The 144,179-nt window shown below is 45.1% G+C and overlaps 1 protein-coding gene across 1 annotated transcript; it reads right to left on the bottom strand.

The window, feature by feature from the left end:
* Positions 1-25,489: 25,489 nt before the first annotated feature.
* On the bottom strand, positions 25,490-131,170 carry Eepd1 (endonuclease/exonuclease/phosphatase family domain containing 1). The gene is made up of 8 exons (XM_041656721.1): positions 130,850-131,170; positions 129,425-130,455; positions 71,779-71,830; positions 41,878-41,988; positions 38,766-38,900; positions 35,636-35,774; positions 29,536-29,730; positions 25,490-27,219 (listed from the first exon to the last, which is right to left on the bottom strand). The coding sequence occupies exons 2-8, from the start codon at positions 130,300-130,302 to the stop codon at positions 27,020-27,022; spliced, it is 1,710 nt and encodes a 569-aa protein (XP_041512655.1). The 5' UTR covers positions 130,303-130,455; positions 130,850-131,170; the 3' UTR covers positions 25,490-27,019.
* Positions 131,171-144,179: the final 13,009 nt, after the last annotated feature.

The raw sequence follows: 144,179 nt of genomic DNA, 5'->3' as shown, positions 1-144,179 counted from the left end.
TTGTCTATTTGTGCACATAAACACAAACATGCTTGTAAACACATGTCCACATAATTTGGGTTAATATGTAGACACACATACAAAATAGTAAAATGAATAAGCATATACATGTATATATTTATAAGATCAAGTGACATGAGTGCAAAATAAGTATGTAGATAAATGGACACATTTACATACATAAGCAGACATATATGTGTGCACACACATTTACTCAAATATCCCTATGCTGTTGCACACAAGCATGCACACCTTCACAAACTCCATGATGCTTGACAACACGTATGTGTGCATGCAGGCACCATCCACATATGCACATTTGGGAGCATAGACTCAGAAGAATCCGTACGCATAAATGAATACAAACATTTGTACGCAGAAATGCACCGAAGCTCATGGAAAAACAATATACATAGATATATCCCCATATATGCATGAAAAATGAACAGAAGTAGATACTGCACTATATGTCTACACACACATACATAGATATCAATGTATGTGTGTGTATACATATAGATGTGTGTGTTCCAAACTTTTGGACACAAGTATGCACATATGAACATATGAAACACATAGATGGATACATATACGCTTTCACACAAATGTAATACACACACAGATATGTTCACAGGCCTGAATGCATACAAATAAATATAAGAATATGAGTACATATGCAAAAACATGAGGGTGCACATGACACATAAACACATACACAAGTGATTAACACACGTAAGCTTATATATGCATTATACAGAGACGTGAAAATATGAATTGCACACTTACTAAGGACTATACACACATTCTACTCAGGTGTTCATGTAGATATGCTCCTAAACACAAATACACATATGTGAACATAAATACACAAACACCCTCTGTCACTTGTACATGTGTGCAAAAATGTAAATACATACACACAAACATATATACAAACACATTTTTGTGCACTTTTATGTACAAACTCATGATAAAACACACAAATAAAGACACACATGCTTATAAATATAGGCATGCACACATGCGCACATATGTATATCCACACATGCAGGAAAGGATATGTTTATATTCACACAGACACATACACACAAAAGTACACATACACACAAACATGTCTATATATACATATATATATATATGAATGTATACACATATACTTAGGTGTACATGTTCACACATACACATTTGCAAACATGCCATACTTATGCATTTACAAACACATGAACACATGTGTTCATATAAAACACATGCACAGATATACACACCAAGGACAAAAAAATGTATCTTGGGCCACAGTTTGAGGATAGTGTCCATTATACTTGGGGAAAGAGTATGAGGCACCTGGTCACCTCACATCTGCAGTCATGGAGCAAAAACAGACATGGCACTTGCTTTCGCTTTTTACTCAGTCCAAGACCCCCTGCATGGCACCGTCCACACCGGGGTCAGTGTTCACGAATATTTCTGGAAACAATTTCCTGATACACTCAGAGCTGTTTGCACATGATTCTAAATCCAGCCCAGCACAGTAACTATTCACTATTGCCCTGACAGTGTGTGCTATTTCCTCTCCGTGACATTGTGTACAAGAAGTTAATGAACCTTTCATATAACTTCAACACCGTGTTCTAAAGACATACTTCTCAGTGCTCATAAATGCTGTGCATGGTGTGGAGAAGCTTACATGGGTTTTTAATAAAGCAATGTTATTCAGAACCTTCGAGCCTTTGGATGTGTTTTCTTCTATCCCATGAGACAACTTAGCGTGTGGTGCGTCTTCGCCTTAGGATTAACCCAACTATGTTTAGAAGCACACATTCCTTAATGTTCTCCATATTCTCTCTGATGATATGCTGCTCTGCACACTTGGCAGAGAAGTCCTTACACTCCTGAAGGCTTGGTTTTCTCTTTCTATCATGTGACAATTCAGCATGAAACATATGTTTCATTGTGCAGCAAAAAAACTGATTTATATAGACAAATGTTTCCCATTCCAAATGTTGTATCCACACTGCAAATAACAGCTTCTTTGTGTCTTGGGGAAAAGACTTCTGAATTACCAACACGACTTATTCTTCCCTCCCAGGAGACACCTAGTGTGAGATGTGATTTTCACTGAAAACTGACTACTTTGTAAATATGCATTTATTAACGATTTTAAAAGCTTTGTATGGTGGGGGGGGGCTTCTTTGAGCCCTTTTTTAAAAAATCAAGTATTTTCAAAATCTGTGAGTATTTTTAATTATTTGAGAATTTCTTCTTTAAGAATTTCATATAATGTATTCATATAAAGTATTTTGATCATTTCCCTACACCAATTCCCCCCAAGCCCCCCACTCCCATCCCATACCCACCCAACTTTGTGTCCTCAATCTTTAAAATCTATCTGGTCCAATTTGTTTTGCCCATATGCTTTGAGTATGTGGCCATCCACTTTGGCATACCAGGGACTAACCCCTTAAAGAAACTGACTCTCCTTTCCCCAGAACCTCTCAATTGTCAGTAGTTCCCTCGGCTAGGCATGGTATTTCATGCCCACCTTCCCTCCCTATGCCATGATTGTGTTTTTCTGCTTGGGCTTGCACACTGTAACAACAGCTGAGTTCATACATGCAATTGTTCTGATGTGTCCAGACAACACTATTTCCTTGTTGTCTGTCTCTACCTCTGACTCTTACGATCTCTGTCTCCTCTTCTACAACAATCCCTGAGACTTGCTAGAAGTTGGTGTAGTATAAATATCTCGTTTAAGGCTGAGCATTCCACAGACTCTTGTTCCCTGAACTTTGACTAGAATATAATTTAGTATTGTGCTTCTTTAATCCCAGACCAAAAAGCTTAATAAGTCCACATCATTTCATGCTTATAAACATTGCATCATTTATGCATTGACTGTCCTACTCCTGGCAATGTGGCTTTTATTTTCCATTTCATGAGGAGACTTTAGCTTCATCTAGCTTCAAAACAAACTGGTTATTAAGCACGCTCTCATTAGTGTTCATAGATGCAATGTTAACTGTGCGAAAAGCTTCTTGTTTGCATCTTTGAGATGGATGAGAAGGCTATCAGATGCCCAATGATGTGTTTGGCTTCCCTTTGTGAGCTCATTTTAGTTTGTGATTCATCATTCACACACAATCAAACCGAAATGCTTTGTGAAATACACTCTTCGGTGCTCATAATTGCTGTATCTTCTCTGTAAAAGATGCTTGCTTGAGCCTTTGGGAATAAATAAGACTGTCTGAGATAAAAGAATGTGTTTTCTAGGAGACCACTTCCTAAATATAGCACCAGTAGCACAGATACTGAGAACGACTATCAATAAATCGGACCTCCTGACACTGGAAAGGTTCTGTAAGGCAAAGGACACTGTAAATAAGACAAAACGACAGCCTATAGACTGACATTTGAGAGAGGGCTGATTTCCAAAATATATAAAGACATTAAAATGCAAAGTAATCCAATTAAAAAATGAGGTAGAGAGCTAAACAGAGAATTCTCAGAAGAATCTCAAATGACTGAGAGACTTTTGAAGAATTCCTCAACATCCTTAGCCATCAAAGGCTTGTACAGCCATGTTGGAAATCAGTACAGCAGTTTCTCAGAAAATCAGAAAATCTGCCTCAAGGCTCAACAGTGATACTCTTAGGCATATACCCAACGGATACTCAAACATACCACAAGGGCATTTGCTTAACCATGTTCATAGCAGCATTATTCATAATAGCCCCAAACTGGAAACAACCCTAATGCCCCTCAACTGAACAATGGATAAAGAAAATGTGATTCATTTACACAATGGAGCTGTAAAAAACAATGACATCATGAAATTTGCAGGCAAATGGATGAAACTAGAAAAGCCATCCTGAGTGGGGTAACCCAGACCCAGACAGACAAACATGGTTTGTACTCACTCATAAGTGGATATTAAGATGTAAAGTGAAGGATAATCAGACTATAATTCATAGCTCCAGAGAAGCTAGGTAACAAGGGAGACCCGAAGAGTAAGAGGGGCACATGGATTGGCCTGGGAAGGGGAATTAGATGAGATCTTCTGGGTAAACTGAGGCCGATGAGGAGAAGTAAAGGGGAGGGGAGGGGGATGAGAACGTGTTGGAAAGGGACGGGCAGGGTGTGACAGAGTCAGAGAGCAATGAAAAAGATCTTGATAAAGAGAGTCACTATGGTGTTAGGGAGAAACCTGGTGCTAGGGAAATTCCCAAGAGTCCACAAGGATTATCCCAGCTAAGATTCCTAGCAATAGTGGTGAGGATGCCTGAATTGGCCTTCCCCGGTAATCAGATTGATGAGTACCCCAACCATCTTCATGGAGATTTCATTAAGTAACTGGTGGAACCAGATGCAGAGATCCAAAACTAAGCACCAGGCTGAGCTCCAGGAATCCAATTGGAGAGAGGGAGAAGGGAATATAAGAGCAAGGGAGATCAAGATCATGATGGAGAAATCTACAGAGATAACTGAACCAAGCTCTTGGAAAGTCATGAACCCTAGACCAACAGCTGTGGAGTCTCCATGGGATGGAACTAAGCCCCCCATATGTGGGAGACAGTGATGAAACTTGGACTATCCAAGGGGCCCCAGGAAGTCAGACCAGGATTTATCCCTGGCGCATGAGCTGCCTCGTTGGAGCCCATTCTCTAGGGTGGGGTGTCATGCTTAGTCTCAGTGTAGGAGGGAAAGGCTTGGTTCTGCCCCAACTTGATGTGCCAGACTCCCTATGGGAGCCCTTCACATTAGGCGGAGTGGATGAGGTGGTGGGCTGGAGGGGGGTGTAGAGGAGAAGGTGGGAGGAGGGATGAGAGGGAGAACTGTGGTTGAAATGAAAAATGAAATTTTTAAAAGGTAAAAAAAAAATGTGTTTTCTTCTTCTTCAGTTCCATAAGACTACTAACATTGGTTAAGCACTCGCACAAGCCGATTGGTAGGAAGACGTTCCTTACGGCTTGCTAAACTTTCACTCAGAGTGCGAGAAGTCCCTTGCTTTTGATTTTAAAGAAGAATGCACAGTGTCTGTCACTGTGCTTGTTCTTCCACTGCCTAAAATTGATTGGTGTGGAGTACATATTTCATTCAGTATCATTGTGAGCTATTTTAGAACACATTTCCTAGTGCTAATGAATGTTTTATTCACTTTGTCAAAAGCACCCTGTTTTTGTCTGTGGGAAGGAAGACAGGCAGGTGCCAGACATTCCATGCTCTACCTCCCTCCATAATGGCGCCCAGCATACAGTGCTTCCTTTATCTAGCACCAACTCTGTTTTAAAAGTGCACATTCCTCAGTGTTCATAAATTCTGCATTTGCTATCACAAAAGACCCTCATTGGAGCCTTAAAGCGTGAACCAGTTCGAAGCCTAAAAAAAAAAAAAAAATTCCTCTTCTATTCAATAAAAAAAAAATGTGATGTCTTTTTTTCTTCAGAACCAACAAAAATGTTTTATGAAGACATGAATATCACATGAGGTACATGAAAAGCATCTTGTTTGTGCCCTTGAGAAAGAAAAGTATCAGGTACCTGATAATGAGATGTCTTCTTTGTTTCCATGGGAGCACGCAATGTGTGAGACATCAAAAGTCGACACGAGCTGTCATCAAGGCGTACCTCTTACAGCTCATAGGCATAGCAGCATAGCACATGAAAAGCAACTCGTCTTTGCCTCTGAAAGAGGTGGCTGCGCACAGATACGGCGCTCACTCTATGAAGGAAGCTAGCTGGAGCTGTTGAATCAGTGAGGCTTCTCATGGTGAGAGAGTGTGGCTACTCTTTCCTCCTTCCCATGATCTTATGCAGTGCATGGTGCATATTTGATAGAGCATCACTATGGAATAGTTTCTAGGCCCACGGTACCTCTTGCGCATGACTGATTTAGCATGTGAAAAGCATCTTGTATCTGTGTGAAAAGTAAAGAAGAGTGCAGGCTGAAGAGACCGTTCAGCAGTTAAGAGTGCTTGCTGTTCTATCAAGAGGTCAGAATTCAGATCCCAGCATTCATGTTGGGTTGTTCACTAAGTCTTGTAACTCCAGCTCTAAGGGATCTGACACCTTCTTCTAGATTCTGTGGGTATTCATGTACACACATACACACAACACACACTCTCTCACACACACACAACACATACACACACAAATAATTTTTTTAAAATGAGTGCTATGTAAGTGAAAATGTGATTTTTTTTCCGTGCATTGTAAATTTAGTGTGTGGTGCATCATTCATCCTCCATGAAAACAAAGCGGCTCATAAGGAAACACATTCTATAATCTACATGCATGCTCATAAGGACACGCACATTCTATAACCTATATACACGCATGCTCATAAGGACACACACATTCTATAACATATATTCATGCTCATAAGGACACACACATTCTATAATCTACATACATGCTCATAAGGAAACACATTTTATAACCTATATACATGCATGCTCATAAGGAAACACATTCTATAACCTATATACATGCATGCTCATAAGGAAACACACATTCTATAACATATATTCATGCTCATTAAGGACACACACATTCTATAATCTACATGCATGCTCATAAGGACACACACATTCTATAACATATATTCATGCTCATTAAGGACACAACACATTCTATAATCTACGTGCATGCTCATAAGGACACACACATTCTATAACATATATTCATGCTCATTAAGGACACACACATTCTATAACATATATTCATGCTCATTAAGGACACACATTCTATAATCTACATGCATGCTCATAAGGACACACACATTCTATAACTATATTCATGCTCATTAAGGACACACACATTCTATAATCTACATACATGCTCATAAGGACACACACATTCTATAATCCACATGCGTGCTCATAAGGACACACACATTCTATAATCTACATGCATGCTCATAAGCCTCCTGTTTATTAGGTGAAAGCAGCCTTGTGTGGCTTTTTAAAAAGGAGCGCCAGCTATCTGATAGCATGTGTCTTCCTTCCTTTTAGTGCACTTAGTGTGTACACCTCTTTCATCCAGCATCAACAAAAGCTGACTCAGAAGCACACCCTTCCTAGTGCTCATAAGTACTGTATTTACTATTTGAAAAGCTTTGCTGGGCCTTTGAAAACATAATTTTCCTCTTCCCCAATGAGTGTGGCATGCCCTTGAAGCTCTAGGCCCACACATTTCCCTGGAAAGCACAACCTGCCTGGGAGGCTCCAGCACTGCCTATTACCCCCAAGGTCTCCTGAGAAATTGGGAGCATGGGGACCAGGGGAGAGGGTTGAATTGGAGGGGAGAGAAGGGGAGAGGAGCATAGAAATATGTATGGCTCAATAAATCAATAAAAAAAAAAAGAGTGTTCCAGATCCCCTGGTACTGAAGTTACAGATGGTTGTGACATGGTGTTTCCAGCATCCACATGGTGCTTGAACCTAGATTCTCTGCAAGAGCAGCCAGTGCTCTTAACCACTGAGCCATCTTTCTTTTTTTTTTCTTTCTTTATTTTTTTATTGAAAAAAAATTTCCGCCTCCTCCCAGCCTTCCATTTCCCTCCCCCTCCTTCTATTTTTCTCCCCCTCCCCCCACTCCTCTCCCCCTCCCTCTCCAGTCGGAAGAGCAGTCAGGGTTCCCTGCCCTGTGGAAAGTCCAAGGTCCTCCCCCCTCCGTCCAGGTCTAGGAAGGTGAGCATCCAAACTGGCTAGGCTCCCACAAAGCCAGAACATGATGTGTCTTTTTTATTTTTATTGAGAAAAGGAGAAAAAAAAACAAGTTTCCACCTCCTCCCAGCCTCCCATTTCCCTCCCCCTCCTCCCACCCTTTTCCCCCTCCCCCCACTCCTTTCCCCTTCCCTCTCCAGTCTAAAGAGCAGTCAGGGTTCCCTAGGTCCTCCCCCCTCCGTCCATATCTAGGAAGGTGAACATCCAAACTGGCTAGGCTCCCACAAAGCCAGCACATTAAGTAGGATCAAAACCCCGTGCCATTGTCCTTGGCGTCTCATCAGCCCTCATTGTTCGCCATGTTCAGAGAGTCCAGTTTTATCCCATGCTTTTTCAGTCACAGTCCTGCTGGCCTTGGTAAGCTCCCAGTAGATCAGCTCCACTGTCTCAGTGGGTGGGTGCACCCCTCGTGGTTCTGACTTCTTTGCTCATGTTCTCCCTCCTTCCGCTCCTCATTGGGACCTTGGGAGCTCAGTCCAGTGCTCCTGTGTGGGTCTCTGTCTCTATCTCCATCCATCACCAGATGAAGGTTCTATGATGATATGCAAGATATTCGTCAGTATTGCTCTAGGATAGGGTCATTTCAGGTTCCCTATCCTCAGCTGCCCAAGGAACTAACTGGGGACCTCAGCTTGGGCACCTGGGAGCCCCTCTAGGGTCAAGTCTCTTGCCCACCCTAAAGTGGCTCCCTTAACTAAGAATTGTGGTTCCGTGCTCCCCTGTCCAACCTTCCTTTATCCCAATCCTCCTGTTTCCCCAAGTCCCCCCATCCTTCCCTTCTACCTTTTCTCTCCCCATCTCCCCTTACCCCAATCCCACCCCACCCCCAAGATCCCAGTTTTCTCCCCGGCCATTTTGTCTACTTCCCTTAGCCAAGAGGATAACTATATGTTTTTCCTTGGGTTCACCTTCTTCCTTAGCTTCTTTAGGTTCACCTATTGTAGACTCCGTGACCCTTGTTTATGGCTAGAAACCAATTATGAGTGAGTACATCCCATGTTCATCTTTTCGGGTCTGGGATACCTCACTCAGGATAGTGTTTTCTATTTCCATCCATTTGCATGCAAAATTTGAGAAGTCATTGTTTTTTACCGCAGAGTAGTACTCTAATGTGTATATATTCCATACTTTCTTCATCCATTCTTCCATTGAAGGGCATCTAGAGTGGTATTGCTGGGTCCAGGGGTAGATTGATCCCGAATTTCCTGAGAAACTGAAACACTGACTTCCACAGTGGTTGCACAAGATTGCATTCCCACCAGCAATGGATGAGGGTACCCCTTCCTCCACAGCCTCTCCAGCAAAGGCTATCCTTGGTGTTTTTGACTTTAGCCATTCTGACAGGTGTAAGATGATATCTCAAAGTTGTTTTGATTTGCATTTCCCTGATTGCTAAGGAAGTTGAGCACAACCTTAAGTGTCTTTTGGCCATTTGAACTTCTTCTGTTGAGAATTCTCTGTTCAGTGCCCCACATGATGTGTCTTTTAAACTATGCCAAGGCACGCTGTTTCTAAGCACACACTCTGAAGTGCTGCAAAGCATTCTGTTCACTGTCTGAAAACACCTTAGCTATGTCTGGAAAAAGAAAAGAGAACGCTGGATATCTTACAATGCATGTGGCACAGGAAACCATGTGTTTAGCAAAAACCGTGTTACAAGCACATCTTCCGTGTGCTCATGAACTGTTTGTTCTGTTATCCCACTGTTGAAGGAGAGCCTGCTTGTTCATCCTGGCTGCCCAGCTTAGCCCCAAAATAACCACACAGAAACTGTGTTAATTGAATCTCTGTTTGGCTCTAGCTTCTTATTGGCTAACTCTTACATCTTAATTTAACCCATTTCTATTTATCTGTGTATCGCCATGTGACAGTGGCTTACCGGCAAAGATTCAGCATGTCTGACTCTGGTGGCTCCATGGTGTCTCTGTGACTCTGCTTTCTTCCTCCCAGAATTCAGTTCCATCTTCCCCACCTACCTAAGTTCTGCCCTATCAACAGACCAAGGCAGTTTCTTTATTCATTAATGAAAGCAACACATAGACAGAAGGACCTCCTACACCAATCCCATCTCATGAGAAGCAGCCCCTGTGTCTTTGGAAAGGGTATACAGTCAGAAGCAGGTTTGCCCCTTACATGGCAGACATGTGTTGCATCTTCTACCCAGCGTCCATATAGACCCAGACCTATTCATAGTGGCTATAGTTGGTATTTGAAATGAGGTTGTTTGTTTGAGCCATTTGAAAAAGTAACCTGCCAGCAACCTAAAAATGTCTCCTACCTTCCACTCAAGTAGCAACTTCAAGTGCTGTTTGTCTATCTTCTGCATTCAGCACTTTAAAAACATAAATTCCTTAATTCTTTTAGCACCATATTCACTATGTAAACATAGGCTCATTTGTGTACTATTAGAAAAATAATTCTTTTCTGTTCTGTTCTTTCTTTGCCTGACATCACTTGGTGTGTGATGCATCTTTCGTGCAACAGAAGCATGCATGAATTGTTTTATAAGGATGCATTCCTCAGGTCTTCTAAGTATTGTACTCACTACTGACAGGCAGCATGCTGGGGTCTGAACAGTGAAGGTTTCCAGCTCCCTGACCAGGTGTTCTCTTCTTTGCTCCCATGAGACTCCTCAGTGTTTGGTGCATCTTGCATCATCAACACCAGTGTTTTATAAAGACATGCTCCTTAGTGCTCAACACGAGTGTTTTATAAAGACACGCTCCTTAGTGCTCCACACGAGTGTTTTATAAAGACACGCTCCTTAGTGCTCCACACGAGTGTTTTATAAAGACACGCTCCTTAGTGCTCAACATGAGTGTTTTATAAAGACACGCTCCTTAGTGCTCAGCAACACGCTATTCACTTTGTAAACATATGCCTTTTTGTGGCTTTAACAAAAGTGATCTATGGTGGCAGACACTGAACTGGAAGATCTATGCAGCTGGATGCTGGCCCAGGATGAACAAACTCAGTTGTCTTCTGGGCCCCGATCCAGCGTTTTGAGTCAGTGCAGCCCAACATCTGCTCGATCTATGAGCTACTGGAGCACATGAAGGAGCAGGTTCTGCAGAACTAGATGTCATTACCGAATAGGGCCAGTCCCAGGCCTGCCAGCCTACACCCACCATGGAGCCTCCCCTTCTGCAGCCTGGGCTATGGAGCTCCCAAAACCTGCCCCAGGACCCCCTGCCTAGTCACAAGATCCCCATGACTGTGGCAAACAGAAGGCTATCCGAGATGAGTCCAGATCCATCCATTTACCTATAAATTTTATATTTTTCTTCATAGCTAAATAATATTCCATTGTTTATAAATAAATCATTATCCATTCATAAGTTGATGAACAGAACCCTAATAGTATAAGTGTGAAGATGAACAATTAATAAATGGAAGCTCACAAAACTGAAAAGTTCCTGCACAGCTGAAGACACCATTGTTTGAGTGAAGATGCAGCCCACAGAATGGAGAGATAAACTTTACTAGAAATAGCAGACAAAGGGTTAGTATCTAGAATATGCAAAAAAACTTAAATATCAAGAAAACAAACAATCCAATTTTAAAAAATGGGGCATGTAAATACAGAGAAAGTTCTCAAAAGATAAAATACAAATAGTGAAGGAAAAGGATTTTCAATACCTTTGGCCCACCAGGGAAATTCAAATTAAATCTACTTCGAAATTTAATCCCAACCATGACTAAGATAATGATGATGATGTTGATGACAAAGACTGGAAAGGATGTGGGCCAAGGGGAACACTTATTCACTGATGGTGGGAAAGCAAACTGGTGCAGCAACTATGAAAATTACATGGAGGTTCCTCAAAACCTGAAACTAGATCCACCACACACACAGCTGTCCCACTCTTGAGTACATACCTAAAGGAATCCATACCCCACTATAGCCATACCGGCTCTTCAAAGAACCGGCTCTTCATTTTATTGAATCTTTGCAATTCTTTTTCATTTCCATTTCATTATCTACACTGATCTTATTTCTTTCTTTCCATCTATTGTATTTTGGCTTGTTGTTTGTCCAAAGCCCTAGCTTGCATCACTAAGCTATTTATTTGAGATTGTTCTATTTTGTATGGAGGTATATCTATGTATGAATTTCCTGTTTAGGCCTGCTTTCAATGTGTGCCATAATGTTGTATATTTTCACTTGATTCAAATAATTTTTAAATTTCCTTCTTGATACCATCCATGACATATTCATCATTCAGCAATGTGTTGTTTAATCTCCATGAGCTCATGTATTTCCTGTAGTCCTTTTTTTGTTATTAATCTCTTCACTGTGGTAAGATAGAATGAGATATTATTTGTTTTCCTATATTAACTGAGACCTATTTTGTGCTAATATAGGATATACTTTATTAATATTTCATAAGCTGAAAAGAATAAATATCAATGTACATTATGCACTGTTTGAACAGACTGTTCTTTTAAGTCTGGTTAACCTATGATGTCATTTAATACATATGTTTTTCTGTTTACTATCTGTGTGAGATGATCTGCCAATTGGTGAGTGAAGGATGTTGAAGTCACCCACTATTATTGTGCTTGGTTATCTGTTACTTTACATCTAGTTATATTTATTTTATGAAATTAGATGCATTCCTGTTTGGAATATGGATGTTTGGAATTATAATGCCCTCTTGATGGATTAGTTCATCAATTGGTATGAAGTGGCCTTCCTTATGTCTTCTAATTTTGGTTTGAAGTTCCTTTTAGATCAGCAATGTCTGCTTGCTTCCTTATTCCATTTGCTTAGAACTCTCTTTTCCAGCCTCTCACCCTAACACAGTGTCTGTCTTTGATGGCGAAATGTGTATCATGGAGACAATTGGTAGATGGAGCCTTTATTTTAATACAATTTGCTTGTGTCTTTTCATTGGGAAAGTTGAGACCATTGGTAATTAGTTATTATTAAATGGTGTTTTTAATTCTTCTAATTTTATTATTTCTGTTTTCTGGTGTTTTCTTAGTTTTCATTGGATTAACTACTATTCTACTCATTTATTCTATCCTGCAGCCTCTTCATTGTGTTTATCTTTCTGTTTAGTTTGAATAATTCCTTCCTGTATCTTCTCTGGAGCTACTGTAGGAATTACAGATCCTCTTATCTATCTTTAAGTATGGTAAATTTTTATTTGTCCTTCAGTTATGACTATTTTGTTGGTTATAGTAGTATAGGAGACGAGGTCTCGCTGTGAACTCAACATGTCGACTAGGCTGGCCTGGAACTCAAGGTGATCTACTTTCCCTTGCCTTCTGAGCTGGAACTAAAGGCTAACACCAGCACACTTCTGGTTCTAAAGTTTCTACTGAAAAGTTACCTTTTATCCTAGTGGGCCTGCCTCTCTATGTGGTGTTGCTTTCAGCTTTCAGTATACCTTCTGTATACTTAGCATTTTAACTATGATTACAAATGTTTGTTTTATGTTCTATTCAGTGTTTTATATATGTGTATCTTGATTCTAAAAGTATCTTTCTTTGGGTTTGAATTTCTCTGGTACTCTTTATTGAAAATAGTTTCCATAAATTTAGTATAGAATTATTCTCCTCCTCTTTTTCCTCTCCATCCTATGACTACTATTACTCGGCCCCTAAATCACACCTTTGGTCTTTTGACAGTATGCCTAGTCTTATATATGATTTAAACATTTTGATTCTTTTCTCTTTGTCCTTGACTGAACGTTATAATACTCCACTTTGTCTCTGAAACCTGTCCTGACCACTTCCTTTTCTATTCTACAATGGGGCTTCCATTGTTCATTTGACTTACTGAATTTTCCCCTGCCCTTTGTGTTTTCCATCAGTATTTCTGTGTCTTTTTTTTTAATTTATTTATTTATTAAGGATTTCTGCCTCGTCCCCTCAACCGCTTCCCATTTCCCTCCCCCTCCCCCGATCAAGTCCCCCCCCCTCATCTGCTCGAAGAGCAATCAGGGTTCCCTGACCTGTGGGAAGCCCAAGGACTGCCCACCTCTATCCAGGTCTAGTAAGGTGAGCATTCAAACTGCCTAGGCTCCCACAAAGCCAGTACGTGCAGTAGGATCAAAAACCCACTGCAATTGTTCTTGAATTCTCAGTATTCCTCATTGTCCGCTATGTTCAGCTAGTCCGGATTTATCCCATGCTTTTTCAGACCTAGGCCAGCTGGCCTTGGTGAGATCCCAATAGAACATCCCCATTGTCTTAGTGTGTGGGTGCACCCCTCGTGGTCCTGAGTTCCTTGCTCGTGTTCCGTCTCCTTCTGCTCCTGATTTGGACCTTGAGATTTCTGTCCGGTGCTCCCGTGTGGGTCTCTGTCTCTGTCTCCTTTCATCGCCTGATGAAGGTTAATATTCCTGAGGATGGCTATGTGTTTGTCTTTGGATTCACCTTATTTAGCTTCTCTAGGAACATGAATTATAGGCTCAATGTCCTTTATTTATGGCTAGAAACCAAATATGAGTGAGTACATCCCATGTTCCTCTTTTTGGGTCTGGCTTACCTCACTCAGGATAGTGTTTTCTATTTCCATCCATTTGTATGCAAAATTCAAGAAGTCCTTGTTTTTTACTGCTGAGTAATACTCTAATATGTATATATTCCATACTTTCTTCATCCATTCTTCCGTTGAAGGGCATCTAGGTTGTTTCCAGGTTCTGGCTATTACAAACAATGCTGCCATGAACATAGTTGAGCATATACTTTTGTTGTATGATAGGGCCTCTCTTGGGTATATTCCCAAGAGTGGTATTGCTGGATCCAGGGGTAGGTTGATCCCGAATTTCCTGAGAAACCGAAACACTGCTTTCCAGAGTGGTTGCACAAGTTTGCATTCCCACCAGCAATGGGTGAGTGTACCCCTTTCTCCACAACCTCTCCAGCAAAGGCTATCATTGGTGTTTTTTATTTTAGCCATTCTGACAGGTGTAAGGTGGTATCTTAAAGTTGTCTTGATTTGCATTTCCCTGATCGCTAAGGAAGTTGAGCATGACCTTAAGTGTCTTTTGGCCATTTGAAGTTCTTCTGTTGAGAATTCTCTGTTCAGATCAGTGCCCCATTTTATAATTGGGTTGATTAGCCTTTTACGGTCTAGTTTCTTGAGTTCTTTATATATTTTGGAGATCAAACCTTTGTCAGTTGCAGGGTTGGTGAAGATCTTCTCCCAGTCAGTGGGTTGTCTTTTTGTCTTAGTGACAGTGTCCTTTGCTTTACAGAAGCTTCTCAGCCTCAGGAAGTCCCATTTATTCAATGATGCCCTTAGTGTCTGTGCTGCTGGGGTTATACATAGGAAGTGGTCTCCTGTGCCCATGTGCTGTAGAGTACTTCCCACTTTCTCTTCTATCAGGTTCAGTGTGTTCGGACTGATATTGAGGTCTTTAATCCATTTGGATTTGAGTTTTGTGCATGGTGATAGATATGGATCAATTTTCATTCTTCTACAGATTGACATCCAGTTTTGCCAGCACCATTTGTTGAAGATGCTCTCTTTTTTCCATTGTATACTTTTAGCTCCTTTATCGAAGATCAGGTGTTCATAGGTTTGTGGGTTAATGTCAGGGTCTTCTATTCGATTCCATTGGTCGACTTCTCTGTTTTTATGCCAATACCAAGCTGTTTTCAATACTGTAGCTCTGTAATAGAGTTTGAAGTCAGGGATGGTAATGCCTCCAGACAAACCTTTATTGTATAAGATTGTTTTGGCTATCCTGGGTTTTTTGTTTTTCCATATAAAGTTGATTATTGTCTTCTCCAGATCTGTGAAGAATTTTGATGGGATTTTGATGGGGATTGCATTGAATCTATAGATTGCTTTTGGTAGAATTGCCATTTTTACTATGTTGGTCCTCCCAATCCAAGAGCAAGGGAGGTCTTTCCATTTTCTGGTGTCTTCTTCAATTTCTTTCTTCAAAGACTTATAGTTCTTGTCAAGTAGATCTTTCACTTCCTTGGTCAGGGTTACCCCAAGGTATTTTATGCTATTTGTGGCTATCGTGAAAGGTGATGCTTCTCTGATTTCCCTCTCTGCTTCCTTATCCTTGGTGTATAGGAAGGCAACTGATTTTTTGGAGTTGATCTTGTATCCTGCCACGTTACTAAAGCTGTTTATCAGCTGTAGGAGTTCTTTGGTAGAATTTTTGGGGTCGCTTATGTACACTATCATATCATCTGCAAATAACGAAAGCTTAACTTCTTCCTTTCCAATACGAATCCCCTTGATCTTATGTTGTCTTATTGCTATTGCTAGAATTTCAAGCACTATATTGAAGAGGTATGGCGAGAGTGGACATCCTTGTCGTGTTCCTGATTTTAGTGGGATGGCTTTGAGTTTTTCTCCGTTTAATTTAATGTTAGCTGTTGGCTTGCTGTAAATAGCTTTTATTATATTTAGGTAGGACCCTTGTATCCCTATTCTCTCCAAGACCTTTATCATAAAGGGGTGTTGAATTTTGTCGAATGCTTTTTCCGCATCTAGTGAAATGATCATATGGTTTTTTTCTTTCAGTTTATTTATATGGTGGATTACATTGATAGATTTGCGTATGTTGAACCAGCCCTGCATCTCTGGGATGAAGCCTACTTGATCATAATGGATAATTTTTCTTATGTGTTCTTGGATTCGGTTTGCCAGTATTTTATTGAAGATTTTTGCGTCGATGTTCATGAGTGAGATCGGTCTGTAATTCTCTTTCTTGGTTGGGTCTTTTTGTGGTTTTGGTATCAGGGTAACTGTAGCTTCATAAAAGGAATTTGGCAATGACTCTTCTGATTCTATATTGTGAAATACCTTAAGGAGTATAGGTATTAATTCTTCTTGGAAGTTCTGGTAGAATTCTGCATTGAAACCATCTGGTCCTGGGCTTTTTTTCGAAGGGAGATTTTTGATAACCATTTCTAATTCTTCGCGAGAAACCGGTCTATTTAGATCATTCACCTGGTCTTGGTTTAGCTTTGGTATATGATACTTATTTAAAAAAATGTCCATTTCTTTTGTATTTTCCAGTTTTGTGGCATACAGGCTTTTGTAGTAAGATCTAATGATTCTCTGAATTTCCTCTGTGTCTGTGGTTATGTCCCCCTTTTCATTTCTGATCTTATTTATTTGCGTGTTCTCTCTCTGTCGTTTAATTAGTTTGGATAGGGGTTTGTCGATCTTGTTGATTTTCTCCAAGAACCAGCTTTTTGTTTCATTGATTCTTTGGACTGTTTTCTGTGTTTCTATTTTGTTGATTTCAGCCCTCAGTTTTATTATTTCCAGTCTTCTACTTCTCCTGGGCGCGTCTGCTTCTTTTTTTTCTAGAGCTTTCAGGTGTGTTTTTAAGTCCCCAATGTATGCATTCTCCGTTTTCTTTAAGTGGGCACTTAGTGCTATGAACTTTCCTCTTAGCACTGCTTTCATTGTGTCCCATAGGTTTGAGTATGTTGTCCCTTTATTTTCATTAAATTCAAGGAAGACTTTAATTTCTTTCTTGATTTCTTCCTTGACCCAGGTGTGGTTCAGTAGTTGACTGTTCAGTTTCCATGAGTTTGTCGGTTTTTTGGGGGCAGCGTGGTTGTTGCCTTCTAACTTTAATCCGTGATGATCTGATAAGACACAGGTGGACACTGATATTTTTTTGTATCTGTGGAGGTTTCCTTTGTTTCCGAGTATGTGGTTAATTTTTGAGAAGGTTCCATGAGCTGCAGAGAAGAAGGTATATTCTTTCCTATTTGGGTGGAATGTTCTATAGATGTCTGTTAAGTCCATTTGCTTCATTACCTCCAATAATTCTCTTAATTCTCTATTAGGTTTCTGTCTGATTGACCTGTCCCTTGGAGAGAGAGGTGTGTTGAAGTCTCCTACTACTAGTGTGTGTGGTTTGATGTCTGCCTTGAGTTCTAGTAATATTTCTTTTACATAAGTAGGTGCTTTTATATTGGGGGCGTATATATTCAGGATTGAGACGTCCTCCTGATGAATTGTTCCTGTTATGAGTATAAAGTGACCGTCTCGGTCTCTTCTGATTGATTTTAGTTTGAAGTCAGTTTTGTTAGAAATTAGTATGGCCACACCTGCTTTTTTCTTAGGACCATTTGCTTGAAACACCTTTTCCCAACCCTTTACTCTGAGTAGGTGCCTGTCTTTGTGGTTGAGATGTGTTTCTTGCAAACAGCAGAATGTTGGATCCTGTTTTCGTATCCAATCTTTTAGCCTGTGCCTTTTTATAGGTGAATTGAGCCCATTAATATTAAGTGATATTAATGACCAGTGGTTGTTTACTCCGGTTATTCTTATTGCTTTTGGTAGCAGAGATTGTGTGTCTCCTTTCTTTGAGATGTGCTCGTGAAGGGTCATTAGATGCCTGGGTTATTGTAGGCAGTGTTGGCAGTGTTGGATTCCTTGGGTTGCGATTTTCCTTCTATTACTTTCTGTAGGGCTGGATTTGTGGCTACGTATTGTTTAAATTTGTTCTTATCCTGGAATGTCTTGTTTTCTCCGTTGATAGTGAACGATAGCTTGGCTGGGTATAGTAGTTTGGGTTTGCATCCATGGTCTCTTAGCTTCTGCAGAACCTCTATCCAGGACCTTCTGGCTTTCATAGTTTCCATCGAGAAGTCAGGTGTAAGTCTGATCGGTTTACCTTTATAAGTTACTTGCCCTTTTTCTTTTGCAGCTCTTAATATTCTTTCTTTAACCTGTATATTTTGTGTTTTGATTATTATATGGCGAGGAGATGTTTTTCTTTGATCCAGTCTGTTTGGTGTTCTGTATGCTTCTTGAATATTTAAATGAATATCTTTCTTTAAGTTGGGAAAGTTTTCTTCCATAATTTTGTTGAAAATATTTTCTGAGCCTTTGAGCTGTGACTCTTCTCCTTCTTCTATTCCTATTATTCTTAGGTTTGGTTTTTTTATTGTGTCCCATAGTTCCTGAATGTTTTGTGTTGAGAATTTGTTGGCTTTGCTGTTTTCTTTGATCTGTTCGTTTATTTTCTCTATGGTGTCCTCAGCATCTGAGAGTCTTTCTTCTAGCTCTTGTATTCTATTGATTATGCTTGTTTCTGTAGACTCTGCTCGTTGGCCTAGATTTTCCATATCCAGCTGGTCCTCAGTTTGTATTTTCTTCTTTGCCTTCATTTCAGTTTTCAATTCTTGAACTGTTTCCATTACCTGTTTGATGGTTTTTTCTTGGTTTCCCAGGGTATCATGTACGTATTTACTCATTTCTTCAAACTTTTTGTTATACTTCTCATCCATTTCTATAAGGGCATTTTTTACATGTTGTTTAAGGGACTCTATTATCTTCATAAAGTCGATTTTTTCCACTTCTTCTGTGTTAGGTTGTTCAAATACTTCTGTTGTAAGATCATTGGGTTCTGATGTTTTCATGTTGTTTTTCGGATTATTGGGTGAGTTCTTGCCTTGGCGCCTGCCCATCTCCTCCTATTGATCCTATCCAATGGATCCTTTAGAAACCGGATCAGGTTTCCCTGCTGGCCAAGGGCTCAGCTTACAAAATGCCCTCACTCTCTTTCGTGGTTCCTGCTGCAGGCCAAGAACCCTCTCACCCCTCCGAAGGATCTTCAGGACAGGACCAGGCTCCCCTTGTGCCAGTGACCTGGCCAACCAAAGGCCTACCTCTTTGATTCAATTGTAGTAGGGCGATCTGCTCTCCTTATTGCACGCCTGTCCCATCCGCTTGGGTCTGGCCGCCGCTCCGCTGCGTCTGGCGCCGCCGCTGCTGCGCCTCTGTGCGTCTGGCGCCGCCGCCTCTGCGCCTCTGTGCGTCTGGCGCCGCCGCCGCTGCGCCTCTGTGCGATTTCTGTGTCTTTATTGAATTCCACTTTTCTTTCTTTTTTTTTAATGAGTCTGAAACAACTTAATTTTAATGCTTTTTTTTTATTGAAAAAAAAATTTCTGCCTCCTCCCAGCCTCCCATTTCTCTCCCCCTCCTCCCGCCCCTCTCCCCCTCCCCTGTGCTGAATGCCTTATTTCATTCAGCCATGTGTTCTCTGGGAAGTCACTGAAGTTTGCTTGCATGTTTGATTTCCCGATACAGTTATCATTTAGTTTGAACTCTGTCTGGCGTTTCCCCTAAGTCACTCATTGATGACCATTGCTATGGATGTGGTAATTTTTGAAGGAGTCTTACACTGATTTTTCATGCTGTTTGCATTTTGCACTAAGACTCACATATCTGAACTTAAACCATAGGTTGGTGGAGTTTTTGTTTCTGTTTTTTTTTTTTAACTTAAATCACTTTTCTTCTTTCTAAGGGAAGTACTTGCTGTATAGTAAGGTGAGGTGTCATTTTCTTCTGTTAGACCTGTGTTTGGGATAATGGGTTTCCAGGACTCCCTTGAGAATAGACTGCCCTCTGCAGCAGCAGTAGCCACCAAGGAATAGGCCCACTGTGAAGTCACAGGAAGTAAACTAAAACACTGTTTTCTCTTAAGCAGCAATTACTTTAAAGGGCAACAGGGCATGGGCTGTAACCAGCATATTAGTTACCGTATGTTTGGAGAGAAAAAGCAAAGAAGCAAGCAGAGTAAGACTTGTGATGAGTGTGGTGCTGACAGAAAGTAGAGGAATGGAATATGAGTAGAGAGAACTGCAGGAGTAGGGGGTGGTGGTTAAAGGTGGCCTGAATAAGGGGTAAATAAATGCTATCGGATATAATAAGGTAGCCCACCTCTAACGCGTCTGAGCCACAGACAACACGCAAACCAGGACAGTCTATGTTCTTTTGGGTGAGAAAATGAAAAAGAGTAAGGAGAAAAAGAACAGGGCAGGACCAAATTGGAGTATTAAATTTACACTGGGCATAAACATATGGTAATGAAATGAATGCCAAGGAGAGATGGACAGGGATGTGGCATGTGAAAACGGATCAGCCCGATTGTTGGGTTCATTCTCAGATCTCTCAGAATTCTGTGTCACCCTTGAAAGCACCCTATGGGGGTCTTTCCTTAGAATCAGATTACAGATGCTCGTCCAATCCTCATAGCTGTTCTCTTAGGCTGAGCTGCATCTGGTGTTCATGTCCATACTCCTTCAGGGTTCCGGTTGCAAATCAAGTCCTGCCATCACTTAGGAAGCACCACTCAGGTAATAGCAGATCTTGGCTTTGCCACAGAAAAGCATTTCAAACCAAGCAAGCAGAAGGCAAGTAGACGCAGGAGCTTATTGGGTGTGTTCTTAACAGGTTATGACCAGAAGCTGATAGCAAGAGCTGCACTCAGAAGACAAGGAAGACACACCCAAGAGCATGGGTGCGGACATCTCAAAGGGATTTGTACTTTGTTGTCTTTATCACAGTTAGGATGTGGGTAGTTTCTACAGCTCATTGTGTTGCTAAGCGATTCAAATGAGATCACAGGGTGGCTTCCTGGGGTATAGCTGACAATATTAAATGAATAGGGAAAACTTTAGCATCTAAGGACACAGGCATTGCCGGAGTTGTAGGATATGTGGGTTTGACTCCTGCTTGGCTCACCAAAATGGTTACTGGAGTTTTTTCAGGTCAGAGTCTGGGCCCTGGAAGTCCTAACCACATGGGCTTGACAACTGCCTTCAATGGGCCTCTTACAGAAGCAAAGTAATAGCAAAAAAAGAAAAAGGAAAAAAGAAGATAATGTGGTAACACTGGGAAAAGGAACAAAGAAGTCTAGTGACCTCTCTTACCCTAGCGCATTTTCAGGATCCTAACATGAGGTTCAAGTAGAGGGGAAGGGGTATTCACAAGTAAGCTGGCCCAGCTAAGGCGTGGTCCTGTTACTGTCTCCACTCCAATCTCCACAAGCTGGCATGCCATGTAAATCATTTCCCAAGAGGAAAACTTCCCAGTGGACTGGCATCAGACTTCAGTCTTTTCCTCCTCCTGGTATGAGATTTCTGGGGAATTTCCAATTCTGAAGAGTCCATTGTCTCAATAATCCAATAATCCCCCTCCCCCAGTAAAAGAGGCAAAGGCATCTCCTTAGATTGTCTTCATTCTTGGTAGAATGCTTCCGTGAGCAACATGGCAGGTAGGATATTTTCATTTTTTAAGAAAAAAGGGTAATAGTTTTGTTGAGCTTCTCAGAAAATACTTAGGAGAGTTAGGGCTCTACTCAAGGTCATAGGTCATACACACTCATATCTTAAAACTGACTTATTGCTATGTTGGCATTTCAATTATTAAATACTTCTTTTATGTTGGTAGCCTTCATAGTAAATGTTAATTGTGCAGGAATCCTTGATTCTCATTGAAGATGCTTCAATGAGACTCCAGAGAGGGGGGCTCCTTTCCTGGCCTGGGACTCAGTAGTTTTCTGTCTTTCCAGCCTTCCCTGCCTATGCACAAGAGGAGAAGCAGGCCCAATTCAAAGGAACTCAAAAAAAAGTGTGTCTGAAGGGCACCGATTGCTTTTGCTTTCCTTTGGATCCCTAGGGAGAGAACCATCTCATAGGCCAGGAGGGAATCTGATTGTCCTCAGTCATTCTTCCTTGGCTTCTTGACAGAATAAGTTCTGACTAAAGCCAGCAGCATAGCTGTGGTTGCAGGCTGCAAAGTGCCTCCTAACAGAAACGAAGCTGGCTCCACTCTCCCGATAACAGGCAGGGAGAGCATAGTCCACTGAGATGTACCAATAATGGGGGAGTTGGAAAACTCTGGAGGCTTCCACTGGGTGCTTGCTGACTTTAAGAGCTACTCTAGTACCTAATAGCTTTACTTCCAAAAACCTAGGTTAGTGTCCAAAGACCCCCATTTGCTTCTCCCTTGAAATCCTTCACAGGTAGGCTTCTCTGACTCTCTGGCAGTGCTGGAAGGCACAGAAAAAAAATAACCAGAAGGACAGGAGGAAACCAAATGGTGTGATTATAGACAAAGTTAAGGCTGAACTGGGAGGACACCAGAGAGGACAAGGCTTAGAAGGAGTCAGTTCAAGGGAAAGCAGATCAGTTCCATACTGGGGGATATAGTTTAACGAGAGAGAGAGAGAGAGAGAGAGAGAGAGAGAGAGAGAGAGAGAGAGAAGAGGAAGAGGAAAAGAGAGGAAGGAAGGAAGGGAGGGAGAGAGAGAATTCTAAGTCTCTCTCTCTCTCTCACACACACACACACACAATCACACACACACACACACACACACACACACACACACACACACACCAAAAAGAAAGGAAGGAAAGAAAAAATGTCAAATGCATTTGGCTGGGAGAAAAGGTTACTTTGAAAATTTCTTTTCTGTATGATTCCAAATCTATGAAGCTGGCAAAGGTAAAACTGTGAAGACAGACGGGTGGTCTCCACAAGCTACAAGGTGTGTGTGCTTGCTGCTCTTAAGCCACCTCGACACAAACTAGAGTTATCTGAATGGAGGGAACCTCAATTGAGAAATGCCTCCTTAAGATCCCACTGTAAGGTGTTTTCATAATTAGTGACTGATGGAGGTGGGGGAAGGCCATCCCTGGGCTGGTGGTCCTGGGTTCTATAAGAAAGCAGGCTGAGCAATCCGTGGGAAGCAGGCCAGTAAGCAGCACCCCTCCATGACCTCTGCATCAGCTCCTGCCTCCAGGATCCCGCCCTGTGTGAGTTCCTGCCCTGACCTCCTTCGATGATGATGATGAACAGCACTGTAGAAGTGTAAGCCAAATTAACCCTTTCCTCCCCAACATGCTTTTGGGTCATGGTGTTTCATCACAGCAATAGAAACCCTAAGACAGCATGGAAAAGTATTGTTTGTGAAGCTGTAATGTGCTATGTGCCATGTTACAAATGGTCCCGCTTACCGTTTGACTTAGGGGTTGACTTTAGGATGGTCTAAGAATGATTCGCATTTGGTAGAAATGGGGGGGGGGTGCTCTACCTTCAGCTTCCTCCTGCTGAAATGTGATGGCTTGATGGGGATCTGATGGAGTTGATAGCAGTCCCATCTCACTTCAGCTCCTCCTTCCGAGCTCCGGAGCACCCACCTCTCCCTCACACCAAGTGCATCTCCTCCTCCAGCACCCCACCCCACCCCCCCCCCCCCCCCGGTTACTTTGCCTCACAAGAACTAAAGTCCTGGCAGACAAACATCTTAAGACAAAGAACCAACTCCCGCTCCCACTCCTGCCAGGCAACAGAGCGAGTGGTGCTGCACAAAGCTCTGGATGGGGACCCTGAGAGAGGGCCCAAGGAAACCACTGGCAGACTAAGACAATCGGGACCACTGCAGGGGAAGTGTAGTTACCACCCTCCCTGCTTTCCTGCAGAGCTTTGAGATCACAGTGAGTGCTCAAGAACCAGGTTTCGGGTCTTTACTCCGTTCTTCCCACTGTGTTATGCTTCTTACTTGCTTTCAGGACTGTGGGCCTTGGGCTGTTTTTCTGGGATGTGTCCCTGAGCCTGGTCTGTTGGGATGTTTTAGACTTTGGCCTGCATTCTGGTACCAGAAACAATGCTTTGAAATTTGAGTTGCCAGTGATACACATCTAGTCCTCTCAGTGAGGCTGGGCAGGCCTAGCCCATTGAAGGTCATGCCATCTGGGCTGGTGGTCCTGGTGCTATAAGAAAGCAGGCTGAGCAAGCTATGAGGAGCAAGCCAGGAGGTGGCCCTCTTCCATGCCGTCTGCACCAGTTCCTGACTCCAGGTTCCTGCCATTTTTTTTGAGTTCCAGTCCTGACTTCTTTCAGTGAAGACTATGACCTAAAAATAGTATGCTGAAATAAACCCTTTCTCCTCCAAGTTGCTTTTGGTTGTGATGTTTTACGACTCTAACTAATATGACAGCTATTCCTACCTGTTATATCTGGAGCTTAACTGGAGAGTAATCTCACAGTAAATTGAGGTGAATCTGTATGCTTGTCATAGGCATGGGGTGCACAACAGAGTGGATCCAAGGTGAACAGTGGACTTTAGTAATGTGTCAGCATTGGCACAGCAATTGAAACAAATTGCCCTGTTGTAAATCATGTCAATAAGAAATTGGGGATGCTATTAAACTATCTTTTGTGTCAGTTTTCCTATATCACAAAAATAGCTCTTAAAATTGAAGGTTACTAATTTTTTAAAAAGTAGAACAAAAAAGTCCAAATCAGAACCAAAACCAAGAGGGCCTAGAATAAAAGCAATGGCCTGCGGGCCCTGCTCCTGGGGGTCTGATGTCAGAAGCAAAGAAAGCAATGATGTGGCTGCAGGCCAGCGGCTATCACTTCAAGCCTGTGGTGAACAGTCATGACATGGCCAATGGTACTCTGAAATCACAGCACTATGATTGCTTACGCAAGGCCCTCACAAGATGGGACACACTCCTTAGCAAGGGTTCACAAGCTACACAAGGCAGCCCACAAGGGACTCGCTCAGAGGTGACACATAAAACCTCATGGGGGGCTCCACCCCTCCTCCCAAAGATAAAGGCTTTTCTTCAGTGGTGTAGCTGCTTCTAAGTCCCCCATGCTCCTGTAAGTAAATTCAAGTTCCTCATTCACCAAGCTAGATTTGGGCCTGTTGGTGGTAAGCATGCATTATTCACAGCTCTCCAGACAAAGCTGACAAGACAGGAGTGAAGACACACTGCTCAGTGACAGGGACAGGTTCTCTGTCTTGGGTCACACTGCACTTGGTGTAGAAAAGATAATACACCCTTAGTCCACAGGAAATGGGAATGACCTAGAGAATGTAAGACTAAGATTTATGCTTTATTTTTATTACTTTACATACATGTTAAGTGTAGAGTTGACATTGTGAGTGGGTTTTAGATCCAGAGAATCCTGGGTTTGAATCCACTTATTTACTTACTAGTTGTGTAACTGTCAGGAGCTGTGAAATGGGCAATATAACCCTGGAGTCACTGTAACTGTTGTACGATGTGCCTAAGGCAAACAGGCTCAGGCTCAGAGAAGGGTGTTATGTGATATTCTGACTGCATTCTGATGCTTTTGAGACTGGCAATAAAGTTTGCTCTGTATCAGAGAGTGGAACGAGCTGACCAAAATCAGTCATTAAAGGACTGAGGAAAGAGAGACACAGGAAGTGGTAGGGCGGGACTTAGAGAGAGCCTTGGCCTTTTGGAATCAAGGAACAGGAGAGAGAGAAGGTCATTGGTTGGTTCTCCGCCACCTCTAATCATTCAGATTCTTACCCCAATAAAAACCCCAAGTTTTTATTGATAAAGAATAATTAGATACATACTTAATAAGCGGGCCTCAGACAAGTTCACTTATTCTTGCTTGCCTTATTCTCGTTTAGCCTCCTGCACACCCTCAATCGGCAATCATTCCCTAATATCCATAGGGAACTGGTTCCCAGCCTCTTTTTTCTCAAGCACAAAGTCCCAAGATACTCAAGTCCCTTACACAGGGTACAGTATTTGCATATTGCCTTCTCACATCTTCTCACACGGTAAACCATCCAAACAATATGAAGACCTCCAAGACAATGTAAATCCTATAAAATGGTTAGGCTGTATCATTTAGGGAATGATGACAAGGAACTGTATTTGTTCAGCACAGACACAATTTAAAGATACGTTTTCCTCTGTGGTTGCTGGCTCTGTAGTGCAGAATCTGCTGATACAAAGGTCGGGTCAGAATCAGCAGAGGAAAAGCTCTGACTAAGGACACGGTGGAAAGTGGGAGGAAATGGGTGTTTCTGATAGGATTCTTGTCCCACACTAAAGCTAAGTGGCCCTCCCAGGAAATCTGATGAAGTATAGATGAAGGAGAAGCTGGGAGGGAGGAGATAATGAGGATGATTGGCATGTGAAAGTAGGGTCTCAGGTAGGGACATAAAGGGACAGGGTAGAAGAAGGCATTTGCGAGTGGGTAGCCATGGCCCACAGGGAGGATGGATTAAAGTGACAGAGCAAGGCACCCAGCCCATACCCTTACTGCAGCCAGTCAGAATAATGTTTATTAATTATTTTTTTCAAAACAAAACTAAAAATCTTTGAGAAGTGCTTCCATCACAGTTAAAAGCTTCCTGGACCTGGTAGGCAGAACATGGCATCCCCGCGAGACAGCACTGATAGCCATCGCCCCGCCTCCACTCCACCTCCGTTGCTGTTCTCATGCCCCCATGCAATGCAGCCGGCAGCGCCACCCCCGCCCCAAGCCAGAACTCAGCTGCCCAGCCTCAAGACGTTGCCGTTCCAGCCAGCTTCGCCCTGGTGCCTGAAATAGCCAGCACCTGACAGGCTCCCCTCAGGAGAGGTTCTAAAGTGTTCACAAAGTAGGCAGTGGCCCAGGGACCAGACCAAGGTCCTCAGAATGATGACTCAAAGGCCCCAGATCTTCTCACCCTGTAGTGCCAAGCTCCTTCCTTTGCCCTCCTGAGTCAGAGGGTGAAAGCGGTGATGTCATCATCGCTCGTGCTTGATGTTGGCCTCACTTCGCTCTAAGGTGACTCCATTGCCATTCCTGGGGACTTCCTTCTTGCTCCAGTCCTTCTCCATATACAGCTCAGCAAGGATAGGACAGTGCTCAGAAGCTACTCCACCCCAGGACCAGTTATCTGGAATCCACGGGTTTGTGAGACCCTCTCTCACAACAGCCCAGTGACCTGGAGAGAGAGAGGAGACCAAGAATTAGGACAAGGGCTGATCAGCCTGCTCCTCTGTAAGTCGAGGTGCCCTGGTGGCCTTCCTTGGTAAGCTGGCCTGCACAAATGAAAGCCCATGGCCAATTTTATCTTACTCTTCACACAACATAGAAGATGGCAGTTTTCTCACATAGGCATTGAACACACTCAGAAACCAGGCCCCTTGTCTAGTCAAACAGTATGCAGGAGGACCTATTCCTTGCTCACACCTGACACTAATATGGACAACCAAACTAAGTGACTTTTTTTTACCATTATTTTTGTTAATATTTTAGCTTATTCCTAACATTTCTATGCATATATACAATGTGTCTTATTCATATCTATCCCACTCTCCCCAAACCCACTGATCCCCCAAATACATCTCCCTCCCAACATCATGCCCTTGTTTTTTTTTATTATAAACTGAGTTGAATTAGTATTTTTAATTAATTTTTTTTCAGTGCTAGGGATTAAATCTAGGACCTCCCATATACTAAGTAAGCACTCCTCTGCTAACAACAAATGAGTATTTGATGGAGCCAACTGAAGACTTGCTTCACAAAGCAAACAATCACTTAAGAGGGTCTAGAGGGACAACTTCTTCCTAGAGAAAGGATGGAAAAGAGAAACTTAGAGTGGCTGCTGAAAAGCAATGCTACCTTTGAAGTAAAGACAGAAATACATGAGCTAGAATCATATACGAAAACAACAAAATGATTACAAGGCACTGTTGCAGTCCTCTGTGATACGTGACGTCAGGGTTAATGTAAGATCTGAAGGGCCTGGGTACCATATCTGACAGCTGTGTAGTGAGGGACCTTGTCCCTATACCTCAGCTTACACACCTTGAGGTGGGGGTGGGAGCAGAGGAAAGGATGGTTCAGATTCACTATTCCTAATAGATACGCTTCCTACAAGAGTCCTCCAGGGAATCTAGTAGGCCCTGGCCTCCAAAGCACTTCTGTAAACTACATCCTGCCTCAGATCGGACAGCCAATGCCCACTGGAGCCCAGTAGGAGACCGGTGTCCAGAGAGAAGAAAGTGCAGGCCACACAGTCATCCACACTGAAAATTGTAAATTCCAAGGAGCTGGGCCCTGACTGTGTGGTAGTGCGCGTTGCAGTGGAACCCAGGAACTGCTTCTTTTCCTGTTTAAGTCCCTCACTGAGGTACAAGACGCCTTGCACTGGGGTTCTGCAAAGTGTCAGGAGAGGCTGAGAAGGCCATGCTTGTCTGTCATCAAAGACCCCACCCCCTGCAGGTCAGGGGATGGTGCTCAGCATTCTGAGCCTCTGAAGGCCCTATGGCCCCTTCCATCTGCAGCAGCACCCTTTCACACTGAAGAACCTACCGTTCTTCCATAAGTTGGCTGTCTCCCGGCTCTGGGGGTCACAGTCTGAGGAACGGCGGCATATCCACCATGCTCTGTTCCTTGTGGAGCTCTGAGCCCTTCTCCCAGCCTGCTGTGATACTATGTGTTCTGATTTCGTTCCTAACTGTTCCATAAAGCTCATGTGTTGTAGACTTGGTCCCCAGACGATGGGAGTAGTGGGAGCTGGCAGAAGTTTGAGGGGTGGGGAAAATTAAGCCACTGAACTCGAGCCCTCCCTGGATTCTTCCCTTTCCTTTCTGGCTGCTTTAGGAGGTGATGAGGGGAGGGGGCAGGTGAAAGAATGGCTCGAAGTCATGATTCCTGACACAGGTACCTTCCACCAGTGCACACAAATCTCAACCACGATGTGCTATCTCACCAGAGGACTAAAAGCAGCCGTGCCCAGGGACCATGGATGGAAGCCTTTGAGACTATGAGTCACCGTAAACCTTCCTTCCTTATACACTGGTTATCTTGGGTATATTTGTCACAGTGACAGAAATACTAACAGTGACATGTCTCCTCGCCCCTGAAAGTGTAGTATACCTCATTCCACAGCACAGCATTTGAATAGTTGACGGTGTTCATTGAATGACTAAGCGTACTTATCATCTAGGTAAGTTATCAGTTCATCTCTGAATCATGACCCCGATGGCCTTCAGAGGTGACTACAGCCGGGTTTCCCTGTAAAGTGCTTACACGAACTAATGGTTACCTTTACATTACTTATTGCTTGTCACTTGCCCTTCCCTCTTGGATGTGTCTCTGACCAAGCAATGACAGTGTTTCTTTTACCATAACCCTGTAAGTATCTGGGGAAGAGGGAAGACAGTATTGGTCACCTCAGATGCTTATAGGTCCACAGCCCACTAGTGAACAGAGACGGCATGGGGTGGCAGAATGCGGGGGACACTTCCCCTACCTGTGAACACTTTCTTTAAGCTTTTGCTGATCCAGATGTTGTCCACTGATTTGGAGCCTTGGGGATTCCTGGTGCTGATGTTGGTGAAGGTGTGAGCCGGGACCAAGTGGTGGAATTTTTCTCTCCTTAGGATATCGTAGTCATTGCTATCTGGCCCTTGGCCAAAATCCCCTAAAATAACAACATCCTTTTCTCCTGGGAATGGAAGAAAGAAAATCAACAGGTAAATAGCAGGTAGGAAGCAAAATCTAAGAGTGGCCCTGGCCACTTGAGGGGACGGGGACACCTTGGCTTGGCCACTCAGGGTTGGGGCCACAGATCTAGTTCTTGTTCTCCTGTTATTTTTGTGTACCCACTGATTTTAAGCATAGGATAATTTGAAAATGAGGGGAACACCCCATTGAGTCTTCAGGCCCTACACTTACAGTGGGAAAAAAGGAAAAGGCCTTGCTTAGAAATCTAACAAAAGTTCAGCAAACCTTGACCAAGCACCTCCTCAGAGTCTGCCTGTGTGGGAGTCAGGGATGAAGGAAACATAATACCTGCCCTCTAGGACCTCAGACTCTAAGAGAGAGACAGGGGAGGAGACCGCCAGGAGCGAGTGTAGGTTCAAAACCAGAAACAGGTACTGAGGGCAAGTGGCACAAGGAGGGTACCCAGAGCGGATTCTGGCAGGTGATAGCTGGCTCTGGTCTTAGAGGATGCACAGAAGCTGTCTGGACAATAGGGACGGGAGGAATGTATTTGGGAGCTAGGGGTAATGAAGCAGTCCGGTTTCTGGGAGTGTATGGTAAATCCTGGAGTAGCCGGATGCTTCCAGCATGAAGGTTTAAGAAGCCAAATGTGGGCTAAAGCTGCCTGCTGTCAAGCCTCGTGACCTGAGTTCAATGTCCATAAGTCACATAGTGGAAGAACAGAACCAACTCCTGTAAGTTGTATTCTGACCTCCACGCAAGAGAGGCAGGGGGCTGCTACTCTCTGATTGGTAGGTATGTTTTCTCTATCTGGGCATCAGGTCAGAACAATGAAAGAACAGGGGAAAGGCTGGGTGTCTTCCCCACACTCAGTGAGCAACTCAGGGCATCCACTGCCCCAGGCGATACACAGTTTACTATCCTCCTGTTCTAGGCCATTTCTTAGATTTCCCCCGAAATTTACTGCTGTGAGTAACACTGATGTGAGAAATTCACCCAAGCACGTGTTGCTGCTTTCTTAGTACAGAAGACCAGTTAAAAGTGTGATCATTGTTCATATTCCAGATGCTGCCAGCCTCATTGCCAGAGGCCGTTCCCACGTCAACCCCGCAATGTGCAGAACGTCTCTCTGTAGTCCCACCAACAGCAAGCATCATCACTCAACCATTTGGCCGGTCTTCTTTCTACGCACAGAGAAATAAGGTGTGTTCCATGGTCTCAAGGATGGGGTACCTACACAAACTATTTAGAAATCTGCACAAGAATTTACCAATTCATCCAGGCATTTGTTTACATGAGCATGAATGCCTGATTAATTATTTTAAACCCTGAGTGATAATCCAGCACTGTGATTATTTACTTTGTTATTCCATTTGTTTTTTTCCAGCAAGGAGCTTTTAGTTTTTCTCCCCATGTTGTTTTTGGTTCAAGTGCATTCATTCTTTGTGACCTGCCAAAATGCCGCAGCATCACCTGTATCTCTTCTAGCCCAGCCCTATAGTTAGCCAGTTCTCCAAGGAACCCTACCTCCCTGACCTGAAGGTGTGTTCGAAACTAAGAGCCGGAGCTGCGCAGACTCTTCTCCCCTCTGGTACTAATGATTCACTAGCTGATTGCAGAAACTCTGCAAACATTAAAGAATAGTGACCCTCAGTCACATAGAGATGCATTTCACACCTTGCTACAGTGACGATGATGTCAAGGAAATGTTCACCTACATTTCTGGTTTTAATTCCCTCTCCCTCTCTCTTTCTCTCCCTCTTCCTCTTCCTCCCTCTCCCTCTCCCCCACTCTCTCTTTGCAGGGTCTTGCTGTGTAGTTCAGAATGGACTAGAATTCAAGATTATCCACAGTTGGGATGATAAGCATGGACCACAGTTTCATTTCCTCTTTCTTTCTGTTTTACATACAGGAGATTGACTACAGTATGCTCCAGGCAAGGAGTCTATCTAGTTCTCTCCTTGCTTATTACTTTGAGACAAATTAATAACAAAGTTGCCCAACACCCTGTAATCCAGGCAGGCTTTGGATATGCGTTGCCCTGTCTCGGCTTCCCACACTGGCTAGCAGAGTGGCTAAGCAGATCAACTCTACAAAGTAGCTTTTCAGTCAACACTGCTTCCTGTCCCCATCCTAGAAGAAAGCAGCTGGGTGACTCTGGGCACTGCCACCCTCTCAGCATTTTCCTGATGGTTGCTGTTGGATGTGGAGGACCCGAGTTCCCATGAATGCCTGGCACAGGATCTCCCAAGCAGCACGAGCCTCCTTCCTGATGCCCTGAGCCACACTAAAAAGGTTCTCCCAGAGAAGCAGCAGCAGAAATGACTTCCTTGTGTATAAGGGAGGGCTACAAAGAGAGGGCAGGGGCTGAGTGGAGGGGCTGTCTCTTTGAAGTATTTTAGATGTTTCTCTCACAGCCTGCAGGAAATGGAATGATTATGAAGTGTTTCCCACGTAATGTTCATAGGAATTCAGAAAGAACAATGGCCACCAGCCAGGCTCTGCCAGATTCCCAGGGACAGGGCTGACCCTTGTGGGGAGGTCACTGTAGGGGAGTCACGGGCCGTAGGTAATGAGGTTTCTGATGTGCTCTGTGACAGGCACTTTAGAGAAAGCAATCCATAAACAAAATAGCATACCCAGCCCTCCAGCAAATTCCTTCTCTTCGGTAGAGTATGCAGTATTAGTAATAGCTGAAGGGAAAGACATGTAAAGTGAAATGACACAAAAGGCCAGCAGGGGGCACCTGTGTGCTGCAAATAACGCCCTCCTCCAGCAGGACTCCATAGAAGTCTCTCCTGCTACTCCACTTCCTCACATGTAGATTTCGTGCACAGTACAAATCTGGGTGAGCCCGGGCTCTTTGGGGAAATCAATGCCAGTTTCTAACAGTAAAACCAACTTGAGAGTATTGCTGACCACAGTCCATACATGACCAGGGTCAATGAGCCCTTGGTGACCAGGGTTACCAAGCCCTCCCTGACTACTCCTTGGACAGCAAATCATTTAAGTGCCACAGTTCCCATGAGACAGGCGAGGCCACCTTCTCTTCTTTGTAGGTAGAAAGCTCAGACTCTGGAAACTGAAAAATTTGCCCAAAGTCATGGAGGTGGCCCTCAAACCCAGAGTTTTTCACAAAGAGGAGGGAGGAAGAGGTCCAGGGCTGCTGTTCATCCTAACAAACGAAGAACTCAGACCAGGGCCTGCTGCCCATGAGACAATGAACCGAGTGTGGTAGGAGGAAGACCTCTGAATAAAGGCAAAAGCTACCACATGGACTGGGTAGGGAAACCCAGCGTTCTGGGAGACCGAGGCACACAATTCCATATAAATGAAGAAGGCTTTCAGTGGGGGTGCAGACCTGAGTATTGGTGGGAAAACGCAACTCAGCGAGCGGGAGGGAGGCTGGTGTCGGGGTCGAGCCGCCAGCTCTGTGTAGTTTTGCACATGAACACAAAGGCTCCTTTTGAATGGGCACATCCATATTTCTTAGAACTTGTTCTTCCGGCTAAATGTGTGTCAGAGGTGACAAGGCAGCAGCTCTGCCCCTGAGAACGTGCGGCCACAGAAGCCCAAATTCGCCTGCCAGGGTAGGCTCCCTAGTCACCATTCCCTGAGTTCCCATGAGGGGAGAAAGTGCTGGGCCAATTTCCCCAGAGATTCCTGATTTAGAAAGGGCCAGTAACAATGAGTGAAACAGCTCTCCACTGAGGTGCACTCCTCCAGATGTGTGAGCAGGCACGCTAGGAGACCCCGTCCTCAAGGCTTCTTAGCTAGTTCTGGAAAAGGACAAGCATGGGATCCCTGGTGCCAAGTGGGATTCACATTCTAGACAAAGGCAGAAAGGCCTGGAGTTTGCAAATCAGCTGCTCTTTCTTTCTGTGGAAAGGCTTTATCTCCCTTTGAACAGAACCCCGAGCTCATCGATTTTCCTTTGCTGCGGGCTGGAGGACTTCCTGAATTTGCTGGGTCACCAGTTAACATTTAACTTGGTATTAGTGACAAGCAGGGACGTGGGGGGTATGAGTCACTGTCCCTACCTGGATGTGTCAGAGCTGAGTCACGCTGTGGGTCAGTCAGCAGTCCCTTGGCAATGTGGAGCCTGCCTGAAATTTCCTGACCAAGTCCTGAGTTTTCCCTGGAGCCAGGGGGCAAATCGGAAAAAATATGAACCAGAATCTTTCTTTCTTGCATCTCTGAGACAGAGACAAATAGAAATGTCTGCCGATATGCACAGTCTCAAGCCATCCTTGGAATAAGTGAGAGAGTAGCTGTGAGTGAAGAGTTTCCCACACAACTACTTGTTGGATGGGGTGCCTCAGTTTGAACTGTTTGCTCAATTGTTTCTCAGCCCCAAGAGTCATCATCTAAGTAGAATATAATCAGAGCAGGTCCTGACTTAAAACATACACCTGCACCTTCATAGTCACAGTGCACAAAAGCGGAAACAACGAAGAGCCAACCAACAGATGTGTGCATAAACAAGAAAACGTGGCACACATGGACAAGAGAATATTATCTAGCCACAAAAGGATGGAACGCCTACCACACAATACAACACACTAATCTGGAAAGTATAAGCTAAGTGAGAAAAACCAGACAAAGGGAACAAAATATCATGTCCTTATACGAAGCATGTTGTCAAATTCGCACATACGGAAAGATAGTATGATCAGGATTCAGTGGGGCCAGTTTCTGGAGGAAAATGACCGTGCTCTGGAGATGGGAGGTGGCGACAGATGCACAATGGTGTGGACGCACTGCACTGCACACTTACCAATCATCATAATGGTGTGCACTGCACACTTACCAAACATCATAATGGTGTGCACTGCACACTTACCAATCATCATAATGGTGTGAACTGCACACTTACCAATCATCATAATGGTGTGCACTCCACACTTACCAAACATCATAATGGTGTGCACTGCACACTTACCAATCATCATAATGGTGTGCACTGCACACTTACCAAACATCATAATGGTGTGAACTGCACACTTACCAATCATCATAATGGTGTGCACTGCACACTTACCAATCATCATAATGGTGTGCACTGCACACTTACCAATCATCATAATGGTGTGAACTGCACACTTACCAATCATCATAATGGTGTGCACTGCACACTTACCAAACATCATAATGGTGTGCACTGCACACTTACCAATCATCATAATGGTGTGAACTGCACACTTACCAAACATCATAATGGTGTGCACTGCACACTTACCAAACATCATAATGGTGTGCACTGCACACTTACCAATCATCATAATGGTGTGAACTGCACACTTACCAAACATCATAATGGTGTGCACTGCACACTTACCAATCATCATAATGGCAAGCTTTATGTCTGTTTTAAAATGCAGGTTATAACGGAACAGAAACATGTCTGTAGCTAAATATTTACCGAGTCTCCCACTGTGATGGGACAAGTTGATGGCAAGAAGTCTCGGAAGCTAGGGGAGCAGTCAAGACTCAAGAATACGGGAGGCATCTCAAGGTCTCCAGATGTGATTCTTTCACCTCCCCACCTCCTGTTTCTCTTTCACAAGAGCTTGTGCAGATCTACAGGTGGTGCCCCCAGAGGAGTAGACCAGAATGTGTTGTCACAGGGGAGGAATATCACCACTTACATTTGCTCCTCCAGTTCTCTTTATCCAAAAGGCTGAGAGACCACATTGCTGACAATCACACCCGCTGGAGAGGCCCTCAACACAAAGGTGGCTTACGTGGAAAGGTCAGTTAGGCGCCACGAGAGCAGGGAGTGTGGTTGCCCCTGAGTCCATGACTGCTGGCGAGTGGCTGGGCTAAGAGGCCAGAGAGATGTCTGGAAAGAGGCACCACTGCCTGCCCTAAAGTGTTGCCCAGTCACAGAGAAAGAGAACCCGTACCTTTCAGAGTTTCCTGCAGAGTTAGAGCAAAGTTCAACAACCGGTGGCCATCGCCTTGATTCTTGCCTGAATTCTCAGCTCCTGGGAGGGCCAGGGCTGTCAGCTGAAGGTTCACCAGGGTCAGGTCGTTATTTCCCACCTAGATAGCAGGAAACGCAGCAAAAGGAAAAAGCTCACTCATGTTTCTTTTATCTTTTACACCTGATTAACAAATAGCTCCACGCACACAGTTGACAATGATAAACAGAAGCAAAGCTAGCTCACACGCAGAGGAGGCAACCCGAGGTATTTTATTTTAAATTCCTGTACTCTAAAGCCCAGCACTAACACCCTTCCAGCCTCCTACCTCTATTCCTTCAGATCTAAAAACCTTCAAGTATCTGGAAGTGTTCTGGTTTTTTGAAAACCTTTTGAGCAATAGTATGCAAGAAGGAGGTGTCTCTAGCATCTAAATGTTACAGAAACAAGGCTGTGGTCCACAAGACTAGCCTGAAGTTCCCCCACCCAGTCCTCTTGGTTCCTTTGGAACCAACTGTGTGCTAACATCCACTTTAACCTGATTTCCTCTGTGAAAACCAAAGTTCACCAATTCTGGGCAGAAGATAAACCCAGAGACTGGGCACCAAGGTGGCCCTTGTGGTCTTCAAGTGTGTACATATAAGGGCAGTTTATCTTCTGGGTGATCGTGACATTGCTAAGCTGCTCTGGGTTTAGCAATTCTGCCACTGCAATTGCCATGGCAACAAACACTAAACACTTCTGAGAAAGAATGACTGTAGGGGCCCCAAGAAGTGCAGAGGGCTGGTCTTGTCTTATAGATGTGCCCCCAGTTCACCATCATCACACCCAGGACTCTACAACTGCTATTGCCACTGCCAGAGAAACACCTTAAGACTTGGCCTGGAAGGATACGCTCTCTGTGTGTCCTGCACCATTGGTCTTCCTTGATTCAGGATTTGAAGAAGAAGTCAAGGGCTGCCCTGGGTGACTGCTTCACATGACTTGAAGCCATCACTCCTGATGTCACAGTTAGTATAGTTTTTATTAGCCTTTTAAAAATAAATTACTGGGACTGAAGAAATGGTTGAGGGGTTAGGAATACTGGCTGCTCTTCCAGAGGACCCAAATTCAATTCAGAGGACCCACGTGGCAGCTCACAATTGTCTACAACTCCAGTTCCAGGAGATTGGACACCTTCACACAGACATACTTACAGGCAAAAGCCCAAAGTACATGAAATAAAGTTAAAAATAAATAAATTAATTAAAAAATAAAAATACTTTGCCTTTTCATGTTAACTTAAAAGCAGTGTTTTACAAGTTGTTTTTGTGAGGTGCTGGGTATGGTAGCTCACTCTGTATACCAGCACTTGGGAAGCTGAGGGGGCAGAATTGGGAGGCCACTATGCAGGCCACACAGGGAGATTCTTTCTCAAAAAATAATAATAGTACCAAAAAATATATACCAGCTTGCCTTTTAGCTACTTGAGCTGGTTGTGGGTGCTGATTCAGTAAACCAGGGTCAGAATAATTAGCACTTAAGTGTGGTGTCAGGTTTAAAGACAGTCCTGGCCAACTCATGTATCAGAACCACAGGGGCCATATGTGCAGACAGAACCTTGTCGATATAGCAGGAAGAGGGATGGAAGGAGCCATTGCGTACCACAACAGACACATCTGCATGTGAGCATACACCAATCCCATAACCTCTGCAGCTACAAATCTAAGAGATGATGCATGGGCTTAAACATCCCATGCCACAGGCTGTCCCCAAGCCCCGCCCCCTGCTAGAGCTAAATGGTGCTGAGCTTAGAGTTGCTGGGGAGCAAGGGAAAGAAAGACTCTCAATGCCTAGTAGAGAACGGGCTTCCTGGGCTCTTGCAAAGGATCAAGCTGTCTGACTTGGAATTCACAGCTAAGTAGTGATGAGGTTCATTGCCTCTGTAGTAACCTCTGGCTTCCTCCCTTGTGTTGTCCAGCATCAAAGCATGTGGCTATTCAGAACTCTCCCCAGAGGCATGCAGGCCACAACAGGATGGCACTCAGATCTACCTGCCTAGCTGTTCTCAGACACAACTGACAGGGTTCCTTCACGGGCAAGGATATGGCTGGAAATGCCAGTGACAGGTTCCGTAAGCCCAGAACTCCTTCTAAGCTCTCAATGGGCCCCTTCTTTCTGTCATCTAAACAATGAGACCTGAGGGGCAGCTGAAAAGGTGGGGCTCCTTAGAACAGCACCATTGCACACACTAACTAGTACCAGGCAGGTAGGGACACTGTACACACTAACTAGTACCAGGCAGGTAGGGACACTGTACACACTAACTAGTACCAGGCAGGTAGGACCACTGCACACACTAACTAGTACCAGGCAGGTAGGACCACTGCACACACTAACTAGTACCAGGCAGATAGGACCACTGCACATACAAACTAGTACTAGGCAGGTAGCACCACTGCCCACACTAACTAGTACCAGGCAGGTAGAACCGCTGCCCACACTAACTAGTACCAGGCAGATAGGACCACTGCACATACAAACTAGTACTAGGCAGGTAGCACCACTGCCCACACTAACTAGTACCAGGCAGGTAGGACCACTGCACATACTTCTGAAAATGGCCTGGGCCCTATCCCAGAAGGGCAAAGCTTGGGAATGCCTGATCTTAAGAAAGGTGATTCTGCTGTACATCGTGTTTGGGAACAGCCATATGAATTAGTTTTCTACTTTTCTTCCTTCTCTTCTGTCTGTCTGTCCATCTGTTTGTCTGCTGTCTGTCTATCAATCTATCTACCTGTTTGTGAGGAGTTTTGTTACACTGCCTAGGATGGTCTTGAACTCCTGCGCTCAAGTCATCCTTCTGCTGAGACAACAAAGGTGTACCATTCCTTCCAGGTGACTGTCTTCCTTCTGATCATGGTTAGATTTTTCTGGGGTTAAAAGTCCCTCAAAAATCCCTTCACTACTATCCTGTAGAAGGTCCCCTGCTGGGGGAGCCTCCAGAATGGGCACTGATCCTCCTCTAAGAGAAAACAAATCAAGTGAGAAGATGTGACTTCTCTGGGTCCCAGTGTCACAAAGACTTCCCCTTTTGAAGGGACTGGATTTCAGAAATGACAGAATCAAGTACCTTGAATCTCGCGAGGAATGGGCTTGGACCCACATCCTTCCCATGACCGTTGTTGGGTGAGTTCTCCTGCCCGGAGATGTCCCTCAGTTCCACACCAGCTGCTGTGTCCCACAGGAATCCAGAGAAGCAGGGGCCCTGCAGTGTAGATGGAAACATGGTCTTGGTACAAGAGCCACACAACAGAGAGAAGAGCAGAGACCAAACAGACTCAGCAGCAGGCTCTGCTTCTCAAGGTCACTCACACAGGGTGTTAGCCACAGGGCACCCAGCACCCATGCCCATGCAGAGTCTTACTCATGGCCAAGGCTGCCCATCTCCTCCCTCTATGGCAGGAGGTATGGGGAACATAGAACAGGCCCAGAGTCACTTTTTAAACCCTCATATGCCACAAGGCAACAGCCCACATCTCCATTTGACAGATGAGGCCACTGCTGCTCAGAGAGATTGAGTAACTTCCCTAAAGCCCCACGGCATAAGTGCCAATGTGAGGGTTCAAAGATAAGACCCTGAGGGGCAGGCATTGCTTCTTGATAAGTCACTGCTTACAGAAATGGTGCCCAGCACCCAGTCATTTCTCACCTGGTATTTGCCGGACTAACAGAAGCTAACGGTTCTAGTGATTTGAACAAGGGCCCTCTGCACATAGATGGGCAGGGACGCACACAGGTCTGAAGCCTGGTTCGGAGGCCCTGATGAAGAGGTGCAGACAAACCTAGAGTGCAGTGGACACAGTTCTGGGACACCTTCTGGCTCTAGGAATCAGAGAAGTAGCTTCCACGCTGCCTCCTTCTTCCCATGCCTCTGGGAGCTTGCAGAACAAGAAAAGCTTCGGTCTGTTTACTCCAGCTGAGCCACTGCTAGCCACCAGGGCATTCCTAAGTGTGTGGTACCAGGGACAGATCAGCAGGCCACCAGGCTACCAGGCCAGCAGCACTTGTCACTGCTCCTCTTTGTTGAAGTAACCCTGGCCACCTCTGAACAGCTGCTGTCACACATACAACGTCAACTCAGATCCCAGACGGACATCTGACAGGTACCCTTGAACAGGTGTGTTCAGGACAGAAATAGGGGGGGCACGAATGTGAGCCTTTTATGCTGTGCAAGATCCCCTTGCCCACCACTAAAGCAGGCACTAGTTTAAGCATGGTCACACCTTGGTCTCAGTCCAGCTGTGTCCAGGAACCATGGGACCCAGGCAAGCCCCGCAGGGTGTCTAGGGCTCATGAAGAGAGAGAGAATGAAGCCACGGGCTCTGGAGTTGAGGCTGTTGTTCTGTTTATTGTTCTCCGAGGAGAAGTTCCAGGGCATCACTCACGCCATCTGCCTAAAAACCACCCCAGCCCTAGAATCCTCCAGGACACGGGAGGAGGAGGTTTCCCGAGATGACTCCCTTCCGATGCACCCCCTCAGGCCCAATTAACACACGCCCAGCTTCTCTGGACCTTTCTCATCCCTACACATCTTCCTTCTGACCCCCTCACAGGCATGGGTCCCAAATATGATCTAGGTCATATTATGCCAGGATGGACATAGCCATAGAAAAGCGCTTATGCCAGAGATAGTTCACTGGACTCAGGGTAGATTGCCACTTCCAATCACAGGGGCCTGCTTTGGGGAAAATAATTTCTTCCCACATCTCTCTGCTTTCTCATTGGAAACTGGCCCTCCGGTTGGTACCTGGATATGACTCCAGGACTCAGAGACACAACAGCTGGTCAGCATATAAACTGTAGATGGCCATGGATATATGATGTTTGACTCACATTGCGTTGAAAATTAATTCTTGGATCTATGCATTTTCAAAATTAAGCAAACCACACATGCCATTAATCTGGGTGGCTCTGACCCACTGAACTCATAATACTCCATGATAACAGGTGGCCAGGCCTAGATATGGCTGCAGCCCTGGTCTGTGCTCCGGTACTGAAGTACCCCAGCACTCACTGTTTCCTCCTATACTGGGGCTGTCCTGTGAGCTAAGGCAGAGGCTACAGATGACAGACACAACTAAGGCCAAGAGCCCTCAGTGACCATACTCTGATGACCTGGGCTCCCCTCCTAAAGCAACGTGACCTGACTCGTTCCACTAAATGGCTGTAACTTGGTGAAAGAAGCTGTGGTATCCAGCAGTTCTTGAAAAGAGAGGTAACAGATAGGGCTGGTCTGCTGGTCTGATTTTCCTCACACATACACAAATAACCCCTCATGAATGGTTTTCTGAATGAATGAGTGAATAAAGATGAATGGACTCTAAGAGTCACATGAATTTTTACACACTGATATCCATGTGAAATGCTATAATAATAATGATAATAATAATAATAATAATAATAATAATAATAAAAGCAATGTGGCATTGCTTTTTGTGTAGACTGAAAGGAAGGACCCTGGGCTACGTTCTGAAAACCAGATGCAGCCTGCATGAGCTCCTTTCAGCCCACTGTGAACTCACTGTCCACTGTGAGGATGTTCCCACTCCTAAACAACAAACCCAGGGAAAGGAGCGACACACAGTTTTCAGTGGTCACTGAAAAGAGGAGGGTCTTACAGTCAATATGAATAAATGGACAGATAACTTTAATTCAGTTTCCATTGACAATTTAAGAGCCCAAATTACAAGTATCCATTATGTAAATACAATTCATAATGTTGTAGCTGAAGAGGTATAGTAGAACCTTAAAAATATCTGCATTTGTGCAAAAATCATAAAAATGTTTTTCAACTCAAGTAATTATAAGAAATATTCTTAAAAATATAAGAACCTAGGTTAGGGAAATGGCTCAGTCAGTAAAGTTCCTGTTACCCAAGCACAGGGAGCCCAGAACCCACCTAAAAAGCTGGATGCAGTGGCCTGTGCCTGTAACCCCAGTGTTGGGGGAGAAGGCAGAGACAGTGGATCCCTGAAGCTCACTGACTACCCAGTCTGAATCTGTAATCTTCCAGTTCATTGAGAGATCTTTTCTCAAGAAAATGAAAGACAGAGAGCAATGGAGGAAGACACTGGATGGCAACCTCTACCTTCACTCCCCCCAAAATATAAATTGCTTTTGATTTGTGGGAAATATTGTGTTTAAGTACAAAAACACACAGGGCAGTTGTGCAAGGCAGGTACCTTCTGGAGCTGACTCGAAGGCTTCTCAGCAATAACAGACCGCCAGCATCCTCGGGACCCCTTCCACTTTCGGATGTTGGGCAGGATCGGCTGGTTTAGCTCTGTACAGAACTGCAAAGACAGAAGACAGGTCAGTGAGTCTGTGTCCCTGGACACGGCATCCTTAGAAACTAGTCACATTGATTCTGAGACAACAGTTAAAGACCCCCAGGAGAAAGTGTTCTTGACTCACATTTTTCCCTGTGTGTGTGTGTGTGTGTGTGTGTGTGTGTGTGTGTGTGTGTGGTGTATGCATAGGTGTGTGAGAGAGAGTGCACACATCCATGCATATTCATGAGGAATCCAAAGGATGGCATCTGGTCTTATTCCTTTGAGACAGGGTCTCTCATTGAGCCCTGAGCTAGGCTGGCAACCAGCAAGCCTCAGCAATCCTCCTGCCTCTGTCCTGGACAGAGCTGGCTTATAGGCACACAGAGTCATGGCCACTGTTTTGTGTGGATGCTGATCTGAACTCAGGTCTTCATGCTTGCACAACAAGTATCCCTACCCACTGAGCCACCTCTCCAGCCCAGTTCGTGGCTTCCTCTGAGCACCACATACTTTTGCTCTTCTGAGCTGCTCTTCATCAGGCCTATCTAGTCCCATAGTGCCAGCTTAAACCGCAGTCTTGAAGACGCCGAAATCTATATCTCTGGTTCAAAATTATCTCCTAGAGTTTTCTATTATTGCTGATAACTCCACATTTTGAGATATGTCTTACTATATAGCCAAGACTGGCCTGAAACTTATCACCCTCCCGCCTCTGCCTCTGAGTGCTGGGATTACAGGTAAGTGGCATCACGCCAGGCCCTGCCTGAGCTCTGAGTCACACTGCTAATTTTAGCCTCTTTCACATTCATGTAGAATCCTCCAGTGCTGCCTAAGCATCTACTTTCTCTTGTCCCGAAGGACCTTCTTCCCCTCCCAGGCCTCTGTCTCACCGTCTCACCTGTGTTCTTCACATTCCTTTCCTAAGGGCTCCTTTTACTCCTCTCCCCAAGCCTAGGAATTCTGCTGTCACCTGAGTGTGAAGTCTCTTTCTTTCCAGTCCCACTCTCCCTCATGGAGACACTGCATAGCTTCTGAGCCATCTCAATCCACCCACCAGAAACAGTGGAGCACACCGAGGCCCCACCCTATGGTTTTTCTGTGTGATCCAAGGGACAACAGCATCACCATGACCTAGATATTACTAGAAATTCTCTGACCATGTAGTAGGCCTGCTGGATCAGAACCTCCTAGGTGGGACACAATGATCCACCTTGTAACCAGAAAATTGGGTAATTAGGTTTGAGAACAGCTCTGGCTGCCTCAGTTGGCCTACGCACAGACCCTGGAGGCTGCAGGCCCCAGAGAGCACCCGGGCTGGAGAAAGCTCCTTTCACACCCTCTGGGCAGCACACAGTCATACAACTGATGGCCAAGGGGCAGACTGGGGAGTTCTGAGGAGACACAAGCAAGGACTGGGTCCATCACTTCACAGGAAGTGCTACAGAGAAAACAAACCAGGTGGTGGGCGGTAACCCAGGAAGTTGGCTTAGGAGCTGTTTTTACAGTCATCTAAAATGTCTATGTTTCCCCAACAGTGGACGCTGTCAGGACGAAGTCTGTGCCTTTGTAAACCCTTCCCGGCACAGAAGCCGGGAGTTTGCTAGTGAGTAGAAAATATAAGTGGACACTAATCTTCAAATCCATGCCAGACAAACAGAATCTCCCGGAAGTTCCTACCTCGGTAACTGTCTCCATTTTAACTGGGCATTTGGCAAACAGGTGTATTTCTGCATTGCTATGTGGGGGGGAAGTGTCTACCCAGGTGTATTGTCACCAGAAACTTTCATTGGTTTTACCATCAACACCACCTGCTGCACAGCAATGGAGGACAGTACTATTCTGGGCTAGTAAGGAGGAGAGATGGGGCAAATCCTCTTGGCCAAAACCCATCCTCTGTTGGCGTGGTGTAATTGTAAACATGACAGGTTTTCAAGTCACCTGAGAGACAACCTTCTGGGCGCGTGTATTGGAACTTCATGAGGAGATTAATTTATGTGGGAAGATCCACCCTAGATGTATGTGACATCATTCACTGGCCTGGGGTCCTAGACTAAATTCAATAGGGAAATGCAAGCTGAGCACCGACGTTCATCATTCTGATTCCTAAGTGCAGACAGAACGTGACCAGCTGCTGCCATGCCTTCCCTGCCATGATGTGTGCAAAGAACACGGTGAAGCACACGCTGGGGAGGAGAGGAAGGAACCCGTCTGGGATGACAGAATAGATGCTTACATAGGACTGGATAATCTTACATGACAGTTATTCATGAGGGACTCATCGGTACAGCTCAGGCCAGGCGCCAGGCATGGCATAGTGACACATACCTGTAATCTCAGGGGCAGAAGGACAGTGATATTCAGGATAACCTATGCTATAAGGCAACTGTTTACCCCTAAACCGTGAGCCAAATGCAATCCTTCCTTCTTCCAGATGCTTCTATCAGGTAATATCACAGTAATGAGACAGGTAACTAATTCAGATGGGAAATAAAATGCTCCTAAAAATGCAGTTGCGATCTATATAAAGATAATACATTTCTGTGAGTTCAGATTTAAAACTCTTTCATCCATTGGTAAACTCTAGAAGCCCAAAGGAGGCATCATGACTGTGAGCCATCTTAATTTAAAACATGTGCAGCCTGGCCCGTGCCATCCTCTTTCAGCCCACACAGCCCATTATCCCCTGCTCTGTCCTCGTCCACATCTCTATGCCACTGAAGACAAACAGAACCCCAAGAAAGTGAGGAGAGAGGCAGATGACTTCCTGATTTTCAGGACCAGAGTTAAATAAGAGGTAGGAGACTTGTCTGTTCTTGGACTGGAAAGGAGAACTCTCTGTCTATAAAGAGAAGACTGCACTTACAGTTCACAGCTAACCCACACAGTAGGACTCCTCTCAGGTCCTTGCTGATCAAAGTGAGGTCCACACACCAGCAGCATAACCCTCAGCAGGACCCTGAGACGTGCTGTTCCCAGGATGAGCTGTGAGCTGGGGAAGCTGTAGCACGCCTGCCTTCCTCCTGGCCTCTCTCTGGCAGAGGCTTCACAGAGCCCACAGCTGTTCATGAGCAAAGCACCCAGACCACGTGGTTTTCAGTCCACGAAGACACAGCTGGCAAGCGTGCTTAATGGGAGGGTCTGGAAATGTGTCTTCTCTGCTGCATCCCTTGCCTGACAGGAGGGTCGGGGTGTATCAAGGTTAGAGGGGCTGGGGTCGGGCTCTCTCTAAGATCCTTAGATCCCAGCAATGTCAACAGGAAGTAAAACCATCATCAGAAAGTGTGTTGACCATGAAGAATGGTGTTCTTTTTAGTTACAAAGAACAATTTTCTATAATTTGCAGGAAAATGGACACATCTGGACCTGACTGTATTAAGTGAATTAAGTTCGTTTCAGGAAGACACCTGCCAGATTTTTCTTTTCATTTTTGGCTCCCAATTTTTACAGACATGTAAAATCATGTATGCAAATATAATATTAAAGTAGAACCAAAACTATTTAGGGGAGTAAGGGCATCTAACAGGAAGGGAAAGGCATGGGTACGGGACAAGAATATACCCAAAGGACATTATATATTCATATGAGAATCTCTTTATGTAACCCAGGGTCACTTATAATGAATATACATCAATGGGACTGAGAAGCATCTTGTTAACTACTCTCAACCTGGACTGTGCCTAAAACTGCTTAAGTCCACTGATTCTTAAATATTCTCTTTCACCCACCCAACCAAAAAGAAAAAAATAATAGCCTCATGAGTTACAACTGGGTCACCTGGACAGAAAGACCAAAATGGCAGGAAAGGCTGAAGAAATGTGTGCGTTATACAAAAAAAGGTGTCCCTGTAATTCTGATTTTTTTCAGTCCTAATACCAACACACCACCCTCCTTCATATCTCAAACTCTGAGGTCTAAATGATTATCAACCTAAATCAGAATTGAGCTGGCTCCATTTGTAAACTAACTATTTAGTATTATTATGGGAGCATAGTAGGGTATGCCAGGGCACACGTGTGGAGGTTCAAAACACAACCACATGGAGTTGAAGCTCTTCCATCTTTACCTATCTACGCTCAGGTCTCTCTCCAGGCTTATACCATCACTTGCCCCCCTTGTCCTTAGTATAGTTAATTAATAAACCCTGTTCCTAATTGACTGACTCTGGGGTTAAGGCAAGGTTGAAGGTTGTGACAAATTTCTCCATGCAAGTCTCAAGTGTGAGAAGCTCAGACAAGCTTGCCAGCTGCTACTTTTCTTACTCACTGTCTGGGAGGGCAGCTTTCATTCTTGGAAACAAAAACCATTTTAGCTTTTCAACCCCACACCTTGAAAGTGTCTGAGTATGGCTCTCTCTGCAGCTGATCCATGAGCTCACAATAGAACATCTGAGGGAGCCAGCAAGGTGCACAGCAGGCATGCAGTCGGGCTTGTTAAGAGTAAGTCAACGGGGTTCCGCCCTCTACTCTCTCCCCCAGCATGAGTTTCAGGGATGACCAGGGACAGAACTTGTTTCTCTAGCATCAATCCAGAAGGGAAAAATCACTTTTAATATTCGTTCCACGTCAGTGACCAGAAAGATGATCAGTGCTATAGTGTAGATACAAAATGTACCCCAAACCTATGCATCAAAGCATGGGTCTACCCCATCCCCTGAAGGTGGCTCTATGGTGAGGGGGTAGAATCTTCAAATGGGGCTAACAGAAGAATAGGGTTTCTGGGGTCATGTTTCTGAAAAGATATTGGCACTGTGGCCCCTTCTTTTTGTTGCTTCTTGGCTCCCAGGAGGTGAGTAGCTTCCTCCTCCACTTCAGGTTCCACCTTGCATAGGCCCAAAGGCCACACAGCCAACTGGTCATGGAATGAAATGCCCAAAACCATGAGCTGAAATATTTGTCACTGTCACCGAAAATGAATATAACCAATAATGAAGAAATGATGGGAATTATTTGATCACCACTCCACCGTAGGTCTTGGCAACAGGAGGTCTCCCAGTCAAACATCTTAATGGCAATCTACAAGATGCCCAGGGCACTGACATTGGGAAATGTCAAGATAAGAGACTAGGGTGGCTGCAACCTCAGTGCTTGCTGCATGCTGGGTCTGTGCTGGACCAGCTGCGTGCTTATCTCTGCAATTACCTAAGGGCCCTAAAACTTGAAACAACTGCTTTTCTCAGGAACCTTTGTACTTTTTTCTTTACTTTGACCTCCTCTACTTTCGAAAAAGAATATACTTTAATTTGATTGGCCATGATCGAGAAAGAGAAATGACAACAGTCTTCCAACCTTCTAGGTTTTAAGCTTCCTTTTCTAATCAGGTTGAAGAAAGCCCTGGCTCTGTTTATAAAGATGTATTGCGAATGGTGAGCACACAGTTAATGGGAGGCAGGTATTCTAAAGCCAACACCTCAAGGCTACTTCATCCTGCTTCCTGGAAGGATGGGGAGGGTCGGCTCCAGGATGAAACCTCAAGATCAGATTTCCAGATGAGTTTATTTCCCTGAATTGGGATTTCATTTGCTTTCTTCATTTTGGACGTGACTTCCCTTTGACAATGAGTTTACCATACGCTGAGAGCGATTTCCTCTGTGCTTTCAGTGAGGCCACTGAAAAATCCAGTCTCTTTCAGTGGATGCAGTAGGTGGAGTGCTTTCTCCTTATAAAGATATATTACCACTACAAAGAGAAGACGCCCAATCTCAGCTCATGTAAGGTCAAGGGAGTCGACTTTCATCGGAATATGATACATGGCAAAAGACAACGCTTGTCGAAATCTTAGTGGGGAGTGAGGGCTCATCCTTATCAGAATGTTTCGAGTACAGGACATGACATGATATTAGAAACCAGTAGCCCTCACGTGGTAGGCAAAAGGAATGAATGGCCAAAGTGTATAAAAAACATCAGCCTGTTACATAAGAAAACTAAGCAAACACTAATTACGTCAAGTATAAACTAAATAGCAACCATGTTTGACCTTCTAAACACAACAAACCTATTGTAAAGTTTCTCTAAATTATCAAGACTTTGGAAGGCCATACTGCCTATGAGACAGAAAGAGTCTTCCTTTGCTCGGTTCTACTGGGAGTTAAGTCTTTGGTGGAGATAGGCAGCCTTAACAGCCCTGGCACATGTCTCAGGCAGAAAGCAGCTCAGCACAGTCAGAGAGCAAAGCAAAGAGCATCTCCACCTCCCCTTTCCCAAAAACCTTTATAAAAGGAAGACAACTTCCTGGACTATATTGTTTAAGGATGCGCACTGTGTTCCTACACAGCCGAACTGCAGCTATCTTGGCTCAAATGCAAACAGGGGTGCTGGGCTCCAAGGCCTCTCTGAAACCCACACGCAGCACTGCCTGCAGGACCTGTGCCCAGAGACTCTGGGATCTGTAGAGAAAGCAGAGAAATCCATTTCAGTCCCTGCTACTCAGAGGCCCAGAGAGCAACTGGCTTTTTCCAATAGCAGAGAAAGAACCCAGGAAGAAGACAATGGCACTGTCAGAATGCTGGGGCCTGGTTCCCCCAAAAAGGGCCTACACCAGCTCCCTCAATGCCTCCTGAACCCCACACCAGGCCCCCTTTCTAAAGTGCTTAGAACAAAAGCTTACTTTTAATACTAGGTTGTGATTCTTGTAAGCTAAATCCAAGTAAATCCAATAATGAGAACACTCAAATACCTATTCATCTACAAGCAGGTGTGATTCTGTTTTTTTTTTTTAAAAAAAAAAAAAAAGAGTGAGCAGGAAGAGTAACAGGAAGGGAAGGGAGACATTTCCTAAGTGTCTCGCACACGGCAGCCACTTCACACACATGGACACATTCTTTCCAGCGTGCCACAGCAGTGGTTCCTCTAGGTAGACAATACTTCCATTTGGCTCCGAGGGTTGACATGACGGGGCCAATTACTGCCAGCAAGGGGGCCAAGATGAAAAGCCAGAGTTGGCCAACTCTATTGCTCCAAAGCACTCAGAAAACATCAGCCAATTGCCCCAGAGGACAGTGTATGCCTGCCTTCACACAATGGCTGTTAAAACTACAACACGTTAGTTCCATGGAATTGAAGTCTGAAGAGAAACCGCCCTGCTGAAATCAGCTTTGCCAGTGATAGCCAAGAATGCCATGCCCCAGATCAGTCTTCTCTCTGATGGGGACCATAGTCATTCTGTGCCACCTGCCCAAGGGTTCACAGTATAGTAAGGGACCCCTGTTCTAAAGGCTCTGTCCTGCCCTCCTCTATCCAGAGAAACCATGGCTGTCAGATCCTTCAATATCACATGTCATTATGAGGGCAGCTCCTCAGCTCCTCTTTCCACAGGGACCAAAACAAAGTTCCAGATGGATGTCCATCCTTGTCTAAGCATCCTTACTCCACAGAGGAAGATAACGAACAAGCAACCTCATAACCATTTAAGTATTACCTGCTTGCACACAATCTGTCTGCAGTGGCTGTTGGCTGGAAATCTTTCCGTGTTCCCAAAAGACAGCAGGCACAAGACAGTAACGTGTACTGAGGAAGGACACACACACACACACACACACACACACACACACACACAAGTCTTTGAAAGGAAGTTTTTTTCAAAATCAAGAGAACTCATAGAGATTGAAGGAAAGTTAGAAATGTGGATAAGAACACTCCTTATGGATTTTATGTTCAAACTGCCAGCCTGTCATTGTGCCATCGTCACCATCTATTTCTACCTTTCAGAAACAGTCCCCAAACTCCCTGCCTTCTCTCGTGGTCTGTGGGAGCTAGACTTCATCTTAAATGGTAGCTAAGATCCGATGGCAATCATGTCCAACTGCTTTGTTTTTGTTTTTATTAAATTGAGGTTAATGGCTGGCATAAATAATATAAGCCTGGGTAGTTTATAAAGCAAAGATGGGAGAAATAAGTGCAATACCACTGTGCAAAGACCATTAAAGCTAACATTTCTAGTAAATTCTTTCGAGGCTGCTTCCTATGAATTTCATCAATAGGCTTTCTCTCTCTCTCTCTCTCTCTCTCTCTCTCACACACACACACACACACACACACACACACACACACACACACAGAGTCTGCTTTTCCTATAACTATGATCCCCTCACCCCTTCTCTGAGACAGCATCTCAGCATGGAGCCCAGCAGGCTAGCCTCAAACATACGATCTTCCTGTCTTAGCTCCCCAGTAGAATTATGGGTAACCGCCCCCTGCCTGAATTATATGTACCACACTTGTAGAAACTCTCCAGAAACCACTTACTGGGCTCTGCAAACCACTATCATCTACACGGCATCCCCTGATAGTGAAAGTCTCACTACCTGGCAGGGACATCTGCCTTTCGGAGGCGGATTTCACTCTAAACAAAACTCAAGTCACCTCACAGGCTGGCGAGCGACCTTCAACCACTCCACCCTCGCACGTGCAAAGTGCTTTTTATCCACACGTTTAAAATATCTTAAGAATTTAAAATTGCACTGTCTGTGTTTCTGAGAGTAAATTGAGAGTATTTTGCTTTGTTTTAAAATGTACCTGTGGTAGATGGCAACACAGGGGCCTGGAGAGGACAGGGCCAAAGACACACGCCCCTTCCTGGGACCTGTGACCAGAAGGAAGGTGACACTTTCTCTTTTTAAAACATCTGATGGGCACAAAAGAAAATCCCCACCAAAAATAAAAAAAAAAAAAACCTTTTCTTTCTTTCACCGGGAGACAGACAATGCTTCTCTCTCTCTCTCTCTCTCTCTCTCTCTCTCTCTCTCTGTCTGTCTGTCTCTCTCTCTGTCTCTCTCTCTTCCTCCTTATAATAAAATACCTCTATGGAGAATTTCTCCTGATGCCAGCCTGCATTTGCTAGTACCCTAGGGTAAATGTAAGGCCCCTAAGTACCTAAGTAGTTTGGTTGTTTTTGAGTTTGACAGTGTCATTTGATCACCTGCCTAGAACTCTGTGGAAATGTCTGAGGTCAGCTCAGGTGCTTGCCACAAATCCACCAGATCACACCACTGCTGCCACTTTTGTTCCCAAATGCCCCCTTTTTGGGCCATGTTCATTTCTTAGGAGCAAGATCTGCATTCTTGTCCCCTTCATTCTACCTCAAAACCCACCTCCCCGTGGGGATAAAGGCCTCAGTGCACAAAGGCTGGAGGAGACATAAACATTTGGCCCACAGCAGTTCTGAACCTCCAATAGTTAGGATAGAACATGACTGCCTGCCTAGCCTAAGCTGGCTAGGAACAAAGCCTGGGGAACAGAGGTGGAGACACAAGGCTAATCAAATAAGAGCCTAAAGCAAAACGGTACCTGTGACTCATGCGTGACTCATGCTCCCAAGACCTGAGTAGAGAACCCTGGGTGTATATGCTGCTGGTGGGGAGCCTGCCTCCGTTAGAGGAGGCTGCTGTGGAGGCCAGTTCTGAGCTCCTAACTCAAAAGGGGCCAAATAGAGAAGGAAGAAGGGGGAGCATTTCAGAAGCAAAGGAAGCAAAGAGAAGACTGCAGGAGGGAAAGCATGAGGAGTCGCTAGAACAGAGAACTATTTAGCTGCAGAGAAACAGAAGAGGCGGGATGAGCTTGTGGGGTCCTAGCCAGGCAAGGAAAGACTGTAGAGAGGGACCCTGCAATCTCAAGGGCTGCACAGCTGCAGTGCAGAATGTGGGTTGATCTAATGGGAACAAAGAGGTCAGGGCCCACAGTGGGGAAGTAACTCAAGATTTCTCTCCTCACACTTAGAAGAGGACTGCATGGCCCAGTAATTCTTCGAAAACTGGAAGGGAGGGAACTGGAAGCTCTTTGAAGTGAGGGGAGGGGGCGGATCAGTTTTAGGGCAAATAAAATAAGCTCTTCTTTTCCCAATTAGGCACTAAACTTGTGAGTAATGATTGAAACTAATTATTCTAAGTGGAAGCAAGTCTAAAAATAGCAATGCGTTTTGAAGGATTTTGCAGCTATTTTGGGAGAGCGTGGGGGAAGTTGCAGGCAGCCTGAAGCACATCCCACAATAGAGCAAAAATACTGGGATGGCCATGCCAAGGTTTACAGCGAGCACACTCACCCTCAGAACCTAAAGTTTCAATAGCCCAAGAAACACGCTGGTAGTGAGGGCTGAGGAGAGCTGTCTGATAGTTCCTGCCCTCATGCTGAAAGCCCAGTTCAGCAAGACCTGTCAAGCTGTGGGTTACAACATGGAACTTGTGATCAAATGCACTTGCCCTGAGCTTGCATTGCACGTCAACATTTCTCCTAAGACAAGCCTTGCCAAGTTAGCCAAGCACACCCCCTCCTTTCCAGATTCTTCCTTCTGCTTGGATGTCAGATGAACAGGCTGGGAGAACAGATAACATGGTCAGAAGGAAGAGGCCGTCCCTCGCCTCCCCCAAAACACCCTACAACAAAGTGATTAACAAGAGTGTGTGATGATAAATCATTCCTAAAGTTTTTTTTTTTTACACTTAATTTGTATGTCTATGTGTCCTTGTGAACATCTGCCATGTGTGAGGAAAGGATCAACTCCCCTGGAGCCACAGTTCTAGGTGGCTGTGAGGCACCTGAGGTGGGTGCTGGGATCCAAACTCAGGTCCTCGAGGAGAGTAGAAAGTGCTCTACCACTGAGCCATCTCTCCACGCCTATGGGGTTAACCTTGATCGTCAACTTGACCAGATTGAGAAGTGCCTGTAAATTAGTAAAGTGGGCCTTGGGATATATCTGAACACATTTCTAAAAACATTAACTAAGAGAAGAGGATGGGACTGGCACGATCCCCGAGGCTGGGACTGCTGCATGCAGCGAAGGGGAAAACGAGATCCAGCTATGCCAGCAATCTCTCCATCTACTTCCTGGCTGCCACAAGGTGCAGAGCCTCCTGTCACCATGATGAATGGAGCCAAGGACTGGGGGTTAAACCTCAGGGACCATGAGTCAAAGTCACCCCTGTCTTAAGAGCTGTAGGTCAGCAATTTCTGTCAGAGTGATGTAAAGTAACTCCGGTGGGGTAAGGATCAGAGATGGCAAGAGAGAGGACAAGAACAGAGGAAGAGAAGCTGAGAAACGAGGAAAAGGCAGCAGCATGAGGCAGGGCCAGTGCTCTGGAGGACAATGCCTTCAGGGCAGAGCAAAGCCACTGTTCTCAGGAGCTCCCAGACCTCTTGTGTAAACAACCAAACATGTTTAAGCTCCGGTCACACTTTCTTGGTCTTACATGTTGACATCTATCTTCCTCTCTCAAGCTCTCTAGACTCCGGAGCACCAACACTACCTACATGTTCCTCTGCGAGGGACCCAGAGTTGTTTAGGAGTTGTCACATTAAACAGAATTAGCACGTAAGAAACCTTGGGGAAAATGGCTCTGGCTGACATTAGCCTTATGAAATGCCAGTCCCCAGCTATTCTAAACTATATTTATATGACCTGCTTCCCTCTGCAATAATCATAACAAAAGACTTCAGCGCCGTGGGTGAGCGCATTTCCAGTTCAAGATACTTTCTACTTAGATTTGCATTGTACCAAATCCTACTCTCTAAAGTCTCCACTTCCTATTTTCGTCCCAGTAGACTAAAGTGTTCTTTCCTGCGTAGGCAGCGAAAGATAGAGAGCCCCACAATTTTTCACTCCCAGAGGCTTGGTGGCAGCGAGAAGTGGAAAATGTCTGAGATCCATTAATTCTTAATTTTTCTAGGCTAATGGGGAAGGAGAAAGCCAAATCCCCATGGTGTCTTTCAGTCAAGTTGTTTTCTCATTAAATTTCTGACCAGGTGCAATGCCAAACTATACAATGTTAGCTTCTCGGGCTTTTCTGGATCCTTCCAGGATGCAGGTGGAAAATGGGCTGAATGCAAACTGGACAGAGAGGATTAGAAAAAGGGTACCAAAACCAAGCCGTTGCATCTTGGCTGCCGTGGCAGTGCTTGCAGGACAGGGAAGCCATGCCACATTAATGCGTCAGATGTCCAGCATGTCTGTCTGATGTGGGAGTGTCATATATCAATCTGTTGATTTCATTGGTTAAGCAATAAAGAAACTGCTTGGCCCTGTGGGTGGAGTAAACAGAACAAAATGCTGCGAGGAAGAGGAAGTGAGGTCAGACTCCACAGCTCTTCTCTCGGGAGCAGACGCCTGAGAGAGACGCCATGCCCCGCTCCTGGGCAGATACACGCCATGAAGCTCCGACCCAGGATGGACTAGGCTAGAATCTTTCCGGTAAGACTGGTTCTCACAGATTATTAGAGATGGGTTGATCGGGATGTGAGAATTAGCCTGTAAGTGCTAGAGCTAAAGGGCCAAGCAGTGTTTAAATGAATACAGTTTGTGTGTTGTTATTTCGGGCATAAGCTAGCCGGGCAGGCGGCCGGGGTGCTGGGAACACAGCCCCGCCGCCCTTATTACTACATCTGTCCAGGTCCAGCATCTCAGCTCCCCTCTGGAGCACATACAGCTGGTCTTCAATACCCACAGATGCCACACTTGTATTTGTGGGTTCAACCAGCTGTCAATTAAAATTATTCACAAAGAAGTACCAGTGTGCATACTGAACGTGTGCAGGTATCCTTTAGCCTTGTTCCCTCAAGAATACAGACAACATTTGCAGTGTTTGTATTGCACTGAGTACTGTAAACTAAACATGATTAAAGGGAATGAGAGGATGCGTGTAGGATACATACACGTACTTTGTTATTTGGGGGAACTGGTGTAGAGGGGTCCTAGACAATGCTCTGAAGATACCAAAGGACTTCTGTACAAATACTAGGAGAGAAGGGTTACCCTAAAAACGATATAAACGAGAGACTGAACGACATTAGAGGAACCAAATTCTAATCTTATATTTCTCTCCCAGCTTTTCAAATTCTAGGAATTTCATGTACCAATGGTAAAAAATATCAATCAGTTGGCTTAAACTTTACCCATGTAGAAGACACAGGCTTTCTTGTCTCCACTCGCGGCCCCTTCTTTTCCATAAAAAAAATCTCATTAACCGCTGTTACCAAAACCTCAAAACTGCCCCTGCCTCGTCCTGAAATGAAGCACAAACGTGTTACATCTCTCATTCACAAACATATTCATACCAACTAAATGACAAAAGGAGACATGCTGCAGAGAGAATGCAAACCAACAATCAAAGAAGAGCAGCCAATTCTCCATCTGTGGAGACAAGAGGGAGGAGAGACTGGCTATGCCGCAAACCTGCAGTCTTCCAGGCCAGAAGCCTTGGAAGTTTGATTGCCTTCTCTAGCAACTTGTGAAAATAGCGGTATTTAGGCAAAACCCCAGAACTTCTTCAATTTGGGTGTTCTGTATCATAAATGCTGGGGATATGCATTAGTCCTGGGCACTTCTGGTTCCTGGAGATCTGTAGCGCTAGAAGAGTCACAGTGGGAAGACGACATGGTGAATCCTCTGTGCGTCTGTAGGACCATCTACATAGAGAGCCACTCTTAAGACCTCCTGATATCCATCTACATAGAGCCACTCTTAAGATCTCCTGATATCCATCTACATAGAGAGTCACTCTTAAGATCTCCTGATATCCATCTACATAGAGCCACTCTTAAGATCTCCTGATATCCATCTACATAGAGCCACTCTTAAGACCTCCTGATATCCATCTACATAGAGCCACTCTTAAGATCTCCTGATATCCATCTACACAGAGAGTCACTCTTAAGATCTCCTGACCATCCATCTACTTAGAGAGCCACTCTTAAGATCTCCTGATATCCATCTACATAGAGAGTCACTCTTAAGATCTCCTGATATCCATCTACATAGAGAGTCACTGTCAAATAAAAACACTAGGGCAGGGGACTCAGAGCAACTCAGAGATGAAGAGCTGTTTGGCTTGCTTTGGCTCTCTGCTTCCACCCTAGTTAATTCTGTATGATGTATCTGTATTTCATGGGCAAAGTTTAGGTGGAGCAGGCTTAGGAATGGGCAGGAGTGAATGGCAGCAGTCATGTGTGGGGGGGAAGCCATGTTTAGGATCGGGACACAAGTCTTCCATCCCTATATCAGTACACACTTCTTAATCACTACCCAGATGGGTCAAAATCTCTTAAGCCAGGTTGAGTACTTCCCAAGGACTGTAGAATCTTAATGCCCAAACTAATCATCTCAATGTCTTTGAAGGTCAATAAAAAGATTTTATCAGCTATAGGAATTACTCATCCTAAATGCAGAATTGACAATTTGTTAGAATACTCCTCTGAATCATTTCTTGCAAAGCAAACTTTCAGGGCCAGCTCAGTCAGGATATCTTGCCGCTGAGAAGAACATCCACAGTGATGTCTCTAATGACTCGGCAAAACCAGCTTCACCTGTATGCCCTTTGTTTCTTTTCAATGACCGACTATTCCAAACTCTGCCGAATACAAAGTCATTCTTCAGAAACCAATGAATGGATAAAATATTCAGGAAAAGCCTAAGAATTTTCTAAAAAGAGTGAACTGAAGGTTCTTTCCAGGACTAACGTGTTGCTTGCATCTCCTGATAAGATAAGCACTGAGGATGGACTAAAATGTCAGGAAACTGAAGAATACCTGTCACATGGCTGTCTCAGCATCTATGGGTTGTGTCGGCCCTGTGCAGCCAATGTGAGGGCCAGTGCTGATCTGAGTGTGTTTTTCTTTTTGTTAAAAAGTGGAACAGAGACAAGCAGAAGTCTTCCAATACTGAACATCCCACAGCAGCCATCTTCCAAGCAAACATACTAGCAAGGCAGCTTTCACACATTTCTCGCTAGGCTTCGCTTCGAGCAAAAGATACAATTTTGTAGGGATAAGTCCCGCCCCTTAGGGGGCGTGTTCGCCTCGGGCTAATGTTTGCCTATAAATTTGGCCGCTGCTTCTGCTTTCCTGGTCTCAGCGGGAATGGTGGTTCTGTAAGTCTATTTCTCCATTAAAGCTGTATATATATTTTTACAATCTGTCTGCATTTGCTTACGCCGTTACATTTTAGTGTCCAACGTGAAGTTTGTCCGTTAGAGATAACATCTCATCTCTGGACATAATTTTTATGGCATAAACCGTGCCTTCTTGTATTGACAATTTTTCCGTCAATCTGTCATAAGCTTTAGACAAAATCTGATTGTCACATTCAGCAGTTTTGATTCTCTCAGTTAATGTTTCATTTCCTACAGAAAGGGACTGAAGCTTACAATCCAAATCAGCTGTTCCCTCTTCCATAGTAATGAATTTCTCCTTAATATCAGCCACTAATGTTTCAGTTCCTACAGAAAGGGACTGAAGCTTACGATCCAGATCAGCTGTTCCCTCTCCCATAGTAATGAATTTCTCCTTAACATCAGCCTAGAGAACTTCAAACTGATTCTTGAGAAGATTGTTGTCATTCTCAATTGTTTTTAAGTGTTCAATCTCTGCCTTAAGAATCCTGGATTCATCTCATAAAGACTTTATCATATTTATATTATCAAACCATTTAGTGCCAATGAAAACTACAAATCCGAGAAGGATCCATAGATGTGGGGTGATTGACACCTCTTGTAAAATCTCCCACATGGTACAATTAAAAAAAACTGTTAAATTCTTGAATACTAACGTGTTCAGACATTTTATTTATAAAAGAAAAATTTTTTACCTGCAATGATCAGTTCCTGCCAGTGGTGGTCTCTGTGTTTTTGGAGCCTGTCCTGGAACTAGCTCTTGTAGATCAGGCTGGCCTCAAACTCACAGAGCACGCTCGCCAAATTTATAGGCAAACATTAGCCCGAGGCGAACATGCCCCCTAAGGGGCGGGACTTATCCCTACACAATTTTATGTGACAGTCTGATATGTTTGATTTCTCTCTGTCTTCCTGTCATTCAGCTATCCGGTCCATAAACCTACTCACTCACCTAACCATGTATACATTCATGTGCTCATGTACCCATATACTGAAACATATGCCCAGGAGAGACATACTAAACTGATTTTGACATCCAGTATTTGAGAGTCAAACACAGTGTCTGCTCATTACAAAATCCTTGCCATTGCTAGACTATCTTGGATTTTGTCATTTTTGTTTTCCCTTGTGAAAATTTTGTTGTGCTTTCTGCAGATAATTCCTTAAAGTTCATCTCAAACCAAAGAAACTGTGTCATAAGGCAGAACCAGCTTTAGGACACTAAGGAAATATGTTCGAGTCACTCTTAAGTAACCTAATAGATCAGATATTGCATTTGGTTAACATGGCAGTGTCCACCCCAGGAATATAACCAGTTGTCAAAAGTCATTTGTTCCAAGGGTGATTGATTACTAGACTTGCAGAATAACAATGGAGGCCAAGGGCAGTAAAATAACATATTCAAGCCAGGAGGAGTGGTGATAATCCCTATAATTATATAAAATCCATGATCTCAACATTTGATGATGAAGGCAGGAGGATCAGAATTTCAAGATCATCCTTGGTCATATATTAAGTTCAAGGCTCGCCTGGGCTACATGACACCTTGCCCTAGAAGAAAAAAGAAAGGAAGAAAGAAAGGGATGGAGGGGAGGAGAGAAATGCCATATTCAAAGTGCTGAAAGAAAATGACTGCCAACCAATTTCACAATCAGAAAAACCGCTTTTCAAAAGCTGCAATAGAATAACATTGTAGATAATCAAAACCATGTGAACTTTTTGCAGAGACTTGTCTGATGGGAAATACCCTAAAATTATAACCAGTATAGCGATATATCTGTAAAGGAGTAATAGTGGCACTCATATCTTGGCAGTAACCAACTGCTCTCTAAATGTACTAAAGGCTCAAAAGGAGGAAATTATGCCTGGTACTGGAAACCTGGCCAACTACTCAGGGCTAGTGAAGTCATGGATCTTAGAGGAGAACATACTATGACTGGCATAATTCTTAACTGCATTCTAAAATGTATCCTTATATCTACATAAAGTGCAGCTCTGAGCTCATCAAAGAAGCTTCTCTTTGCAACAGATGGATACCATTATAGAAAACCCCAACCGGTCAAAATGCAGAGATCAACTGATCCTGGGATGCCAGCCTCAGGGGATACATCTACAACACAATTCCTGCACCTAAGGCTCAGAAGAATTGCAGGAGGCCAAGGACTAGAAAGTCTGCTGTGAGGCCACGACTCCTGGAAATGGCAGGGAGACTGTACCCATGGTACCTCAACAGTCTGGATACTTAAACAAGACCTGAACAAGGACAAGGCAAATAGACATGCTATCACAAAGAGGGAAATCTCATGGAACCCCAGCCCCAGACAACGAACTACTGGGAACTAATGATTACTGAGGGAAGGAGAATTAGTCTTCTCCAGGGCTGAGCCCTCTAATTGTCTATCCAATACCAAGTGATCAGCCCTAAATTATGTACATACAAGCAACACTAAACAAACTGACCATGTTGTATTTATATATTTATGCATTTATATATAATACATATATGAAATTGCAATATATATATATATATATATATATACACATACATACAATAATAAAGAAAAAGGAGCCATGAGTTTAAGAGAAAGGACATGGGTGGGGTTGATGGGAGGAAATGGAAAGGGAAAAATGATATAATCACATTTTAATAATTTAAAAATAAATAAGTTATTTAGGTTAAAAGCAAGTGATGTCGCACTAATGGAAACCTTAAGAAGAAAGACCAACAGCCTTAAAAGCAAGTGTGGCTGTTGTTATGGGAGCCTGTTCCTACTCTCTTATTAGCTCATTTCAGAAGCAATTGCAGGGGCTGGGGTGTGGCTCGGCTGTGCAGAGCACTCAGCACGGACAGGGTCCTGAGTTCCATCCCAGAGCCATGGGGGCAGGGACCGTAGAATACAGCATACATAGGATTTTATTGTTGGGCCTAGAGTGTTCAAAAGCACAATACATTTATATCAATAAAGTAAAAAGGAGTTTGGAAGAAATAATGATGTTTCTTAGTAAGGAAATCACAGCAAGTGATTTCACTCAAATCCATGGCACAAATAATCAGGTGTGATTACAGAGGATTCTCAGAGCTAATCTAGGCTTGCTCTGCTTCTTGCCATCTTTAAAACACATAAAAATACAGAAAAAAGAATGATAACAATGCATAGTCAGTCTGTAAAATACATATGAATATGTACAACACTAGCATAAAAGGGGGAGGAAGGACAGAGTTCTAGAGCACAAATGTTTCTACAGTTTACTGGAATTGGTGGCATAAATCTGAGACAGCAGACATCTGAAAGTGGCTATTATAACCTTGTAAATTAAGGTATCATGATAAATTCTGAAACAACCACTAAAAAAAGAAGACAAGAATAGATGTGAAAAAAGGATTAAAGAAGCCAAACGCTACATTATAAATATTTACTTAAGCTAGGTGAAGTAGGTTATGCCTATAATACTTTCCTTCAGGAGGCTGGGGCAGGAGGATTGCCACAAGTTCAAGGCTAGTTTGGGCTACATAATGCGACTGGTTACAAAACATCGGTAAATAAAAATAAAATAAAATAAAATAAAATAAAGGGGAAATATTTGCTTACTATTTAAGAGTGAAGTAGTGGGGAACAACACAAACAGAGTAAAGACAAAAACGCCAGGGAAAAGGTGAAAAGGTGGACACACACATTCCACGTTGGTATTCACAACATTAAAAGTGGATGGATTAAAAAGTGGAGATAATAGAGCTATAGAAATACCAAGACTCAGCTATATACAGCATACAGGAGTTACAGCTGACACTAAAGCACAAGGAGAAAGTGACAACAAAAAGTGTGTATCATGCAAAGGCTAACTATGGTCAGGTCAGAAGAACGGACCGCAGTCAGGTGTGGTGGTGCACACCTTTGATCTCCTAGCACTCGGGACGCAGAGGCAAGCATAGCTCTGAGTTAGAGGTCACCCTGGTCTACAGAGAGAGTTCTTGGACTGCCAGGGCGACACAGAGAAACCCTGGCATAAAAAATCAAAAAAGAAAAAAAATGACTTCAAAACAAAACCCATCACTAAAAATTAAAGATGATGAAAGAGCAATATATAATTTAAAAAAAATCAAGTGATTAGAATGATATAATCATTATAAACCTAATAATAGGGCCCCAAATACTTGAACCAAGAACTGGTAGTATTAAAGGAACAGGTAATTCACCAACAGGAATTGAATGGATGGTTTGACTAGTCAGGTGATTGACAAGGACACAACATAATTCAAATACATGAACCAAGGAGGTCTACAGTCGCTGTAAACATCTAGTTATACACACCTTCTGATGTACACCTGGGTGCTCTCCAGAGAGATCACACTGGGCCAGGAAACATGTATCAACACATTTACAAAGATAAAAGTCAAAGAAGACATGTTCCATGATCACAAAATAAAATGAAATGAGAAATTAATAAGAAAAATAAGTTTAGAGAATTTACAAATGTGTGGAAATTAAACAATTCACTTGGAAATACCAAAAAGGTTACAAACAGATCACAAGGCCATGTAAAGATATGGATAAAATATGGGTAAAGCTGAAGATGGAATATTCCCAAATGTAAGGAACTCATCTAAGGCAATATTAGAGATCAATTTACAATTGGGGGCATTTTTATACCAGTAAAGAAAACTGAGTTCAAATCAATAATCTAAGCTTTCAAAGCAAGAATAAGCTAAAGCAAACGCAGGGAGAAGAAAACAGTAACATCAGAAGACAGAAAACAACCCAGGAGCTGCAAGCTCTCACAGAACATTCCCTACTCCCCTGCAAACCTTTTGCCAGGGCTGTGGCTTTCCACAGACTGCAGAGCTAAGACAAGCCACAGGGGAATGGACCTCACTCAATGCAGATGCTCCCCCTTACTTACAGCTACTGTAGTGTCTGCCTGCTTTGGCTGCCCCTTGGGGCCTTGCAATACTTGACTGCATCTTACCCAGTTTATAATGGTAATGGAGGAAAGGTTAATTTGATATAAGCTACACAAGCATGATCAGAAGTGCAGACTGAGATAGCAGAGATGGGAAGGCATCTCCAGGTGGGCAAGTCAGCACAGAAGAAGTTGTAGCCGGCACATGGACTAGGAACTTCACAAAGGCGTGAGACACGGTGACAGGCCAGCAACTCTCTCAGGTTGGTGGTAATTGGAAGTCTTAGTAAAACACAGAGGGCTGGCTTCTCAAGGCAAAAATAAAGCTAGTTCGCCTGCACACATAGACTTGAGCAACTTCTAATGGGCCAGGCTCCTCTGCTCTTGAGACATGACTGAACTGGCCTCTGTTCCTTTTCTGTAGACCCAGCCATGGCCTCTGCAGACATCTATGATCCACATGTACGCAATCTCTGTTCATGTCCTCTATAAATAAAGACTAAGATGCAGTGATTAGAGCATGCAGGAAACCAAATTAAGCCATCAGAGGAGTGCCCCCCCCAATACAACCAGAAGGCAGAAGATGACAGACATGAAACTCCCCAGAGGGGTTCAGCTGACAGGCCACACATGCTCCAAGGGTGATTGATTTCATTTTCCTGCCAATTCATACTTCTGTGACTTCGAAACATTTTTAAAGGTAGCTGTAGTGGCACATGACTCTAATCTCAGCACTCGGAGGTAGAGGTAGGAACTTAGGGGTCTAAAACCAGCCTCAACTACTTGAGATCCTGTCTCAAAATACCCTAAATAAAAAACAATTAAAAGATATTTTTAAAGCTAAATCAATAGATTTTCAATATCAAAATATAGGTGTACAACAATTACTCAAGACATTACATACAAAAATTTTAACATAATAATTTAACAATAACCTTTACTAGCAAAAAGTGAAAATTTATCGTACACTGTGTATGTGTGTGTGTGTGTGTGTGCTCTGTGTATGTGATTACTTAGGAGGTCAGAGAACAACTTTCAGGAGCCAGTTCTCTCCACTAGTGAGTTCCAGGGATGGAACTCAGGTCATCAGACTTGGCAACGAGCATCTCTACCTGCTGAGCCATTTCTCTGGCCCCAGAGTGAAAGTATCTACAGCTAAAAGTGCTTTGAATTAGATAAGAATTTGGCTAAGGTGAGCTATGATTTACTAGCTTGTTAATATTATTAAATAGGGACCAGGCGGAAAGGGGGATGAAGCCTGGCTATGTGCAATGAGACTTATATTTGAGGAAGTGCCAGCAAAGAGAAACAGGGCAGTGGCAAAGAAGAAAACAGGTCAAGTTTCAGCCCATGTCGGGTTGCAGGAGAGCTAAGTATGTCTGATGGGCTAAGAATGTGAGCACAGATGCTCTGACAGCCAGAATACACCCCTTGAAGTCCCCACTGGGAGAGTGCCCTCAAGCCAGAGAAAGGAACTGAAGGGACCAGCAGGATACAGTGTGCAAAATCTGACCATATGCGTCCACAAAATCCCTCTCCTTGACCTTAGGCACTGCGCTCCACAAATCTTCCCATTTGTCTTGGGCAAATTCATTCCATGATTAAAACCACATCTACAAGAGGCATCGTTGAGGACAAGAAGAAATGACTCAACATACTTAGTGTGGAGCAATGAACCTACCTTCTTCAGGCCTGTAGGCTACTGGAATTAGGGAAGTTGACCATGTGTAAAAGTTTATACATGCATTTTTCTGTAGTAAGAGCATGTAGTTTCCATGTGACTCCTAAAAAATACCATTAATCTAGAAGAGGCATCAGCAAATTGTAAAAAAAAAAGGGGGGGGGCAACTGAGAGATAACTTGAGGTCTGCGGGATAGACTATCTCTGTTCCAGCCCCTGGACTCTGTCCTGTGGCTTGAGAGCCGCCACAGACACTAGCTAGATGGGTGGGTATGCCTGCATTCCAGTGATACCTCATGAAGACAAGACAGCTGTTGTGACCTATCAGGACCCACTGTCAGGATGCCAGGCCATTCAGAGCGGCTGCTCCATCTCTGTGTACCTACCACCCCACCCCTCAGAGACCATAGGTCTCCTTCCTTAACGTTCCTTCCTCCTGCTCCTCCTACTGCATATACCACGGGGGCCTTACGAGGTCCAATCCAGGAATATTCCTCAATCGCAAAGGAAAATAAGAACCTACCCAATTACGTGTTTCTCGTCTTTCCTGGATGCAATGAGAACATCAGGTTAGGGCCCCTTTCCTGACAACCAGCCTTTTCTGTTTTGAGTCTTTTAGCTTCACTAGTGTAATTAAATTGCTAATGGTGGTCTCCTCATCAGCTGCAACGGGAGCTTCTCGTTCACAGATGTGGACATCCACCAGCACAGTGTCTAACAGGAGACAGGGTTCAAGAAATATTGGCTGCCGGAATAAATGCATATTTACACATGGCTGTTATCAAGGCAAGTAGAAGCTGAATCTCCTTAGTAAAAAGTGTACCACATTCCTACCAGACTAAATGTTTCTTATTTATGGTCGACCCATGCCCATTCCTGAAGCCTGCTTACCACAGTCCTCTTTAAAAGCTAGCCTTCCTCTACACCACTGCCCTGCCTTCCAATTGTTCACAATTGAAAACTATGTGACAACGTGCTTACCGTCCACCTATCTTCATGGACTGTTTCCTAAGGAACATGACCAGGAAACCTCCCCTGCCCTGGTTAAAGGGTAGGAGCATCTCTGAGGCTAACAAAGCACAAGGATTATTTGAGGGTCAGCCTCCTGTCACCTGCCTTCCACAGAAAGAACCATCAAGCTGCAAGCAGAGACTGCAACTTTACTCATGATTTTTAAAACTTGGCTAATATCAATTGAAAGCCACCTCTCATTAGGTATACGCTTACTTTTGATAAAGCTAAAGAGATTTTAAAAGTTTCATATGGGGAAATGGAAAGACCATGTGAATCCCTGAATTCACACACACACACACACACGCACGCACACATACACACACACACACACTCGCACGCACGCACACAGACATACATGGGGATGTCAAATTCCTTGCCCCCACTCTCTTGCTGCTCCTGGGGAATGAAGTCAGATCTGTGTCTGTGTGTGTGTGTGTGCGCGCGCGTGTGTGTGTGCCATAGGCAAGCACTCTGCCACTGAGCTGCACCCCAGCCCCACCTCCTTTAAACAGACTCTAGAGTCTGGCCCACAATTCACCAAAACACTCCAAGGTCCAGCAGTAAGGTTGCTGGGTAGACCCCAGGGTGCTGGTTTTGAAAAGTGGAGTTGCCTGGCAGCTGGAAGCTGCAGCAAGCCTCTGTCAGAGTCAGACTCCACCATGGGGACTGTAACCTCCCCAGGGATCCCCATTTGTGCTCACTAGTCCTTTCAAAGAGAAGTGGTCAGCTTCCTGCCAGGCAAAGGATGGCAATGAGATTAATTATGACCACACACAGCTCTGCTCAAGGCAGCGAGAAAACAAACAACCTTCATAGATGTGCGAATACCAACGGCTCAACATGACCTTCACGCTAAGCTCCAACTAATGAGGAACTGAGTGAGAGAGGAAAACAACACCCAAGAGCTGAAGGAGCTCACACTGGTATTTTTAAAAGATGTGTTTCCCAGAAAGTATCTTAGTCCAGATGCAGGGTGTGGCTATTCCATGTGCTCCGTCATTCTATACATTCTTCACCAGCTATGTGACCGTCTGGATATGGAAGCCGGGCCAGTAGGTGGAGAGGTCCTTGCCTGAGTAACAAACCAGCCAGAGTCCCAGGAGAGATGAGCACCTCAGTACTCTTGGTCTTAGTGTGCTTTCTGGGAAATGTATAGGGTTGATTTCCATGGCTTTAAAAGTCTTCCTGGGTTGGAACATTTTGTGATTCCACACAGACCATTCAAGTGTAAAGTTTTCTAACTTTGCCCTCGTTGGTATAAAGTACAATTAGGGACAGAACAGCCACTGCACTGTCACACAAGCTACATTAACTGGAAGCCCAAATCACAACAGAAGCCACTGTGAAGGCGTGCAACAGAGACAAGGCTTTATCTAGTGCGTTTCCGTGAGTCTAAAACACCAATGACTGCCAGGAACCTAGCATCTTTAGCTTAGTCACGCACATCTATATGAAGATGGTTTGCCTCCTGTTCCTTCTGAAGATCTCTAGGGAACCATTAACTTCCAATTCCGACGTTGCTCAGCACTTGGGTCTGGCTGGAAGAGTGACTACTGTATCAGGTTTAATTTTTCTAACCCCAGGCTTGCTGGTAAAATGTCTATACACTCGTCATACATACAAAACACTTGGTGTGGCTTAGAGATCATTTGTTCGACCTACCAGAAAACTAAACAAAGAGCTGCATTTTAAGAGGGACACTTCACAGCAGCAGTAGCTGAGAGGGACAAAGGGTATCTTGCTGTCTAAAGTCTGGAAATGGCGGCGGGAGCGGAGGGTATGGCTTTTTCCTTAACATCTTCTAATGGCAACAGTAAGGCTCAAATTAAGCTTCTCAAGAGAGGAGGAGGCAACAGTGACAACGGGGAAAATGAACATGATAATGAATAGCATTCAGTGGCAGTGGTGGGGTAATTAGAAGCTGACACACTGGATTTTACTAATACATAGTCTCTTTGCTGCATAGTTATTCCAGTTAGTTCTCACAAAATCCCAACGATGTCCTTACAACTGTAACTTTGCACGCTGGAGGTGTAAAGGGGAAAAAAAGCACCTGAAGTTTGTGAGGTAACCTGCCCAGTAGTCCTCTCCCTGGTAAATAACCAAGCTGGATTCAAGCAGCCTATCCCCCTCGGAGCTCAGCTCCAGAAGACTGATCTTGGACTGATGACTAAGGGAAGGTCTAGAGAACTAGGGGTAGGTCAGACAGTGGGCTGGGTGGCCTGTGTCCCTGGTCCCTGGGAGGCTGGGGCCAAGATGGGCGTTGATCACAGCAAGTCAGCTGGTGGCCCCCCTCTAGACTGCCAGGGTTGAAGGTCATCTCTAGCCAAACTATTGTCTGCAGCCTTGCAGGAAGCTGTTTGAAAGGGTCATTGAAAAACGATCTTCTAAATCAAGCTGGAACAGTATTTTGATTTCCTTTCATGTGATGCCGCATTTCAACGCATTAGACGAGTCTGTTCTTAAATCCTGGAAAACAAGTCCCAGTGACTTGAGCTCAGGAAAACAAAAGGTCCAACACTCACAGCAAAAAATCACAAGCAGTTGACAAGCATCCTTCTTACTGTTCGTGGAACCTAAGTATTGTATGACATGAAACACACACACACGCGTGCGCGCGAGCACCCAAAATTTCTTTTTCAGAAAAATCTCACATGCTTTGTGATAAAATTCTCATGATTCTAATAATTTTTTAAAATAAATATAGATTGTTAATTTTATTTTACCTTACATTTAATTATTTTATATTTAATTTAATTTTAAACTTATTTTTAAAAGTAACTGGCTAATTGCTGTGCCTAATCTGAAAACAAGGCCTTGTATAGTGTTAAAAAAAACAAATTCAGAGCCATGACTTGCTAGATGTCCTTGGGTTTCTCCCCAACCCACAGCCCTAACTTAAGGCTGTGGCTCAGGCCTGTAACCCCAGCACTGGGGAGGCAGAGGCAGGATGATAACGGTACATGTGAGGACAGCCTTGTCTACAAAGTAGTAGTTCCAGGCCAGCTAATGCTCCACAGTAAAAACCTTTACCCTAGAAAACCAAACCAGCCGGGGGTGGGGGCGGGGAGAGTAGTCAAGAAGTCAAAACAGGAACTCTTGAAGTCTCTCCATTGGGGTCACCAGCGTTCACAACTCCTCTCTCATAGTGGTTCCCAACTTTCCTAAGGCTGTGACCTTTTAATACAGTTCCTCGTGTTACAGTGACCACAAACCATAAAGTTATTTCTTTGCTACTTCATAACTGCAATTTCGCTACTGCTGTGAATCGTGTTATAAATACGTGACACACAGGATATCGGATGTGCAACCCCAAAGGGGTCGCAACCCACAGGTTGAGGACCACTGTTCTACCGGCATGCTAGTTTTGACGCTAAATAGGACAGGTAAGTCACAAGGCCCCCAAAACCAGCAAGGAGCACTGGGAAAGTGGAGAAAATAAAGTCAGGGTAAAAAGACAAAATGTCCCCTTAGTACAATGTGGCCAGGAATCGGTCTGACAAGCAAGGCTCTAGAGTGTGAATTGGAAGGCACCATGGAAAACAAGACCAGAGGTGAGGAAGGGGACCCCACCTCCAGGAGGGTTTTCTGCCAGCTACAGAGTCACAGGGAGCTACCGCGTGGCTAGAAGCTGCCCCAGCTCTGGGTTCTGCAGACAGCAGGAAAACCTCAGCTAAAATATTAAGATCAGGATAACAATGGTTAACAGTAAAGGAACGAGCATAGGAAATCTCATTTTCTGAGACCTCCAAACACTGCCAATCTTTCATGTTATGTCTTACACAACTCAAGCCTTTACTGTTCAGATCTAACCTACCAGTGCCTGTGAGAGAAAACACCTTACTGAATCACTACCACCTTCAGAGATGGAGGCTTACACAAGCCGCTACTATTAGGACTGAAGTCACAGGTTCTGACATGGTGAAGTCTCAGGAATTCAGTGGCTGTAAACTCCAAAGGTAGGCTTCCATTTGAAGTCAGTGGGAAAACAGTGAAAGAGGTTTGAGGCTTGCAAGTTGTACTTCTGGGACCTCTCTTGGCTTCAGCTGTTACCAGCAGGACAAGTAAGTTATAAATGAGCTTTGAAGAGGCTGGGGACATGGTTCAGTGGGTAAGAGTGCTTTGCTTTGCCAGCATGAAGACCTGAGTTCAAATTCCAGGATCGACATAAAAAAGCCAGGCATGGCTGCACATGTCTGTAACCCTAACCCTGCATCAAAGACAGGCAGATCCCAGGAGCTTTGTGGACAACTGTCCAGTCTAGCAGAAATGGTGAAGTTATAATTCAGTGAGAGCCTGTCCCAAGGCAATAAGGCAGACAGTGATGGAGAGACTCCTCTCCCATTCTGCTCTGTCTTCTAAACAAGTATATGTGCTGGTGTACCCGTGTGCATGCCACACACAATGGGGGATTTACAAATAGATGGGTCAGCTCCTTTTCAGTCGCCCCCCCCCACATACCTCCCAAAGGAACTTCATTGGATATAAAAGGAAAATTTCTGCCCTCTTATAGGTTTCTGACTATCACAGGCTAGTCAATAATCACTGTGAAGATAGTAAATAATCCTCTCCTGAACAGTTCAGGAACCTGGGGTCTCTGCACAATGTGGCTCTGATTTAATGGGTCTGAGATAAGGGTCAGAATTCCACATCTTTAATGACCTTCCAGAGCTACTGATGCAGGGACAATACTTTGCATAGCAAAGCTGCATGCGGCTCTCTAGCCTTGACCAGGTGCAGAGGAATCTATCATCCACAAGCGGCTCTCTAGCCTTGACCAGGTGCAGAGGAATCTATCATCCGCAAGGCTCTTCAAGGAACATATCTTATTTCAACAAATCATTGAACCAGTCTTACTGAAGGGGGAAAGAAGGGGGGGGACTAATAGAGGCAATATACCACGTATCACTCAAAATCTAACTGGATACTAAGTGCAGAACTGCTGGCTGCTTCTGGGATTTTCTAAAAATGTTTACTACTTGCCCAGCACACAGAAACTTCCACAAACACGCTCATGATGAATGTGCAAGCATGAATATGCAGACAACTAACAGAAGAGGGAAGCGAACTGCGAGAATGTGGCCCCCATCAGTCCCTGTGCATACTCCAGTGGTCCGATAAAGTTTTCTGCTGGTCATCTGTCAAGATGAGATGATACAGACCACCATCGGGCTACTGAACGGGAGTAAGGGAGGACAAGGAGAACAGCTGGAGGTGGGGACAAAGGAAGCAGTCCGTACAGATGCCACCTTCTGGAGACCTCAGACCCAGGTGGCCCACTCAGCACCTTTACCTAGACTGCTCACTTAACTCTTTTCCAAACCTCTGTGAATTAGGGATTACAGTTTTCATTTTACAGCTGGGAACCTGAGGCACAGAGGAGAAACAACACAAGATAATTCAGGAAGGAAGGAGAAGGCAGGCTTTGGAGCAGAGCCATAGAAGCCTGGTTCCCAGGAGGCACAATGGCTCACTGGCTGGCAGTCAGCCACAGCAAGCCTGACACCACTGCTCTGATCCGTTTTGCAGGTCCTGGTCGCCTGAATCGGCCTGGCTACGTGACCTCTCTAAATTGGACAGTAGTCATGTCAAAGATATAACTGGTATTTTTGGTGCCTGTATTTTTATTATACGGATGCACTGACTGTGGAGGCTCCATGTGTGGCAAGATTTTCTTTCTAGCTTTTCAAAGGCAGGAGGTAAAGCAAATGGGTGTAGTGACTACCACTACAAAGACAAAAATGGAGAGGGTCTTTTAAACAGTTTCAACATACAAAGAACCCTCATATGCCTGTTTATACAAAAGGTTCAATGGTCTCTATTCTACCCATTCTGTGTATCTCCTCCCCCGATAGATAGATAGACAGATACATACATACATACATACATACATACATACATGACAGATATAGATATGGATAGACATCCCTCCCTTTTCCTCTCTCCCATTTCCTCTTCCCTTCTTCCCCTCCCTCTCCCCTCTCCCCCATCTCTCTTTCTCTCCATTGTCTTTGGAATCTTTTCAGAATGATCAATAAGATCCGTTCCTATATTCCTTCCCGTGATTCCTAAAGACCAGGCCATTCTCTTACATGATCACAAACAAGTCATCAGCTTCAGGAAAAGTTACTGTTCATTTAGTCCCTTTATCTAATCTACCATCTACAACCAAGGCTGCCATTTGGCCCATTGATAGCTTTTGTAGTCATCACAGTATGTTTTAATAGCTGCATGTATATGAAGAATTGATATGAATAATTAAGAATTAATATGAGCAGAGTGTGTGGGCGTCCAGAGAGCCATTTGGCCCCAGTAACTCAGTTGCCTCGCACATTGCCTTTCTAAGATCCAGTGGAAGCACGGTCCCTGCTTCCCCTATCATGGAAAAGAGGCCAAGGGGAGCCTCAGAGCTTGGGTCATTCCCAGAGCACTGCTCAGTGCTGACTTTAAAGACTTTCTCCCTTCCCATACCAAGAGACTGAGCACTAATCTAAACATTTTAAACTCCTAAAATAAATACCATTTGGATGTTTATCTCTCTAAACACTCACTTTTATGTCAACCTACAGACTACAATCAACACCCGCAACTACGGTGGTAGGAGAGTCCTGAGCTAGGCCAGGGGAGTGTACTGCAAGAGTACGATAGGTCCCTCAATGGCATTTTAGGGCCTGACCTCTGCAGCACCAGCCTAGCCTGCGTTGCTGAACCCATTCCTCCTTACACCTAGAACCCCAACCCACAAGCAAAAGACTGTCAGTGCCAGGGTTGGCCTCAACAGGGAAGGCAAAAAGGCACCAATATTACCTCCCAGGTGAGCGGGTGATTTCCCAGGCTTCAGCAACAGCCTAAAATGATGCACCATCACAACAATGTCTGTTCAACAGTGAAGCCGCCGTTTCAGAAAGGGAACTATGGGGTTCAGATCCTCACACTTCCCCTGGGTTCCTTTGCCTTGGGCTGGTTACTGAGAGTGGCTGGACCTCAATCCCTTCATCCACACACTCAGATAATCAAACATGCAGCAGAAAGGAATGGACAGCAAGCTTGAAGGCTAGCACGTGGGAGGCCTCGTTCTTGTTTCTGCTGCTTAGAAGCACAAGAAACCTTCTTCTGAAGGTGGCCTGGCTTGCGACAAGCAAGCCTCTGCTAGCCGCAGAGTCTGGAAGGAACAGGGCAAGTTTAGGTCTGTAAGTGTGAATGGAGCATGCCTGGAAGTTTTGACTGAGAGTCTGCAAGGCTCACTGCCTGTGGGAAGTACAAAGAAGCAGGACCCTTCCGTAGTAAGTGCTGCCTCTGGTCGGGGATCAGAATTTTGCTTGTGTGGCAGGAAGAACAAAATATTTACCTTTTCCAGGGCCTCTTTGTCAAGCAGCTCTTGCACAGCTAGAAGTTTGATGCTGTAAGACAAAAATGAAAGCAGCGCATGAAACAAGTCATTTCGTGTTACCACCCATCATCCCACAGGGCACAAGAGTAAGCATGTGAACTCTCAGCCCCTCTTTCTACGTCGCATCCTACCTCAAGGTGCCTCTTCTGTTGTTTCTTTCTTTGATTCCAAATGACTGTTCCAAATACACTTAAAGTGTTTCCAAACTCTAAAAGTAACTTCATCACAAGGTTATACACTTCTATTTTCAGTAGACGTTGAAAGTCAGCCCTTGAAAAGGATTTGCACACCAATGTTCACACTATTCCTCATAACCCAAAGATGGAAACAGCCCAAATATAAATCAGCAGACTAAATGAACAAATGCAAATGCAAGCTGGTGTGTGTGTGTGTGTGTGTGTGTGTGTGTGTGTGTGTGTTATTCATCCTTAAAAGGAAGGGTATTCTAATACCTACAACATAGATCATAGATGTACCTTGAAGACATGCTAAGTGAAATAAGTCAGAGACAAAAGATTTAACTTACATGAGGTACTAAGAGTAGCCGAGAGGATACAGACAGAAAGAGGAGTGGTTCTTTCCCAGGGTTATGGGTGAGGGGGTGGAGAGCTATTGCTCATGCGGTATGGCACTTCTGTGTAGGATGAAGAGAAAGTTCTGGAGTTAGACGGTGGTGATGGCTACACAACAGTGCAAACATGCTGCTACCACAAAAATGTGGGCTTAATGACTGATGGTTAAATGGTAAATTTTGTTATATACATTTATCACAAAACATCCTTACAGTGACTGAGAACTGTTTCATACAAAGAGCTTGGGTAAGTTCCAAGGAATGTACGAATTCAACAGTTACTCGTGTTCAAATTAATCTGCACTCACAACTCTTTCTGTGATGCTGGACAAATAGTAATCACCATGCACTGCTCACCGTGTGCCCCACTGTGTGTCTGAGGCACCGATGGTGACTCACTGTGTTCCCACTGTGTGCCCCACTGTGTGCCCCACTGTGTGCCTGAGGTTGGGAATGAGCATGACTTAGGACATGCTGCCTCCCTGTGAGGAATTCAAGGCTGCTTGGAAGCCAAGGTCACATCAGGATATAAAGTGAAATGTGCCAACTGGATGCGCAGAGCTACTAAGGGAACCCTGGCTCCACAGAGAGCATAGGGGGCCTTCTGAAGGGACCAAAATAGCCTTGAGAGGTGAGAAATAGGGATGAATGCTATCTGTAGAGCAGTGGCTCTTAACCTGTGGGTCGAAGCCCCTTTGGCAAACCTCTATCTCCAAAAAAACTTAAAATTCATAACAGCAGCAAAATTACAGTTATGAAATAGCAACAAAAATATAAGTCACCACAATATGAGGAACTGTATTAAAGGGTTACAGTATTAGGAAGGTTGAAAACCGCTGCTGTAGAGGAATACCCAAAGACATCAAGAGGAGTGGGTAGGAACCCAGTTTCTAAGTTAAGGTCTGGAGCCTTGACTACAACCAGCGACTGAGGTGACAGAATCCAGCAGTGGATGTAGATTATAGGACAATGCTTTCTTTAATGATCTAACTGCTTCTAACACTTCTGTGGGCAGATGCATGAGAATCCAGACATGGTTTGGAGAAGAGTTGGGTGGTAACATTCCATCCCCAAGGCTGATGTACCTGTTTGCAGTCACTGGACATTGTGGCCCACACTTTACAGGTGGTGCGTAGCAGAGGGGGACCCTGATTGCACACACAGCTGCTCACGGGGATAATGCCACTGAAGGCTCACCAGCTCTCATAAACTTCTTCCCACTCTTGATACAACTAAGCAAGGGCATCTTACCAACGCAATGGCTTATCTTACTAGCAGGTCCAGGAAAGGCAACTGGTGCCTTCACGGCCTATAAGAAGCCTACCGCTACCTCCATCCACAGTTTGGCAAAGATAGGTGCTAAAAGACTGCCTCGGGGTATTTTCTCCACTACCCACGACTTCTCTTCCATCCACTGGGCAGATTTGTTTCCACTATTTCTCAGACTTAGGGGACACTTGTGTGGCTGTTCCCAAACAGCTTTACTGGTCAACCAAGGCAGAGGATTTCTACATAAACGCTGTTGTACTCAGGATACTTAGTGCTCTACTCTCTTTAAAGTTTTCATTTATGTTCTCCCAGCTACCGAAGCACTTTTAGGCCAAGGGCTTAGATGTTCTTGCCCATAGCTACACTTGTAATGTCTACAACTGACATGTGTAAAACATTCAAGGAGCATTTGCAACTTCATGGGCCAAGAGGCCTGAGGGCCACGTTACTTTGAAATCTTCTACATTCCAGTACGAACGAGTCAAACGCCAAGGCATGCCTCGGTTTCTCCGTCTGAGAAAACAAAGGAGGTGATGGGACAAGTTTACCCTGGGCAAAAGCTACTAAACATGGTTGTGTAACTGACTGTTGCTATAAAACAGACCCAGTGGCAGCTCAAAGCCATTAGTCCCTTCTCAGCACATTCTCACTACCAAAGCAAAGAGTCTAGGCTAGAAATGTGGGCAGCAATGTACGCGCTAAGTTAGGAGTATCCAGTCATAGCTCAAGTTACAGAAGCTTAAATTGCCTCTGAAATAACTACTGGAAAACAGTTACTGTGGAGGGACATGGTAAACAGCCTCCTGTTCCTGCGTGTTTGTGATCACAGGGTCTAATCAAGTGTCAAATATCAGAGAGGTGGAAGCTGTTCAACTTTTCCTCCCCATCCACAAAGGCATCACATTCAACCTACTGAGGAGCACCAAGGGAAATCTCTGGAAGAAAAATGAAATTAAAATAACCTCCATCCACTCCAGGCTACTACTCCCCACTCTATAGAACAGGTGTGGCATTGGCGTGGCTCCTCTCCAATCATCCCTGTCCCCTTTTACCTCTTTCCATGGGGCTTCCCACCGCTGAACTTCAATTGAACTTCAGAATCCTTCTCTGTACCCCAGCAAGCCATGGGCAATCTATCAAACCCACTTAATATCTACTCTGAAACCAATACTAGCATTAGTATCATTGGGAAAGGGCAGAACGAAACAGACATGCTCACACTTAAAAGCCCAACCCGAGATGGGGGGCGGGGAGTGATGATGATGAGATACTCAATCTAGAGACAGTTTGTGTCTCACCCCAGGAGCAGGGCAAGTGTGCAGCTGCCTACCCCAGGGGTTGCTACATGGAACCCTTCAGAAAGCTGTGGCTCTTACTCCTGAGACCTACAAGCACTGAAGGGACCCTTAGATGTCCCTTTAGGCACTGTTAAATCTAATATTGGGTGCTCAAGTCTCCATTATTTTTATCAGTACTGATGATATCCAATCTTCTAACTCACCTGGCACACTCTGGGAAGAGATTTCACACACATTTAGGGGCAGCAAACCTAGTTACCAAAGCTTCCATTTGACACCATCTCACTTCATACTTGGGAAGATCATTTTCTGATACGTTGTTTTCAGTTCTGCCCCTTCTCTATCCCTCCTTCTTTCTGCTACTTTTGCAAAGAAACACTACAGGTTTCCTGCTGTAGAAATTGCATCATGCTTGGGGGTGGGGGAGCACATGTGAGCACGTATTTGGCCCTGCCTTCAAGAGCTGAAAGGGATGAAGAAAGACGCTGCTTAGGTACATGCTCAGAGGCAGGAGTGTGGATTATTTAGACTCTCTCTCAGGCTCCAAACTGGATCCAGGCCTGAGCGCATGTCTGTGCGTGGCCTGACACCTAGTCAGCATTCTCTGAGATCAGCAGAGGCCAGACAGATGCACAGGAAAACAAGCAGTCTGTCCCGTGTCTGCACCCCACTTAGGGAAGAGAGGGAAAGTACAGAAAATCAGCTAGCAGCACTGATAGGATTCAAAAAAGACAACCTCCGTGGCAAGTCCTGAAGACAAGCAACACTTAGAAGCACCTAGAATACACACAGTTAACTTTTGCCACATAAGCCTCAAGGAAGCCACGTGCGGGGTAGGAGAGGATGCTGTCTTTTTCAGCAGGGCAACATCTGGCACAGGGAGGTCTCTAAGAGGATTAGAAGAGGCAGTGGGGAAGAGTGCTGAGTATGCTCCCACAGTGGAAAAAAACCTCAGAGATAAGCCGGGGGCAGCTGCAATCTGAGTGGCTTGGAGCCATAGACTGAACAGACCTCAGTCACCCAAGGGCAAGGCACTCCATAGAACCTACAACAGTTTTTTTTTAAGTGTTTGAGAATTTTATACACAAGTAGTGTATTTACATCATTTCTAACCCCCTCCACCCCATCCAACTCCTCCCAAGCCCAATTCCCTCTCAGATTCTTAACCTCTTCTTTACTTATTATTGTTTTATACATGCATATACACGTATGTATACATACAAACACATAATGAGTCCACTGAGTGTTGCTCATATGTATACGTGTGAAGGGCTGACCTCTTGAGATTGGATAATCTATCAGGGGCTCAATCTACCAGATAGAAGACTCTCAACAGTCATTAATCTCATGTAGCTCTCATCCAAGGTGGTATAGTGTGAGACCTCCCCCCCACACATTGCAATGTGAATTGGTATTATCATTGTACTGCTTTTGTTCAAGCAACCTTATTGCTGGGACCCCATGGGTGTAGCCATGGAATATATATAACATATATAACAGACACTATATCACAGCAGACACTCTGGTCCTCTGGATCTTACAGTCTTTCTGCCTCCTTTTCTACAATGTTCCCTGAGCCTCAAGTGTAAAGGCTATACAGGGGCTAAAACACATTGTTGTCTAGAGACCGGTATACATTCAGGGAGATTATACCCTAGTAAGAGGAAGACCAGAGTCAAGAACCACAGTGTGTAGGACAGAATGGCATGTGATAAATCCATGATGACATATGAACAAAACATTTAAGACTCCTGTTTTACACATCAAGCACTCCTGGGAGACACTGAGAAGCAAGGGTGGCCTTTGCCTTACAGCACCTGTTTGATAAAAGAACCAGATAATCCTATCAGCCACAAGGCCAGCATTCCCCAGGTCAAATGTACTATACAGCTCACTAGAAGGACACCAAGGCCAAGGGGATCCTTTTGTTTTGTTTTGTTTTGTTTTGTTTTGTTTTGTTTGAGACAGGGTCTCACTATGTTACTTAGGCTAGCTTGAACTCATGATTCTCCTGCCTCATCCTCCTGAGTATGAACTATAATCTCAGCAGGGTTTTTTGACAAATATGAGAAATGAGTGGATATGAGAAAGCCAAGAGAAACTCCCCTCAATTTCTGGATTAAAACTGGCAACTGGAGGGAATGCATAGTTAGAGAGGAAAGGGGAGATGGAGAATGGTGACTTATATCTGGAATACTCTGACACTTAGGTCTTGCGGCCTTGGAGTACTGTATGAGACAGTACCTGGCTATAACTCAGCAAGTCCTGGGCTCTAGAGTTGGACAACGGGGTAGGAAGATGGTGTCAAATGAGTGAGCTTCCTCAGGAGGATAAACACAGAGAACAGTCAACAGCAGATGCCCTAAGCCATAACCATTTTTTATATTCATTTGTTTTCTATGTGCATGTATATGTGTGTGCTGTGTCTGTGTGAACCATACATGCATGCAGAAGCGCAGGGAGGTCTGAGGAGATGTCAGATCCCCTGGAACTGAAGTTAGGCAATTGTGTGGGTTCCATACAGGTATTGAGAATCAAACCCTTAACTGCTAAGTCACAGCCATTTAAGAGGTAGAAAGGCACACAGTATGGCAATATACAATGTTGATATAATCCCGGCACTTGAGAGGATGAGGCCAGGAGGGAAGCTATTTCTGCATCAGCCAGCCCTGCAGAGTAAGATAATGCAGCCTGAGCTACAAAGTGAGAACCTGTCAAACAAAAATAAAAAAACAAAAAACACCAATAAAACTTCTTTTTGAGAGCAGGGAGGACTTCCAGGAAAGTGGAGGGAAGACCCTGAGCCCAATACCCATCTCACACTTTAGAGAACAAAGATTGGTACCCAGAGAGAGACTCCAGGGAGTGATTATGCTATAATTCAGGGGACCAGAAGTAGACAGGAGTAAAAAGGGAGACACATTCTGTGCTCTCCTAATATAGCTAGCCTTGTCCAGGAGTGGAGCTTGGGGCTCTCACATTCTATCTGTCTCTATCCTACCCCAATCCCTTTTGCTTCTCTTAAAGATTTTGTTTGCTTTGTTGCTGTTATTGTTTGGTTTCTTTTTAGACAGGATTTCACTTCATAGCCTAAGCTGTGTTATGTGGCATAGCCTCATACTTGCTTTTGCCAAGCATCCTGCCTCAGCCTCCCAGGTGCTGGGATGACAAGAGTAAGCCACCATCCTCAGTCCCTGCCTTGATAAAATCAAAGAACTCAGTTTTGCTCAGAATATGTGATCAACCTTTGCATATTAGGGCAGAATAAAAGATTCCAGAGAGTTCTAAAGAGTTCCCCCAGGGCAATTCTATATCATAATACAACATTGCCACAGTCTCCTCTGCAAGGAAAAAGGAGAAGACTGTGAGAACTTTCCACTTCAGGAGCCTTTACCAAACCATAGAGAATCCTGTAGTCCCAATACATCCATCGTGTTAACTTTGGGATCCAGAGGAGGACGAGCCCCTGCCTTAGCAGAGGGAGGCTATAACAGGCCCTTGACAGGAAGCTCCCCGCAAGGGCAAGAGAAGGAAGGGGGTGAAGATGCAGCCACAGCCAGGCCTGGTGACCACACATCAGAGCCACTCTATTCCTCTCCCCTGTATAGTGCTTAGGAAGTTGAACAAGTCAAGGTCAGAAACAAAGCCAAGCCAGTTGCCCAGGCTCTCCTCCCTTCCCCTTCTGAGGAGGCTCCATATGAGCAAGGTCATGAAGGTCTCCAAGCTTCAGAAGAGGCCATGAATGTAACAGGCAGACATGTTTTCTCTGACGTTTAACTTTTTCCCACCACTGGGAAACAGGGATGCCAGCCCCTGCTGGAGAGCAGACTTCTCTGAGAGAAGGCACAGGCCCTGCCGTCCTCAGGCATAGCTGTTGTTACTGCCAACAAACAAAGCTGAATGCTACTGCATACCTCAGCTCGAGAACAATCAGCACACAATTCAGCCTGCAGCCTTTGCCCTTGGGAGTCCACAGAACAGTCTGGTCCTCCTCTAAGGACTGTCCCCAGAGTTTTTATTCCATTTTCAGGTTTTCAACTACTTGAGTTCATTATCATAATTTCTATTTTTTTTAGAAATTTATTTGGTTTACTAATACTTTCAAATTTTGAGCAAACTACCCTACTAGAACAAACTCTTCATTCAAATCTACTCCCCCTTCTTCACTGTTTCACTTATGAAACTATTTTTTTTTTTATCTTGAGAGCTGTGTTTAGGGCTAGCAATATGGCTTGGTGAGTGAAGGTGCTTTGCTGTGGAAGGTGCAGTCTCTGATTTCGACCGCCAGAGCCCACGTAAAGGTTACGGTAGGAAGAAATGATGGCACAAAGTCGTCTTCTGACTGCTACGCGCGCACACGCTGTGGTTAAGGCAAGCCCCTACCCATGCACACACACGAATAATAAATGAAGAGTTTTTTTTAAAGAACTAAGTTTGTGAGAATGCAGTCTACAGATAGCTGGAGCTGGCACTGGCACCACCCTGTCCCCAAACAATAACTTGTTTGTCATCCAAAGGAAGAGGGGGTGTGTGTGTGTTGGGGGGGGGGGTGCCTTATTTCCTTGAAATTAAATATGTGAATTTCCCCGTCATTTCTGTTTTTAAAAATATCAAGGGGGTTGTTTGTTTGTTTCTCTGCTCTATTTTTTTTTAATCTTATTTCCTCCAGAGGGGTCACTGCAATGATAAAAAATTAGTTGGCGATAATGCTTCCCCTTATTCTAGTCAACCTGGTGGTGGTGGAGGTGGTTCTGGTGAGTGTGTGTGCGCGCGTGTGTGCGCATGTGCGTGTGTGTGTGTGTGTGTGTGTGTGCGTGTTTTACCACTCACATAATTTAAATTTTTAATTTTTTGAGAATTTCATGAGTACTGTATTTGTATCACTTCCATCCCTTCTTCCCTGCCCCTTCAACTCCTCTGCATTCCCCTCACTCCCTCTCCAAGCCATGGCCTCTTCCTCTTCAGTTATTATTGTTACATATGTGTGCGCATATAAAACCTATGGCGATCATTTCGTGTCACTCATGTGTTTAGGGCTGACCACTCGGGACTAGATACTCTGCCAAGGAACTTAACTGAAGAAAACTGGCCCTTTCTTTCTCATCACCCACTAATTGCCATTAGCTCTTCATCAAGGGCGGGGCCTCATGAACATCTCCCTATGCTCACTGGCGCATTGACTGGTATTATCATCATGTAGGCCTTTCGTAGGCCACCATAGTCTTTAGATTTCATGGGTGCAGCAACCCTGTCACATCTAGAAAACATAATATCACAGCTCTTAACAGTCTTTTCTGCCCCCTCTTCCTAGGTGTTTTTTGTTTTTGTTTTTGTTTTCTTTTGTACTTATTGTGTTCAGAAATTACTTGTTTCCATATCAATAAGCATAATAGAGCCCCACATGAAGACACTTCAGTCAAGGGTGGCCTGCGTATGCACCAGTGTTCCCATACGACTTTATTTCCAATGCTTTTGGAGCCTACGCAGTCTGTATGAGTGCATTCTCTAATGCACGTACAATAAGGAAATCACCTCATGACTCACTTCTCCAAATGTATCTGCGTTGCTAAGTGATACATGTCTATCGTTGGGTTTGTGGACTTTTTTTCTCTAATTCTAATGTGCCATACAGGATGTACCCTGTACATTTTTCACTTTTTAAAGCACAGTAGGTCGTGGGTGCTATGTGCAGCTTGCTACTTATTTAAGTTGTCCTAGACACCCTGGAGATAGGCCTTTCCAATGACTACAAATGCCACTCTCCTTTTGTTGCTCCTTATTTAGGTTCCAGGTTAGTATATATGAGACCTTTGGATGGAACCAGGGCAAGGTGGCCAGGGCTCACACTAAGTCTTTATCTGCAAGGTCAGGGTCTCTGGCTGCTGGAGGTTCCACATCTCAAGCAAGCAGGCTTTATCGAGTTTAGTGTAGATAAATACAAAGACATAGCAGACAAGAACAGCTCGTCCTGAAGGACCGGAGTCAAAGGCATCCACAACTGTGGTTCCATGGGACAAACAACAGAGCCCCGCACAAGTGAGGGCTTCCAGTGTGCTGCCTCTCTTAATCACAACCACTAACAAATTCTCCTTCCTAGCCAATAAAAAGATAAAGCCGATATACATGCAATGATAGCACTAGTGGGGAAAAAGCAGGATTGTGGGTTGGGGTCAGCAGGGGGCTGCGCAGCAAGTGACATTTCAGAGTATTTGTTCTGATCTCCTTTACCTCTTTGCTTTTATTTCTCAAAGGTTTGAACAGTTCGAAAACATCTGTTTGGAGATCTACAAGTGTTAGCTCTAAGTTTCTTCAGCGTGGTGCAGGGAGTAAGACACGAGGGTTAAAGTCAGTGTGAGTGGCGCTGCCTCCTGCTTGCAGCATTTCAGGAAGCTCGGGAGCTCTGGAGAAGGTGAAGAGAGACCAGCACATACTTCGGTGGTTCTGAGCAGGGACTCGGGTTAACACTGCATGTGGCTCCTAGGAAGCATCCACCACACAGGTGGGTGTAAACACTCATGCTACTCTGGGACTTTCTTTAGTCATTAGCACTTCTGAAGCTGAGAAAGGACTATTTGAGGGAAAGACAAGCAGCATAAAGAGTTTCATCTCCTCTCCCCTTGTGGATTTCCATTATAAGATTTGGGATTGTTTTTGAAACTCAATTGTGCCGCTCTTACTCAAGGACTCTATAGATGACATTATGTTGCAATGTTAGAAGGCTGGGTGTGACTGTGGACAGGCCTCCCACACCGAGTAAACTCACTGGGATGTCCTTTCTCTATAGAGCAGGAAAAGGACTTCTGATGCTAGGGACCACTTGATGGTAAAATGTCAGCAGTGCTCTCTAGGGCTACTGGTTTCAGAACTTATAATAGCCATAAAATAGTCATTCTCATTGCGACCGGTTTCAAGCCAGAGCTGGGAAGAGATGTGATCAGCTGGCTCTTCCGAACCCTCAACACCCCAGCTGCAGAACTCTCTAGTGAGAAGGGGCAGAGCCTGGATGCATGTGGCCCTTCAGATTAGTATGTTAAAACCCAGTAGCCCTCAATGTGACGGAGATGGGAGGTGGTTGATTGTGCCATGAGGCTTAACTTATTCTGCTGTGCTGTGAAGATTCTATATTTAGTACAGGTGAAAGGTTTGTAGAAACCCTTTACTGAATAAATCTATTGACAACTGTGTAATCACCCTGCATCTCTTTCCCATTCTCAGAGTGTTTCAAATTTCTGCATTATTGTTATATATGTGACCAGTGATCTATGATGTTACTACTGAAATAGTTTTGGATTCCACGCAAGTACCTATAACACAGGAAGTTTAATTAGTAAATGTGCATGTCTTCTGCCACTGAAAAGCTGTTCCCCATCTCTCTCCCTCTCCTCAGGCCTCCCTAGCCTCTGAGACAGGCCTGTTCATCGCCTTAGAGACATCTGTGAATGTCCATGTATAGGGAAGAGCGTAAAGCCTCCCACTTTACAGCGGTTCTAAACCTTCCTGATACTGTGACCCTTTAACACAGTTCCTCGTGTTGTAGTGACCCTCCCAGCCATAAAATTGTATTCAAAGCTTCTTCGTAACTATAGGTTGGCTACTGTTATAAATCACAATGTAAATATTTGCACTTTCCAATGGTCTTAGGTGACCCCTGTGTAAGGGTCACTCGACGCCGCCAATGGGTCACAACCCACAGGTTGAGAACCACTGCTTTTAATCAAAAACAAGACATGAGCAAGCTTAGAGGAAAAGAATCACCAAGCAAGACAGGATGCATGTTCCTTCCACCTCTTATGCCTAACACTTAGCCAAGTTGTAAATGCAAAGGAAAAGTCCTTTATAAATTTTTATTTTTAGTTAAGTAATTAATCCATGCTGGTGGTTGCAGGAAAGGTTCTTGGGGAAAATGAAAAGCGATAATCCAGTGAACACAGAAAGGATAAGGAAGCAAAACAGCCTCATTGTTGATAGGGAAATGTTTTAGTGGTTTGGGATAGACCAAACCAGCCACAACAGATGCAAAGTCTAATCCAGATAAGGCCCTACACTCTGGAACTGACAGGGCTGTGGGAGCTGCAGAAAACAAGGCTGGGGCTTCAGGATGGAGCCATGCCCAAAACACAAAGTGCAGGGGAAGCAGAAAAGCGGTTAAGTGCTGATGAGGGAGCCACGGGAAGCATCCAGGGCTCCTGCACCCACCGGTGCAGGCTGAACCAGTCGCTAGGACCTCAGAGCCAGAGGCATTAAAGCCTGGCTTTAGAGCATTGTGGACGTACTGTCTCTCTTGTTAGGAGTTAATGTAACTGATGATTTTGAGTTAAGGTCAATGATCACTAACTGTCCCCAAATTACTAGTGCCCCTGAGGATGATACTGCAATCTACTCTGCCTGTGCTCAGGAAACGGGGTAGCAGTGTATCCATTTGCAACAAGCCTTCCTAAACATCTGCAGCTTACTGTTATGACCTACTTCCCAGAAAAGCTTCCTTTCAAATATTACTGAGCACCCATAAAACACCTGGTCACTCACGAGCTCTGGCAGATATAGCCAACAAGATCAATGCCACTTTTATACCTGCCAACATAGCTGTCCATTATGAAGCTATACAGGCTTACTACTTAAAATATGCATTCATAAGACCTGAGCCATAGATTCTTCTAATGGATATGGATGGCATGAACTGGGAACCTGCTGGAAAGGATTTACCATTCTAGATGCCATTAAGAATATCTGAAATTTATGAGAGGTAAAGACATCAATGTTAACGAGAGTTTGGAAGAACTTGATCCCAATCCTCATGAATGATTAAGGGGTTCAAGGCCTGAGTGGAGGAAGTAACTGTAGAGGTGAGGGACATCACAAGGAGCAGGAAGTAACTATAGAGGTGAGGGATACCATAGAGAGCAGGAGCTGGAGGGCATGCCTGAACTGGCAAGATGTCATGTTAAACAAGAGGTGAGGGCTTGCTCTTAGGAATGAGCAAAGAAAGTCATCTCCTAGGATGGAACCTGCGGCTGATGATAGTGCCGTAAAAGATGTGGAAGTGAGACAAAGGCTTCTCAGTGCTAATGTAAACTCAGCCGATAAATGCATGAAAGGATTCTCTCTAACTTTCAAAGAGGGTCTGCTATGGGCAATGCTATCAAACACTATCACATTCTAGAAAGAAATCCGAGAGAGAACAATCCAGACAGCAAACTCCACTGTTATTTTAAGAAGTAACCTATGGCAGCCACCTCTTTGATCAATATGCAACATCATTTAGGGAAGACCTTCCCTACCCCCAGTGAATACTACAACTCACTGCAGGCTCAAATGAACATATGCTGTTTTCAGCAATAATGTATTTTAAATGTGAGCATTCACACCTAGTAGACTATATTCTGGGGAAAGAATATGTTTTGCTCGAACTTAAAAAACCAAAATTAATTTCGCTATCCCTATAGAGCAAGCCATCTTTCTGCAAAGGGACCATGTGCGCATGCCAACGAGTTCTCAGATAGCCCTCCTCATTTCTAGCACAGAGGATGTAACTTCAAGGCATTTTCCAAGTACAGACTAGGAGGCAGTCCTCGCAGGATGACAACTTGACTGGCAGCTTTCTCTTGGACTTCCCAGACTCCAAGGTGGAAGAACTTAATAGCTGTGGTCATCGGCTCTACCGTATTTGGTCTCAGTACCCTGAAGAGACTAAGACAGACCAGAGCTACAACAACCTAAAATTACAAATAGTTATAACTATTTCTATAACAGTCTGTGATAAATTATACCACTACAATGTGTTCCACAGAGATGAACTCATAAAAACCAAAGCAGAGCCAGTAGGTAGAATGACGGAGCACTGGGAAGCATGTGGCCAATGGGATATGGGGAAGCTGGTGAGGATGCTCATAAAGAAGGCATTTGGGCCCACTGCAGTTTCGCCTCTGTAAAAATCAGGATAACAATCTAATTTAACAGGCCCACTGTGAAAATTCAATGAAATGCCACATGCTTGCAGCACACAGTAGATACTTAATAAACTGTACCTAATGATATGTTTGTGCATTGAAATGAACACAATTATTACCGTCTTCAGAACTGGAAAGTACACAGAGAGCTGTCACTGATCAAAATAAAAATGGTATTTTACAATTAAAAAGAAAAAATGCTGCAAATGACCACTGCCAACAAATGGAACCAGACCTGTGGAGGTGGAGTCGCTAAGCAGGCATTTCACACTACCAGAACTTTTAATGGTGACTTTAGGGATTGTTGTGTCCCTGCTCTCAGCACTGAATCACTTAACAGTAAACACTGTCACCCTGATCCATGCAAGGCATGTCCCCTCAGAGACTACCCTAAGTTCTCTAATGTTGACAAGACTACACACTTTCGTTCTTCATTCCTAAACTTTAAAGGAAAAAGTATGGAGATAATTGACAAACATATATAGATTGACTATTTATGTTTATTTATCTTAATGTTTAAGGCCTGAAAGACATACATAAATATATGCACCCCTGTGAGTGTGTGTGTGTGTGTGTGTGTGTGTGGTGGGTGGGAAGAGAGATAGAAGAGGGGAGGGAGAAGGGAGGAGAGAAGAGGAGGAGAGGAGACCTAGGAAGAGAGAGATGTGCTGGGGCACTGAACTCTAAACAAGAAACCCACCTGAGTTTCATAAAGACCTTATACACATACCCTTAAGCCTGTGTTCTATATATAAGATATCTCATTAAGGTCAGGGTTGGAAAGTTTGTGATTTTTATATATTTCAGATTTCAAATTAGAAGTGGTCAGCCTATAAAACAGACCCATTTCTTTAATTTAAAAATATGGTCAAAATTCCAGAAGTTAAAATACAGGATGCTGAAGAGGAAATAAATATCAGGACATTTTAAAGTGAGAAGTGAAATGCTTCCCTTAAACTACAGAAAAACCTGTTACTTTAAGAATGTTGTGTAGCTATTGGTGGGAAAGGAAGAAGAAAAAGCACTTTCTTCTGACAAACTGATCTACATGCTTCCTAAACACTCCTGTTTGCACATCAAAGTCACTGGCATCACGCCTACTTGAAAGGCAGGGACATCACCATGGGCCAGGATACCTCGTGAGGACAAAGCCTTCCCTCTCACCCAGCGCATAGGAGGCCAGAACCTCCCCTCCATCCTAAACCTCTTCCCAGCATCACACCCAGTGGGGAGAGATGAGGCTGCAGAGCACCCAGGAGCATCTTGGTGGTCATTTCTAATCCAAGTGGTGATGCCCAAGTCACATGTGCCTACAGCAAGCTCAGCACTGTTCACTCCCAGTGAACTGGGGACCTCTAAGGACAGGCTACAGGCTTCTCCCTAGGCCTTCCTCTGTGCTTCTATAGACTCAAGCCCTTCCCAAGCTGAATGAGGTGGCCATCCCTCCTCCCCATCCCTCCTGTTGTCCTCACCCCTGCTCTAGTGCTTCAGTCTAAAGCCCAGAAAGTGATGATGCTGGAAATGACCTGCTTCACATATGGCCGTGTTTCCTACACAGAAATTAATGTGAACATTCCATCCACGCTGGAATGACTCTGAAGTCCAGCTTCACATATGGCCGTGTTTTCAGACAGGAAGGGGCGCCATGTTTCCTACACAGAAATTAATGTGAACATTCCATCCACGCTGGAATGACTCTGAATTCCAGCTTCACATCTGGTCATGTTTTCAGGCAGGAAGCGGGTGCTGTGTTTCCCACACAGGAAGCAAGGTCGCAGGTGAACAATCACTTCTGCAGCACTTTAAAACAGAATGAGCCACCACGCAGCGCTCAGAGCAACCAGGATGCCCTGGATCCCCAGCTAGGCTCACTACGGGTCTTTTCAGTCCATTTCAACATCTTAAGAACATTGTTCCTCATTTTATGTTTCTAAGAAAATGTAAAAGGGCTTAGCAGGGCGTGCAAGTGAAGAGGGACTTTCTACTTTCAGAGCACACTGGGAATTAGAAAGTTCTCTAACATGGCACTGGCTTGGTGGCTCCAAATTACCGTTCCTGCCGGAACTCATCTGAGTTTCAAGGCTGACCTTTCACCTCCTCACAACACTGTTCTTCCTTCAGGACCAGATGAAATCCACCCTGTTTTGTCAGAGGCACAGCCTCCCTTCATCAACAAAAAGCCAACCTCCCCCCCTCCCTGTAATGCAAACCAGCCAGTTGGATTTTCTACTCAGAGAGCTGTGTAAAGCAGTGGCTTATGGGGTCATATTTCAAAGAAGTCTTTTAGTTAGGTTTTAGAAATAAGTTTTCTACAAAGCTTTTCTTTTTTGGAATACTAAGGAAATATAGAGGGAAAAAGGGGGGGAGCCTGAATCAATCCTGCTACCTGGGAATTACCATTAGGGTCTTAATTACACATTCTAGGCCTCTGAAAAGTGGATATAATGCCCAAAGGACTTAACATCCAACTCCACAGATCGCTGTTCAGCCATGCCATCGCGGCTGCTGCTCTACTCACAACAGCTGGGAAACGGAAACAACCTAGACGCTCTTCAAAACACTAACAGACAATGAAAATGTAGCACATGTATACTATGGAAGACTATTCAGCTATAAAAAAAAGAAGAGGAGGAGGAAAAGGAGGAGAAGGAGGAGAAGGGGGAGGATAAATCATGAACTTTGAAGGTTTTAAAAAACAAGGATAAGACTAGAAAAGATGATATTAGGTGAAGTAACCCAAACTCGGAAAGACAAATGTCACAAGTTCTCTCTCATCAGAGTCTCTAAACTCCAAATTTTCAGATGTGAATAAGTATTCTGAAGTAACTGCCGAAACCAGGAAAATATAAAGGGACCATTGTTGGGGTGGGGTGGTGACGGAGCAATGGAGGGGGGGATAGCAGGGGGAGGTGGGAAAATGGGTGGGCTCTAATTAGGGAGGGGGAATTACACAAGGGGGAGGATTGATAAGATAGCAGGATGTCTGTAAAGTCACAAGGAATCACACTATTCACATCTGCCTTGAAAAAGTATAACACATGTAACTCTACATATAAATGCTCATACTTAGTGAATACATGAATTTTCTCATCTAGTCTGAAAATACTCCCTCAAGAACCAAAAGATCATCTAGCAGAAACTCCAACAAGCAGTATAAGAAGCCTGTTTTAAGTTGTCATTTGGGACCATCCAAGAGACTCCCAAAACACACAGCCTGCTGTTATTTCCCTTAGCTGGCCCCAAAATGTAGAAGATAAGTCCCTACTGCTGAAGACGCAAGGCCCTTCAGAAACAGGGCCTGGAAGACCCTGAGCTGGAACTGACCTGAGGACTAGCTTTCATGGAACCTGAAGGCACCATACAAGATTCCAAAGGAGGAAAGCAACCAACAGTTCTACCCAGCTACGACATCTATGAACCACAACAATGAATAGCATAGCATGCTACCACTAAGGGTGCAATAGTGGTACTAGTAACTTGGGAGCAACCAACAGATCTCTGATGGAACTTAAGATTCCCTCACAAGGAAAACCATGCCTGGTACTGGAACTTAGCCAACTACCCAGGATAGTGAAATCATAGATCCTGGAGGTGAGGCTACAACCACTACTTTTCTAAACCAGCATAATCTCTAACTACATCCTAAAAATTTGTCCTTACAGCCAGAGGTAAGTGTAGTCTTCAGCCCTCATCCAGGAAACTTCTCTTTGCAACAGTCAGAGGCCATTACAGAAAGCCATAACCAATCAAAATGCAAAAAGTGGAGTCTAGCCAGACAGGGACAACTACAAAGCACTAAGGCTCTGAAAACATTACAGAAAATGGGCAGAAAGACTGCAAGACCACACTTTGCAGTTGGGAAAGACAAGCACATTTACTAATTAAGTGTCCTGTGTTATATGGTACTAGTATGGCATCCAAAACAATTACAGTAGTAACATCATAGAACACTGGTCACATCTATAATAAGAATGCAAAAATTTGAAACTCTACAAGAATGTGACAGAGGGGCTGGAGAGATGGCACAGTGGTTAAGAGCACTGGCTTCTCTTCCAGAGGACCTGGGCTAAATTCCTGGCACCCACACGGCAGCTCACAACTGTCTGCAACTCTAGTTCCAGGGGAAATGAAACCCTCACAGAGAGTAAAACACCAGCACACAATAAATAAATAAATATTCCTTAAAAAGAATGTGACAGAGATGCAAAGTGAGTACACGGCTGTCAATAGATCTGCTCTAAGGTTTCTACAAACCTTTCATTTCTAAATTCAGAATTTGCTATGACTGCATCTCCTGGGAAGGTCAGAAGTTGCAGCCATACAGTCTCATCAATGCGACTGTCTAAACATGAGCTGCACAAGAACAACAGCATTGCTAACATGGGCAGGGGGAGCCAATGAGACCTCAGCCCTACGCGAAGAACTACAGGAAAATGAAGAATGTACAAGGCAGGAGAAACATCCTTCCCCAGGGAAGAGCACACCAACTGGTTATCTAATACCGAAGGCTCAGCCCTGAAAATATCTGTACAAGTGACATCATACAGACTGAGCAGGTTGCATCTGTGTATTTATTAGTGTGTGTGTGTGTGTGTGTGTGTGTGTGTGTGTGTGTGCGCGCATGTGCATGTGACAACAATTAGTGAAAAAGGAGGCCATGAACTTAAAAGGGAGCAAGGAGTGGTATATAGGTGGTTTAGAGGGATAAAAGGAAAGGGAGAAATGACATAAATATGTTATACTCTCAAAAAAGTAAAAGAATTTTTAAAAAAGAATCAAAAGGTGAAATAAATAATTTTAAGGTTGAATGTGGTTGTGTGGGTCTTTAACCCAGTGCTGGTTCTGGGGTGGGGGAGGGAGATCTTGGAACTCACTGGATGGCTAACTAGCCTAGCAAAATCAATGAGCTCCAGGTGCATTTTATAAAATTGGAATATAATCTATACTGCTTTCTATCATTTGTAACTATCAGAGTAATATAAATGATTGGTATGTTATATCATTAACTGATGCATTCTTGGAAATATTTACAAATACACAAGTTTATGCTATGATTTACTAAGTGGATAACAGGGTTTCAATCTTTCATTGTTCTCATTGGCATCTGGATGAAGCCCTTTGAACATCATGCTTTCTGCATGACTCCAACTGCTTCCAACAGTAAATTCCTGGGAGTACAATGTCAAGGGCTATGTAAATTTCTGAGTTTTAAGAACTGCTGAGAAACTGCTCTTCAGATTCTACTAGAATTTGCTAGGAGTCCACTATCGTTTTCCAATCTACTCTCTTGCACTGGGTCATTAAAAAACCCCGATCAGTGACTCAGTGGAGAAAAGGATTATACAATTTAAAGTCACATTTATTTGATCATTGGCCACTCTCAATTCTTCCTTCATCTGAAACAGTGAGTGATGGGAAGACAAGGGAGTAGCCCCAGGTACCTGCCTTCACCACTAGAGCTGTGCTAGAGGGTCCAGCGAGCCCAGCACTCCTGTGCAGAACAACCAATGGACACAAGGGCCTTTGTGCCTGATCAGGATCACTGTCCTTGTGCCTCTGATTTCTTCTTTTCCTTTATTAACTGGATCTATTTCCTTGAATAAGTCAAAATGTCATTAGGAGCTTTTTAAATTCCCAAACATTCCTGTGGGAAGCTTCTGGTGTTATCTGCAAAAAGTTTTGCTTGGAGTCCACTAGCCAAAATAAGTAGGACTAAAGTCTCGTCACTGGACAGGAGCATTTAGAAAGATTTGTTTATTGGTTCAAAATCATGAGTAGAAAAGATCCCATGGCTGGACTCACACCCTCCCTGTGGCTCTGGAAATAGCAAAGAGTCATCTACTGGAGTGACATGAAAGAATGCAGCTGTAGTGGACATATGTTGGGGCCTGCATGGAAACCTAGACGTTTTCCAAAAAAGAAGGGGATGTGGTCACCAACCTGCTCGCCTGTGCCATCTAGGAGCAGACCCACCCACCATCAGGAGGGAAAGATAGGCTCTTGCTCCCAAGATCTACCCACAACACTATTCAACTTGGACCAGACTCCCAGGCATCAAGGAAGGTTCCCCAAACACTGCACAACAGGCTTTCAGAACGTAGGTGAGCATCCACTCAAAAACCAAGAAGCACCCGCTGCATGTCCAGCACCTTGGCTGTGAAGCTGCACACTGGTTTCTGAGTTATCTTCAGAAACAGGAACCTGCCTGGTCTCTAGCTTTCCACATTATAAAAACACTACACTCACTTCTGGTGCAGTTAGCATCTGCTGCCGAGTCTCCAGGCTGAGAACTATAGCAGAGAGGCCTGGCCCCTCCAAAGCAACGGCAAATGCTCTGCTAAGCCCGTTTTTATGGAAGAGGTGGGTGACCTGGAGTGCAGTTAGGGGCTACATGACCCGCTGTGGGTAGAGTCACCGGGAGGACTGGAGTCAGGGGTCTGGGTCTGGTTTCTGTTAGGCAACAGCCTCCCACCCGTCTTCAAAGGCATGAGTCCCAGACCCCAGAGCTATGGATTCCAGCTGCTGTGTATGAAACCTTATCCTCTAGCCTGCAATTCCGTTCCCTTCATTCCTCCAGTCTGCAATTTAAAATACCAAATTCAGGAGGCCCGTGAGTCCCATCTCTGGCTCAGAAACATATGCAAATCACAGCCAGGACTGGAACACTACCTGGGATCCCAGCAGAACCTGCAGACCCTGTAAAATGGGACAGTCACGTGACAGGGGCCTCTAATTTTATCAGCCCAGTTCCCCTAGCTTAGGGAATTCAGAAGCAGGTTTCAAGTAGACAACTTCAAAAGCACTTTCACGAAGGCGGAGGGTGTGGGGGAGAAGGGGGCACTCAGCCCAGTTCAGAGGCTGCAGAAAGGTCAACCAGGCCTGACTTTGTTCACAGCAGCCGCTGCCCTGTGCTTTCAGAGCAAGACAGTCGGTCTTCCTCTTAACTAGGCCCCAGGGGAGGCTTTCGAATTAGCATCCTAATAAAACCTGAGGGTGGGCTGGGTGCTGCCAGACTGTTATACCTCAGAGGACTTATCACTTGGAAGCCTCATGAGGTACACCTCAGACTCACGGTAGGCTTTCGTGAGGATGCAACACCAGCAACCGGGGCTGGAACACCAGCAACGGGGCTGGGGGCACTGATGGCCTCTCCTGGGGACACCCAGTGACTCTGAGGATAGATATGGAGCAATACAAGACAGCTCAACTTCACTTCTCAAACAGGATGTCCATGTCTTTTGGACACTGTGAACAATCAATTGCCATCGTCTGAGAGGATCAGCCCAGGGGACAGTGAGGCAGGACACCCAATCTGTCATGCGACCACCTTTTTCCTACTGACGCGTTGACCATCTATGTTCTGACCATCTATGGCTGTTTGGGGTCTGTTTCACGTCGAAGCTTTCTTCAGCTTGTCCATCTGTGTTCTTGACAGGTCATTCACAATCTTTCCCTACGGTCCTGCTTGTATTTTTACTCTATCACAGCGTCTGTATTCTTGGTCCCCTAGAGCCCATCTTTCTCAACACTAACACTTACCTTCACGGGTGCCTCTTCTGTCCTTGAAACTCTACCAATACTTTCACAGATCCTGACATCTCTATCTTCCTCCTCCACCTTCATAGAACCTCCAGATAGATCCTACTTCCCTGGTTTGCTTGTTGGATATATACCTGAATTCACTCACCCTCCCAAAAGGCCCTGGGCAACAGTGACTAACAATCAGACAGATTCCCAGCTCCCATGGAACTGACAGCCTGGTAGAGAACATGCCCATCAACGAGCTAACGACACAGTCTTCATGGAGTTACAAATGGCCAACTGGTCCAGATGAGAGGTGCAGGATGCCAAGGCTATGTAAGATGAGACAATCTGGGATGTGGGCAGCAACAGCACTGTGTATACAGCGTTTAGAACAGGCATTTTTCCTGACTCTTCCGCCAGGGCCTTGAACCTCAGTGAACCAGGCCTATCTTCTGCCATCTTTCCATCCGTCCCAAAACTATTGCAGGCCATCATCTCTCTCACAATGATCACTAATATTCAAGAACTGACTCTTTCTCTCTTGCCCACTCCCCTTTTCTGTCCTCTCTTCTGAACTATGGCTATGTTAGTTCCAGTGCTTCCTGTATCTCCAACTACAGTGCTTCAGAAGAACCTCAAATTCAATATATTAAATGAGATTATTTTTTCCAAGTGAAGCTACCCCACAGATCTTTCCCCCTTCTTAGACACTATTCAATCAAAGCTACATTATTATTGAACCAACCTAGCCCCACCACATGCATCATATCTAAAAATCCCTATACTGCTTAATTCTGTCACTCAACCACATCCCAAATGCATCCATTATTGTATCAAATGTCCCAAACCCAGAGCCTTCTTAGCCCAAGGAATACATTTTTCTTATTATAATAAATTCCGTTAAACAGAATAATAAAAAACAACAACTGATAAAATACTTGTATATCTCTATATATGTGTGTGTATATGTGTGTATTAAGTTTGTGAACTATAACATGCTATGAACATATATAGTAGACGTCCACACTTCTGCTGCATCTGGACTTGATCATGCGGCTTGCTTTAGGCAAAGAGATATTGGCAAGAAGGACTCAACAGAGGGTAAAAATGACAACATTAAATATTCTGTAAAATACTTTAAAGGCCACGTATATTCTGTATGTGCACTGCTATAATTTATTATTCTCTATTGTTGGGCACTTAATATTTTTAACATTTCTGTGATTTATGATAAATATATGTACACATATTGTAAGCATTTTAGATATTTCCTTAATCTGAATTTAGAGAGTTGAACTTACTATCTTTAAAAGAAAGTGTATGTAGTTAAGCCTCTTTAAAGCCTGTGCCAGAAAAGTGATTTCTAGTCTTTCTCCCACCAGCAGTTTGGAGAAGTGTCTTAAGGCAAGCCCTGCTGCAATAGCTGATAAGCAGAAAAATGTTCTCTCCTTTTCCCTCGCCTCTCTCCAGCTGTCAACATGGTGAACACATCTCGTATGTGGCCTGGCTGCTTATAATTCTTCTGCACACGATCTCTACCTGTCCTTGGGCTGATTTTTCTATTAGGGTAGAAATGGTGGGGCTAGAAGGAAGGTTCAGTGGCTAAGCGCACTGGCTGCTCATCAGGAATAAGCAGATTCCTGGCACCCAGCCATGGCTAACAACCATCTCTAACTCCAGTTTTCCAAGGGATGCAACACCCACCTTCGGCCTCGCTGGTCACCAGGCACGTGATGCACAGACAAACATGCAGGCAAAACCTCCATACACACAATTACTTTTAAAGACAGGAATGACTTTCCCTGTTGATTTATAAGAGAATATATATATTAAAATATTTAAACTTTTTTATACTTGAGCCAAGTTTTCAACACTGTCAAGTTTTGTTCCTAATGCTTGCGATATACAAAAGTTGGTTTTTAAAGGTCATCCAATCCACTCCTCTTTGTCTTTTCTCATATTTTCTCTCGCGGCCTGTGACTTAAAAGCCAGCTCTTCCCTTGAACTCCTGGTTAATTTGAAAGACACAGCTATAATTCTTTAACGCGCACTGTGCGGGAAGGATGTGATTATTTGTCTTTGGTCACTGATGCACTTAGCCAGCCTGCTGCTCTGCAGTGCCCTGGCATCACTCGCTAAGTACTCTGGAAGGCTGCATTGCTTCTGAGATGCTCTGCTGATCCTGTAGTCTGTCCCTGCTTGTACTCTATCTTCTGTTTAAAGCATTGGCCACTTATTGCATGTTCTGTTCTCATGCTTTTATATGTTCACTCAACAGACATTAACTGAGACACTAGGTACCATGCACAAGTCTAGTAAACCACACTAAATCAGGAGATTTAGTTCCCCTTTCTAGTGGGTGGCGAGGGAGACTGAGTGCTGAAAAAAAGCAACATTTATGGACTGTTTACTCGATGTTCCAGGCTCTGCTAGCACCTGCTGTGTCATTTTAATCTCGACAGAGGCCCTAAATGTGTCTTCCCAGCACTTCCCCATCCCTACCTCCTCACTCTCAACTCCCTGTTTCATCCATCCTCTCTATCCATGGGACCTACAAATTGGCTCCACACCCTGCATCCTCCTCCAAGCTCTCCTGGAACCCCTAACAGCTCCTAGGGAACTGAGGGAACCATCACTTCAAGTGTCATTCACGGCCAAGCAGCTAACCTGAGGTCAGATGTCAGGAGATGAATTATGCCTGGCGTGAGTCAGGCTCTGAAACCTGTCCGAACCCAGTTCATGTGAAACTGGATGAACAAGCAGGCTGGGGTGCAGTTCCTTCTGTTGGAGGAAAGAAACCACTGCTCCGGAATGCCCCTGGGCTGTCTATGAGGGAACTTGCAGACCCAAGTGAAGGGAGGCCCCAGGACACTCCAAAGAGACCCTGAAGGGGGTCCCATACAAGGTATGCCAAATACTATATGCTAACCAAATACTTCCAGAACTGCTTCCAGAAAAAGCATACCAAAAGAGATGCCTCTTCAGGTGCAAGACGCCTGTCCTGCTCACCAAGTAAGAGTAAACACCATGAGTTTCTTCTACCAGGAAGTCGTCTGACTAAGAAGTGTGGGTCAGTTGGGTAAGGGAGGCCTCAAGAGCCACAGAAAGCAATGCAAGCAGCTGCCTGGGTGAAGGGCCTCAAAGGAGCACTATCTGCTGGCCTATGTTTAGACAGAGAGCTGTCCTGTACCTGAAAGAAAAGAAGGGACAAGATGGTGGGTATACGGAGGCCCACGAACACTTTGGATGCTTAGCTAGTCTCAGGGGAAGCCAGATACGATCAGAGATGGAAAGGGGAGGAAGGGAGGCAAAAGGAAGGAGATACGAATATGTTGCAAAATGGTATAGCAAGGATGAGAATGAGAGGGAGCCAAAGCTGTCCCCAGTGTACCAAGATGGACACATACTCCTCCAGACGAGACGCTGCAACCGGGTAATAGGACAAGGGGACCTTTTGTTATGAGTCCAGCCCCACCCCAACACACAGACACTAGTAAATGGAACTGGGCCTTGGGAAGGTTGTTTTCCTAAGAAAATTAGCTCTCAACAACCTTGAACCAAAATAGCTCACTCAGCTCACTCTCCTGAAGCCTGGACCAGAGTGTCCACTCGAACTGACCACTTCCTCCAGTAAACACAAGGCCACAGCCGCCATGACAGAGGGAGCTGACATTGGTGGCAGAAGGAGCATCCACCCTAGGGCCTGGGGGCAGGTGGGCTTTGGCTGCTCATTTGAGGTCATAAGAATATTAGAACCAGTGCCTTCTGGGAAAAGAACCTTCAAGATGCAGAGAAGCTTGGCTCAAGTATTTACTCTGCCACATGAGTGGCTTCCAGGGGGACAGCTCCAAGAAAACAGGTCTAGCCCTGCCCCTACCCCAGCTTCTAGAAACATTCAGATACAAGCTCCACCACACAGAGAGCTTCTGCCTCTGTGGCCACGGCTAAGCACTAGAAAAGAACACTTGGCTTTTTTGTCTTATTTTCCCCATCGGCAAAATGGGGCTCAAAGCGCCTAGTGGTCATGAGATGGACGGATGCTTGGCTAGGCTTCTCAACATCCGGACTCAGCACTCTGCTGTAGCCACCAACATCGCATGTCCTGCAGGAGACGGCATGGGGTCCGAAAGCACATTAACTACCAGCCCAGCTGCTACCCACAAACCACATGGAATGCCCGGCAAATTTGCTCCAAACATGCACTCCACGTGATTCCTTCAGCCCAAAGTATTCAGGGGAGATGTTACAGCTCTTCCCACTAAACACAGGCACAGAAAAAGATCAGAAACCCACACCAAGTTCACAGCAGGAAGGGAGAACATACAACATCCCACATACCTGTGACAGACATAACAGCAATAGGAGCTCAACGCGGCAACCTTGGGCCAGAAAATCCTTCTCTGGGCAATGCAAACACAAACCAGAGCTGGCACTAAGAGGAAACCACATTGCTAGCCTTGGTCTACAGACAACCCTCGTTAGAGCTAGAAAATGAGATGCCTTAATCGCTAAGTGAATTAGGTTTCTAACAGACAATCAGTACAATACAGTGATTAGACAGCCTTGAAGTCAAACAGAGCCAGGATCAAAGCTGACTAAATTCGAGTGTTAGAGCAGCGCTTACCATATGCCTACCATATGCCTACCACATGCCCAACCCTGAAGGCCCACGGCACCTAAAAGACAGGCACTGTTAGCAACCTTTATCTACAGGGGGAGCACTAAGACACAGTATGCTCACTCCAGTAATCCAATGGCATATACATGACTCAGTGATGAGCCTAGCCTAGTCTCTTCTTGCTAACTTGAGTACCCAAGATTTCCTAGACATCATGGTCACCTGGGGTAGGAATGGGGCGTTCATTAAAACATCCTGGAGTCTCATTCCCTTGACTTGGGTGGTGCCTGAAACTATGTATTCCTGAGGAGATCCCATCCAGCTAATGACCACACGGGTGTAGGAACTATAGCCTTATGGAAAACTGCCATTCATGAGGACAAGTGTACAGACGGTTGTAAAGAACCCTTGGGGCTATCTATGAAAGCACTTACCCCAGTTCCTGGTAGGGTCTAGCGGTTCCACAAATATCCTTTGAACTGATTCGGAATCAGGTGTTTGGACCCTCTCTGTATCTAACATTCTTCGGCCTATCTCATCCACTGCCCACTGTATCATCACATCCTGTATGACCCCTCTCCTCCTGAGCACCAGGCAGTCAGGCACCACTGACTTCAAAGTCCCAGGACAGGAACACGCCTCTGGGCTCTAACATAGACATTAGTTATGCCCCCCATCCAGTTCTGGACAAATGGGAAAGCGAAACGGGCTGAATGCTGTCCTGCCAGGCACCCACAGAATCACTGATACGCGATTCTGCAATTCACAAAACTAACATTCTTACTTGCATCAAACTGTGCCTGCTCCTTCTACTATGAAGGGACGTGGGGGAAGAATACAGCCCGGCAGCCACCTGTTTCTAGTCGCAGCAAGGCTGCAAGGCCCCTGCCCAACCATTTAGGAGCCAGCATCTCTGCTTCCAAGACCCAGGGGCACCTTTGAACTCTAATAACCTGGTCCCACTGGCCCAGGCCCAGGCAGACTGCTCATTCGGGTCACTGGGATTCACACTTCAAAAGCAGGAACAAGCTGATGAGATAAAAATAAAACTGCTGAGACAGAGGGGGGGCACTGTTCCTGGAGGGCAGCAGGCTGCAGGCTAATGCTGTCTCTGTTCCGCCCTAGGGGCGAGCAAGGACCCAGAGCAGACACAAGGCAAAGAACCCAGCTCTCTGTCTAGGTTTTAAAAACCTGCAGTGAGATTCCCTTAGAGAAGCCCGTTCACATAGGTTTCACAGAGTACTAGCTGGTTTTGTGTTGATACAAGTTGATACAAGCAAGAGTCATCAAAGAGGAAGGAGCCTCAGTTGAGGAAGTGCCTCCATGAGACCCAGCTGAGAGGCTGTTTCTCAGTTACCAATTGAGTGGGGTCCAGGCCATGATGGATGGAGCCATGTGGTTCTAGAAGAAGGTAGGCTGAGCAAGCCATGTGGAGCAAGCAGGTAAGAAGCACCCTCCATGGCCTCTGCATCAGCTCCTGCCTCCCAGATCCTGCCCTGAGTGAGTTCCTGTCCTCTTCTGGCTTCTTTCCGTGGTGAACAGTGCTGTGGAAGTGTAAGTAAAAACCCCTTTCCTCCCCAGCTTACTTTATGGTCATGGCGTTTTGTCACAGCCACAGAAACCCTGACTAGGACACACGACACCCCACGGCTCCAGAGTAGTCATGAAAGACAAAGCGCGGAATGCACGTATTTTTCCTGGATCGACGTGACTATGCAGAACTGCAGGAGCAATAGTCTAATTTCGGATCTCAAACAAAAACTGTGGGAGCTACAGGCAAAAACAACAACAATAAAAACAATCCCTAACAACAACAGAGAACTGAGGCCATGCAATTAGCAATTCCCAGCACTGGTCACCTTGTGAAGACCATGCCCAAGAAGCCCTACCCATTATGAGAAGCTGCCATCCACACTCCTCGCTTCCTGGCCTTTCCTATAAACACCCAGTGGGGTGCTAAGCAGGGACCCTAACCTGTCCAGGCTGTCAAGAAGACATGTCAAGCTGGGCCCCCACTGAACAGGCAGTGCTGAGGACCCACTGCCTACCCCTCTCCACCTGCTACCACAGAGCTCTCACCTACACCTTCTACTCAGAGCTTGCCCTCAGGAGAGCCTCACGTACAGGGCAGACCAAGGCTTTTCTCTTGTGCTATTCAGGTAACATACTCACAGGTTTCCAAAGGGTCGCAAGAGAATAGAAGACACTTCCACAATAATTTTATATTGACTATGTGCATAAATGTTTATATTTTGGATGTAGTGGATAAAATAAAAGCTACTAACGTGAACATAACCCGTTTCTTCTAAACTTTGAAACTGCTACCAGACTGTTTTAAAAGAGCACCCACAGCTCTTACTGTATTTGGCTGTGAAACTGTGCGAGTTGGGGATTTGAATGGCCTTACATTTAGGCCAGAGTAAAGAAGACAAATAAGCCGAGCTTATCTAATCTCTCCCGATTTGAAAGACAGGGTCTCCTCACCAAGGGCCAGGGACTGATTCACCCACACACCACAATGTCAAGCACAGACCCAGTACCTAAGAAGCCTACATCACAACACAATCCGAAGTAGTTTTTAAAACCCACTGGCACACAGTAAAGTCTAGCTCAACCCACAAGACTCTGAAGAGGGAGAAGCAGTACACACCAGGAAAGTGGCAGCCGTGGTGAGAGCCATCTGCATTCCAGGCTCATGACACCTGCAGGCACACTCTCCTGAGGTCCCCAGTCTGCTCTAGACACAGCAAAGACGTCAGAGGTCCCCTCAGCTGTGACTCTCATAAACCTAGAGCCTGGGATAAGGAGGCAGATGACCCTCATCCACACAGCAAATGGGCTTTCAGCAAGGGATATTAATGGTTCAGGTTCTACCCTCCCTGAAATCTGTTTCAATCACTTGCAAACCCCACCTTGGTATATTAAATCAGTTTTCCTCTTTTTCCTAAGCCAATAACAATAGAACATGTGCCCAGAGCACTGCACCCAGCTAGGAGAGGGCACATGAGAAGTGGTTACTGCCCACAAGGAGTTTTCACTCTGAGAGACACTAAATCAAGAAACTCGACTAACCAACCATATGAGGTGGTGTGTAAAGGCCAAGTGAGCAATCTGGTACAGCTGGTCCTACAGAGCAATCCAGGAACTAAAGATCAGGTCCTCCTAGATTCCTAGGTCACATGGAGTAAACCAAGGCATAGAGGAAGGATCAGGGATAACAACTCTTTCTATAACCCACAGATCAACACTTCACAAGTGCATTTGGTTTTTTTTGACCCAGTATGAACCTAGCTGGAGTATGTCTTAGTGGGAGAGCACTTGCCTAGCATGCTGGAGACCTAAGCATAGATTTGACCCTAGTACATGTGTACACACACACACAGAGAAAGAGAGAGAGAGAGAGAGAGAGAGAGAGAGAGAGAGAGAGAGACACATGGGGGCAGTAAATGGGAATAACAACAGTGCTAATCTCATAAAGCCACGTGATACAAAATCAAGTAAAACTTAGACTAGTTCCTGACACAGATCAAGTTCTAAACAAAAGTGCCTGAGTCGTCCAGCCAGGCACAGGAGTAAGTGCCGACCATCCCCGAACGGGGAAGGCTGAGGCAAGGCGAGCCCCCTGAACCTGAGGTCAGCCTAGGATACACAGTGGGTTAAGGGTCAGCCTAGATTCTGTCTCTAAAACCAGCACCACCGCATCACTATCACTGAGGCTGCTGTTTGTAGATAACAAAAGCGCTAGGAAGCCTCGTGTGAACGTTTTCAATACCGCTAAAAAGGGGGATCTAATGACTCGGGAAGGACTAAAGTACTGAATTAAAAGGTGGCCCCGTAAACGCAGATAACATTTAACCGCGGATACAGGAAAGACACTAAAGGGATGTTTGCTGGGGCCTGAAAGCAGCCTTGGGCCCATGGCACTGTGGCAGCTTTGCTTCTGGGACACTACATTTTCAACCAGATGTAGCTTTTCCTAATCAAGCAGTGAGCGCACAGTAACTTCGGGCTCACAGCCTGGTCTTTACTACTCCACTTGGCCAGATCTTAGACCCCTAAGAAGAGGGTCTAAGATCTGCTGTTTGCTTGTGTTTGTTTGTTGCCATGTTCCTATCCCGACACAGTTAATGACTGCTCCTCAAGGCAGCTCTGTAAAATGTTGCAACGGTCTTTCTTCAACAGCTAATCATGTCTGAACAACTCTAAAGACACCTTCTGGGCTGGAGAGTCACCGTAAGAATATATCATACCGCAGGAGTGAATTAACTGCCCAGTGGTTTTCCACTTCCCTCTGTTCACCTGTCAGAGGGGGAGAAAGGACAGAAACTGGCCACAGACCAGAAATGCTACTGGATAGTACTTAAAGATGAATTGCAGTGCTTTCCTGAGCGACTTCCTCCTGTACACAGCCCCCTCTGATCCCAACAAACCACACATCACGGCTACTAAGTGAAACCAAAGCACAGACCCCAGACTGTCCGGAGGAGCCTCGCCATGATGAACACTCTTCACCAACAGTAAAGGAGGTTCTGCCTGAGGCACTCCAAAACTCTCCCCTCTTTGGACCTAGGGACTCAAACCCAAGATGTCAAACCCAAAACATTCCCCCAAGGTGTGAAGAGAGACCATCAGCCACAGCCCCTTCAGAAAGCCCTGCCTGCAGATGTGCAGCAGGAGCAAGCAAAAGAATGCGGAAGGAATGACAGGATAGCCTCTGACCTTGCCCTGGGAAAACAACAGCTTGACCAGCTGCCTGAAGACGAGCAAGAAAAACTGAGTTCACTGCAACAAGGGGCTCAAGACCCAGACTTGAGACTGGGGATCTGCAGGCTCAAAGCCCAGTTACAGACGCAGGCTATATGACCTTGGCTCTCACTGGCCTTCCTAAAGCAGGCTCAGGGTTATTCTATGGTGGTTCCACTCTGTAGGCTTGTGTCACAAAAAGCAAATGGCTCCGTGCTCAGACACACGGAGTCATCCAAGAAACACGGGCTCAGATTAAGAACAGCCTGTTCAGCACCTGAATCAAGCTGAGAGTTCTTAGGACTCGCCACGGATACACAATCTGTGCTGCTCTTTTTCCAGATACCCTGTCAGGCCTGGACACCAGCCCCGTCACAGTTAGAACCAGGTGACAGTCCCAGTCACAAGGTGGTCTGACAAGCAGTTCCTGCCAGCAGCCACCCAGCGTACTTGGCACAGGCAAGAAATGGGGCAGGAAACACAAATCTAGGCCAAAAAATAAAAAGTACTCTGAACCCTGGTAAAATCCTGCCTAGAAAACCCCTATGCAAAGGCCCTGACAGAAAGTCCAGGCTGTCTCCAGGGAGAGAATTCCACACAAAGGCCTGGCTGGAATGGTCTATGTCCTGAAGATCTTTCTTACCCATGGTCCTAGTTCCAGCTCTCCACTGTGAGGGCACACAACAGAAGGCAAACTGTCCTCTCAGCTTGGGGACCAACTCCTGTATCAAGGTGTCAAGTGGGGGGCATCTCACACTTGAGTCACGGGTCACCCGAGAACCCTGGAAAAGCGCCAACACTGAGCACTGTGTCTGCAGCTCGAACAAGCTCTCAGATAATGCTAACTTTGCTGGTCCAGGGCACCACGGTTAGAATGACAGAGGACTGGAACTCCCTGAGCAAGAATTCTAAAGGAAGAAGAGCTAGATAAATGGTTGGTATGGACCAGGGCTCAATCCTACATCACAGGCCTCACCCAGCAAGGGCTCTGGAGTTTCTCGTTATTTCCAGACAGTGGTAAATGCAGGCGCAGCTTTCTAGAAATACCACAGAGCTGGGTCTGCAGTGGCAAGAGCTGGGAGAGGATAAAGTCAGAGAAAAGACCCCAAGCAGGGACAAAGGCAAAGTGAGGTCCGCCACCGAAGGGGAAGAGCAGAGGTCAAGGCCACATACCACAGGTCACTTAAAGTGTCCTACTCATCCTCATAACTGCACCAGGTAGGTAGCTTATGTTTTCAGAGGAGGAAAAGCCAAACTCCATTAGGTCTTAGGATCTGTCTACAGCAATTAGCTAACACTGACTGGAAATAAGACTTGAAACCAACCAAGGCCTTCCAGGCTTCAAAAAATGAGTACTCTTTTTTTTTGTTTCACATTCCCATTATGAGAAAAAATGTAGTAACCTTTCACGCAGTACACGCCCCCCCCCCCAAAGCATAACACTTGTTAAACAGAACACATAGATTGGGGGTGTCGGGGAACCACAGGTGGCGTGACTGAGTTCTTATCACCTACACTGACATTCCGCCAGCTACAGCTGGCAGTTCTTCTGCTGGAGCAAGCTCAAGCCAGGACTCCAGAGTACACTTCATTACTGGGACTCCTCTAATTGCCCTCTACTCTCTATCTTCCAAGACTTGACACACAAAATGTTCTTGCACTCGGTGATTAGGATATTCCTATTTGGGTTTCTTAGCTGTTTCTTTGTGCTTATGCTCTGATTGAGTATTTTCTGGGGGAAAAAAACAATCCCAGAAGTGCGACTGAACCTTGCGGCGGAAGGCTTCAGTCAGTCAGGACATTGCGGAGGAAGGCTTCAGTCAGTCAGGACATATTAGTGATTAAGGATATGAACAAATGATATTAATTCTGGTCACCTGGTAAAGTGGCAGCTACCAAAGCCAAGTGTCTCCACTGTCTTCCTGCCACAGCCTTCTTGTCGTAATGCATTCATTCATTCCTTTACTCTCTGGAAGGCACGGAACTGAAAAATATTCTAGATTGTTTTGTGTGTGTGTGTGGCGCTGGAGATGGGGCCCATGCTCCATCACTAAGCACATGCCGGGTCCTCCAGCTCCCGGACTGTCATTACTTCATCATCTGGCAAATGTAAAGACATGTGAGCCGCAATATTCGGGACCCCTTTCTACAAATAAACACAGATTACATGGGGGTGGGCTCATGCGCTACAGAAAGACACTTAAGATCCTTTTGACATGGCATGCAAGCTCTCTCACAGGGCTCGACCCTGGTCAGAGGAATCTGAATTTCTCCCTTGGGCACACCATGCACACTCCCTCTACCTCCTCAGGTTAGAATCTGACGGGTCTCAACGTCCCCTCTTATGGGGACCAAGAATGCAACTTTTTGTGCATCTGAGAAGTGGTGTCCCCCTCACTGAATGACAAACTCAGTATACAAGAGTGAAACATCAGAGGCTTCCCTGATCCTTCAGAGTAAGTCTACACCTCTAGGTGGTCCTGAGGCCTCCCTGGAGTGGCCCCTCTCCTCCTGGCGCCTGCACCACACCCTTATCCGAATTTGAAGTGTCTCTTCTCTAGTCAGTTTCCCTACTCCATGACGCTAAATGCAAGCCTCTGCGTCCTGACTTCAAGTCTTTGTCCATTCCCTCTGTCCAGACCTCTGGTCTCTGGGCCTCCTCATCTAACTTCTAGGCACCATTTCCAACCTTGCTATTCCCCGTCTGTTCTTCCGGGATTCATCCTATACCCCACCCACTCAAGACTGATTTTATACCTCAGCTATAAACAACTATGGGATCCCACACCCCACCACAGCACCCACTCTGTGGTGCCCTTCTTGCTTCTCTTGTTGAAGCAGACGTTCATTCTGTGTAGGCTCAGACCAGGGCCCTAGAGGATCCAGACGAGACCCCGAAGAGAGCAGGGACGTCAGATGCCCTCCCATCTCTCCTCCATCCTATGACCTATGGAAAGAAGGAACACTCTACCAGTCTTCCCTTCTGATTGAGAGAGAGCTGGGCACTATTCCTCCTCACAAAGAGCAAGCAGCTCAACCACTGTCCCCCTGAACTGGGAACAGGGAAGGCAGCAGAATCTTCTGGATCTCATCCAAGAAAACACAGTTCTGTGCTTTGGTCCTGCGAGTGCCATTTCTACTCCTGCTTGCATTCTAGTCTCACTGTAAAATACCAGCGGCGCCGCGTTATGGAGCAGGCTGTGACTCTGGAAGCCACGCCTATGCCCACGCTAAGTGTGGAGAGACAGACCTCCCATGGATATACAGATCACAGTACTGCAGGTTGAAGCTAGGGTCCTGAGCATGGGAGGCTGAAACCACTGAGCTACATCTCCACTCGTTCTATAGAGATATTAACTGATATAAAGCAATACAAAGGTTCAAGATACAATAGACAACGTGATACAATCATATGTTTGATGACCCAGGCAAAGTAGTTATCACCTCCCTCTCTCAAACATTTAACTATTCCTTTCTGTTCAGAAGCTTCAAACTCCTCTCTTCTAGATCTTCATAACTTATACAGCAAATTACGGTAAAGTATGGGCATCCTATGGGCTTCCTCTATGCGCTGAGCCCCCTCCCAACTTTGCACCCTCGACTGGCTATCACTATAGCTTCTACTTCTATGAGATCAATTTGTTTAGTTTCCACATTGATGGAGACAGGTAAGGCTGCTCCAGTTACTACACACTTCTAGTCACCATTCTCAGTATACACACACACACAAAAGAAACCGCGAAGAACTTGTTCTCAGAGAGAAAGAAGAAAGAAGTGCCCACGGAGATGAACAGCATGGTCAGCTACTCCAAGAAGCAAGCCATCCACATCCTGCCTCTTCCTTCCAGGACGCTCTGACCTCTGCCACTGCTCAGCAAAGCCTAGAGCTCCGCTAGAGCGGAGCTTTTCCCTCCATTCACGTGACTCGGGGAGCTGGGCGCATCTGCTCTTCTGCCTTCTTCTCTTTTAAAAATAATTTGTGGTTTGTGTGTTTTTGCACAATACAGATTAGCTGGCTGTGGATGCGTCATTGCTCACACGCCATCGGGAGTTTAAAAATAAAAATCACATCTGCAATGCAAAGCTCTCAGGCTCCCCTTTTAGAGCAGGGTGAAAGGCTTTGGTGCCCCGTACATTCTTTTGATTTCAATTCGGGCCTCCAGATGCCAGGGCAGGGCAGAGAAAGGTGAGCAGGTTTGACCTGTGAGAGTTTGGCATTCTGGGAAGAGCCACGATGTTACTAAACCTTGACTCTCTAGCCTATGCCTTCAAACTCAAGGGCATGTGACAGGAGTCAGTGAATAATCTCGTTCTCCTAGACTTCCAAATCAGAAGACCACAGTCTCTGGTCACAGACTGTCCCTATGGTGAGCGCCCTCAAAAAAAAATAGCAACTTTCTAAAATAAAATGTGTCCCATTATAGCTGGGCAATGGTGGCACACGCACTTGGGAGACAGGCATTTGCCTCTCTTTATGCCTCTCTCCAGGCCTGCAGCATGACGTACCTCTCTCCCATGTTCACCTGGGAGCTGGGCTTAGCTAAAATACTGATTATACAAAAAGCCATCCCTGACTTTTGGAATGACTTCAGCTAACCTGTGGCCCTGTGTCCTGTCCTATAAACTGCCTCTTGCACTCCAAGCCCATGCTCAGTTTTCAGACCAGTGATGGAAATACCCAAGGCCTGGTATGAGCCGATACTTCTCAGAACGTTTCTTTGACAGAATCCATAGTCACTCTATCTCCTGGTCCCAACATAACTTCCAAGGACAGTTTGGTTTTCTACCACTTGGCCTAACAGAGTAACTCTAAAGTTCCAGAGTAAGTGCAAATGTAAAAGTTATTTCAAGTTCAGTGACCTCCTAAGTATTTTTTCTGGGAAAGAGGTCAGTGACCAGCAGTGACTTGACAGAAGACAGACGATAAAAGACCAGAATAAGGAAGTTGGAGCATTCCAGTTACCAGTTACGGTGTCTAAAAATCTTGTGCCAGCCAGCCCTAGGACACAACCTCAAGAGAGACACGTGGTTCCCGGAGGATCCTAGCCAGCCCCACTGTTGTCACCCTGAAAAAGGAACTTGCTTTGCAACAGGGCTTACAAGAGACATCTCATTGTGATAAGCAGTCCCAGCATCCCCTTAACAACACAGCAAACAAGCAGGGGGCAGGGGCACAAGCAAAAGCCTGGATTAAACAACCAAAGCTGCCTTGGAAGTATTCAAAGAAGAATGGGTAGGGTTCTCCCTAAGGAGTCATCTCCAACTCCAGACACATAGGGTGGAAAGGGCATCTTTCCAAACGCAATGGATCACAGCGATGGCGTATGGCGATGGACCGCAGCAACGGGATTTAGGGATACTTGGCGCTTGTGCATTCAATAAAATACAATTTCAAATGCTAGCCACTCTACTTTTTAATCTATTCCCATGAGAAATACATATGGACAAGAATGTTCCCAGCAGTACAGCTTGCAATAAGAAAAAACCTGAAACCAACCTAAATGCTCAACAGCAGAATAGATCAGCACGTCATGGTACACCCACCCAATGGAATACAGTACTATGGTAAAACTGAATTAATGACAGCCAGGAGCAAAAGGCAAGAAGGAATCTCAGGAACAGGAGATGCATGGAAGGAAAGCAAGCTGCGGGGGCCTGCATGGGCTGTTACTCCAGTTATACACGGCACAGCGCAGCACATCTATCTGTTTAGGGACACGAACTCCTGTGTAAAACCACAGGGAGGCACAGGGACAACAGGGCACCATTTCTTCCAAGCAGTTACCTCTGCACAAGAAGAGCACAACAGGAATGCCCAGACAATGAGGTTCTCTTGCTGAAGCTGCATGGCAGCACATAGGCTACTCACTGCAGTGTTATTCTGTCTTCCACAGATCCTTGGAATGTCTGTTTACTTTGCTGTTTTGAGACACAGTTTTATTACCCAGGCTGGTTCTGAACTCTTGGGCTCAAAGGATCCTCTAACTTCAGACCCCCGGGTAGCTGGGAATACAGGTATGTGCCACTGTGACTGACTTCTGAGTATGTGTGACATCGGGTACTTCCACCAATTATTCTCTGTCATATGCATGAACACAGGGTCTCTCGTTTGAACCTCAGAGCTCAGCAAGCCACAGGGCTCCCCTATCTCAATCTTATAGGAGATGAAACAGCAGGTACCATTTTTAATGAAGATATTTCTTAAAAAACAAAGAGTCAGCAACCTGCTACAGGTTCTGAAAGAATTGTATGGATTCTTTCAAGCCTAAACTGAAGGTGCCACCAATCCTCAAGGAAGGAACAAAAAGAAACTTGCTGTCGCAAACCTCAGTCCTAGCCTCCATGGCCCTAGGTCTGACATTCCCAGGCTACATGTACCTTTTGACTCTGTCACTTGGTTAAGATGGGTCGTGGCTAAGCATTGTCTGTGGCGGCTATCAGAACACCATGTGTCCAGAACTCAGTGCTCCAGAGGAAGCGTCTGCCTCCAGTCCCCGCATTTGCATAGCTTCAACCAGCGAGCTATCTCTCAAGACTGATTTAGACATTTTTAAAATCAAATTTGACCTTTGACAATTTTGTACATGTCTATCATACATTCTAATTGCTCCCCTTTCCATCTCCTCCCCCCCTCACCTTTATTTGAGTATTTTAATAGTTTAAAAGTAGCAAAAGGAGAGTACACATTTCATAGTATAGGAAATTATATGAAACTCAAGCATTAGTGCTAACAAAGTTCACTGGCAAACATTCCTATCTGTGTATGCCTTACCTGAGGAACTTTAGGAGACAGTATAACCTGCCTACGAGAAGGCAAAAAGAAAAAAGCCTGAAAGATTTACTTTACGCCTAATCCATGACAGAAAAGCTAGTTGCCTCCTACACTAAAACAATCAGACTAAGTATAAAAGAACACAATAATACAGTTTTCTTCTTTGCTTAAACTGTTTATAAAATTACACACACTCTATAAAATATACTTTTAAAAAACCTGAAGCCTGGGGTCAAGAACATAACTCATGTAACTCAGTGACAGAGCATTTGCCTTGTACGCGCAAAACCCTTGGTTCAATTCCCAGGACCACAAAAATCAAGTAAAACAAAACCCTTATGCCTCAGGGCCAGGAATCATCTGGAAACAGCAAGAATGTGGGCCCAGAGAAAGCCCACCAGGAACACTAGCACATCATTACCACTTCTGAAACACATGCCTGTCCTGAGCAGCTAAAGAGGAAAGGTACGCTAATGTGGAAAATGTTCGTCTGAAGCAAACCAAACCACAATAGCTGCTCAACGCTAAGCGGCTCTGTCTCATCAGGTGCAAAGCGGGCACGCAGATTGGCCATGTTTTCACAACATCCTCAGCGCCAAAGCATTAACAGGTTCTGAGGGTGCAGTTCTGAGCTATTATTGAAGCAGAGCTGTTCTGGGGGCGTCTGGCAGGCTAGATGCAAAGACCACTGTGACACACTGAACCCATGCTCTGGCCCACACTGCGTACTCTATGATCTCTGAGGAGCACAGACTTGCATTAGCCAACTGCAGACCTTGTGCCAAGAGAGCCAGGTTTCTGAGTCCCTGTGGAGAACATGACAATGAGGGTGCCATCTGCACATCACAAGATATTCCAGGATGGCCCATAGCTCACTATTCAGTGTAGATGAACAAACAGCACGAAGGAGCCCTGAGCTAGCTCAGACACAGACTGCCATCCCCCGGCCTCCTCTCTAAGGCCTGCCTCACCCCAGCCACCTGGAAGCCCTGCTCATCCCAAGTGGCCCCTTCTGCTGATGTGTGGCTCCCGCTTTTCATGAAGGAAGAAGAAAGAGCCCATAGTACAAAAGACAGCCAGCAAGGGTCTAGTTGAATGTGGCATGCAACAGACTAGGAGGCAAAATGTAAAAGGTGAAAACATAGACATGAATTTAGGTTCGTATTGCTGCTTTAATGCCCGAGTCTGTGTGCTGCCCTGTATCAACAGTGGGAGAGAGGTAACTCCCTGCTGCTTCCGTTATACGAAGGCCCTGACAGTCTTCCCACAAAGACAGAGTGGAAGGTCTCTGACTGCTGTGGGAGTTCAAATGAGCAAACACTATTGGTTGGTAGTTGGATTTTAATTATAAAAAAAAAAGTCTATTTATATACCTTTAAAATGAAAACTTGGGTTCCAGGTATTGTTTTTGTCTAACCTTCAGAAAGGTAACAGTCCCAGAGTTCAATAAGCACCATAATATAAAGAAAGACACATGAGAGGTTGGGCTCTCACCCTGTCCTCCCTTGATTGTCATTTAATTGACTAGTGTCAAACCAGGATCTCTTAATGTACCAATAAACAAGAATAAATACGTAATCTCATCCTCCCTTTCTTACATGAAAGTGTGTCAACCTGCAGGTCAAAGGGGGTCAAAGGACACTTTCACACTAAGCCCGTCAGAAAACATAGACACATTATGATTCATGACAGTAACAAAATAACAGTTATGAAATAGCAACAAAAATAATATATACTGTTCTGTGCTATATCCTCTGAACAATGTAGACTAGGAGCTTTTCGGTGTGCGGTTCCCCGCCCTCTTCTGTCACAGCTCTCATCTTTTCTGAGTGGCTAGAGCTGTCTGTTCCCGACAACACAGACTGTCACACCAAGTATACCGCCATGTGTAACTCTCCACACTTGTTTGCAAGATAAATCCCCAGCAGCAGTATCACAGATTTTAATTTCCTCTCATGCTACCAGTTTATAAATCATCTCCATTGTGTGCAGTGCTATGACTCCTGGGGAGAAACAGAAACGATAGGAGCTGAGGCCAACAAAAGTCTCAGGAACCCTTTTTTTTTTTTTTTTTTTTTTTTTTGCTGTTGCTGTTAGCAATATTAGCAAAGGAAGAACAGATGGGGCAAGGCTGTGCTGTTGGTCTGCAGTTTCTCCTACTCCTGATGAAAAGGGAAAGAAAGGACAAATGAACACGAGATACAAAAATAAATGCACTTAAGAATTCCATAAAGAAGGAAGCCAGAAACCCCATTTCATCTGAGCATGTCCTGACCCTGCTGCCACGTGTGCCCTTTCGATGATCATATCCTCGTTAGCTTACATCGTCCTCAACATGGGGGATGGCTCCCAGGGAGAGGGGAGGTGTCCTGGACACAGACAAGTGAGGCTTTGCGGATTAACGGCTGGCTCCTGACTACTCTCTCTTAGCGCCATGCAAAGAAAGCATTTATACCGTGGGCCCAGGAGATGCCAAGATCAGAGGCAGAAAGGATTTTCCCCATGACAAGCTCCATCCACTTCATGCAAGGCCAAGAGCCCTTTCCCAGACACAGTCAAACACTAGAAGTCAGAAAGGGTTTTCTCTTGAATAAAGAGTCACAGAGTGAAGAGCGCTAGACCTTGGCTTTAGATTTTGTGTGTTCACTGTATATGGTACTGACTTTCATAAAGACATTTCATTAATTTGGGGAGACACAGGGAGAGGTATAAATACATTTATTCATTTATAAATGAATAAATGACATGCAGGACCAAATCTTCTTCTTGAGGGCAACTGAAACAGATCCACTCCCCAGAGAGAGTCTACTTTCTTGGTTGCTGGATACTGTGCCAGGTACTACGGTGTTGACACATATGCAGAACGTGGGTCATTGTGGCAATGACCACACCTAAGGACTTGGGGGCAGGGGCACAAAACTGGAAGGGCCAAACATCAGTCCAGGCTGTAAGGAAAAATGGGTTGGCAGGAGAAAGGCAATTAAGAAACTAGAAGTCTGACTAACAGAAACACAGTTCAGAGATGTGGGACAATGAAGGGTTCAGTGTCACCGGGTCCTCCCTGTCGGCATAGGGCATTTGAACACACACACACACGCACATACATGCATGTATGCATGTGCACAGAGAGAGAGGGAGAGAGAGAGAGAGAGAGAGAGAACATATACAGGCACCTTCCTAAAGCAATGCTTTCAGGAATGCCGGGGTGTTTATCTTGGAAGCCCCACTCTGATAGCAGCCTGTGGGCTGAGATTAAAGGCATGCGCCACCACTGCCCAGCTTGAGGGCAGCATGTGGACAGGTGAGTAAGGCTCCACAGTGAGCCTGAACAAGGAAACCAGGTCTATGATGGGGACAGGGAAGAAAGTGACAATGGCAATGGATGATGATCATGAACCAGGAGTGTCCCAAATGCTTTGTGTTAATTCCATGAGTTAACACAGCATCACCTTGGTTTCCTAAAGATGATCCCTGGGGGCTAAAATGGATTATTTTACATATAGTACCTGTTAAAAAAGACTAATCAAACAAGGAGACATAAAAATGGCTAACTTGTAGCAGACGCCATTAAAGCAAACAGCAATAACTTTACATAGCAGAGAACCCGCCCACTGCAGTGCGTAAGAGATAGCAGGGTGGCCTTTACCACGCTCATCCCCAACCTTCCTTGTGCCCATCTGCAGCTGATCCTTGTTCTCACTTCAGCCCCAGTCACCGACTACACAAACACGCAATAGCAGTTTAAGTCAACGCACAGTAAATCATGCCCGGACTTTTTTTCTCTCCTCCCACCAAAGGCATCCCAAGTACCTAAGAGCTACTTTGGACGAGGCAGCACTACTTTTAGCATGTACAACTCCATGCCATATGCCATCCCCACCCATCTTTTTCCCCACTGACAATGACTCAGTTGGTGTTTTGGCACTAGGAATTTAGTTTGGATCGTATTTATAATAGGACTCAAACACATATCAAATTAATATGATCCAAAGTCAAATACAGTATCTTTTAAATTTTAGGTGTTCCCCCACACAGCAAACAATGAAAACATTATTCCAAAAACACTTTGGTTGTTATAATCCCTGCAGAGACTTACAAACATTAATGCCTCAGTATTTCAGACCCTACAAACACTCTGCTGGTGAAAACTACAACAGAGATGGCTTAGCACATCTGAACTGAGGCCATATTGCTCAGACAGTCCCTGGGGCTCCATAAGCTAATGTTTCCTACCTTAAATGGTAGCACAAATGTTAAAAAAAAAAAAAAAAAAAAAAAAACACTGTCCTTTCAGACTCCTGTCCTTTCTCAGAGGAAGATTATCTTCCAGCTTCTCTTAAACACTCAGTCTTCCAAGTGACTCGACACTCCCTCCCTCCCACAAAATCTGGACAGCCTTGCGTTACATTCCCTAAGAGCCTTTCTTCCTTCAGGCCTTTGCTTAAGTTCCCCTGCCTTTTCACATCCCCAGCCCAGCCCAGCCTCACAATCAGCTAAGCAGACCAGGCATTAGATCTCAGCACCCTCCTCTACAGAGTAAATACCAGTGATGGCTGGGATAGCTGAGGCACCCTGGGCCTGGCCTTCCACTTTGCCTATGTCTCCTTCCTTGTCACATACCAGTGTCTCAAGACACAAGAGCCCCCTGCCCTTGCCTCCAGGCTCCACCTGTAAGAGGCTGCCCGCATGTACTCTTTAATGGCACAGAGACAGAGCAGGCACTCCCTCAGAATTGCTCCCCGACAGCTCCTCCCCTGCCCAGTTAAGGCCCCAGGTTCATAACCTCTGCACTGGGCTTCTGTTTGCCTGTTGATTGCCTTCCCTCTCCTACAGCCAGGGAAATCACTTAGGAATGGTAGAGTCCCCACACGACTCCTTATACTGTTAAAATGCTTCTAGAGCACTGGCAGGGACCAGTGATGCCCCAGGGAACACTGATTTGGAGATTTCTCTCCGGGCATCTTTGGTTATCACAAGTGGATCCATGTGGTATCTAGTAAACAGAAGCCACAGCCTTATTAAATATCTTATAAAACATGGACCAGTCCTATCAAAAAGAATAAGCTGCCCCAAAATATCAATAGAATATGTATTACAATCACCTTGATAAGAAAAGTAAAATTTTAAAAATCAAAGCTGATGGAACTGAGACCAAGAGAGCCTGACATAAATGCCCAGCCTTTTACAGCTTCAAGGGCCAATGTTGTCCTTACCAATCAGTTCAACATTAGTGTTTAAAAAAAAAAAAAAAAAAAGGCAAACCTTAAGAATGTATTTGTAGACTGAGGAAGACTGTGACCTCGGGTGCAAGCGGCCTGGCCTGTGCAGGGTCTGCACATAGGAAAGCACACAGCATTTATTGTGCTTGTGAGAAGGCCAACATGGAGGACATAAATAGCACTCCTGAAAACAAACTGATGGACCAGTGGCCCGCAGTCCCATGACCATCCATGGGTTGTTGGCAGGGGACACAGCCTAGTAATGGGAGCAGAGAGGCAGGCTGACATTGAGCCCAAAGATTAAAAAGATGTCCACACAGGATTTTGCCTGTGTTTCTTTTCATGGTGAGCCTCCCCTGCCCCCACATGCTCTCTGAGCTCTAGTCCGGAGCAGCGCATCTCTTCCAAGTATGGTATGTTGTGTTTCCCCATAAGACGGTGGTTCTCAGCCCTCCTAATGCTGTGATCCTTTAATCCAGGTCCTCATTTTGCAGTGACCCCCACTCATAAAATTATTTCATTGCTACTTCATAACTGTAATTTTGCTACTGTTATGAAACATAATGTAAATATCTGATATGCAGGATATCTGATACATAACCCCTGGGAAAGGTTTGTTTGACCCCCCCAAAGGGGTTGAGACCCATAGGGTAAGTACCACTGTTTTAAGATTTCATTTAAGGGCTGCACGGTTGTGGTGCACACCTTTAATCCCAGCACTCGGTAGGCAGCCTGATCAACAAGAGCTAGTTCAGGACAGACTCCAAAGCTACAGAGAAACCCTATCTCAAACAACAACAACAAAAAGATTTTATTTAAGGAAAAATGACCTTGACTGAAGAGTTTTAAAAAACTGTCCAGGATTTGGAGCTACAGCTCAGGAACAGAGTGCTCACTTGGCACACAGAAGACCCTGGGTTCAGTTCCTAATGCGGTAAATAAACAGATGCATTGTCCAGGGCCTATGCATCGGGGTATATCCACCCAGAGCTACAGCTGCAAGAAACAGAGACCAGCACGACTGGTTCGAGGAGGCACTGCTACGCAGAACCCTTCAAGGGCAGTTCTACAGGCAGCAGCCCTTGACACCACCACTGTGCCACCAGCCAGACAGTCTGCTGTCTGCCCAAGACCTCCATCCTGGGCCAACTGTCCCTAAGGCCAAATGGAGCTCTTCATAGTCCCTATGCTTTTGGACAGGGGCCGCTGATCAATCCCAGATCAGCAAGGACACATTCACTGAGCTGGGCAAAGAAGCTTCATCAGTTCACCAAGGGGACTTAGCAAGGTGATTTCTCAAGCTCCGAAGGAATTCAAAGGAACAGCACCAAGGTAGAAGGCACCGGGATCTCAAGAGCAGGAGCCCAAGCATTGTTTACGTGGTTTTATGTTTTCAAAGTTTCACACAAAGCTCAAGAGCTCTACAAAGAGGAAAAGAAGAAAAGTGTGCCTCACAGTCTGGCCTTGACCTACTCAAAGAGCCAAAGTCAAGGTTCCTGGCTCCAGCAGCCACCAGGCCACTAGACAGGAAGAGACAGTCCCTGTTTCCACCGGGGTCGCATGGATAGTAAATCAGATGCCAGGTGCCACCATGCTGGTCTGAAACAAGCTGCAGAGAAGGCCCGCAAACAATTAGTCAGAAGGCAGGATGCTGCCAACTGCGCACAGGTTCTCGCAACTCTGCTTACTCACTGAGAAAGTGGAGGAAGCAGAAATGTAATTAGCACTAAAGATAAAGATCTATTTTTAAAGATGGGTATATTTATAGCTCTCACATAGCCAGACACTCAGTGGGTGGAGATACACACAAACATATGTCTATGGTCAGACACAGACAAACCTGGGGACACATGAGACACAAAACTGGTTTCCAAAAGTAAGACTCCATTAACTGATACTTTTTGACCATGAAAGATCATTTCAAGGTTGCTGATCTCAAGTTTGACCTGTAATAAAGTCTGACTCATTGTTATATTTATTTTGCGCAAATAAAACTGGGTTAAAATTTAAGTATTTCTAATTTAAACACATTTTTTCGTCTCTTTGCTTTTAAACCAGCAGCATAAGTTTTGGGTTTTCTGCTAGGTCCATCAGTATCTGTGCATCTATTCATACAAAAATATACCTGGAAAATCTAAGGTATAAACAAATAAATTCATTTTTTTCTTAAAGATATAAAGCATGGTAAGCTGGAACGACAGTTCAGTTGATAAAGTGCTAGGCAAATCTGGGGTCCTGAGTTCAAAACCCCAGTACCCATGTAATAAGCTGGGTGTAGTGGTACACACCTATAACCACAGCACTGGGAAGGAAGGGCAGAGACAGAGAGATCCCTGAAGTGCCCTGGGCAAGGAGCCTAGCAGAATCTGTGAGCTTCCATTTTGGTGAGAGGCCTTGTCTAAGTAAACAAAAGTGGAGAGCAACCAAGGAAAGTAAGTCAACACCCATCTCTGGTTTACACATGCACATATGTGTAAACTACACTAACAAGAACATACACCACACACAAATACACACAAAATTAAAATTAGACCCTTTGAAACATACAAAGCATGGGAAGGGTAAAATTAACTAAAATGAATGGGAATGACATACGGGATAAATATGAAGTAGGCAGAGCTGAGGCCTCTGAAGATACGAGAGAACTTCCGAGAAGTTGTGATCAACTGGTATTTAGTTCTAATTAGGAAGGCTTTAGAAAACTAGTTCTGAATTACCAGTGGTTTGAATGTGCCCACACAAAGTGTGACTTAAGAACCTCACACTTAGTGAAAGGTGTTGGGCCAAGTAACAGGGGATTAGGACAAAGTTTGCGCTCCCAAATGGATTGCCCTCATTACTGTGGGAACACATTGGCTATCAAGGGGCAGGGTTTAAGGTGTTCTTAAAAGAAGACAGGCTCCATAAGGATGTATGTTAGGGAGATCACTGGGATGGAAAGAACAATTAACACTAGAACAGATCTCCATGAGAGATGGGAGCTGGGGCTGCACAAACGTGGCTGATGCAGAATGAACTAACGGCTTCTGAGTGCAAAGCCTTCAGAAGAGTGCACTTTTATGAATTAACAATATCATAATTCCCACTGACGTGTCTAGGGACAGGTAAGTATCTCTTTGCACTGAGAGTCTATGGGGGAGCATGAAGGAGAAATGGCAATTTAAACACAAAAGCGACGGGAAGTGGAGTCCTGCTGATGACAAGGTCCCATGAAGTAAAGGGCATGACTCAGCTTGCCACAGCTGTGGTGCAGAGGGATCAGGAAATAAACACGTTGCATGTAATTTCATCTGTGCATGCTGGCTTTGCCCGTATCCTGTAGCAGGCTTCTTCGGGGCACTTGCCTGGCCTGGGGGCCTGGGAACTGCAGATCCTGTAGTGAGTCCAGAAGTTCACGTCTGACCACGATCCCTGGCACACTGTGCATTCCCTTCTGGCTTCAGACAAATGCATTAAACTCCCATCCAAAGCACATAACTTAAATGTGAAGTGGGAGGACACTCAGAACCTCTGAAGGACTCGGCTAAAAGTCCAGTTTTGAGACATACCACTCCTGCCAGAATGACAGAGCACTCCAACCAGAAACCGCCAAGATCTTCCCAGGTGGAGGTCCGTTTTCCCAGGCTGTCGAGTGCTTTCCCTATTACAAAGAAATTAGTCCAGATTATGTCCTCGGGCAAGGACTCCATGGCTAAGCAGGAAAGAGAAGACGGGTTGTCAGCACAGTATCTTTTATTCAGGCTAGCAATAAATTTGAAAATATCCTATCCCAAGATCTAAATATAGACATTTCTCCAAAGAAGAGAAGTAAATGGCCAATAAGCACACAAGAAGATGCTAAACATCACTGATTATTAGGGAAATGGAATTCAAACCCTAGTAGCACTATTCCACACCCAATAGAATCACTATGGTCAAAAATAAAGAAAAAAAACAGTAATAAGTGTTGACAGGAATGTGGAGAACATGATCCTTCATTCACTGCTGAAAGGAATGGACAATGATTCGGCTACTCTCGAAATGAGTCCAGCAGCTCTTCAATACGTTAAACATAAAATTAACTCTGACCCAGCAAACCTGACTCTCTGTATATAGTCAAGAGCAGTAAGTATACCTTCCATTTAAAAATGTCTTCATGAATGTCCATAATAGCCAAAAGGTAGAAAAAAGCTAGCATCTGCCAATATAGTGAACGCAGCTGACAAGGAAAAATGGAAAGCTGAGCCATGTTGACACTTGTCACAGCACAGCTCAACTCTGAAACACGCAAAGTGCAAGGAATCTAACACAGAGAGCTAAGAGTCCACGGGAAGAAAGCGCAGGCCATGGGGGTGACACCTAGGGCGTGTGAAGCTTCTTATGACCTGATGAACGTGCTCAGGAATGAGACAGGTGACAGCTGTACAGCCTTGTGACCATAATAAAAACCACTTACCTGTCACTTCACTGTGGTGAGCCGCGTGGCCTGGAAGTCATATTTCAACACAAGAACAAACCCAGCCACCACACAGCCCAGCACTGCCGGCCTCACGTGACAGACAGTGTGACTTCCTGCATGCCAATTAACAACCACCTTGAGCTCACTCAAAGACACAGGGCCCCATTCCACAACTCATGCTGCCTCTCCAGCCTCTCTAGGTATAAAACTGTCTTCTTTTTGACCTCCTGTGACCCCCTCCACATTTACACAATCTCTAACTCTGAGTGACTCCCTGCAAGCTTGCCTAAATTCTGCAAGGAAGTTCTTGTGTGTCTGATAGAAATACTGTACCCACTTGCTGGTGCGAGAATAAAGTTAGTTACTGCATATAAAATGCTTATAGTGTTACTTAAATAATAAATGGAACCAAGCATATATTCTTGCCATGAACTTCTTGGTGCCGCTGTGCCAAAACCATGCTACTGAACATAGCCCCTACCTTCGTGACACCTTCAGTCTAGGAGGGTGGATAGCATCTCCATGCATCTTCATGCAATTGCAGTACAGGGCCTGCTATGGTGGGGGAGATCTGGATAGGAGCCCTTAACTGGGCACTCAGTAACAAAAGTCAGAGAAAGCTCCATTGGCATTGGCTCTACGACAGGTACTCTGGATCTCACTGCAGGTCTAAGGAACACAAAGTTCTAGACAACAGACAGACACTAAATCCTACCTGAAGTGAACGGCTAGCGCCTGGCAAGCTCATGTGCCAAGATTACCTGAGGCGAAGGGCAAGCACCAAAGTTGGCAGACTGAAGGCCGCTGCCTGGGAGTGGAGGTGGACCACAAAGCTTCAGGCTATTGATGTATTTCCAGGGGGATGTCCAGGCTGGCACCTCTGAAGGACAGTGCAGAGAAAAGCTAGGCCAGACCTACTGTGGTGCACAAGAGAGCTGCCCTTGTGTCAGAGGACTGTGTTACCCCAGTAACGGAATGCCAGCTTTAATCTGAGCACTCAATACCTTGATAACTTTCACCAGGAAAATTCAAAGATGTGTCTTCCTCACAAATGGCCAAGAAGGGACACACTGGTCACTTCATCCTAAATTATCTTCTTATACACTGAATGGTGTCTGCTTAAACTTCACATGTTAAGTCCTAATCCATAGTACCTCAGAATGTGACCATTTGAAGTTAGAAGTCTGTAAAGAGGTAACGGCAAAATGAACCATCACCTCTCATCACGAGGAGAGGAAACTTGAATTCAGATAGGTAGAAGGGCCATGTGAAAACAGAGAGAGTCAGCTAGGGGGCAGGGACCCAGCCGTGGGTAAAACATGAAACAAAGACAGCAGCTATATCACTGCTTGTGGTTTCTCTACTCCAGCACTGAGACAATGAACTTCAGTTGTTTGCCCCCTCAATTCACAGTACTTTACCATGGCAACGCTCTTGACTAGTACACACCCCATCTACAGAAACATTGCTCCCTCTTCTCAGAATTCCAGGTACTTGGCAGAAAACAGAGATCACCTTTCTTCCTAGTGGAAAAAGCCTCAGAGTCGAAGGGACTTCTGCAATTTAGAAGAGATGTATACGACGTTCTCCAGCAAAACTGATCAATCAAAATATCACACAGACACCCTTCGGCCCTCCACCTTTTCTTTCTTCCTCTCTCTTTGTTTTTGGATTTTATTATGGGAGAAAGGCAGGCCTTAAGACAAGACGGGGTCTCACCATGGAGCACAGGATCCCTGTTCCACAGAGCTGGAACAATAGTGCCCCACCCTCCCGGCCTAACAATAGTTTTGATGAACACAAATCTGGTATCTGATCCCAGTGTGGTCGCACACATGTTTAATCCCAGCATTCAGGAGATATAAGCAGGCAGAATTTGAGGGCAATCAGGTTTAAATAGAGAGTTCTAGAGTTCTAGACCATCCAGGACTACAGGACTACATAATGAGACCCTGTTTCCAAAAAAAAAAAAAAAAAAAAAAAAAAAAAAAAAAAAAAAGAAAGAAAGAAAGATGTAAATAAAGAGAAAATAGTATATCTGAAATCAGGGCTTATGGATAACCTTGCAATCTTACCTCCCATCCACCATAGTTAAGTTTGCATATGAACCACCATCTGATATACTCTTCAATTAAGCTTATTCCAGGATTAGAAAGATAAAAACTTTACTTCTAAGTCAAAACTAATGACATCTGACAATGGCTTGTATTTTTATTACAAGTGTGGAACCATCAAAACTACCGCCACACAAGATCACGAGTAACCATCACTTTGCCTGCTAGTTGACTGTGTTCAGTTCACATATACTGAAACGCTCCCTGTGGTCACTGAGAGAGATAAGCCATATTCTACATTCTAAAAAGTTAAACTTTAAAATTCAATTCAGAACAATTTAAAAAGACTGTGTTAACTTTAAAACTTAAAAAAAAAATGTATAAGGCATCAAATCCAGCCTTCCTTCTTAAAAATCCATGCCAGCTCAGAGCCATTCACAGCAGTAAATTATAAAATGGTGGCTCTCAATCTTCCTAAGGCTATAATCATCTAATACAGTTCCTTATGCTGTGTTGACCCCAGCCATAAAATTATTCTGTTGCTACTTCACAACTGCAATTTTGCTACTGTTATGAATTGTAACATAAATATCTGGTATGTTACCCTTGTGAAAGGGTCACTTGACCCCCTTTGAGGGTGTCACAACCCACAGGTTGAGAACCACTATTTTTAAAACCTGTTCACCAATACAAGTTCTATGTCAAAGAATATAAATAAAAGTGCATTGCTAATTATCTTTCTGAAAACTGAAATGATGAACTTGTGGAGAATTGGTGCACTGGAGCAATCAACTTGTGAGTTTATAACTAGCCACATCTTTTGAGTCGGCCTTTAAGGGAAAATGATAATGAGAGAATAACTTCAGTTACTGCCAGGAGTCTGCAATCTCCATGCCCTGCAACGCTCTCTAAACTACATAACCTGGCACAGGTGCCGGGACTCGTTTTGTTTTGTTTGACTGGAATTTTGTTTTATTTTGTAGCTCATGCTGACCTCCAATTCACAATTCTCTTGCTTCTGCCTTCCAACGAACGCCCCACCAAACCTGGCTAGTGTGTTTTGTGGTTCCTCTGGAGGTACTGGTAATTTTACAGACACAGAGATGTGGTGTTTTGTTTTGCTTTGTTTTGTTTTCAGCAATTCAATTCAAGAGATCTACCCAACTGTCCCCATCCTCTGTCAATGCAGACTCAGGAGATCCATGGCACTGCACATTCCTGACCAGAAAAGCCATGCCTACAGGAATCCATGCTTACCAAGAGCCAACTATACCTGGCCCTAGACTGTTAATGCCAGGGGCACATATTACTACCACCTTTTAAAATGTGACACCAACTCATGAATAAGAAGTGTGAACAGAAAGAGAAGTTCCTAGGAAAATGAAGATGAATATCTGAAAGGCTTCTATAAAAGCAAATTATGTAAGTAAGAAACTGCTGACAAAAAAAAAAAAAAAAGCTGTGGGCCAGCAAGATAACTATAAAAGACTCAAAAGTCATAAAAAAAAAAAAGCAGTATCCTACACCCATTTTGCTTTGCAAATATCCTTGCTCTCCTTCGAAGAAGCAAAGGCCAGAGCAAACACATGCACTTATATGCATGATAACCAGAGCAAACGCATGCACTCACACACATGATGGCCAGAGCAAACGCATGCACTCACACACATGATGGCATTGTTGTGAACCCACATACTGAAGGATCCAGAGAAAGTGGGTGGCAGAGCTGCTAGTCTAGACGCAGACTGCAATAAGGAAGATTGAACTTCCAGGCACTTTCTGAGTTCTACCAAACTCAGACGCTGACTGCTGAGACCATCATTCACAGTCCACTATTAAAAGTCATGTGACCCTAACAAAGGGCTCCGCTTCCCTGAGCGACATCTTTTATGTCCATCAGACAGAGGCAAAGATGATGGCTCAAGCCTCAGCCCCAGCGATTCCAGTGTTAATGATCTGGTTTTGTTCTTGGCCTATGTAGCATTATCAAACAGACAAAAGCCCCAGCCCCATCAGGTAAGGAGACGGGCATGGAGTATTCTGCTGTTTAAAGTGAGACTTGAAGGTTGAAAGACTGGAGATCAGTTTGTTAACAAGAGCAAAGGGCAAAATGACACCCAGACCTGTTGCTGCAACAATTCCTACCAAGGGAAAGAGGAAGCGAAGTCAACAGCAAGAAGACTAATTATCGTTTCAGACCACAATTGTTTCACTTTTTCTTCTACTTAAAATAACAGAAGATGAAATCATGCCATTTGCAGGAAAATGGATGGAACTGGAGATCATTATGTCAAGAGGAACAACCCAACTCACAAAGACACTCATGCCATGCATCCTCTCAAATGTGGGCTCTCGATAGTTTTTGAAGACGTGACTTTGTAGGAAGGTACTATCTGGGGAGAGCAATGGAAACAGCCATGGGGCAACGAGAATAATGGTGGGTGGTGGATGTTAGCATGTACATTACACATGCACGAAAGTGCCATGGTCAAACTGGTTGCTTTATAAAAATAACCGTTAATTTCTTTAAAAGGGGTTTTTAAAAAATATAAGTCAGGCTGAATTTGCTCAAACAGCTTCGGGAGAGGTTTCTTTTGAATCAGTTATTGGATCAATACAATCTCCCTTAAGCAGCCCTCTTAGACTCCAAGCTTTTAGCCTGAATTGAGACAAAGTATCAATGTGACCCTGCAGTGTTCTACCAGCAAAGATTGCAAATCCCAGAACAGCAGGATGTAGGGGGTCACAGACAAGCAGGGTAGCATTCCCCTGGTGAAGCACTCCATTTCAGGACTTCACGGCAGCCTCACAATCAAAGGCCCAGCCTAACAGCTTAATCAGGTAATGGCTGGACCAAAATAGAATCCTCAGGGGAAACAGGGGCTGGTTGGGAATAAGCACAAACCAACATTAGTTCGGGAACTATAGCCAGAAAAAGAAAAGAGAGAGAGAGAAAAAAAAAAAAAAAGACGGTTTCTTTATGTGGGATTTTGAAGGATTCCAGACTTCTTTTCCATGACATGTTTACTTTAGGATTCCCTCGGCAGGCTCCTAGCCACTGGGACCCACATGTGTGGCAGCTATCAATCAACACTGCAAAAACTGTGATCCAGAATAAGGCCTGAGTGCCTTGCATGGAGTCAGGCGGGGAAGCTTTCACCCAGCGTTCCTGTGGCATCTCCTTCGAGTTCTGATGGGAAGAGGAAGAGCTTAGGCTCCCACCTCGCTGCCTCTAAAGCACAGAGACAAAGCATCTGTGAGGAGCAACTGGAGCGTCAGTGAAGGGCATCATTTTATTTGCTCCTACCAGAGATTGCTAAAGATTATGGATTAAGACACTTGTTTTTATTTGTTGTTGCTGCTTGTTTTTTGTTTGTTTGTTTAAAGACAGGATCTCTATACATAGTCTGGCTGTCTTGGAACTTGCTCTGTAGACCAGGCTGGCCTCGAACTCACAGAGATCTGCCTGCCTCTGCTTCCCCAGTGCTGGGATTAAAGGTGTGCCACCCTGAAAGGCTCAGAGAATTATGATAAAGGAGTTTGCTTTTATGTTAATTATTTGTATATTACTCTAGAAGAAACCTTCTGTGTTTCTAAGTATTATACATTTCAGGCCTGCGTGGAGAGCCCAGCTTAACCCTTTCAGTCCTTTGCTCTACCAGAAAGGGAAGGCAGGGAGTCGCCGCTAATTAGTAGTCCCAACCGTTGTCACATCTCTCCCTGCTAAATGCTAACCTTCCTCCCAGTGAGCTTGTTCCCAAGTTGGTGCTCACTGCCCCCTAAGGCTGGGGTTTCCACATACCCTGTAGATCCCAGCAGACTGGTACCCTGGACTCTCTGGCTTCTCGACAATATTCACTTCCTCTCTCATACTGCAAACTGCCTGTCAGATTCCTACCTCTCTTCACAACTGTCAGTTCCCTTAACATGGGTCAGGACTCTGTGCCGCTGACCTCATAGAGGAAGAAGCATAGAGGAGGTGCTCCATCAACACGGATACAAACTAACACAAGTATCTTCTGATGAAAAGCTACTCACAATCCTAAACACCACTTTGTTCTACCTGTCATGGATGCTAAAAGCATATGGAGCCTTGCTAGATGCCACTCTGGGGCAGAGGACAGGCCATGGCCTCAAAATGCTTCGGGCATCAAACACCTGACCCCTTGACCAGAGTGCAGCTTACACAGGGAGGAGAAGTGAGGTCGGAGACTTGTATCACGTTGACACAGTGCAGAAACATGCCAGTTGACCCCAGAATTTCTCAACTGCCATTGACCCTCTAGTCTAGGAAATTCAATGTGTTTCAAACAAGTCACCACCTCTTCCTCACACCGACCCAAACCCAGATAAATCCCTTCCGTTTTCACCTCCAGTAGGTCATTCACTTCCACCCACTTCCTCTCCCAGTCGCTACACCTGAAGCAACAACAGCCTCTTCTTTTACAGGTCACAGAACTCAGTCCATTCCAGGTTGCAGCCACCTCTACTTCTACCCCCAGATTTTCCATGCCTGGCTCCTTGACATCCTCCAGCAACTGATGGACAAGCTTCCCTTTTCAGCAGCCTCCTTACCCTCTGCCTTGCACCTACCTGCAGTGAGGTGCCTGTGTGCTAACATGCACACCTACTTATCCAGAAGGGAAGTTCCAGCAAAGCAACTGGCTTTGCCTGAAAGAGTCTGTTACCCAGAGAAAGCTCAAAAAAAAAAAAAAAAAAAAAAAAGAATAAGAAAAAAATGCTTGAATGAATGTTTAATCACCTGGAAAAATCAACAGTATCAGGACCTTGACATTAGACCCCAAAGAAATTCAACCTTTCTGTAAAACAAACATAGCCCTTTTCCTTCTGTGAAATAACCCTGCCCACGCTGAGACCTCCCTTCCCTCACCCCACCTTCTTACAAATCCATGACAGCCTTCGAGCCGACCACCTTTCTGTCTGAAAATGACCCAGAATTCCTTGGCTCCGTAAACCGGAACTCCACCTTGGAGTGGAGCCCAAGGTCTCAAACTCTTATACTTAGCGCCAAACAGAGAGGCCTTGGCGTCCTCTGAATTTGCTCCACACATCTGGTTACCACCCCATCCTTTGGAGGAACAAAAACAGGAAAGGCACGGAGTGCTCCTGAGGCCAAGACAGTTTCAGGGATTTGGGTGAAGCCATCCTTCACCAAAACCCCTGATGCTTGACCCCAGACAGTGAGGAAACAGTGAACTGTGGGCAAGCTAGGGTCAGCAAGAGGACATAGAAGAACATATTGAATGTGGTAAAAATAATATGCACCTAGTCCTGGCTTTGAAATCAGACAAATGCCTAGCTTCAAATCCTGGCTCCAGCATCTATATTTCTGAAGGCCACTGGGATGCTACCTCAATCCTCCGAGCCTCTCCTTCCACAGCTATCAAAAGAGATGTCACAGTACCTACTTTAAGAGGATTGTTGAGCAGTTTTGCGCCTGGATTTTATATTGGGTTCACCTACCTACTCTTTAATTTCCCACCACGAGCCAATTATTCAGACAGAAAAAAACGCAATCAGATACCAAATCAGTCTTTGTGAGTTAGCAAACCATCCTGGGTTTACCACGCTGTTTTGACATTGAACCATACAAACGGACTGACATTTACTTAACTCTCTCATGGAGGTGAGCCAAGCTGATCCCTGAATTGTGTTTATACATGTGCACAGCAAGTGAACATTCAATATGTAATTTTCAATGAAGGAATCAAATGACAAGATGAATTCTGTCTGGGCTGATCCCACTAATCAAGTCTGACAGACTAAAATCTGTTCTTGGTGGGTTCTGTTTTCTCACGGTCCATGTTGCCGGGCACTAATCTACCTGTGCTTTGCCGGGAAAGACACAGCAAGAAACTAGATGGAAATCATTAAAAAGCTACCGACTTTGACACTAGAGTTTCCTGTTCATATAGAATGTGGGGGAAACAGGCAGCTGGGATGTTAGATCTCCTTGTTTCTTTTGGAGATTATCTGCCAGTTCTTCCTTGAGTCTATCTTCAGAAACCAAAGGAATTCTTTAAGTCGGAATGATGAGTCAGCAATAAATAAACAGTAAGCCATCATTCCTCACGCCGACTGTCACCAAATTTTGCAAGGATATTTAGCAGAAGCATTCCTCTTTCAATCTTGCTCCATAAATACCGAAGGAGGAAGAACATTGCCTAAGACCAAAGTTTGACAAATGAATCTGATGAAACCGGCAATGTATAGACACATGCCACACACAGCATGGTGTCCCTGAAGGCTCCTGGTGACTAAAATTATCTAGCTCTCAGAGGTCCTACCTTAGGGTTCACAAGCAAAACACAGTTTCCTGTGGCTCAAACATGTCCATCTATCAAATCAGTAGCACATCAGGGCAATAAAGACTCCAATTCCCATCTGGGCACTTCTCCACTAAGAAAATGCACATACTTGAGCAAACTCACAGAAGGAAGCTAAGAGATAGCCATTCCCGCTGCAAAACTGCCCAGGGCTTGCTTTATAATGCCTTTATAATGGATCTAATGTCTGTGACAGGTAAAGGAATCAGCGAATACCTTTGGTTCAATACAGAATGGGGCACCTAACCAAGGAACAGTGTGCAGGGGCTATGCCTAAGTAAACACCACGCTTGCAACGAGCATGGTATAACGGCAGCTGGTCTTGGTCCCTGTCCCAGGTTGGTCACAAATGAGCTGTTTCAGAGGCGAGTGGTTTAACTCCTGTATCTTATTTCCTAACCCAGAGATGGAGAGTATCTGACAAAAGCAAATAAATATTCCCTACTGTTTATAATTACTGGGGCAATCAGATGGATATGGAGGCTGTCAGAAAACACAAAGGCTAAGCACAGGGCACTCCTCTACTACACACAGACGCATACCAAAGTAAGAGCCACCTGGAAAACTCCCTGCACCCACTCTTGCTCACACTGAAAATGCTTCCTGTTATGAATGAAGGGAATTCCTGGGATGCCGGGAAACTTCTGTGAATCAGTGTGAACACACAACTCTTGGAGCATGGGCACTGCCACCCGTCCTTAAGGACTCCGTGGCAGTTTCTGGTGCCCTAGGACAGTCACACAGGCAAATGCACCCACCCCAGCTTTGCACGGATCAGGCTCTAAGCCTATTACTTGGGTTTTACCAGACACTAACTATGTGCTAAGATTCCTCAGAACACCGAGTGCACCATGATCAGGGCAAAGGAGTCACGAACTCACAGGACTCGTAGGCTAGTGTGAGAACACAGTGGGGGTGGAGGTCACCTTCCCTTTGTTTATGACAAGTACGCTCTTCTATACCTTGGGTTTGGGTGAACTTAGCTGAAGTCAGCAGATAAATGTCTTCAACAGTATAAGAAATCAAAAACCAAAACAGGACAAAGCCCCAAGGACTCATACCGGATAAGACGTGTTGCTCTGTACTGCCCCTCTCTAAGCAGACCCTGGTGGCTCCAGGCTTGATAAAGAGCCAGGCCAGCTGCCTGAGGAGCTCTGAGTACCTGGAACTACAGGATCATGTCCAGTTCTCACCCTCCCTTCCTCCACTCTCCACATGCGTAAGTCCTAGAAACTGCTAAGGCCCTCAACTCCTTAGCAGACTGAACGTTATGTGAACAACTAACCTCAGGGATGACCAGAACGATCCAAGGCGAGGACAAAGTCACAGAAATGCTCAACACAAAATCATAACACAAATGCCAGTACATGGGGATGGTCTTTAAAGAGAAACTCAGAAGCACAGAGATGGCCCAGAACACATGCTTCTCAAACTACACCAGAAGTACCTGGGGGTGTGGTGAAACCTGACACCCAGGGCTTCCTAGGCAATGGTCCAAGGGCCATACTCCAGAGAACACTGATGAAATAAATGGACAAGGACTGCCCAGGGTGCTGTCCCTCCCGAAAGACTTCAGATCCTGATTCATTCCTCTCTTTACTTCACACCAGGCCTTATGAAAGCCCCCAATGGGAATGAAGCCACCGTGCTGCTGGCCACTGTCCCCCTAGGCAGCTGCAGGGGACACTATTGCCGATCCTGTCCTGGTCCTGATGGCTATGAACAAGATGAGTTTGCAGAATGAATGAGTTGGGGTGACAAACAGACAACACGAAATGGGGAAAGAGCACTCAGTGGTCTCCTGGTCCTGATCCTGAGGACTGTGCGGGGGATCGGTGATGAGGCTCTGCCAAGAGATGGTGCCAAGAGAATGCTGTGACCTGCTTTTCCCCTCACTAATTTGTCCTGGTGACCTGCCCCAATACACTGATTTCCTGCTGAGAGTTCACATCTCACCTCCAGACACCAAGCTGCCACCTTGCCAAGCTATCACCCCCCCCAAAGGAAGGCAGCAGGGAAGCACCTGCAGTGCACCCCAGATCCCTGCAGATCGGGACCTGAGGATTCCTGACCCAGAAAGGAGCTAATGGGATCACACTGCACGCTGTTGCTGTTTTACAAATAGCAGGAGTTCCTGCCATGATGTATTGTTCTGTGTGTGGGGAGTTAGCAGATGTTCCTAACAGACAGCGACTGTGTGACTATTGAAACAGTCTCTGCCACTGGCCTGACCTGCCAGATTTTTCTCCTTTAGCTCAAAAGGAACAATCTGCCCAGTATCCACACCCGAACTGGCCTTTTCTGGCTAAGGGACAGGAGAAGGAGCATGCGAAAAGCCAAGTTCAGGTTCAACAAGGAAAGGGAGGTGCTGGGGGCTTTGTTCCCATCACCCTGGTGAAGACAGCATATGTGTTTGCAAACACGATGATCCTCTGCATGCAAATACGTATATCTGATGGGAAAACATGACTTTCCTTCCCAGTCATAGAACTTTTAAAAACTCAGTTTTTTCTCACATGCAAAACTATACCTCAGTTCCCAAGTCCCTGGCTCAGTTTAAACTTTGTGAAGCCTTGTGAGCCAAACCTTCCAAAGCAGAGCCCAGGACCCACACAGCCTCCTCTTAGGAGGGGTCCACTGCACAGCAATCAGCTCTAGGTGAGAATACTGGCCGGGACCTCAGGAGCACGGATTAAACGCTCTTCCCCTCCCTTGCCCCCCAAGGGATCCACTCATTTGTACCCTCGGATGAGACCATGTCAGCTGTCTTCACTTCCAGCACCCTTGGTGGTTCCTGTCCTCACCTGTTTTCCAGAAGCGTCATGCAGACCACCTCTCTGACGCCAGGGTTGTTGGCCTTCTCCACAGAGCAGCCCTGCAAGTTCCAGGTGGCCAACCTAAACACAGGCCGCCCATCCCTCATCCCTCCGAAGGCTTCCACGGAAGGCCTCATGGAGATGATCTGTGTGGGCCCCCCTGGTGGCAGGTCCAAGTCCTCGCTCTGCAGGCTCAGAGAGGTGGGACTGGGATGAGGCTTGGCGGTAAAGGTAAGACCTCCATTGGTGTGAGTAGATGGGGGCCTGGACCTCTCTGCAAACACCTGGTGTCTGATTCTGTCCAGGAAGGCTGCATTGATTCCGTCCATCCTCACCAGGTCCTCCACACTGCGAAAAGGACCGTGTTCACGGCGGTAGTCCACGATGCTGACAGCCATCTTCTCCGTGAGGCCTCGGACACTCATGAGCTGAGCCAGGGTGGCTGTGTTGATATTGACTCGCGGAGTGAGGGGCACGGTGGTGGCCAGGTGATGAGACTGCTGCTCAGCCAGCAGGTCCCGCCTCAGGGAACTGGGAGAGTGCTGCGCGGAGTTACCCTTGCTGCTCACACAGATTTCAAACTTGACCTGTTCCAGTTTGGTGGCCCCTACGCCGCTGACCAGGGCTAGATCCTCCACCTTCTTGTAGCCACCGATATATTCTCGGTACTCCACGATGCTTCTGGCCACTGCGCGTGTCACCCCAGGCAGGGTCATCAGTTCCTCCTCAGTGGCGGTGTTGATGTTTAGCCGCTCCTGATTCACCAGGATGTTGCTGAAGTTGCAAGCAGCACTGAATTTACGGTTATGTGACAGGTCTGAGGGGTCTCTAGGGATAGAGCGATGGCAGCCCAGGGTGCTCCCCATGGCCAACCAACACAGAACAACTCTGGATAGAGAAGCCTGGGAGCCTTTAAAAGCACACAAGAATGGAAGGCTGCAGGACTTACGGGTCGAGGAAGTTGCTGCAGACAAACATCAAATCTTCCATGGCTAGTGTTCAAAATTTTGCTGAGCCACCTAGAAATTGACATGGAAATTGACTGAAATTAATCAATCAGCCCTTAGCACTCCTGTAGTGTTGGAAGTTCATAACTAGTGGGGGACAGGTCAACTCCTGAAAACGCAGACGCTGGGAGGCTGCCCCTTGTGGGTTTTCCTCGGATTATTTATCATACAAGCTCCAAAAAGCGAAGACAGCTATCCCCACTAGCCTCTCTGCTCTGGCAGCGCTGGAGCCACCTCCTCGCTTCGGACGCCCCCACCGGAGCTCCTGCAGACAGACCAGAATACGAAGCCCCTACCGCAGCGCGCAGGAGGGCACTGTAACTTGGGAACTCAGAGCTGACCGAGCGAGGGCAGACACTGAGCAGAGGCTCAGGGACCCACCCCCGACCCTCCGATCCCGTCCCACCTCTCCGCCGATCTGCTGGGGTCGGCCCCCGGTTCCTGGGGCTCGCCGCGCGCGTCCCGGCTCCTTCTGCAGGGGAAACTCAGTGCCGTTCTCCCGGGGCAGGCAGTGTCTGCTCAGGAGCGACAGGAGCAGCGGTGAAATTCGGCCCCCGAAGCTGACCAGGACTTGCGGCGTCGCCTCTGCGTTGATCCAGCCAAAGTCCGGCGCCCAACTCGGGCGCGAGACACGACGGAGCGCGTCCTGAGCCTCGCTCCGCGCACCCGACACTGCTCGCCGCGGGTGTCACAGCTAAAGTCGGGTCTCGCCGCCCGCCCGCGCCTCCGCCGGCACAGCCACGCCTCCTTCGCGCCAACTCCTCCTCCCGCCCTCCCGCGGCACGTAGGGGCGGGGCGCGAGCGCCAGTGGGCGGGACCATTGGTAGCCCTGGTGGGGCGGAGTCGAGGGCGGGGCTTAGAGACTGGGCGGGCAATAGGGATGGCCCACAGGGTTCCTTGTGAGCCTCTCTGCTTTTTCTGGAACCTAGGCTCCTACTGAGCTGTTTTTGTTGGGTGGAGCTGTTTAAGGCCGCCCGGGGCAATCTGGAGTCTTTCAGGTGAGGTAGGTTTGCCCAGCGAGTCCAGGGCTCCCGAAAGTCTCAGGCAGGGGATCAAATGGTCTTTACCACTCTCAGGCCTTTTCTCTTCTTAGAGTGACCTCCAGGAATGCCTGGACACCATGTGTCTCCTGTTTGTTCACAGAGGTTGTACATATGCTGCCCTTTTGCAGATGTAGCTCTCTGAGAAAATAAGGGCATGTTTCTGTTAAGTATTAAATCTAATCACTAAAACGGAAGGATATGATATTGGGAAGTGCAGGCTGCTTTCCAAAACAGTGTTTGGATCACATTGTGAAATGATAATGTAGTTAAAGATTAAAGGGCCTGATGTGTTACAAATGGATACCTGAAGCAGGAGTATTTGGTTAAACAAACCCGGCCGTGTGGCCGTGATATGGTACTATGATACGTTGGATACTTTGACCCAAGGCTGTTAGTGATCCCTAAAGAATAGATCTTAACCCAACCATCTGGCCAAGACTTCTGATTTGAATGCCGGCAGTCGGTGTTCAGATGTGAAATGCTAGGGATATTAGGACCCTCACTACTACAACTGAAGGACACCCCAGTAAGATGAGCTTCAACAAAAGGGGAGGGGAGTCCTGGTCCCTGGAGAATAGTTTTGGAGTCTACCTTGCCTCAGGCAGGCCTGCATCCTCACCAAGGATGGCTCCGGCTGAGCTGACTCTCTCCAGTCGGCTGCCAACTTTCTCTCAGTCAGCTCGATTCACAGGCACGCTGATCTCACTTGACAAGAATGCCCAGAGAAAGGAATACGAAGACAGGAAGGGAAAAAAGAAAGGAAGACAGCAGGTAGATAAACAGAAGTGCACTGATAACACCTGGACAAGTGCACACACCCCAGGATGACAGCATCAGGCGACTGATGATCAGACCGGCGAAAACACAGAACAAATGAAACGCCCACACAGCACCAGTGGGAGCTGAAGGTGGCACAGCCACTTCGCAGGCTAGCTCCACGGTTCCTTGAAAGTTAAGAGTGCGCTTGGCGTACGTCGCAGCCATTCCACTTACGGGTACACATCAGAGAGAAAAGAAAGCACAAAGCCCCAAACCCTCTACAGGGGTGTTTGTAGGTTTGTTGTAGTCAAAGATTGAAAACCTCGACTCCATCAGTTTGGGTTTGGTCTAAGTTTGTCCCCAAGTGGTTCAAGTGTTGGGAACTCAGCCCTCAGGATGATGGTATTTGGAAGTGGTGGAATTTTAAATTTTAAGGTACTTCTTGGGAGGTCACTGAGGTGCCACCTGTTGAAGGGAGGAGTGGGATGTTTGAAGGTCCCGAGTCAGTCATTGGAGGGCGTTATTACAGTAGATCAATGCTGGGTCTTGTGCTCACTATGGCTTCCAGTCTCTTGATTACCCCCTTCTTCTGCTATTATGATGCCATGTGCCATGAGGTCTTGCAGAGATGGCAACCATGCCAGCACTCTGCCCTGATGAATCTAGGACTGTGTGCCAGATAAAGCTCTTCTTCACAAGTACCTTGCTTCGGGTCTTTCATTTTAGCAACAGAAAACAAGTAGCGGAAAAAAAAAAAAAACACTTCTGGAATATTGTTGAGCAATAAAGGCAAACTATTTAACAAAAGCAGCAACAGAAAAGAAACTCAAAATCAGTTCACAGCATGAAAGACTCCGGGGAAAGAGAGAACGTGCTGCATGATTCACATACAGGCTAGAAAGTAGAAACTGCCCATGTGCAGACAATGTACCAGTGACTGTGTGGGGATGGAAGGAGGAAGGAACAGACTAAAAAGGGCACGGAGTACTTTCAAGGTGGGTGGTTGAAATGTTGCTTGAGAGGCACTGGTTGCTTATGTCAAAAGCAGTAAAATGGTATGTTTTAAATATACAGTTTGGGGCAGCTAAATTGTATGTCAAAAAACTTAGGCAAATCTTCAAAAAACAATAATTCTAAAGGAATATCTTTCTAACTTAAGGGATGAAAACGGGGGAGGGCAAGGTAAGGCAGAACTGAAAGAAGGCTGGGACTTGAAAAGGGTGAGAGAGGACAAGTTAATAGGAAAACCAGCCTGGGCGACAACCTAGAGCATATTGGACTTCCCAGAATCCACACTAACGTGGAGAGGTTGGTTACGGGCTTATTATAGAAGGAACGGGAGTTTAAATGAACGTTCTTCATCCTCTAAAGATTAGCATTCTAGCTGACCATTGAGACACATGAAGACGGCAGAGGTTGTATCATCCCAGCCAAATGCCACACGGAGTGGCCTTTGCCCCTTATAACCCAGTTCTCATTTAAGGCCCCGTCAGAGAGGAGCAGGTCAGAGACCTTTCACTTATTAGTCAGTAGTTTCAAAGATAAAGAGTGACCAGGGAGAGTGGTGGAAGTTTGGTCAGACTCCAGTTTCGATACCATGGTACAGGCTCTGGGAGACAGTAAGGAGTCCAATTCTGGTTTCCTCTACTCCCAGAGCCCTTGGGCATCAGGGATGTAGACAAGGAGTTAGGGAGAGTACTGAATGTTAAAGAGGAGAAGAACGGGACATGACCATAAAATAATGATAGCATACTCTAAAGAACATTCCAGGGAAGTGAGGCTTAATGTAAAACTTGAAAGTAATGAGGAAATGATGTCTCAACCCACAAACTCCCAGTCCCTTCAAAGCAAAAGTAATCCCCACTTCCCAAATCAATAATGTCCAAACAGCTTCTGACAGGAACCTTGGCACCAACCTTATGAATTGGTCAAGACAGATGTTGTTCTGAACAGCAGTGTGACAAAGCAACAACTCCTTTTTTGTGTGACCTCGACAGTAGTTCTGTCCCTGTGTGCTAAAGTGTTCCCTGTGTTTGATCTGATGAACGTCCTGGCATTGTCAGGGCTCTGGAACGTTCTGGATCAGGCCTGCCCCACTGCAAGTCATTCCATGGGGTGGCAGAGAAGGACAACTGATAGATACCTGGACAGTGTCCACAGAAGTTCCTGTGGCCTTCACACCCGGTTGTGGAATCTGCTGTGGACGCTCAGCTTAAACTCCACCTAGCAACAAAGTCCGTGTACTGGCCGGCTTTGTGTGTCAACTTGACACAAGCTAGAGTCATCAGAGGAAGAAGCCTAAGCTGAGGAAATGCTGCCATGAGATCCAGCTGTAAGGCATTTTCTCAATTAGTGATGAATGGGGGAGGGAGAGCAGCGCCCAGCCCATTGTGGGTGGTGCCATCCCTGGGCTGGTGGTTCTTTCTATAAGAAAGCAGACTTAGCAAGCCATAGGAAGTAGCCCCCTCCGTGGCCTCTCCATCAGCTCCTGCCTCTAGGATCCTGCCTTGTTTGAGTTCCTGTCCTGACTTCCTTTGATGATGAATAGCAATGTGGAAGTATAAGCCAAATAGACCCTTTACTCCCCACAACTTGCTTTTTGATCATGGTGCTTCATCACAGCAATAGAAACCCTATCGTAAGACATGCCCCCACATCTCTGAATATCCTGTGCTCTGCCGCAGCCCAACCTGAGGAGGCTGTGCCTGCTGTCCAGGTAAGCCAGCCTCCCAGAGGCCTCCGCACCACATTCCTCTCGCCATATTGTGGCCCCTCGCTGCTGGACTGGAGACATCTAGCTCCTCTGCAAGGAGAGGCCACATGGGGGAGAATCAGAGCAGCACAGCCCGTTCAGCTCCCAGGCCCAGCGCTGCGAGGCCTCTGGAACCTTCATCCAGACCAGCTACAGCAGATGGGTCCATAGGAGGAGTCCAGTAGAGACCCAAGGGCAGAGAAGCTATTCAGCAGTGCCCAGGCACCCAAAGACTATGAGAGAGGTCAGAGGTCAGAAGTCAATGCATATCACTATCACGGTGACCCCTCACAGCAGGCTCATCACACAGTCTGTGGCCTGAGTTTGTTTCCCAGCAAGAAGAGAGTAGCACAACTCCCAAGGCAGCCCTGTTCACACACAGGAACGCCCAGACCCTTTCTCTCCAGGTAGTGGTTTCCTTCGGGAATGTTTTTGTTTGATTTTCGGTTCGGCCACGAGATGATTTTCAAGCACTCAGGGACTTCCCCTTGCAAAGTTGCAGAGGATGGTTGGTGACAGGCGCATCTGTCAGAATAATGTGTCAACTCTGAGACGAGAACCACGGCTTTGCTCACCACTGTGTGTTTTGTGTTTTCTACAGGACAAAGACATGGAACAGAGTAGAGAGGACGTGAGGGGAAGTGGAGAAACAGGCAGTTCAGTCTCTGAAGTGCCCAGCCTCGCTCCTCTGTTTTTGGGCTCCTTACAGCTGAACATGAGGCAATACTTCTGAGGGCCCTGGAGCAGCTAGGTGCCCTGTCGACTAGATCTGGCTATACTAAGCCCTGGCCATTTCTGTACTTCCCAGCTCCACTTCGTTCAACAGTGTCAGCCAGGTGAGTCAGGGGTGCCACAGCGTGGGCTTCCTGCTCTCACCCCCCTCTGTCAGCATCTAATCTACACTGTTGTTTCCACTGCTGTGGGCTGGCTTTTGTCTACATCTTTCTGTCTTGTTGGCCTTTTGCCCTGAAATTTGGCTCAGGCTCTGGATTTCTGTGTTGCTTTGTTGTTGTTGTTTTTGGGTTGTGGTTTTAGTTGTGACACCTCTCATGAAGCACTGAGGTAAGAATGGCAGCCATACTGAAACTTGGCTTCTTGGGGTTTCCAAGGATGCTGTGTGCTTCCTTGCAAGCTGAGGAAGCAGCACAGATAAAGGTGGAATTCGTGTCAGATGGAAGCTTCAAGGTGAGAACAGCGCTGTCCAACCTAGATCTCTTGGAGTTCAAGATGAGCGGGCAGCTCCTCTTCCTACTTGTAATGCAAGCCCTGCATCCTCTCCTCTGTATGAACCATGGACTCCATTGGTTCAGTTTTCCCAGTTTCTTTACTGTGACTATGTGGAATGACTATACGTGACATTTTACTTCTTCCTTCAGGTCATGTCATCCATCGATCCCTCTCGCCTTCCTCCAAAAGCTGCTCCTGCTGGCTAAGGATGAGGCAGTTTTTAGGATGACTGAGCTCTCCCTGGGAAAAGAATACAGAAACAAGTGTAATTGCTCAATCTCATCTTCAGTTTTATGAGCACGACCAAACTACTTTCCAAAGTGACTGCGCTGTTTTATATTTGCACCAAAAATAAGCGAGAGTTCCTGTTGTTTAACGGTGGCACTGAGGACTCCGAGTCTGGCTATTCTAATAAGTGTGCAGTGGCATTTTACTGTGGTTTTAATTAGTAGCTTGCTGCAAAGTGCGACGTGGAGCCTTTGACTGTTGCCATCGTATCTCTTCTCTGGTTGACCTGTGAGCGATTTTTAAAATTCTGGCACAATAGGAAGCCAGGGGTCAGCCTCAATGCCATTCTTCAGAGCCATTCAGCCTGCTTATTTTTCTAGCAACACCTCTCATTGGAACCTGAGGCAGTCTGGTCAGCAAGTCCCCAAGGGCTGCCTGGCCCCGCCTCTTCAGCTCTGGGATACAGCCACAAGTCCCCATGTTTTGCTAGTGGGTGCTACGGGTGAAACTTGTACAGCAGGCTCTTTCCTGACTGAACAATCTCCCCCCAGGCCCTTAAAAAATGCTAATCAAGTTTTACATTTCCCTTTGCCAAGTTTGTAATGTTCTTTGTACATTTTACATAATAGTCCTTTATCAGACTTGTCTTTTGCAAATAGATTTTTCCAGTCTGAGTCTTGCCTTCTCGTTCTCTTGGTAGCGCTTTTTGGAGAGGTTTTTAATCTTAAACAATTCCATCTTATCATCCGTTTCTTTCAGAGACTATACCTTACAAGTCCCCACCAATCCCCAAATCCTTTAGAGGTCTCCTTGGGTGTTATATTATAGAAGTTCTATAGTTTTATATTCATGTCTTTGCTATATTTTTAATTTTGTGGTGAGACTAATGCAGGAAGATTGTGACTTAAAATACATAACAAGATCCAGAGTCAAAAACCAATCTGCTGACTGTATTTATGTGAGTCTATGCCTGGGTTCTCTGAGATACTTATTGATACGTTGGTTGGTGCTGGGAATTGAACCTTTCACCTCACGCAAGCAAGTGGTAGGCAAGTGCCCTACATTCTTTCCACGCTGCCTTGGTTACTTTAAATTTTACCATCTCAGATTCAGGCAGTGACACTTAAATGTGTGATTCTCCCTCAGTATTAAGTCGGTTACTATGTATTTTGTCTCCATATGAACACTTAGAATCTGTTTTTATCATTGTTGTATTTTGGTTTGGGATGGTTAGGGGGTTTTGATTTGTTTGTTTTTAGCGTCTAAAGATAGCATGCTAGGTTTTTGACTGCTATTGTATCAAATCTGTAGGTCAGGTTTGAAAGAACTTGACCATGTTAAATCTTCTTCATGGTGAACAGGAATTCTTTCCATTTACTTAGTCCTTTTAATTTATTTATTAAACATTTGCTTTCTAAGTGTGGGAGAGAGCATGCATGCCACGGCGCATGTGTGGAGGTCAGAGGTCAGCTTGTGGGAGTCGGTTCTCTCCTTCCACCATGTGGGTCCCAGGGACCAAACACGGGTGTCAGGCTTGAAAGAAAGTGTCTTAACCTGCTGCGACACGGTACGGCCCAGGGCTTTTATATTTTTATCAGCATTTTATGTACTTCCCATAGGGATTCTTACACATGTTTTTGTTAGATCTATACCTAAGTATTTACTTTTTGAGGAAATTAATATAAACCATATAGTTGCTGTTTTAATTTCCCTATATGCATTGCTGACATGAAGGGACATGACTGAGTTTTATAGATTAACCTTTTATCTAGAAATCCTAATAAAATTGTTTATAAGCTATAGTATATAGTGTGTATCAGTTATCTTAGATTTGTTGTATATGTAATCATGTTTTCTACGAATTAAAAAAATGTCTTCTTTCTTCTCAGTCTATATACCTTTATTTCCTCTCCTTACCACATTGCACTGGCTGGATGGATACCCTGCATGATGTGGTCATGATTATCTTTGCCTTTTTTCTTATCTTAACAGGAAAATTATTGTTTCTCAACATTAAGTGTGATATCACTTTTAGGCTTTTTGTGAACTTCTTTGACAATTTGAGGAAGTTCCCCTGTGTTCCTAGTTTGATAAGTTTATAGCATGAACAGATACTGAATTTTTATGAAGTATTTTTACTCTACTGATTGATATAATCATGTGTCTCTTTCCTCCTTTAGCTTGTTGATGTGACAAAGGACATTTCAACAATAAACAAAAAAAAATGTTTCTGAAGATAATCCCTACTTAAAGTCTCTTTGCTTTTTTACAGATGTGTCGATTGATCACATATGCTAGAAATAGAGAACTCTGCTTCTTCCCAACAGATACATGTGTAATGGAAAAGAAAGAAATTCCAAATACTCTGCTCTTTAAAAACCAGCATCACTTTTAATAATAAAGAAAGTGACAAAAATAATTGTATATGATGCTTAATATACATTTTAAATAAAGACAAAGGCTGTTGCATACACACTGGCACCAAATAAAGAAGATACATCTGTAGATAAATTTTATTTTATATATAAGTTTTGGAAAGTTACTGTCTAAAAAATGGCAGCCGAGATTTGTTTTTCAGTGTTGTTTAATCTGTATCTTGACTCACAGGAGATTCCCCACCAGTTAAACAAAACAATTGCTCTCTGGCTCGGAGGAAAGTGGCCTATGGCTTTACAATCTCTTTCCTTACCTGATTCCAGCTTTGGAAACCCAGATATTTGCTATTGGTCCCTGAGGCTTTGAAAATGAACCAGCACTTCTAGTACTTAAAGGCCACCACCCACTGGAGAGAAGATCTCTACTTAATAGATTCTAGACCTATCAGATTATGTTTCCTTTTTGTGTGTTTATTTGAGTTTTATAATTTTTGCTATGTAACCCTGACTGGCCTATTCCTTGCTATGTAGTCCAGCCTGGCTCTAAATGCTCAGAAATACTCCTGTCACAACTCTTCAGGTGCTGGGATTACAGCCACACGCCACTGCCTTAGAGTCTCTATTGCTGTGATAAACACCATGACCAAGGCAATGCATATAAGGAAGGGTTTGTTTGGGGCTTATGGCTCCAGGGGAATAAGAATCAGTCACCATCATGGGAGGGAAGTGGGGCAGCAGGCTGCCATGACAACTGGATCTGGAAGCTGAGAGCTGAGAGCTCACACCCTGAACCATGAACATGAAGCAAAGAAAGAGAATTCAAAATGGCAAGAGTCTTTTGAAACCTTAAAGCCTGCCCCCAGTGACACATTTCCTCCACCAAGGCTATTCCTCCTAAGCCTCCCCAAACAGTCACCAACTAGGGATCAAGTATTAAAATGCCTGAAGAATCAGGAACATCTCATCCAAACCAGCATAGCTGCCATGCCTAGCTTTAAATTGCTTTGTAATCTAAGAGAGAGGGAGAGAAGGAAGGAAGGAAGGAAGGAAGGAAGGAAGGAAGGAAGGAAGGAGACCAGCATAAAAATATTCTTAACCTCTTCAAACTTTCTGGTTGCTATATGAAACTACCTGCAGATAAATATAAGCTTTTCCTCACGTGCAAAGCTACACAGTAGCGTGAATTCTAGGGTGCTCGGAAAGATACATTGCTTAAAGAGTCAATGTAGTGCTGTGGCTCAAAGACCTCTGTCTCCCTGCAAATGTGGTCTCCCCAACCAGCAGTGAACAAACACAAGGTATCAATCATGTTCTGGATCTTCCTTCCTCCAGCATTCCGTTCTGTGAGCACTGCCCCTTGAAGGGGGCAGCTATACTTTCAGAGGATGACCTTGGTATATTCTAGGGCACAGTCTGGACAGGTAATGTCAAACCTTTCAGGCGGGTAAGTTGTCACAGCAGAGGTAAGGTGACACTGAGGGTTCCAACTAGCCCCATATGGTCCCCCATGAGTGATGAGGTTCAACTGTGGTCAGAGGTCCTGAAACTCTTCATTGTTCAGGAACTGGTCTGTGAGCTCTTAACCCTGGTGAGAACACTTGGGTCAAGAGGACAAGGTTCGGAATCCAAATGCCTCTGAGTAGAGTGAAAGAGTAAAGTCTTTGTTAGGCTCCTCCTAGCAGCCCATCTCCATGGATGCTGGTACTAGCAATATGCTTTTCAGGAACTCCGTGGGTGCTCTCACCTGGCAGTAGAAAGTTTCATTCCTTCCTGTGGGTCTCACTCGCATGTGCCCAAGAAGAGTCAAGAGAGTAAGGCCCTGCCCGCATTGCTCATCACCATGGTCTGATGTCTAATTCAGGGCATATTATAGATAAGTGCACAGAACCTGCATTCATTTCAGTTTCTTCAAGTAGCTTAGTACTAGGCTCTCAAGTTGAGGCTCCTACCAATTAGAAACCAGAACACCCAACCACATCTTCCATAGAACTGAGGAGCCCCCATTAAGTCTGTCTACTGACCGATAGACTGTTCTACTCCATTGTTGATAATCAAACTCCTTCATCACTCTCCTGACATCCTAAAAAACTTCCAATTGGTCTTTTATTTTTTTATGGACCATTTGGTTGGTGATCATTGTGGTAAAGCCGTAACAGAATTAAGAGGTTTACTTACATACCCCAATGGAGAGCATTTCCCATCACAGGCCCACATACCCCTCCAGAATTACCATTATAGAATATAATGTTTATTAATCTTTAAACACATTAAAGTCTTGCCATGACACTTAAGAAATAAAGCTTCCATTTGCTCTACTTATTTCCCCTAAAAAGCCGAAATTCCAGTTAGTTTCAGTTTTCTATACTTTCCCTAGAACAGTTTATTCTGTTTACTGAATGCTTCTATGATATGTTCTTCTTGGTGGGACCTCTTACTTTGGTTTCTAAATTCCCAATGAAGAATCATTCTCTCACCACAGAACCACCTAGAAACAGAAAGGAAGCAAAACAATGGTTCCTACCTTACAACCTGTGCTCCTGCGGGTGGGATGGGGAGGCTCAGCCATAGGTCAGAAGAAAAGAGGCCTGTCTTGGACCTGGGGAACAGAGGAGGAAGGGTGGCACAGACATAGAGACAGCAGGTGACCTCACCTGTCCTATCTCCTACCCCAGACTCACCTGGCAGAAGCAGTAGGCTCGTCTTCGCTGTCAACACTAGCACCTGGTCATGCTCCTGATGCTGTTTTCTGTTTCTCCCTTCTTTTCCCTCCCAACATCACCATCAATATTCTTTGTAACCATGTTCTCCCAAATATCAGGAAACTGACTGTTGGTGGGTTCCCAACCCTGCAGCCTCACCTCCCTTAGGAATGAGTGAATGGCTCCCCCAAGTCTCACAGAGCATCCCTAGGGTGAGGCCTGATGGCTAAAAGGAAGGGGGATTTAGAAGGGCCCAGAGATGGCATTAAACACCATTAAGCTTCTCTGTGGGAAGTCCCTCCCTTTTAATTTCTCTGCCTGCCAACTAGAGCTTCCAGGAGAAGCTCTCAGTTGAGGCCGCTGTCACCATAATATGCTCTCACATCTGTTAATGTCTCTCAGGGGAAAATGCTGACCTCAGGCTCAGATTCAGGCAGACAACTGTGTTAGCCTGAATTGCGTTCTATTGTTTTCTCTGTTGGGTTATTTTGTTTGAATAGCCTCAACTTACAGCGAATCCTATTGCCTGCTGTCTTACACACAGGAAGGCATTCCCATATGCAGATGGTGCTCAATAAAATCATAAGTTGTGAAGGTGTACAAGAAGAGTTACAGTGGGGAGACAGTCTCAACAACAGTGAACCCAGCCCTGGCCAACATAAGAACACCCAGGACAATTGTCACAATCCCATCTTGGTATATCCAGTCTTTTAGCATTGCAGCATGGTGTTGTCTTCTATAAAGTTCACACTCAAGAAATGTGCAATCAGGGCATGGGAACCAGATTAAACACATCCCTGAGGCTTTTCCCCCAGAGTGAATTCCATGAGAAAATCAGAGGGATCTAAGTGTGTATGTGTGTGTGTGGGGGGGGGGGGTTGCTAAAGCTTCCAATGCCAAACCTGAGTCAGGACTCTAATCTTCCTTGAGTCTGAGTGAAATGTGCCAAACTTGTTCCAATCAAAGCATCAAGATCGGCAGCAGAATGCAACAGCCAACATCAACCACAGTCCTGACACTCTCACGCAATGAGTTACAGGACAGCAAAAGTCTGAAAAAGCCCAGAACAGCCCCTCTCTTCATTCACAAAGACCTTGGGGCCTTGGAAGGCAGTCATGGCTGTCTTAAAATTACTTACTAAGTCCCAAGACTGGCCCTTCAATATATCACATCTGACAGATGTATTCTGAGGGGAACTATGATCCTTTTGAAGAAAACGTTAAAGACAGAGGAAGAATTTGGGCTATTTTATCCACAAAGGAAGCATAAAAAGGAGCATAAAGAAAGTTTCGGGGAGCCCGTGCTGAGTTTTTGTCAACTGGCATATACTAGTGTCACCTGGGAAGAGGGAGCCTCAATAAAGGATAGCTTCCATCAAAATGTCCTGTAGGCAAGTCTATGGCATTTTCTTGGTTACGGAATAATGTGAAAGGGTGCAGCCCACTTTGAGTAGTGCCACCCCTAGACAAGTTATCTAGGATTGAATAAGAAAGCAGGCTGAGCAAGCCGTGGCGAGGGAGCCAGTAAGCAGCATTCCTCTATGATTCCTCCCTGACTTCCTTCAATGGTCCAATGTGATCTGGATGTGGGAGCCAGCTTTCCTCTCCTATTTGCTTTGGGTCATGGTGTTTATCCCAGCAACAGGACAATAACTAGGACAGAGCCCAAGAGGCACCATGGACAGTCTTCCATGTATGTTTCTTTCACAGGACTACCACCTTTTCGGAAAATACCGTGAAGTGTGAGTAGTCCTGTAACAGGCGTCTAGCCCTTATCACAACTGACACCATGTAGAGACCTTAAAATGCAGCATGTGGGCTCCAACACCTGCCAAAACTGGAACAAAGACCTAATCTATCAAAGACTTGATCCATAGTGCCAGGATCCAGAAAATCCCTAAATGTATAAACATTACTTTCTGGATTCTGTGGTTCTATTTCTTGCTAACTGTTCTTGTTGACTGAGGTGTGTCAACCAGAATGTGGTTTTGTGCATAAAAGACAAAGACCTGTGGATATGGGGCAGCATCATTTGGGAAAGTTCCTCATGTGACCACTGACCAGTGATGAAGACTTCCTTTTCAGCTTTTAGAGTGTCTATATGTGTTCTCTGGCAGACTTTCCTTGCAAGTGTAAGGTTTCCATTACTGTGCTAGAAATGCCTGAGACAGTCAGCTTACAAGAAGGGAAGATTTATTTGGGCTAATGGTTTCATAGATGCCCGTCCATGGCTGCTTGGTTCTGCTGCTTTGGGCCTGTGGCTTGATAATACTTTATGGGAGAGTTCTGCTTACCTTATGGGACACAGAAAGACAGATGAAGGGGCGGACACCCCCACAACCACCTAGCTACTTCTCTCTGGGTCTCCATCTGCTGATTCTAATGATTCCACCTCTCAATTATCCCATAAGCAAGCAACTAAGCTTCTAACACAGGAGTCTTATGTGTGAATGTGTATGTGTGTGTAGGGGGGTGTAGGTGGTAGGGATGGGTGGGTAGGGATCAGATCCAAACTATAGCAGGTCATAATCTCTAAACACTGTGAGTCACTCATTCCTCTTACCTTATTTTCCTTAATAGCATTCCCCTCCTCTACATCATATATTATTGCCAATGCCAGCTGGATGTCACAGGAGTACCCCCAGCACCTCCAG

Source organism: Microtus oregoni, unplaced genomic scaffold (assembly GCF_018167655.1).
Source record: "Microtus oregoni isolate MIOR12 unplaced genomic scaffold, Mior012 000008F_ref0000371, whole genome shotgun sequence".
In the NCBI taxonomy this organism is placed as follows: Eukaryota; Metazoa; Chordata; class Mammalia; order Rodentia; family Cricetidae; genus Microtus; species Microtus oregoni.
The sequence above is the reverse complement of the archived record's forward strand: the minus strand, read 5'-3'. Positions and strand labels throughout refer to the sequence as shown.

What these genes read in the sequence shown, in the direction of transcription:
- Eepd1 (XM_041656721.1), bottom strand. Translation starts at nt 130,302, where the DNA reads ATGGGGAGCACCCTGGGCTGCCATCGCTCTATCCCTAGAGACCCCTCA. An exon ending in CTTCGAGTCAGCTCCAGAAG is followed by an intron (nt 38,901 to 41,877) that starts GTACCTGCCTTG and finishes TCTACACTGCAG; the next exon opens with GGCCCCTGCTTCTCTGGATT. An exon ending in TCTGCAGGAAACTCTGAAAG is followed by an intron (nt 29,731 to 35,635) that starts GTACGGGTTCTC and finishes TTCCATTCCCAG; the next exon opens with GAGAAAAGGATGTTGTTATT.